The following is a 107,452-nucleotide window of genomic DNA, read 5'->3' as shown; positions in this document are numbered from 1 at the left end:
ATTCAAGACACTTTTTTGGTTTGATTCCCCACCCCACCCCACCCCCTTCCCTCTCGTGTTAGATTTTGAAATTTTAGTGTAGCTTGAATGTATGTAGCATATTGTGACATGTGGAACTGGAGAATATCAAATCAGTGAACATATTTGTGCAAGATGGCACAATTTTCTTACCTCTCGAGTAATTGAGACGACTTTTTTCACATATCTCTTAAGGTCCGTTGTTATTATGATTAATCCTGTTCCGTCAGTCAAATGTGGGTGCTACAAAGTACCAAATGTTGTTATCATTGTGGACTTGTGAGATTATTGCACTAATTCACACTTATTTATGCCGAAAGATAAGCTTATTTGTGTTAATGCGGTAGTTATTAAAATATCTGTCCGAATGCTATAATCTTTTTACATTGATGATATGCGTGTATAACTTAAATTTATATATGAATTAAATAAACTACTAATAAGTACCTAAACTTAGACAAATTTGATCTCCTAGGACTTTGAATTTATTATTCAACAGCTCCTAATTTCAGTATCTTATGTTTGTACTCTCATAGGTTATAGCAATTGCTCAGAGTTCAACAGAGGCGTAGCATCAATGTTTATCCTTGAATATATTCTCACATTCATCTATTAAACTGAGAAACTTTTCTTTGTTTGACAGCTTCATTCATTCATTGTTACTGCTATCGCCACTATTAAACAGAAGTGGGTAATAAGATTTGTAATAAAGTTATTTTTTGGGTTAAATTTTGGTATTTTATTGATGAAGTAATGAGTATAAACATCACCTCGGGCAAAATCCATTCCCTACATGGCCCAATCGAGTAGGAAAGAAATAAACAAACAACCAAAAACAAAACACGTAACACTTTGAACTTCCTTGTCTCATCTATTCCTTTGCTAGAGTTACTCTCAAATAGGGACATTTTAGTTTATCACTGTTAATGATCTTTCTTCCTGCTATTTTCAAACTGTTGAAATCTTGGTAATTGCATCCTCCTTTATCGATTGTAGTATTTGCCAAGTAGTCTGCTAGTTGATTTTCTTCCCTGAGAATGTGTTGGAATGTATATTGTTTGTCCTATAAGGATGTTTTGATTTCTGTCACCATCTCTGTGATTCTCCAGGGATATGACCATTTTTCTTCTAAAATCTTGTACAACAGCATAGAGTCTGTTTGAATGATTATATTATTGTGTTGTTCCTGTCTGCTATATTTACATGCTTCTAGAATCGTTTTCGCCTTTGCTATAATGTCAGTGGTGTTTTCAATAGTAGCTACCTCTTCATACAGTAAATCTCCTCTTTCATTCCTCAAACAAAAGGCATAGGAGCTTATACCTGGATTTTCCCTCGAATCCCCATCTGTATTGTATTTAGCCAGTCTACTGATGGAAAATCCCACAATACCCTTGTTACCTTCATCTTGGGACTGTAACCTTCCAATTCTTTAATCATATCTGACCAATTACTAGGACATTTCATATTAGGCTTCCTCATTTATATCATCATGAAAATATTCCCGATAATATTATGAATAACTCTCTGAATTGATGTCTTTTTTTCCTTATGCTTCATTTAATTTCTCCTTCTCCAAAGTTCCCATATTATAAAGCTAAGGATAGCTCTATAGTATGGTCTCATTCTTTTTTTAACATCTGTCTCCCATCATAGCATTATCACTTCTCTCAAGTGCAGTCCTTCAATGTTAAAACCTGCAAAAGAACAAAAATAAGTCCAAGTCCTGTTAGCTAAAAAAGATCTCAGGAACACATGAACAAGTGTCTCCTGAGTAGGTTTCACAACATCAGCACCTAGATGGACCTTCCAGTCCCCATCTTCTCACTCTGTCATCTACAGGTAGTTTGAATTTTCATAACCTACACATTGTAAATGCCACTTTAAAAAGGATGTTTTTTGTCCAGATCCACTTATAATTTTTGTTTTCTCCTTCTTTATGCCTTATATACTGCCAAGTTGATTTCACAGAAAATGTTTCTTTATTGTCCATCATCCATACTAGCTTATCTGACTCAATCATTTGTCTAGGAGATTGAATATTATTACTGATATACTCTACTAGCTCCTGTGGCAGTATTATTCAAAAATTCTATAACCCATTTTCTCCTCTTTACTAATTCATCAACTCTTTTGTAACGGTTTTCACATTCATAGTAATGATGTACAAGTTTTCCATTCCCCGTCCAGTTATCATGCCACACTGGTGCCGATCCCTTTTTTAGTAGCCAAAATATTTGATGATCAATAAGATCTCTAGCCTGTAGCATTTTCTTTCACACTTGTGATCCTCTATTTTCTATTCTCCACACTACTTCATTTGCATGCTCCTTTCGACGACAATACTTATTTCTCATATACTCACTTCATAGTGATTGCTTTGTTTGAAAATTCCACCATAGTTTACAAAATAGGGCCATTGATACATCTTTCATTAGTCTGAATCCTAGTCCCCATTCCTTCTCTGGCAAGCATAAATTACTCCACTTTGTCCAATGTCTTCCTCTCCCTTTAACACAACTGCTCCAAAAAAATTGTGCCATCATTTTTTGAGCTTGATTTAGTACATTCATGGGAGGATTCATGATTGACAGGCAATGAATGAGAGTGCTTTGGAGCACATGTTTTATTAGAATAGCTATTCCTCCATAGGATAGTAATTTTCCTTTTCATGCCTGAATTTTTGAACTAATCCTTTGTAAAATCTCCTGATAATATTTTTCTGCTTCCTTTTATAGAACATAGAACATAAAGTTTTAACATAATTAAAATGTCTATTTAAAGATTTCTATAAAAAAAAATAGCGGTTCACCAATTTCATTTATTCATTGTTACCACCATCACAATTATTATCAACCACCATTGTTGTCTACTATTATCAATTATATGTCACTATCACGTATCAATTACGATCCCCGACCACAAATACTGTTATTGTCAATCACAATGATTAGTTGTCACTACTACTAGCCACCATTTACAATTATCATCACTAACATCATTACCACAACAATCATCCATCACCATGTACCAACCACCATCCTCAACCACAACCATCATTATTGTCAATCACAATAATTAATTGTTGCTACCACTAGCCACCATTTACCATCATCACCACTAACCACCACTACAACAATTACTACACATCTACATCACCAGTCACCATATTATATATCGACAACTACCGTCATTATTCACCACCTGTCATTAATTATAACTATCACCTATGAACCGTCTATCACTATCACCACTAGCTACCCCCACACCCACCCAATATTAGTCAAAATTATCCCAATCGGCATTGACAACTATTTAAATTTTAATGTATTTCTTAATATTCAAATATACATTCAAATTCAAAAAATTTAATGTTAACAAAAACAAATAAGACCTTAATATAAAAAAAATTATGAATTAATAAAAAGCCGGTTACAATTAAATTTTTTGGAAAATAGAGTGGTAGCTAGTTTAGGCTTGACAAATATTATTTATAACTAACTAACGAAAATTGATTATAGTAAAATAACAGTGACATAAGATAATTATTTCAAATGAATACGAGGAATCAATAAATTTCTCTCTATTATCACAAGATGAATGCATCGGGAATTTCTATTATTTTTCATCACTATTATTAAATTTTAGCATGTTTAAATTGCATAAAGGTTCCTCCATTTCACATGTCTGTCATCCACATAATTAATATACAACTTGAAATAAAATGGTCAATCCTTCAAATATTAAAGGTGCAAGTCATTGAAGAGTGGATGAATGTCTTAGTAGAGAAAATTAAAAAGTGACAATATATACACCACGCCACATATAGACAATTAGATTTAGTGTTGGGTTTGGATATACTTTTTAAGAAATGAAATTTAAAACTGTTGTAGCACATGTGAAATAAGTAAATTAAAATCAAATTTAATGATTAAAAGATATAAAATATGTATAATTATTTATGAAAAATGAATACCATATATTCAAATAATTATAAAATTTATGTATATAAATTATCAGTTCAGTTTGATTATTTTTTAGTAAATATTAAAATTAACTAAATATTATCGAGTGTTTTAATATTTAAAGTCAAATGAAATATCTATTTTTAAATCGATTTGGTTTGATTTTTCGCCAAACTGTATACACCCATACTTCTACCTAACATTCTAAAAACTAATTTAACTTAAAAATCGAAAAGCCACATAATTTTTCATTCAAGTATTCTCATGAAATTAAAATCAGGTAACAGAAAAGTACAATGTTGGAATTTAATGAAGATGATTGAATAACAAATTATTGTCTTAGTTAAAGATAAAGAGTATAAGTTTCCTAATGTGAATAGATAAATTAGGTCAGGTAGGTGTATACCTAATTTTAAATGTCAATTGGGGGATGGGAAAAGAAAATTCTTTAACTTGCAAATGGTTAAGCTGTTAGTTTTCAGTTAGCAATTTGTAGTTGTGAAACTTAATTATGTAGCTTCAAATCCCATTAATTTTAATTCAGGTAAAAGAATGTATAGAAAACGATTTGATGAACAGACAAGCTAACATATTGATTAGGTGAATATACACACACACAAGTAATCAATATGGATTTCTCAAAAGAGAAAAAAAAAATGGCAAAGGAAATATAATTGCCTGATAAAGCTTGTGAATTTCCTTTGTGTGATTGTTAATTTTGTAAGATAGGCATGCTACATTATTGAGGTGTCGCAAGCTGGTCCGAAGTCTAAGCAATATTTTGAGTTAACTCTGATTGTCATATGTAAAAGTAATGTATATTGTGCATCACATTAGATTTGTTATATAGGATAACGTGTGTCTATTTATTCAATTTTATAATAATAAATGTTTATTTGTGCCCACTCGAAACTAGAATATCTAGATATCAATTGTGGTCAAGTTAAACGACACGTTTATTTATTATGCCCCTTTATATTTCCTTAACTTTCATTGCTCCGTGTGCAAATTACATGTGTGCTAACTACTCTGTAAAATGAACCAACGTTTTCTAGGTACGACTGTAAAAGGCCGAGCGTCAACACATTTAGATGACTAGTCGATTACCTTCTTTTAAGAAATCATACGTAGTAAGTCTTTGTGGTGTATTTGGTACGTACGAAGAATTAATGTTTTTTACAAAAAAAAAATACGCTGAAAATAGTGAATTTGAATAATCACTTATGGACATTGTTTTCACTACTTTTATTTATGAAAGTCATTTTACTCATTTTTAAGGAACTTATTTCTAGAGAATATAATTTTTGACGAACTAAACATGAAAAAATTAGAAAATATTATGTTTTCGCGAGTCATACCAAACGCACATAATAACTAATTAATTTCATGTTGAGATGGATCTTAAATTAGATCTCATGTAGGTCACAGGACATATAAACTACTTTTAACTCGAATTATGTATCCGTTATATGTAACACGAATAATTTAAAATATACGCATGCATATAATATATGCTGATGAACCTTTAAACGCAGATATGCATGCGTAAATCATCAAAAAGAAATAAAATGAAGAGATTAAGGAAGTAGGTAAAATTGGTGAAGACACAAGATCTAGTCCAACATCAATATGCTATATAAATTTATTAATTTATGATACATAGTTATGCTATATAGCTAATCCTCTCTGGACTATGGAGAATAATTTATAATTTGAAGTTTATTATAAATACATATTCAATGAATTTCTTAATAAATATACATGGTTTAGGGAGTTTCTAGATCAATCAATGTTACTGAGTTCTGTCAAATATGTATTTTCATGTGTTTGATTAAGTCAGTGCTTCAAATTTATCGTCAATACAATAAAAATCATAAATTAATTTTCTTTTGTTGGTACTTGGTAGTTGTTACGAACTAGAAGGACTAAGTGGATATATGACATATATAGAAGCTTATAAGTTTTGGTTACAGATGGAGGTTGAGAGATTAAGAGGGATGTAGACTTCCTTAATTGTAACAAGACAATTTCACATAAAATAATGTATAGTAAGAAACCTAAGTTAGGCCAACTATATGAAAGTAGTCTTATGACAAGTCAACCACACCTTTTCGTTATCTTTTGAAACAAAACAAAAACAATTACCAACTTTTTGTTTATTTGTTAGTTTATTAATATTGCATTTTCGTTATTCATGTTTAACAGATTATATTATAACATATATAATCTATTTTGTTCATGAATTTGATATGGTCCGGAGTGAACTTTATTATTAACGAGAAAAAGCATCTTTAACTTTTTGTTTAGTCATCAATTAGCAACATCATTGTTGTTAGAGGACCCATGACTAAGAGGGTTAATGCCCATGTCAGCACTAATAATAACTCCCTTTAATTACTTTTTTGAGAGACTAAGGATAGAGCTAGATAAAATTTTGAGTTTATGAGTTTTGTATTTTAAAAATGAAGTTTATTTAACTATGAATAAATTATTTATAATATTATTAAGTGGGGGTGCTTAATGCAAATATAAAGTTTTAGATACTATCTTTAAATTTCTAATTATTATTTTACGTAACATAATTACAAAAACTTATGTTTTGGGCCATTTATCATTTTTTGCTAGGTTACTATTGTCCTCCACCACAATTACTTATAGTTGCGTTTTTATTAGTTTGAAAGCCAAAAATCCACACTTTTATTGCAGAAAAAGCATGCCAATACAATATAAATATACTCGTCCTATGAGGCATATTTAGGAGCTAAGTTAATTGGCTTTATAACGTTCATCTTGTTGTCGAATGTTCGATACCTTACTTTATAATTCCCTTCACCAGTTTTTCTTCCCATATCCTTAAGTTTATATATCATTTAGTTTTTATTGATAAACTCAAAGACTTGTAACTTTATGTAGCGCTGTTATAGTATAATGTAATTAATAATTTTTTATATCATAAAAATCACTGTTTGATATTTACAGTTACACCTCCTTAAAAATTAAAATGTGTAATCTTGAAAAGAAAATAAGTTAATCTATTTACTCTCTACATCCCAAATTAATATAGTCACTTTAGCTTAGAAAAATTATTCCAAAGTAATTTAAAATTCAATATTAAAGTTGGTAATTATTTCTAACTATACTCTTTATATTAAAGAAGAATGCACAATATTTAAGAAAAAACAATCAATCTGTTTACAAAAATGATTGAATCTTCGGATGCCTCGAAAATGATATGAGGTGTTCGAAAATAATTGTAGTTGAATAGGAAAATCACTATGACTATAGTGATTGGTAAGTTTATCAAAGACAAAAATAATTTATTAAATTGACGTGATACTAACTTAATGAACTATACATTGTATTTATTGTATATTTTTCTTAATAAATTAGAAAAGATCGAGCTAAAACGAGAAAATAGATAAGGTAGTGATATGATGGTATCATTTTATTTTCTTAATTAAATATAGAAAAATAAGATTAGTGTAAGGTGGGTTATGAGCAGATGTCATGTAGGTTAGAAAAAACAGTAAAGACGTTGAAAGCAGAACAAGATTCACCCCAACTACGCAACCTAAAATTCTCTTTCATATATTTAAGTATTGTACTATATGTTTCATATATAGTACTCCCATCCATTTTCATCATCTTATAAGAGACCTTCTTTCTTTTGTTTGTTAACCTAGCTAGACGTTGTTCTATCAATCTCAGGTACAACAATTTAATTTAAAGTCTCTCCAAACCCGCCCCTTCTTCTTCTGCTGCTGCTGCTATCGATCTTAAGATTAATATAATACTCATGATATATCGATCTGCTAGGTTAAACTTTATTAATTAATTTTATGTGTCTTTCATTAAAGCTTGTTATATCGTGTGTGTTTTTTAGTGTATGCTGTATTTTGGGGAGGAAATTAAGAATCAGTTGATCAAGCTACGACTATTTATACGTAGCACTCTATTATTGGAGAGTCGAGATCGTTCGATCGATCGATCATGTGTAGCAGAGGGCATTGGAGACCTCATGAAGATGAGAAATTGAAAGAGTTAGTTGCCAAATATGGACCTCATAATTGGAACGCTATTGCTCTAAACTTGCAAGGCAGATCAGGTATCGATCATGAACATCCAGCTACTCGATCGTTCGTTCAACAATTAATACTACTTATTATGTTTCAATTTGTTTGTCTGATTTTTATTTTGGCACGAAGATTAAGAAAGTAGATAAGATTTTTGAATCTTATAATCTTAAATTGAAGGTATATATATATAAATGAACTAAATTATCAGTTAATCTTATGATACTACATATGTCATGTAAGTTTAAACATCATATGGTAGGAGAGGGAGTATTAGTAGTATTCTTATTTTTCTATTTTCTTTATTCTACCTGTATATATTATCTTCGGTACGGTATTCTATTTATAACATGTCTCTAGGGCTTCAAGTAATGCATGCACATAAATCACAATATTGTTTGACTCTGATAACATGTTAAGAAAAATAGGTTTTGAACTTAATTTAACTCAAAATGTTAGCTCATGAGGTGATTGATAAACATTAACTGTCTAATACCATATAAAGAGATCATCCCACCCATAAAGAGCTGATATGCAACTCAACAAAAGTAAACCTAAGAAAAAATTAGTGAAATATAATATCAACCATATATACATAATTAAAAAATAACTTTAACATTATATATACAATATAATTTTTTTTTGCACGAAAAGGGATTAATTTGGATGGAACATAACCTCTTACACCCCTAACTCCGCCCCAGCATGCACGAACGCACGTCTGATCACCTAAATGTGTTATACATAACATACAATTGCTTCATTTAATAGGTCACAAATTCCACCTATTATAATGAATTTAATATATATCTAGGTGTGTGTATATATATAATCATCATGTGCAAATGAGGTATATGTATTATGATGTTAATTAAATTGTTAATTTTATTTTGACAGGGAAAAGTTGTAGGTTGAGATGGTACAATCAATTGGATCCAAGAATCAATAGGAGTCCTTTCACAGAAGAGGAAGAAGAAAGACTTCTTTCTTCACATAGAATTCATGGGAATCGATGGGCTATGATAGCTAGGTTATTTCCTGGACGTACTGATAACGCTGTGAAAAATCATTGGCACGTTATTATGTCCAGAAAATGTAGAGAAAGATCAAAGATTTATTCCAATAGAGCTGCCCAAAAATCAACAAACCAACAAGACAATAATAATAATAACAATAATATCGTCCAAGATATCAGAAAAAGAAGTTGCATTGATCATCATCAACAATTGTTACAAAGATATACAAGTAATTGTTACCAATTCATGACTACTTATGATGATCATAGTTCCTTTTATCCGAAGGAGTTTCATTTCAACCACATGATTCCTCTCCATTTCAACATGGATCAAGGTATACATAGAGTTTTTATTTTCTCTCGTCAAATTATTCTATTTTTTTATATTCATGATGGTGTTCGGTTGGTCAATTTTGTTAGTTTCTATGTATTGAAAATGAGGATAATGACTTTTCTAGTAGAAGTACGTAAGGAAAACAACTTTCATTGAATAGCATTTCACATTGATTGTGTCATCTTCATTCTTATAGCTCCCATCCCCACCTCCCATAGTGTTTGTCTAGATTATATATATACAAATGCTTTTAATTAGGATAATATTTTTCTACTAATATATATATCGTCTAATACAAGCAAACAAATTTTAAAAATCCACTTATTTTTCTTCTTATGAATACACCCTTAATTTCTTTGAGTGATTTGATTTTTATATAGTCCAGGATAATCTAACAAAAGATGGAGAATAATATGGATCGTTATTTATTGTAGTTACGTTATAGTTTAGATGATTCATGCATGATTTGACAGTGTATAAATTCTTTTACGCATCATAACTATTATTGTGTTGAAATTGCAGATAAGAATGAACAAGCACTGGAATGCTATGATTTTTTACAAGTGAATAATACTGCTGGCTCAAATAAAAGTGAAGTGATAGATCATATTGCACTTAGAAGGGGTACGGATGAAGAAGTGGAACAAGAAAATGGCATTGATAATAATAATATTTCTTCACAAAGCGAAAAGGCTCCAGTGAGATTTATAGATTTCCTATCAGTTGGAGATTCATCCTAATTTCTTTCCTTTTATTTTTTTTTAATCGTCTATGAGACAAAAACTTCTCATTGAAAAATTCAGTGAGGACAATATTTATAATTCTGTTTTACAAATTTAGGACCTCTAACTGGACTGGATGAATCCTGTAAAATTATATATGAAGCTTTTTGCATGCATAAGGGACGTGTATGGCATGGATATTGTTATAACTCTGAGTTGACTTTGGAAGAAGAATGAGATGGGAAAGATCAGTTATATATTGTGGTTTCAACATTTGTATGAATTATTAACATTACCTAGAGCTGATGTACCACATATAAAAATGGTTCATATATATCTTTACCGTTAGATAAATGGACAAGATACTCTTTTCGTCTAACAATAAGTGAAAAACTTAATTTAATTTTTTTTTTGATTTCTTATTATATTTAAACAAAAATCCATGTAGGGTACATTTGATCCTTCTACCAAAGTTTGAGGGTATATTTGATCATTATCGCAGGTGATTTTTTTTTTACTTTTTAAATTCAACGATTGATTTGAATTTATTATTTTGATGATCAAATTTTTATTCGTCACTCATCTTCTTATAAAATTTATCATAAATTCCCCAATTTTTATTTTTTCACAAATACAATAAATAAATTATAATATAACCGTAAAAAAATTACCCAATTTTTCCAGATATAAGCTACCAATTGCCATATATTGAATAATGGTTATGTTATGCTAATTATTGCACATGCTTGTCATGCAGTGCCAATTTCTCAACAATTATTCTCTTCTGTCATTTCTTGTAAAAGAAAAAAGATTATTGAGCTGCATATATTGTATCTAATCTTCTAAAATACAGATTTCCTATTTTAATTTATTTTTTTAAAAAAAAACTTAGAAAAAGTTACCAAAAAAACAAGTTTTTAATGAAATGATTTATAGAAATCTAATATAGTTGAGTATATTTTTGGTATGCTTCAATTAACAATATAATATTTTATGGTAACAATATAAGTTTCATTCAGTGTTCATGCCACGCTGAAAATGAGTTGATAATTTGAAAAATATTATATTGACATTGGTCAAATCACACTGAATGTGTAAATAATTTCTACTCCGTAGTTGATAAAACTTAAATTCATTAATAAAGTTTTAAACTAAAATTCATTAATAATAAAGTTTTATATAATTGATAATTTTGCGCATTTAACAAGACATTGGGTGTATCTGGCTGGACCTTTCACCTGCAAAAGTTTTTCAAAAAAGAATATTTTCATCGCAGATTTTGAAATTAATTTTAAAATATTGTGTCAAGTTATCTATAATAATTAATTACCAAGGAGCATGTATATCTTCTTCTTCTTCTTTGGTTAGAAGAGGAACATATATATCTGTAATTCTGTATAATGCATGTCATTTGTTTGGTTCACAAAACCTGGCCCCTAAAAGAATGGAAAAGTTACAACTCGATATTTTTAGACAATTTAGTTTTCAAAACGGGTAATTATATAAATACTAGCAAATGAATGAAAAATATTTCATAATTTACATCTATTAACTAAATTACATAATCTACAATATATACCTTATAGATGAGTAAAAGATAAATCCTTTTGGATGTGGTAATTTTCCTACGGATGAAAAAATTAAATCTGATAGTTTATATACACAATATAAGTTTCCTACATATACACAATTTATGGTAGCAATATAAGTTTATATTCTTATGGTAACAATATATGTTTCCCACATATACACAATATGTAAACATATGCAACTGAAGTGTACTGATTATATATACTTCAATTATGTTGATAAATTAGATGATCAAAGTATATATTTACGTAATTTTCACTTAAGGATTGCCCTACCAATCCCAATTGTGAGTTGCACGGGGCAACCCTTAAGGGGCCAGGCAATTGGAAGCTAGGAACATAGGAAACTTACATAGATATTATATTAAGAAAATATTTATCATTTATAATAATAACATTTTTTTTACTGAATACTTATAATATATTTATAATACAGTTTTAATACATATTATTGAGAATAATCTATAAAACACATATAATACGAGTTTTATTCATAGATAATACATTTATCACATATTTTAATACACTTATAATACATTGTGTCAATTTCTTACCAAACAAGTATAATATATTTTAAAACACTTATAATATATATATATATATATATTGCATGCATAATTCAATTTTAATACATAGCAGATTTATCATAAAAATATTATGTATTGTTATATAAAAGTATCGCTTAAAATCAATAATTATTTATTAAAGAGTATTCATTCAAGTAATTTTTTTGGAAATTTATGGTTAGCCGGGCTATGGGTGGGCCATCCTGAGCAGATGTGGGCCGATCAGCCCAACTAGAGAATGAGTTTTGAACGTTCTCATTATAAGAAGAGAAATTTATGTAAATGTACTATATTGAAAAAATATTTATCATTTATAATAATAATATTTTTTTCACTGAACACTTATAATATAATTTTAATATATATTAGCAAAAATAATTTATAAAACTCATATAATACAAGTTCTATTTATGAATAATACATTTATCACATATTTTAATACACTTATAATATATTGTGTTAATTTCTTACCAAACAAGTATAATATATTTTAAAACACTTATAATACATTTATATTGCATGCATAATTCACTTTTAATACATGCAGATATATCATAATATTGTTATATATTGCTATGAATGGTAATAAATAAAAAATATCGCTAAAATCAGTAATTATTTATTAAAAAGTATCTTTTCTAGTAATTTTTCCTTATAAGAATGAGTTCTAAAGATTCTTATACATTATATTAAAAAATAAAAATAAATAAGGTTTAGTCAATAAAAAATTTGGAAAGAAAAAGGTTAAATCTGACACAGTAAAATTCAAATTGTACTTAAGTGTAATAATCTCTCCTTTTCTCCCTTTTCCTTTGGCTTAAGAAACGAATCTAATAAAGAAGCACAACAATACGTGTAATATATCACTTTACTTTTTGCACAATATATATTCGAATTCTCCGCATATCGGAAATTTTAGTGCATCAAACTGTCATTTTTTATATATTTGGTTATTTCAATCTAAGTTAAAACCTTTTTATTGATGATAAAGTGGTAGAATTTTATTAGGAAAAAAACCTTGAATAAGTATTTTTTAATAAATAATTATTGATTTTAATAATATTTTTTATTTATTACTCCTATTTCATATTAACTGAATTTCTAGAGCTTTTTTCATTGTTCAAAATAATTGAATTGTTCAAAGTTTAAGAGAAGTATTTGAATCTTTTTTCATATACACTTTGTATTAATAAAGTTTTATAATTTTCTAAGAGTTAAAGTACACTACTTACAAAGTACACTACACTACTTATAAAGTACATTACTTATAAAGTTATACTCCAATAAGAGATTATTTGTGATTTAACATTTAATCATCTCTATGAGGTTGATTGAACAAAAGGGTAATAGAAAAAAATATGATTCAAACTCTATCCTTGAATGCCTTTCTTAATATATGTGTGTATTACCTTAAAAATTCAGTTAATATGAAATAAAGGGAGTACCATTTATAACAATACATAACAACACTATGATAAATTTCCTATGTGTGAAAAGGTGAATTATGCATACAATATAAATATATTATAAGTGTTTTAAAATATATTATGCTTGTTTGATAGAAAATTGACATAATATATTATAAATGTATTAAAATGTGTGATAAATATATTATCCTTAAATAAAACTTGTATTATATGTGTTTTATAAATTACTGTCTGTAATATATATTAAAACTGTATTACAAATATATTATAATTTCAAATAAAAAAAATATTATTAATATAAATAATAAATATTTTCTTAATATAGTACATCTCTATAAGTTTCCTTTTTATTAGTATACTTAGCCCATAAGATAAAGCCCAAAATGTAAAACGTTTTATAATGAATAAGTTTTGTCCGTCCATTTGTATATTAATTGGACGTACTAGATTAAGTTAAAAATCTATAAATTGGTCCCTCCTAGTCAAGTTACCACACACTATATAATTTTTCCAATGTGGTAACTCAAGTAAAAACAAGCGTATAAAAGCAATTTTACTGAAAAAAAATAAAATATCTTGTTCGTGATTCTACAATAATGGCATTGATACTGGGTATATATCAATATTATCATTTCAATATCTTAGTGTGTATAATTTGACTTATGTTATGTTATGTTATACATATTAATAAAATATTAAAAGAGAAATATTTTTGCACTAGAAGATATATTTAGAATTATTTTTAAGATTATATGTAGTATTTTTTTAATGATCCTTGCATTGGCGCTCTTAGTTTGTCTATTTGGAATATTACTACATAATAATGTTGTATGCTATTAAATTCTACACAAAATATTAAGACCATCAAACATCATGCAGATGATATGATTTGAAAGTCTAAAAAAAACATAATTTTCTTTGTAAATAGTATGTCATGATAATTTTATTGTATTTAATTTTTGAAGGTGAACCAGATATATTGGAGCATACAGATTGTAATATCATTTCATTAGGTACGTAAAATTTTCAGCCTACCACAAAATTATATACGTTATTAATATTATTCTTTATTGTTTAGCCTTATAGTTTGTCTAGCCAAATTTCTAAAAAGTCAAACGTATTTTTTTCTCTAAAATATTTCAAAATCTTGATCAACCACATTGTAGCTCTAATATTGACAAAAGTTTTTTTTATATATATAATTAATTAAACACAAAAACTGTTGCTCAACTAACATTTTTGACGACAAAAGTACTTGTCATAAGTAGTGAATTTTAAAAGTTTGATAAAGTAGGCTATTAGTTAGACAAATCGAAGTGATCATCTTCGAAGTAATATTGCCCTATTGTATATTTCCTCCGCTTTATATTAATTTTCAAGATTATTAGAAATGTTATTTCACAATATTTGTCATTTTATAAAATTAAGACAATAGTAATTATTTTATCCATTTTATTCTTAATATTAAGTGTTTATGGAAATAATTAATATTAATTGCATAACATTAAAACTAAAAATTAAATTAGAATAGTTCAAAGTGGTGATTGTTATTATGATTGTTCAAATAACAACACAATTAACTTAACTTTGTTTGCAAACAAAGTGCAATTTATCGGAGAGAGATAATAATAATAATAATAATAATAATAAAGTATCTTAAGAGATGTGCAAAAAAATGTGATAGCTAGTACGGAGAAACAATAATGAAAGACTCGTTCTATAACCCCTTCGTTTATATTTATTTATTTATTATAGATTTTACACACTCTGTAAGAAATAATAATAATTATAAGTCTTTTATCTTAACACTCATATTAATTGACATGTAATTTAGATCATGAAAATTATTTGAGGAATATATAACTAATATTGAGGGTCTTAAGAAAATTATCTTTTATTAAAATTGACAAATAAAATTAAAAATTAATATTTTTAAAATAGTAAATAAATAAAAATAAATATACATAAACGAAGTAAAGTAATAATGGACAGTAATATATTCACGAGAAGAATGATACCGGCTAATAAATATGTATTTAATAGGTAATAAGTATGTATATAATACAACAATTAATGAGAACACAAAAGTAGGTTTTGTTAGTGGGTAATAAGTAGATGAGTAACGTATAAATGAGAGTTACAACGTGATAATTGAGTCTTGTAATTATGACTAATAGAATATGGAGTACTCTTTGAACCCAAAAAAAAGCTACTATTAAAATATTATAAAAATTCCTACACCTTCAAAAGAAACTTCTCATAACTAGTTCCCTGTGAATGACACTTTCATATTTAAGACTTCAAAAACTTTGAATAAAATAATTGATATATGCTACTTCATTTCTAAACAAACATCTTTAATAGACCCAATAACAATATATCATTCCCTACTTACCACATACTTTGTCTTACATTTTTATGTGTATAAGAAATAATTGTTCTTCTCATTTTAATCCGCCTAACATGTTCAAATTTATTAATCTAACATTATTGAATTTAAAGTGAATTCAATGTTTCTATTTCCGATCTTTTAAAAAAAATATATATATATCATGAACGAACAATCAAATCATTTCATTTAATTCTTAGATGGTCATGTTCTGATAGTGTTCCAAAAGCTAATTTGGTCATTTGCACAATAAGGAAACTTGTAAAAAAACATCCAACCCCTAATTTATTGCTAAAATAAAAAATAAAGTCCCACTAAAATAATTTAATACACTCCTTGTCTAAATTAGTTGTCATTCTTCTTGCTTTCAAAAGACATCTACATCCACCTGACATTTCCCTTCTCAGAAAAAGGATATTAATAATTAATATATTTAACCCTCTATGACAAACATTGCTGTATTAAAAAAAAAGTGGCTTTTACTTTGATTGGATATTGTTTTTATTTGGCACATAGCATAAAGTTAGAGTAATTACTTAATATGTTTATTCAATGTTTCTATAAGCTAAGAGCCAAATGACACATGCTACAGTCCTTATAAAATGTTCATGTACCAGATAATATTTATTTATTACTTTTGACGTTTGAAAAAGAGATATTTTTTTAAAAATAAATTAAAAATTATTTAAAACTTGAAATTGTGTTTGAAGTATGCATTTAATTTTTTAAAAAATCCTTCTCTTGAAAAACTAGTCAAAACTATTTTTTTTCCATACTTAAAACTTCTCTTCAATTTTATTTTACTTTTTAAAAATAAGTACGATGTATAATCAAATTTAATTTTCTTTGAAGAAAAGAGATTCACGTCCAAACGAGTTCTAGCATAAAAGTTCTAGGTAAATAAAATATTTTAAGTAGATTATAGTTGTATTGTTAATCAGAAAATATTATTTTCAAAACAAATATTATTAAGTATTTTTTTTAACTTGAAAATCCCTTTTGACCTATAATCCTGATATGAGAAAAGAAATCTCTAGCAATTACTATGAAAGTAATCTTCAAAATAAAAGAAATTGACAGTTTTTTTTAAAAAAAATCTCGTCTTTGGTAACTTATAAAAAATTATAATCATAGTAATCCTTCGATTAAATTATTTCAATCATTTTTGAGCACTTCATATTTTTTTTTCCGAAATGCTTATCCACTATATCTATCTATGGAATAGTCTAGTCCAATATTGCTTGTCCTTAAAATATCATATATACACTACTTAGGAATTGTTTTGTTTGTATTACAATTTACAAAGATAAAATGAAAAAAAAAGACAAGTGGATGTAAACACAAAAAATTTATATTTTGTCATTTTAAAGTCGGTTTGGATTAACTTATTTTAAGTAATTTTAAGCCTTTTTTAAATTAAAAAATGGACTTATTTTAAATTTTATTCAAATACTATAAACAAGTTTTAAAATAATTTTGGCTTAAAATTTTCTTTAAAAATAGACTTTGTTTTTACCTAATTACACAAACACTCTACCATACTTACTAATTCTTTCTATATTTTAAAATAATTACATATTATCTCACTAATTAATAATTTTATATCAGATCTCAAGTCAGATACACCTAAATACATGTATTTTTGCTACCAGATTCCCTATAAAATACAGAGACAAATGGAGAGAGGTGAGAAAGAGAGGAGATAGAAGAGAGACGAACGAGAGAGTTTGTGTATATATGTTCTAGGATACAAGATACATTCTGAAATATAGATACATAATGCGACCAAGAGAGTCAGTGTATCTCATATAAATGCAAATCCACTTTGGTACATTATATTTAGAATAAATTACATCTAGTTTTGACCTCATGTATCTGAAGACTAAAATCTGACATAAATGATAATTTCAAAAATTTACGAAAAGACACATAATTAAATCTTAACCTTATAATTTGCTCTTAAAAATAAGCTAATCCAAACGGACCCTTAAAATATCAATAAACTAATAATTAAAAAAAAACAGACCACTAACCCATTCATCACGTCATCAATCCACTACCCCCCACAAAAATACTACTCCATGAACTCCACTAGAATCATCAATAATTCAATACTGTATTACTTTATAGAGAATATATGAATACTACGAGTCAAATAACAAATAATTACACAAACATCATAATAAATATTATTTTATTTTATTTTTGTTTTTAAAGAGTGTTTGAATTTAGTTTTGGGAGATTGCTTTTAGTTTTGTTTCGAGTTGGCTTTTGTTTCTCTGTTAAAAAATATTTATAAAACTCCAAAACGATTTTGACGTTTACATTGATTAAATCATCACACTGAAATCGATTAATGCATGGACAAAATATATTCTCTTGCTGGATAGTAAACAAATTAATAAAGAGATCAAAATTTCTTGTGGCAAAAATCCAATGATTGCAATTCGTTGATGACGTGAATTTTGTTTACATAATCAGACTATCTATATTAAAAATTGAACTATCAAATCAAATTGAGAATTTTGATAATTCGATAATATAAGATATGATATTTTAAAGTAAAATTTATGAATTGGGATATTTGAATTTGGTTGGGGGTGCATTGAATATAATTTCCTGGCACAGATGCCTTTTAATTTTGCTATTAGCTTTTCTTGATAGCTTCTTACTATTTAATCTTCAATTATATGGTGCATTCATATAAAAAAATAAATAGAAATTACTGAAGCAATCATATTAAAATAATACAATCGACTCTAACTTTAATATGTTATTATTGAATATCGTCTGAATCAAAGTTTGATTTACCGAATCAAATTTAAAAATTCGATATTTGATATCTACTTTTACTATCGGTTACCGAATTATCTAATTAAAATTTAAAAATTCGGTATTTGCTATCTACTTTTAACTATTGATTATCAAACCTAATTAAAATTTGATTTTTTTTGTATTTGCTATTTACTTTTAACTACCAATTAAATTATCTAATCAAAAATTTAAAAATTCGATATTTGATATCTACATTTAATTATCGATTACCGAATACAAAATTAGTTAGGTATATAACTACATAAATAAATATTAAAATTAATAACGTAATAAAAATATCAGTCTGCTATAATAAATTAAATTCCATCAATCCTGTTAAAAACTTACACTTTCTTCGGATGGTTATTAAGTATTGTTCCATAATATATTATATCATATTGTATCGTACTTTATTATTTTAGTGAATACAATGTTTGGATATATTATATCATTTTCGTTCGTTATATAACACATTAAAAATTTGAATGACAAACCTATAGTAAAAATAAGGTATGAGGTAGAGCTATCATGAAAATGTAGAATAAAGAATAAAAGAAGATTATTAAATAATAAGTAAAGACCAAATAGAAAAAAATATCAAAGTAACGACGAAATTATACCAAATCGGTTGTTACATAAAATGAGATTTTTTGTTGTTACGTAACGATGAATTTAAACGATACAATACAATATAATTTAAGTAATAATCAAAATAAATATTATATTTAAACTAATAATACAATACAATACGATACAACAAATAACAATCGTGTTTTATATGAACATTTGATAAAAATATCCAAACAAAACATTTTCGCATAAAGCAAAAACAAATACAAAAAAAAACAAAATCATGTTACAATAAAATAATTTCTTGGGAATCCTCGGTTGCTTAACCCGATCAATTTAGAAGCCAGTCAAGGTCCATGATATGTCCACATCAGCATCCGAGTTGGACTCGTGTCCAAACAAAAAGGACACAGAACGGAACTTGTAGGGGCTAAGTTGTCATTTTAAACGACCTACCCTTGCTTTATAAGACAGAGAGTCTCCATAATGCTTACTCGTATTATCGATTTTCTCTCTCTATAAATCACAGTCTTCACCCTTCACTCACTTTCTCTCTCTAACTCTCTCGGTACTTTTTCTGCCGTTTTTTTATTATTATTTATTTTCTCTGTGTACGTTTCGGGTGCTGTGGTTACTGGAGAGTACGGAATTTGGCTTTTACGGCGGCGACGTCTTTTAAGGTAACGATCGGATTAGGGTTTGTAAGTTTTTTTTGTCCTTCAGGTTTTCAGATTCTGCTGTTAGGTTTCTTTTTGGTTGTATTTGTGCTGAGTTTGTGATGTTTTGTTTTGTATAGATCTGTTCCGTTGTGATTTCGGCTTTGTTTTTTAGTCGATCTGGGTTTTCGTTGTGAGTTTTACTCGGTGAGTCTGTTCATTGCTGTTGTTCTCGTTGAGTTTGCTAAATGATCAGATCTTTTAGGTTATCACGTTTTGTCGTTAGCGTTTGTTTTTCTGTTCTTACAAATGTATTGTAAGTTTAAGACTGTGATAAGGTGAACTCTTTGCTAGGGTTTTCATTGTTTTTGTATGCTGTACTCTTTGGTGTTTTTGTTTTTGAAATATATGTTGCTACTTGGGGTTTGATTTACTTTTTCTTTTTGGGTTCTGAGGAGTTTGGTTATATATCTGCTGAAGTTTTGAAGAGATGGGGCTGCTCTCTGATTTAACATGACTGAATGTTTTTCGATCATTTTTGTTTGATCAATTGTAGGTGATAAGATGGTGAGGAAGAGGAGAACTGAGTTACCTAGTTCTGGTGAGAGCTCTGGGTCTCAAGAAACTGCTGGAGGACAGGGTCGTGGCCAGTATCCACCCCAGTTGCAACAGCAAGGAGGTGGCTACCAAGGTGGAGGACAGGGTCGTGGACAGCGTCCACCCCAGCAGCAGCAACAAGCAGGTGGCTACCAAGGTGGAGGACAGGGTCGTGGACAGCATCCACCCCAGCAGCTACAACAAGAAGGTGGCTACCAAGGTGGAGGACAGGGTCGTGGACAGCGTCCAGCCCAGCAGCTACAACAAGAAGGTGGTTATCAAGGTGGTGGAAGAGGCTGGAGGCCACAACAAGGAGGATATGGTGGCCGTGGTAGTGGGGGAGCTCCACGTGGTGGAATGACCACTCAACAGTCACATGGTGGAACTCCTGAATATTTTCAGCTGGGCAGAGTGACTCAGCAACATCAACAACCAGGTGGAGGACCAAACCAGCAACATGGTGGCATAGGTGGCCGTGGAGCACCTTCCGGTGGGCCTTCTAGGCCACCAAATCCCGAGCTGCACCAAGCAACCACAGAGACTCAACATCAAGTTGTAATGACTACTCAGCCCATACCTTATGGAAGACCAACTGACACATCCATGGAAGTGGGTTCCTCATCTGAGCCCCCTGAGATGTCAGCTCTGCAAGTGACACAACAGTTCGAGCAACTTGCTCTGCAGCCAGAAGCAACTGCAACCCAAACACTTCCACCCGTGTCAAGCAAATCACTAAGGTTTCCGCTGCGTCCAGGGAAGGGGAAGTATGGTACGAGTTGCATAGTGAAAGCCAATCACTTCTTCGCGGAGCTACCTGATAAAGACTTGCACCAGTATGATGTATGTGCTCAAACATCTAAACTTTCTGTTCTATCATAGCATATTTTATATTGTCCCATTGGGTTTTCATTGTTTTGGGTCAAAGGGTCCCGTGGTTTGTCATATCTATTGTTGATCATTGTTTAATGAATTTCAGGTTACTATTACTCCGGAAGTATCCTCACGCGGTGTCAACCGTGCTGTCATGGCACAGCTGGTACTCCTTTACCAAGAATCTCATCTAGGAAAGAGACTTCCAGCTTATGATGGAAGGAAAAGTCTATACACTGCAGGACCCCTTCCATTTGTTCAAAAAGAGTTCAAAATCACTCTGACTGATGATGAAGATGGGCCTGGTGGTGCCAGGTATATAGGGCTGCAGTTTCAAATAGTTGTTTGTTCAGTTTCTAGCAGTTCTGATGTTTGTTTTTTGGTTATTATTTGAAACAGGAGGGAAAGGGAATTCAAAGTTGTGATCAAATTCGCTTCCCGTGCTGATCTTCATCACTTGGCGATGTTTTTACAAGGGAGGCAGGCTGATGCCCCTCAAGAGGCGCTGCAAGTTCTGGATATTGTGCTGCGTGAGTTGCCGACATCTAGGTATGATTTTTGAATACAATGCACGTTTCTGTAGTTTCTGTTCATTGTGATGATGATGTACAGAGAAAAATGTTTACTTGTGAATATCATTCTTATGTATTTCAATAATTTATTGGATGTCAGGTATTGTCCGGTAGGTCGTTCTTTCTATTCCCCTAATTTAGGGAGAAGGCAACCATTGGGTGAGGGTTTAGAGAGTTGGCGGGGCTTCTATCAAAGCATCCGCCCTACACAAATGGGATTATCATTGAACATCGGTAAGCGAAGTCTTGACTTTTTCTGGAGCCGTTGTTTTCTATTTTCTTAGAAGTTTTACTTCTGAAAACTCCCTACAGCAATTAAAATAATCAGATGGTGTTCAATTTTGTGCATCAATGTACAGATATGTCTTCCACTGCCTTCATTGAGCCATTGCCGGTCATTGATTTTGTGACACAGCTTCTGAACCGTGATGTGTCATCTAGACCACTTTCTGATGCTGACCGTGTAAAGGTGAACTTTTGTAATTTTTTTTTGGTAGAATGTTCTAAAGTTTTTGGTCATTGTTTAGATGCTTGTCTTCCTTTTCATCTTAATCATAGCGTGTAGCAGATTGTACTTTCTGGATATGTTGTCTTACTCTGTCAATATGCTTTGTTATGAATGTTGTTTATCTGACATTGTAATCAATGGTGTTGAGCTGCAGATCAAAAAAGCACTTAGAGGTGTGAAGGTGGAGGTTACTCATCGTGGAAATATGCGTCGGAAGTACCGCATTGCCAATTTAACAACTCAAGCAACAAGAGAGTTAACGTACGTGTGCTTAGTTTTAGTTATTAGAGAACTTCTGCACAAGGTCATATTATGTGTAGCTGCAAGCCGTGATTTTTCTATATGCTGCCATTCCATTTTTCTGTCGGAATATCTTTTGATTTTTTCTTGGTGCTGATCCTTGATTTTTCTCTTTGTTTTCCCTTTCGTTTTTTGGTAGTTTCCCTGTTGATGAAAACGGTACTTTGAAATCTGTAATTGAATATTTTCGAGAAACATATGGGTTTGTAATTCAGCATACCCAGTGGCCTTGTCTGCAAGTTGGAAATCAGCAGAGACCTAATTTCTTGCCAATGGAAGTTAGTGCCTCTTTCTCTTTGAAAACTAGTCAATCTTCTTTGATAAAATAATCAATTCTCTAAGCTTAACATATATCATGGTTCAGGTCTGCAAGATTGTAGAGGGACAAAGGTACTCAAAGCGCTTGAATGAGAGACAGATCACTGCACTTCTGAAAGTGACCTGCCAGCGTCCCCAAGAGAGGGAGCGTGATATTCTTGAGGTTAGAGTTCTGTCTTTTTTGTTTATTTATATGTTTTGGTGGAACATATATTTGATTGTGGTATAGTTGACTAATTGATTGGCTGTTTTTTTAATATACAAGTGCAGTGACTGCTGTATGTTAAATTAATTGTTATTGGTGCTTGGTATTTTGTTTCTGACTAGACTATCTTGTCATTTATCATGTTGGAACTTGGAAAATAATTTCTGATCATTGCGTCTATATTTATCAGGGAAAGTTGTAATCAGAACACTGTTCATGACATTCTGCTCATTAAATTTCACTTCAATTTATTTCCCTTTCTATGTCAGACTGTGAAGCATAACGCCTATGGTGAGGACAAATATGCCAAGGAGTTTGGTATCAAGATTAGTGACAAGTTGGCACAAGTTGAGGCTCGTATTTTGCCTCCACCTCGTGTAAGTTAGGCTCTTCATGGCTTTGTAAAATGGATTGTTTGGGGGGGGGGTCTTTCAACCCCTGGATACACCTTTCTTTCTACAATGAGTTATGCGGTGAAGGAGTTTTAGTTAGGATTGGGTAACAAGTGTTTATTTTCTGCAGCTTAAATATCATGATAATGGTCGAGAAAAAGACTGCCTGCCACAAGTTGGCCAATGGAATATGATGAATAAGGTAACTGCTGCTTTTGACACTGTTTAAGTTTCGTGGCATCTGTATGGTTTTAGTTTCTGTTCTGTTAATTGGCACCTGCTGGTGTGTATCAGTAGAAAGCATGCGTTGCATATTTCTTTTATTATTTTTATTCAATGAGAACTCCGGAGGTGTATATTTTAGTATAGACTATCCTGGCAGTTGTCGCGAGACTGTTGTGTGGCTGTTGTCTCTTGTTCTGCTAAGCCTAACACTCTATCTCTTACTATTGACAGAAAATGGTCAATGGAGGAATAGTTGGCAATTGGATCTGCATAAACTTTTCTCGCAATGTGCAAGACAGTCTTGCACACGGGTTTTGCTCCGAGCTTGCACAAATGTGTGGGATATCCGGCATGGTAAGTATGCAGATTGCAGTTTTCTTTTATTTGTCTGTACTTTGGTCTCTAGCTCAATAGTTGATGTTTTACTATCTTGCCTTTTAGAGCTTCAACCCGACTCCTGTTCTGCCTCCTACGAGTGCACGCCCTGATCAGGTTGAAAGAGTCTTGAAAATTCGATTTGCTGATGCTATGACAAAGCTGCAGCCACTAGGGAAGGAGCTCGATCTCCTGGTCGTTATCTTGCCAGACAATAATGGCTCTCTTTATGGTATAAATGACGAACATGAAACTTCTTGTGTTATACAGCAGAATTTTGGATTATAAGGTGGCTATATTTTTTTTCTTGACCAGGTGATCTGAAACGAATCTGTGAGACTGATCTTGGAGTTGTCTCACAGTGCTGTTTGACAAAACATGTATTTAAGATGAGCAAACAGTATCTAGCCAATGTAGCACTGAAAATCAATGTGAAGGTGGGAGGAAGAAACACTGTGCTTGTTGATGCAATATCTAGGCGAATTCCCCTTGTCAGCGACCGTCCTACAATCATTTTTGGTGCAGATGTTACCCACCCTCATCCTGGAGAGGACTCAAGCCCATCCATTGCTGCGGTAGGATGTTTGAGCACTCTGTTATTCAGTTTGTTGACCAAATCGTTAACTTTAGGTGAAGAAATTTGAAATTATTTGTCTTTGTAGGTGGTTGCTTCTCAAGATTGGCCTGAGATTACCAAGTATGCTGGTCTAGTTTCTGCTCAAGCCCATCGGCAAGAGCTCATACAGGATCTGTACACGACTAGGCAAGATCCTGTTAAAGGGACAATGTCTGGCGGCATGATTAAGTATGGAATTTTATTGCGCTCTCTCTTTTCTTGTACTTCTGTGTACTTCCTTGAGCTTTTTGATAGTGGATCAAGCTTTTCTTATTATGATATTCTAACTTTTTGAGTTTATGTTTCCTATTTATGATTCAGGGACTTGCTTATATCTTTCCGAAGAGCTACTGGACAAAAACCTCAGAGAATCATTTTCTACAGGTATGGTGAAATAATGCCATGACAAGTGCAGTATGAATTACTTTTCCTCCTCTGGCTCAACTGAAATGCCTTCTCCTTCAGGGATGGTGTTAGTGAGGGCCAATTTTATCAAGTGCTTCTTTATGAACTTGATGCAATCCGCAAGGTATCTTCCTATTTGTTATTTATACTAGTTTTTTTTAGTTCTAGATTTTGTGTAATCTGCTCATTTCCTTTTTTTCTAATTATAATTGCGACTAGTATTGAACTGACTTGAGCTTAATCAGGCATGTGCATCGTTGGAGCCAAATTATCAGCCCCCTGTTACATTTGTTGTGGTTCAGAAACGACATCATACAAGACTTTTTGCCAATAACCACCGTGACAGAAATGCTGTCGATCGGAGCGGGAACATTATACCGGGTAAGTGTTTTTCTAACTTCTACTTTGGACACCTTGTACTTGATTCTGAATCTTATTGTCAAAATGCAACTGTACAGGTACTGTTGTGGATACGAAAATATGCCACCCGACAGAGTTTGATTTCTATCTTTGTAGTCATGCTGGCATACAGGTAAAAGTTTGCTATCATGGATAACCATAATGGCGGTTGACGTAAGATGAACTGTAATGTTGATGTTTTGATTCTGTAGGGTACGAGTCGTCCAGCTCATTACCATGTTTTATGGGACGAGAACAAGTTTACGGCTGATGGACTGCAGTCTTTGACCAACAACTTGTGCTATACGTAAGTGTACTTCTGAATTTACTGGGTTCTGGAATTGTTCCTATTGAACTCATTCTGATTGTCTCTTTGTGTTCCTCTTTTTAGATATGCAAGGTGCACACGTTCAGTTTCCATAGGTATGCCCTTAAACTTGTTCGCTACATTTAGTCAATTTATTTGTAGTACGTCTCTTTTCTATTTACTTCCTCCAGCAATGGCTCGTTCGTCTTAATATGTCGGTTAATATAGTTTTTATTACTCTTGCAGTTCCCCCGGCCTATTATGCACATTTGGCAGCTTTTCGTGCTCGATTTTATATGGAGCCTGAGACATCTGATGGTGGATCAGTAGCAAGCGGAGCTGCTGGCAGAGGGGGTGGTGTAGGAGCTGCTGGAAGGAACACGAGAGCACCAGGTGCTGGTGCTGCTGTTAGACCTCTTCCTGCTCTCAAGGACAGCGTGAAGAGGGTTATGTTCTATTGCTAGAGTCTCTCAACAAACAAAAGCTCCTTAAAGATGATCAGTTGGCATATGCATGCTTAGGAGCCATTCTTGACTCTGCTATTATGGCTTAGCATGCCTCTTTGGTTTCTGTGTTTTGCGATTAAACATAATTTTAACTGCTTGATTTGTGCCCCAATATTTGTGACAATGTTCCCAGAAAACTATTTAATGTTTATGGTTTTGAGCCGCCTTCCCCCAAGATTAGTATAATCATTTGGAGTACTTCAGAGTTCCCCACAGCCCATCTAATGATGAAGTCCAAGCAAGTTTTTTTTTTTAATGTTTTGTTCCATTTTATGTCTTGCATGCATCAATACTTCTGTGGTTTCATTCCCCTCTCCCCCAATTGTCTACTCCTAGTATTATGGCAAGATGTCAGTCCTAAACTTCTAACTGAAGATTAAATCATGTCGTTATAAACCTTGCATATGATCTATTGGGCTGGTGTAGGCTGTTCTCTGTCTTCAAAGAATCTATTGTCTTGGTTCTTTCAGATGAACCAAGTTGTAGGAGCCATTTATAAATGCAATAATAATAAACACTATAGTCATCTCAATTACAACTTAAGATATATCATACGCAATATCACTGCGTGAAAGTGAATTTGTAAGGTGAAGTTTCGCACGTAAACTAAGAAAAGAATAAACCTCAACAAAGACAAGGAGGACAAAAAGAAAATAATGGAAGCACTTGAAAAGTCTGGAGGAAAAAGGCAAATACAAAAACAAGATTTGATGGTATACAAAGAGGGAATTCTTTACTTTGTCTCCATCTTTCTTGCCACTTTTGGCACAAACTTGGCACCATGGAATTTCTTTATCTTGGCTTCTACACTCCCTCATAGGCGGATATCATATTCCCTTTTCATGTGGTTACTCTCTCCTTTCATTCAACCTTTCCTTATATAAAGCATTGCACCATCATTTGTCACCAAGCATCAAGGACCCTCACAGCAAGTTCATCCTACTTTCTTCGTTGAACTCGTTATCACAATGGCTACTACAACAGTTGCTGATAGCATGCCTGATGCTTTGAAACAAAGCCGATATCATATGAAGAGATGTTTCGCTAGGTGAGCACCCTTGTTCCTTTTTCTCCATTCTAGGCGTTTATTTCAAATCCTAACTAGTATGTTGTTTTTCGCTTCATTATTGGATGTGAAAGGTTCATTGCCACGGGGAGGAGGCTGATGAAGTTGAAAAATTTAATGGAAGATATAGAAAATACTATTGAAGATAAGGCAGAAAAAACCAAAGTCTTGGAGGGTTCACTTGGACAAACTCTGAGTTCCACACAGGTTAACACCATTTACCAACATAGTTGAAACAAAAAAAAATTGATTGCAAGGACTCATGATTATCTTTAAAATGTTCAGGAGGCAGCTGTTGTGCCACCTTATGTTGCCTTTGCAGTAAGGCACAATCCTGGCTGCTGGGATTATGTCAAAGTTAATGCTGACAATCTCTCTGTGGAAGCTATTTCACCCAAAGAATATCTCAAATTCAAAGAGATGATCTTTGATGAGGAATGGTAAGGGGAGATTGTATCATTGTAAAGAACACTTTGTAACATTCAAGATTATGTTTGATGGTTGAATGTGTAATCAGGGCAAAGGATGATAATGCACTGGAAGTAGATTTTGGTGTTTTTGACTACTCTAATCCTCGGTTAGCCCTTTCTTCTTCTGTCGGGAATGGGCTCAACTTCGTCTCAAAAGTTATGTCATCAAAGCTAGGTGGAAAGCCAGAGGAAGCCCAACCTTTGCTTGATTACTTACTAGCTCTTAATCATCAAGGAGAGGTATGTAAATCGAAAGTTCAACTTTCTTTCCTTTTGAGGAATGATATAATTAGATGTAAAAAAATTCCTTTTAAACATTGCAGAATCTAATGATCAATGAGAATCTGAATAGTGTCTCTAAGCTTCAAGCAGCACTGATAGTAGCTGAAGTTTTTGTATCTTCGTTCCCCAAAGACACACTGTATAAGAACTTTGAGCATAAGTAAGCTTCTCATATGCTTCCATTATGATACGTGATTTACCAAGAACATGCTGCCTTTTGATTCTTTATGTTTATGAAAACTTTAGGCTAAAAGAATGGGGATTTGAGAAAGGATGGGGTGACAATGCCGGAAGAGTAAGAGAGACAATGAGACTGGCTTCTGAGATACTCCAAGCTCCGGATCCCATAAATATGGAATCCTTTTTCAGCAGGCTTCCTACTACTTTCAACATTGTTATCTTCTCCATTCATGGTTACTTTGGCCAAGCAGATGTTCTTGGTTTGCCCGATACTGGAGGCCAGGTCTATGTTACATAGCATTTGATCTCCTTTTCCCTCAAGTACCTTTAGCGACTCTTGCATTGTTGAAATGACATTTGTATTTAACAGGTTGTTTATATTCTTGATCAAGTAAGAGCTTTAGAGGAGGAAATGTTGCGAAGAATCAAGCAGCAAGGCTTAAACGTGAAGCCCAAGATTCTTGTGGTAAGTTATGGAAAAATTTGCTTAGCAAAGTTTTGAAGATCAGTGAAGGGATTAAGATGATCGAGATCTTTGATTCTTGCTTTCATGATGTATGCAGGTTACTCGCCTTATACCAGATGCTCGAGGGACAACATGCAATCAGGAGATGGAGCCTATACTAAACTCGTCCCATTCACACATCCTGAGAATCCCATTTAGGACTGAGAAAGGGGTTCTTCGTCAATGGGTTTCTCGGTTTGATATCTACCCTTACTTGGAGAACTACGCCAAGGCAAGTGTTCTAGAAGAACCTTTCACCTATCCATACGTTTTATTCCGTATTTTGAGCTAACCAGTTTGAATTGTCACATATCTTGCCAGGATGCTACCACTAAGATACTTGAGCTCATGGAAGGTAAACCAGACCTCATAATTGGAAACTACACTGATGGAAACTTAGTGGCATCTCTATTGGCCAACAAGCTTGGAGTTACTCAGGTTCCACAATTGATCATTTTGGCTGATCACTTATGTTGCATTATTTTCTTGATAATTAATCGGAAAAATCTTATAAAATGATAAAACTTTAGGGTACCATTGCTCATGCATTAGAGAAAACGAAGTATGAAGATTCCGATGTCAAATCGGAGGACTTTGATCCCAAGTATCACTTTTCTTGCCAATTTACTGCTGATTTATTGGCAATGAATGCTGCTGATTTTATCATCACCAGCACATATCAAGAAATTGCTGGAAGGTTAGGATTATCGGTTTCTGTATTTATAGGCAACTTAACGATTATACTGCATTGGCCAGCACTAAAAACCGCCACTTTCCTACTTCAGTGAGACAAGGCCTGGACAATATGAAAGCCACACAGCATTTACAATGCCAGGGCTTTACAGAGTTGTTTCAGGTATCAATGTCTTTGATCCAAAGTTCAACATTGCTGCACCTGGGGCTGAACAGTCTGCCTATTTCCCCTTCACTGAGAAACAGAAACGATTCATTAAATTTCATGCTGCTATTGAGGAATTACTTTACAGTAATGAGGAAAACAATGAGCACGTGTAAGTCTATTTTCCCCAGTTTTCTATTCTAAGCCCATTCCAGTGCTTATACCGTATATTTGGTACTTATCGGAGTTGTTTTTGTGGAACAGTGGATTTCTTGCAGACAAGACAAAACCGATTATATTTTCAATGGCAAGATTTGATACAGTGAAGAATCTAACCGGCTTGACTGAGTGGTATGGGAAGAATAAGAAGTTGCGGAACTTGGTAAACCTTGTTATCGTTGGGGGATTCTTCGATCCATCAAAATCAAAAGATCGAGAGGAAGCAGCTGAAATCAAGAAGATGCATGAGTTGATTGAGAAATACAATCTCAAGGGACAGATGAGATGGATAGCAGCTCAAACGGATAAATATAGAAACAGTGAGCTATATAGGACTATCGCGGACACTAAGGGAGCTTTCGTTCAACCAGCTTTATACGAAGCATTTGGACTGACCGTTATTGAAGCAATGAACTGTGGATTGCCTACATTTGCAACCAATCAAGGAGGACCTGCAGAAATCATTGTCGATGGGATCTCAGGCTTCCATATTGATCCTTACAATAGGGACGAGTCGAGCAATAAAATAGCTGATTTCTTTGAGAAATGCAAGGTTGATTCTAAATATTGGAACAGGATATCAGAAGGAGGTCTCAAGCGCATTGAAGAATGGTAATTAACTAGTTCCAAAAATCTTATCATCTCGTCTTCTCCATGATGTTAAAATTATTGCTTTGATGCAGTTATACATGGAAGATTTACGCTAACAAAGTGTTGAACATGGGATCAATCTACGGATTCTGGAGACAATTCAATGTGGGGCAAAAACAGGCCAGACAGAGATATTTTGAGTTGTTTTACAATCCTCTCTTCAGGAAATTGGTAAGTTATATATATATATGTTGATTTACAATTACTAAGATCCTCAAAATGGAACAATAAAACAAACATTGACTATGTTACTTATGAAATTTTACAGGCCAATAACGTCCCGATCCCACATGAAGAGCCCTTGCCAGTTGCAACATCAGATAGTACTCAATCCCAAGAACCAAAACTACCACTACCTGTTCCATCAGCTGTAGCAAAACTTCTGCCATTACCAACGTAAGTTCCCTTCGCCACGTACCATTTAACTTTTTTCTCTACCTAGCAGAGGCGGATGCAACCTATAAATAACAGTTTTTTGATGGACTGCTAGACTTTCAATAATATTAAATTTCGAACTCATGATCTCAAAAGTACAATGTGTTCAATACAAAGAGCTTTAAAGATGGACAACATTAAGTTTAAGTCTTGGATCCATCTCTACTACTTAAAATGTGTTTCTTAATACAAGTAACGAAGTTGATTTTTATACTTATCTTGATTCTTGGTTCAAAACAGAATTGCACCTCAGAAAAAAGAACAAAAACAAGAAGAGAAACAGCTTGATACTACTACATCAAGAACCGAGATCATGCAGCATACTAAACATTGGCTTTGCCTATGTGTTTCTGCTTCGATCATCGTTTATGCTGTGGTGAAATTGTATCGTCTAGTGAATGATCGAAAATCTTAATAAGTTCTCGAAATGTCAATGAAATAAAAGGGAGATCAACAAAGTGAGAAAATCTTAGCATATGTCTTAGCTTGTTCAATTGAGTGTTAATAATATTCTTGTACTGATGATCAATTACATTAATAAAATTAATTACCACGCATTTTGGTTGCATTGCATCTTGTGACATGGTTTCGTTTGATAGTTAAGTGGCTTCATTAATAGTTTAATAATTGAAGGAATTGATTAACAGCATTAGCTGAGATCAGATGGTAATACTTTTTTTTCTTCTAAAGTTCAACTTCGACCTACATTTAAATCTCGTTATAACAATTATTCTTTATAACAACATTTCACTATAACGATTTGATTTTCTCCCGAACCGATTTTTCATGTTATATTTTACTTCTCTATAATAATATTTTACCTATAACAACAATGACATTCATTATAGCAGTACACTTCATAAAATTACCCCTTATAACAACTATATGTTTTGTAAGAAAATATATTATATATATAAATAAAATACTAAAATATTTATGGTAATCATATATCATTAATGTCATGCACATAGTAAATTTCTAGTACGAATACCTAAAAGAAAAGAAGTCGTATTTAAATGGTGCCTATAACTTGTGAACATAACTTCACGAGGAAAGACTACTAATATTCGTCTTTTTATAGTTATATCCTTTCTAATTTTGTATATTTTTATTTATAACAACTAAATGAGATCTATACATTAAATGCTATTGTAACAATTATTAAATTTTCATACAAATGCTGACAATATAGAAAGGTTTGGCTATATATACTGATAATGTTAAATGATTTTTCAACTAAGGTTACATTGCGTAGAGACACATAGTTACTTGTAACTGTCCATAATAAGACAAGTTGCTTTTTTATAACATATTAATTGATATATCATTTGATTTTCTAAGTGTATATAATTTAAATTAATGATTCAGCCCCACCCTCAATAAAATAAAATAAAATAGATGGTAAAAGTCTTGAACATGATTTGTGTGCAATGCCATCCTTTTTTCTAGTCGAAATAAAAGAATAAATTAGCTTGGAGGAAAAAAGCTCATGAGTGCATCTATTTGCATGCTTTTCTCTCTTGAAGTTTGATCATTAACCACACATGAATTAACAAGATCTTCCAAATGAAAAATAATATCCAAATAATCTTGCTAATTACTCTTTTATCATCGTCATTTATGTGGCGATGTTTGACTGAACACAAATTTTAAGAAAGAACGAAAAATCTTTGAGATTTGTATAATCTAAAATAAACTTCAAGCATTTATGTGGTTAGTTATAACTCATCTCATTAAATGTAAAATGAATAGTTTAAAATAAAATGATTTTTAAATAAAAAGATGTAACATTCTTTTTGAAATATGCATACTATAAAAAAATATGATTCATAAATTAAGATAAAAGTCGTAGAAATATTTATTATTAAAAGAATATATTAATTTATCATGATTCACGAGAAACAAAAATCATGAATCGTCCATCCATTTCTTATGTAATAAGTAGAACTATATATACACACACACTTGCCCATGCAGAGAGCATGGTACAATAAAATTATTACATCGATATCGAAAAAATTTATGCCGTGATTTTAGTATTGTTGTATTTAATATGACATTTGATTTGTATTTTTTTTATATTCGATATTCATAAAAAAAGTCAAAATATTGTATCGAAGTATAATATATATATATATACAATTCATATATATTGGAGTATTATAATACCAACAAATTTATAAATTAGTATTAAGACAAAACAATTTAATTGTTAAGACGTTGAGACTTTGACTATCCTTTTTGTATAATTGATTAACGAATGGAATTACTTGTACTTTTAAAAAAATATTGTACATGTTTAAAGTGTTAAGATGACATGATTGAGATATTTTTTAAAAAGTCATAATTCTCTATTATATGATTATAATATAAATTGAAATCGAATAGACTATGGTTAATAATTTATCATATTTCAAAATATGAAAACTAATCCATCTGATTTTTTATATTTCTTTTCTTTTCTTTTCTTTATTAATTAACTTTTCTTTTATTAACTATATTTTATACTAATTAAATCCTAATTAATTGTTAACTACCCATCAATTATTAACCACCCATTTGATTTTTTTATATTTCTTTTCTTTATTAATTAACTTTTATTTTATTAACTATATTTTATACTAATTAAATCCTAATTAATTATTAACTACCCATTCAATTTTTTATATTTTTTTATTTTCTTTTCTTTATTAATTCACTTTTCTTATTAATTATATTTTATACTAATTAACTTCTAATTAATTATTAACCACCCATCTGACCCCCCCCCCCCCCCAAACCCAATAATTTTCTCCACCAAAATGGAGAGAAGAATTCTTCTTCTTTTTAATGGGTTTTGAAAGGAAAAAAAAAACAAGATTCAAAATGAGAGTAAATAGAGGTGGGTGTGAAGAAGAAGAGGGTAGGTGGGTGTGAAGAAGAAAGGACGTGGGGTGGGGTAATTTTTTTTTTTTTTTACTTTAATTGGTTTTGAAAGAAAAAAATTCAAGATTCAAAATGATAGTAAATGGAGGTGGGTGTGAGGAAGAAAGGATGTGGGGTGGAGTGTTTTTTTTTATATTTTATTTTACTTTATAGAATCTTACGCGCTGCTCTTTTTTTTTTCCACGTCAGTTGTAAGGGGGTAATAGATTCAGTTTTAGATAGTTTATGTGTGTAATTAGTCGCCATGATAGTTTAAGTGTGTAACTGACTTTTCGATACAACTTTAAAGAAAATTTATGTCTTTTTTTAATATAATAATATCATTAAACACTTTTATATAAGAATGACATGTCTGAAACCAACCATGTATGTTTTTTTTTAATTAGTATTAGTACTTTATTACTTCTATATTAAAGGAATAACTTCACCGGATTTCGGTCGTACTGTTTGCTTGAGCAGCTTTTGATTGTCCTTCTTGTTTTAGCTGCTTGAAGTAAGCAGCTGGTTGTTGATGTGTCTACTTATATTCATTTTTGTATTTTTTAATTTTTTTTGCTCTTTTGAAATATGTTATATATTAAAAAATTAAGTGTGAAGTATTATAAATTACAGTGATTAGCAATTTCAAAATTTTATGTAAAAAGTATTATAAATCACAATAATTAGCAATTTAAATTGGGACGGAGGAAGTAACATATATTACTTGAAATGATGTAAAAGGTACAATAAATAACAATAATTACCAACTTAAAAATTTAAAAGTCATAGATAAAATCGAAATGGTTCTTTAAATATTATCAGTGCCACATAAATTAGGACAAAAAGAGTAACATACATTATTTGAAATTTATGTAAAAGGTATTATAAACCACAATAATTAATAATTTAAAATATTTAAAAGACAAATAAATTTTTGATGCGACATAAAATGAAACAAAGTAAATAATATGTATATTAATTAAATGACATAAAATATATATAATCATAATAATTATCAATTTTAAAAATATAAAAATATAATTTTCAATATCACATAAATTAAGAGAAAAGAATAACATATATTGGCACGGGCCTCTTGTGACTAGTGCATATCTCGCTCAATAAGCTGTCAGATATTGCCTTTTGGTTTTTAGAAAAAAAAACATTATACGTATAATATGAATTTATATACTACTTCATCATATTCGATTTTTTTAAATTAAAAAAAGAGCAAACATTGACGTATAAAAGGTGGTAAAGAAAACACGTAACTCCATCGTCAATAGAAAAGATCCAAAAACAATATTATCTATACCAAGTGAAAATTCTAAAATTAAATTACTAAAATATCGTTTTTATTAAACTAAACATCCTATTATTTAATCATTTTATGAAAGTAGAAAAGCCACCCCTTCGATTAACGCGCCACCGCTTCAATTCACCCGTCTTTCCTTACAAAAATAAATAATAAACCTCTGCGAACCCTTTATCTCAGTGGTATCACCGGTGCGGCGGCAGTTCAAGAGAAAACCAACGGTAGACACCAAAATTTCCCATCGATTCTCTGTCGCCGGTGTTTGGGCATAGTTACTACATAATTGTATCCTGAATATCCTTGCATTTTTGGATGCCCAAACGAAACTGTTGACCATATTCGTATTAGTTGAAGTTATACTACTAATGTATTTTATTTTTTATACTTATAAATATATCATGCTAATTTGATCATCTTAATAAATACTAATCACTCATGAGTCATGACTAACACAAATACAATATTATAAATTGAAAATATTTTTTTTTTATTGGTAACCCCACGTAATGAACAAAATAATAGTAATTTGTTAAGTCATATATATGTATGTTTAATATTTGTGATATTCAAATTAATATTAAGTTTTTGCATTTTTTGGACTGAGAACGGATGGTAGGAGGAGACTTGACTTTTCAATTGGTTATGGACTGTATCAAGGATAAACACTTAGCTCAATTTTTACTTGTCTTGGTGATAAATGAATTAATGTGGAGAATTGAAGGTAAATTGTTATGGTGTATGTTATTAGTGAATGCTGTTGACACCCAATTTTGATCCTCCACAAACGTATATTAGTTATTGAGTTTCTTCAATTTTAAACAATATGAAGTAATTGTTTTTATAAAATACCAAAATATTTTCCAAGTGTATTTTTAAAGAAAATTTTATCATTCTTATATTTTTTAATGATATATATATAATTCTATATAATTATCTATATAATTATTAATTTCTATAAATATTCAAAAAATGATAAAAAAAAATTAATTTTATTGTTTCGTAAATTAGTAGCTTATATTTTTGAATTAATTAGTTTATAACTAAGTTAATCAATTCATTATGTTAGAATTAAGAAGCTCGTTAATTAATTATTGTCGATTCGTCTTATATAATTTTTAGTTGAATTCATAATTAAATCGGTTTGACTATTTTGTTAAGCTTAATTGGCTAAGTTAACAATTTTCATGTGGCCACAAATTCAATCATTTTTTTACTTCATCCTTAACCAAATTTTAAGTCATTTTTTAGCCCAAATTTGGGCCTAAAGTCATCCAACCCAATGTTGTCATCCCACCCTTTTTTCTTTTTTCTTTTTCACCTCTCAATCCCACCTAAACCCCCCTTTTGTTTAAATTCTCAAACATCATCATTCTTGTACCCCTATCCTTTTCCTTTTCCCTCCCCCCCCCAAACCTCATTATTACTCCTACCAACCTCACTCTTTTTTTAAAAAAAAATCACTTCATCTTCTTTATAAAAAGAGGAAGAACAACATATATCAAAAAAAAAAGGAGAATAAATCTATATTCATCAACATTCAAGAACATACAAGAAGAATACAAAAAAAAAAAAAGAGGGAAGCAAGAACATAATACTACAAAAAAAAATTAGACAAAAGCAATAACAAAAAAATTTAGTCTCGGATTTTTGATTCTTTTTTTTAGTTCTTTCGCTCATTTCTGGGTGGGTTCAAGAATTTCATTGCCCTCAAATTCGTCGTCTCAATCGCTGTCCGAAAATAGATAAAAATCTTTTCTCAACTTTATTTTATTTAATGAATAATTATTTAATGTCTTCTATGTAATCGATTTGTAATCTTATTTTTTTGTAAGCATGTGTTAGGATTACTTAGATTAATAACAGAAATTTCTTGTCTTGCTTGAAGTGCAGTGATATTTTTTATCAAATATGTGAAAACTCTTAGTTTCATTCATTATTTTTTCCAAGTAGTTTTCTTTGACGATATAGATTTTTACGATTTCAATTTCTTATTTTATCATCATTTAGATAACAAATATATGCTTAAGTTACTTATTAATTAGAACTTTATGGCTTAATTGATTTAAATTTTGCTTTGAGATTTGAGTTAGTATAATGTATATGTTAATTACATGCCCTTTATTTACTCAAATATATTTCTATGTTTCTTTTTTTTTCTCTATATATATGCATGTTGTTAGTCACTATGTTATTTTATTATGTTCATATGTGATCCTTTTAAGTGTTATGCATATATACATGTGTTTTGATATTTCATTCTAATGTCTCAAGTACTCATCATACCAAGTTGAATTTAGTGATAATTTAATCATGAGTTGTGTTATCCCTATTCATTTACTGTGAAATTTATGTGTTTGTTTGTTAATATATAGTAACTCATATTTGTATTATTAAATATTATGCATGAATTGGTCTCTTAGTACAACACATGATTAATTAGAATTAATGAGGTATCTCGTTCTTAGATGCAAGTTTCATATTAATTTTCTTTTTATCCTAGTGATTGCACTTAAATGAGATGTTTAAGTAACATTTATTCAATTAATAAGAATCTTATCTCAATTGTTTTTTCTCTATTCGTTTACTAATGTTATCCTTTTTTTTATTGTATGAACTATCATCCGAGTCCACTATGGACTTTCTCCATTATTTGCATTTTGACATTGAGCCACGGAGGCCCAAATATCCTTTTTCGAGTCATCCTTTTCAAAACAAAATGGAAAGAGATGCTGATTTACAGGTTGCTGGAGCTAAAAATAGGCTGTATATGGTGTATATACAGTTCGATATACATGAAAATAGTTTTGTATACACTGATATACAGTGTATATACATCTTCGATATACAGTAGAATTGGGCCTAAGACCCAAAACGTAGGTAGCCAATAACTTAGTCCAGACGTACGAAACTAAGTGTTGGGCCAAATTTTCATACTTTATTAATTTATATTTAATTTGGATTGTAAATTTATTTATTTATTTACGTTTATTTATACTTGCGTAGAAGTTGATTTAGTTTGGCTTAACTTAATTGAACTCCTCTAAAAGAGAAACCATTTTTTCTGTTAATTTATTCTTTAAAAATGACATGGACTCTGCCATTCGAGGAGTATACAATTTTCTTTTTAAGAAGATTTTATTATGCAAAGACTTGGCCTTATATAATCCCATAAGAGTATCCCATATTTTCTTTGCAGTCCATTTTTCAGCTACACTAGATAACACTTGATCAGCTAGTGCCAAGTGTAGATCAGTAACTGCATTGCTGTCTATGTCGTTCCACTTGTTATCATCAGTAAAGTCTGTGGGCCTGCCTTCAATTTCAGCTAAACAATTGTCCTTTCTCAATATCGTTTTTATTTTCATTTTCCACAATGAGAAATTAGTCTCATTAAATTTCTCAACGTCAAACTTTATTGTATTCGACATTGTTATTTGCTTCACACCTTTCTAGATCGTTTCTGAATATTTTTGTGAACAATTGTGATAAAATATACCATCATTGAATTTTACTATTCACAAAAATTTACTATTCACAGATAGTAACTTCGCATAAAATAGACAGAATAATCGAGAGCTCTGATACCACTGTTGGGGGAGGAAGCACCACAACTAAAGTTTGATACGATAATAAATAATGAAAATAAATTGGACACGAGAATTTTACGTGGAAACCGCTCAAACAGATAGAGCGAAAAAACTATGGGGTAGATATGCTCTTTAAATGTTACTCATATTATATGACATATAATATGAGGTATTATAGGCATTGACATTCTATTTAAAGGAGATGGAGGAGCCATATTTTTTCATCTAATAAATTAAAGACGTTAGCTTTTAGTGCAATATATTATACGTCTATTTCATATTTTCATCCAATAAATTTCTCTTCTTAAGTATTTTCCCTTTTCTTGATCATGATGTCTACAGATTTTGGTAAAATTAGTCGTGTGCACAATATACCAAAAGATGGGATGACGAATTTAATCCGTTCAATTGCGGCAGAGAAGCATGAAGCTGGTCAACCATTTTATTTACTCGATTTGGCCACAATTGAGAGGCTTATGGACAAATGGAATTATTCTTTTCCAAATATAAAGCCTTTCTATGCCGTCAAGTGCAACAATGAACCTGCACTTGTTACCAAATTAGCCAAGTTGGGTGCTAATTTTGATTGTGCTAGCCTACTCGAGATTGACACTGTCTTAAGTCACGGAATTAGCCCAAACCAAATCATTTTTGCTAATCCGTGCAAGGCTATTTCCCACATCAAGCACGCTGCCGCTGTCGGGGTCAATCTCACAACTTTTGATTCCAAGCTCGAAGTTGACAAAATCAAAAAATGGCACCCGCAATGCCATTTGTTGCTCCGAATCAAAGCCCCTAGTGACAGCGGCTCGTTGCGCCCCCTCGGGAAAAAATTCGGAGCACTGCCCGAAGAAATTGAACCCCTCCTGCATTACGCTTGCAATGTGGCTGGCCTAAAAGTTGTAGGCGTTTCATTTCACGTCGGATCTATAGCACAAGATCCCAACATTTATCGCGAGGCGATCGCCAGTGCCAGGGGCGCGTTTGATGTAGCTGATTATCTTGGAATTCCTAAAATGAAAATATTAAATATTGGCGGGGGATTTAGATCAACCCCGTTGTTTGAGGAAATAGCAGGTGTAGTAAATGAAGCAGTCCGAAATTATTTCCCTGAGCCTAATTATTTAACAATAATTGCGGAGCCAGGGCGATTCTTTCCTGAAACGGCTTTTACTTTAGTTACACATGTGATTGGCAAAAGAGTTCGAGGTGAGAAAATAGAGTATTGGATTGACGAAGGGATTTATGGATCGTTTAGGCCAACACTTTACAACAATTGCTTTGTGGGTACGAAGACAATTTCAATGAAAGAATGTTGTGAAATATGTGAATCATCGACCATTTACGGACCAAGCTGTGACTCCCTTGATGCAGTGGCCGTTGACATAACATTGCCGGAGCTTCAGTTGGATGATTTGATAGTGTTCTATAATATGGGCGCATACTCAAAATGTGCGGGAACCAAGTTTAATGGATTTGATATGTTATCTACACCTACCTATCTTGTTAGCACAAATTCTACATAAAATTATATATATATATGTCCGGAACAAAGAAAGAGTTGGACCTAACTTTCTTTGTTATTTTCTTAATTCTCTGCATCAGCAATATTATGGTCGAATAGAGCATTTGTTTCCATTAATTAGTTGTTTGATTTGCAGTTTTGTGAGACTAGAACAGATCTATTTTATTACAAGCTAGCTATCGAAGTTTTTTACTTTTAAGTCCTCCGATATACAAATTCAAGTTTTCCTACGAATTGATTCGAGGCTAATTTAGCCAGTTTAGTACTGTATAGGACAAATCTACCTTATGAATTGATTTGAGGCTTATTTAAAATATGGTACTCCATCAGTTCAAATTTATGTGTTGGAGGTATTTTTTAAAAACATGGGCAGCAAAAATGAATTGTAAATGTCTTTCAATAATTTTATTAAGCATATGAGGGCTTTAAATAGTCAATTTGAGCACATAATATGCAGAAAATCTGCAATTTAAAATTCAAAAAAAGCTAAAATTTCTCAACAACTAAAACAACCTAGTAAAAATTTTAATTTCAAATTTATCCTAGACCTAGACAACTTATTATATTAAAAATTACTGCAATAACTAAAGTAAAATTCAACATTATGTAACACCGTTTGATCGGGTATGAAGTTTAAGAAATTAGAGTAATACTTTGTTATGTTTACCAAATTGCCGATGTTAATGTCATTTTAATGCACTTTTTATCACCATAAACTGAATAAAGTGTTAAGTGAGATCCAAAAGGATAAAATGAGATGATATCATTAAATCGTTGTCAAATATATATGAAAAAGTGACAGACTAAAAAAGAAAAAAATATTACATAAATCATGATAGAAAAAGTAATGGACAAACCACAAATATCAATAGGGAGGTTAAGGTTGAGAGCTCGAAAGTAGCAATTTTACGCTAAAATCAGAATCTGTCAATCAAGTTATTTTTTACAATGATAATATGAATTTATTTCACTTTATGTACATGGATTCTAACGACATTCTTACATGTTGAGAGCTCGAAAGTGGCAATTTTAGGCTAAAATCAAAGTCTACCGACCAAGTTATTTTTTATAATGATAATATGAATTTATTTCACTTAATGTACATGGATTCTAACGGTATTTTTACATTCAAATTAATAGAACTTTTTAAAAAATCTACCAAGAAGACTTGTATGGTCATTTTAAAAAATTAATCCAACTACCAAGGCTTTCACCTCATGTGGTATTGGTGGCCTTGGTGGGAATGACATTGATCCCTATTTTGTGTATCAGACAAATAAGACGCTACAAGGAAAGGAGGGAGATATAAAAGCAAAACCTTCGAAAAACAGAGCAAAAAATAGTAGGATAAATACGTTTATGTTATGAAGTAAATTAACTTTGCACAATAAGGTGAGAATAAGAAGAAAAAATAGAAGACGGAGAGAGAGTTGAGAGAATTGAGAAAGCAATGTATATGTTCTTTATCAGTGTATTTCCTTTATATTGAAGAATAAGGCTATATTTATAGCCATATATATGAAAGTAGAGAAAAATATTAATGAGCAATTTATCCATTTAAAAAGTAAATGGACTATCCACCATTGTAAAGTGGCCATCCAATTAACTTAGAGCCCGTTTGGATGGATTTAAAAAAAATAACTTTTATGTATGAAGTGTTTTTAGAACTTTGAAGTGATGAAAGTTATTTTTATAAATAAGTAGTTGAGTGTTTGGATAAAAGTGCTTATGATGTGAATTTTAGGGTTAAAAGAATAAAAAAAGGTAGTTTGGAAATTTAGTTATAATATAAGGGATATAAAAGTAATTTTCATGGTCAAAGAAAATGACTTTAAGCACTTTGGAAAAAAAAGTTAGGAATTCTAACTTTTTTATTTTTGACTGACTTTAAGAACTTTATGACTTAAAGTCAACATTAGACAAACACGTCCAAAAACTAAAAATGGGCTTTAAGTTGGTTTTGACCAACTTAAAGCCAATCCAAACGGGCTTTTAGTTGATAACACTCTCCCTTGGATGTCCACGTGAAATGTGTTTCATTAAAACTTTACAAAAATAATATACATAGTTATTCTGAACATCCATAGATGTTGTGCCCCGTTAAAACCTTAGTAGGAAAAACCCAATGGAAAAAAAATCTAGTGAAGAAAAAAGAATACATACATCTGGTAATACGCCTTGAGTGCTGCCTCATTAAAAACCTTATCAGGAAAAATCCGGTGGGATAAAACCTTGGCTAAGGGAAAAAGAGTAAAACACGTATTTTGCTCCCCTGATGAAAACATCACTTAACATCTCGAAGACGACACATTCCAATTTTGTATCTCATTTTCTCAATGGTTGAAGTCGGCAATACCTTGGTAAACATATCTGCTAAATTGTCACTTGAACGAACTTGTTGGACATCTATTTCACCCTTCTTTTGAAGATAATGAGTGAAAAAGAATTTTGTTGAGCTATACATGCAGCATTGCCTTCATACAATATTGTTGGAGCGTATTTTGTCAAAGAAAAGCCACATGTTTCTTGCCCAAAATACCTAAAGATGGGATGACGAATTTAATCCGTTCAATTGCGGCAGAGAAGCATGAAGCTGGCCAACCATTTTATCTGCTCGATTTAGCTACAATTGAGAGGCTTATGGACAAATGGAACTATTCTTTTCCAAATGTAAAGCCTTTCTATGCTGTCAAGTGCAACACTGATCCTGCACTTCTTACTAAACTAGCTAACTTAGGTGCTAATTTTGATTGTGCTAGCCTACTCGAGATTGACGCTGTCTTAAGTCTCGGAATTAGCCCAAACCAAATCATTTTTGCTAATCCGTGCAAGGCTGTTTCCCACATCAAGCACGCTGCCGCTGTTGGGGTCAATCTCACAACTTTTGATTCCACTGCCCGAAGAATTTGAATCCCTCCTGCATTACGCTTGCAATGTGGCTGGCCTAAAAGTTGTAGGTGTTTCATTTCATGTGGGATCTATAGCACAAGATTCCAACATTTATCGCGAAGCGATTGCAGGTGCTAGGGCCGTGTTTGATGTCGCTGATTATCTTGGAATTCCTAAAATGCAAATTTTAAACATTGGTGGGGGATTTAGATCCACCCCGCTGTTCGAGGAAATAGCTAGTGTAGTAAATGAAGCAGTCCGAGTTTATTTCCCCGAGCCTAATTATTTAACCATAATTGCGGAGCCAGGGAGATTCTTTCCTGAAACGGCTTTTACGTTAGTAACACATGTGATTGGCAAAAGAGTTCGAGGTGAGAAAATAGAGTATTGGATTGACGAAGGGATTTATGGATCGTTTAGGCCAACACTTTACAACAATTGCTTTGTGGGTATGAAGACAATTTCAATGAAAGAATGTTGTGAAATATGTGAATCATCGACCATTTACGGACCATGTTGTGACTCCCTTGATGCAGTGGCCGTTGACATAAAATTGCCATGTTATCTACACCTACCTATCTTGTTAGCACCAATTCTACCTAAAATTATATGTCCAAAACATTAATGAAAGAGTTGTTTGTTTTTGCTTTAGAAGATTTGAATTTTGATTGCTCTTACTTTTAGAAAACATTTGATTGGATTTTCGTGAGAAATTTTTTTTAAGTTCTAACTCATAAGGGCAGACCTTATAAAATTTAAATTCTAAATTTGCGTCACTTCACAAAGGGTTAATTTAAAAATTTGTTGATCCGTTGGTGTCTCATGAGTTGACAGAAGTTTATATGATAAAATCGACTGGTCTACTTGTTCAAATTATTTAATTAAAAATGAATACTCATATCCTAGAAAAGGGGGAAAATCACGAATGAACGTACAATATATTTTTGTCATTTCAGCCTAGCCTCAGCACGAACATTTTTTTCATTTCAGCGTAGCCTCTCAATTTCGTGCCGCCTAGCGTCATTCGTGATATTTGCGATGACGGGAGTAATATTTTTTCTTTATTCTTTTTTAGATAACGGAATATATTTTATATACAGTTAGGCATTTGACATTACATTGTCACTATTAGTATTAGCGATCACAAATAGATTGCCAAAACGGACTATATTATCACATGTAGACCATACTACTACTATTTTACTAGATGACATTCCATCTTGATCTGCCTTCAGTTTCTCCTTTGCTACATCGTTTACGGCGTAAATCATAGGCTCTGAAATCTTGACATTTTGCTTTTCCACCATTCCTTTAAGCCCAACGTGGCTTCAACTACAACATACATCTTGTTGTATACTCCTAATATGTTTCTGTTTAATTTCACAGAACTGGATCACATAAGAAAATATATTATCTGGTCATATAGCTTATATTATGCTCTGTGCATCTGATATATATTCATTGGTAATAGCTACCAATTTAATTAGCTATATGCCTCTGGTGTCAAATCCACATAAAAAGGTTTTCACAACTGTGATTTTCTTGGCTGACTTTCTTTCAAGTACACAGAAAAACAATACCAACGTCAAAAACGAAACAAGAGATAACAGGTTGTATTTTAGATAACATTAGAGTTAAAACACTGTGAAGAGGGTTACAAAGTGGTATACAGAACAACTGCTACACGATCAGTTAATAAGAAATATTGCAGCTGCGTGTCTTTTGGCTGCAAACTCAGTTTCATGTCCAGCTGAAAAATATGGTGGGAAACCAAAAGAATGTCGACAACGTTAAAAAGTTGACAGTGTCTTGGACCTAAGACTCCTAAACAGCCGTTGGTTAATAAAACAGAAACGCTGTGCAGATCACTAGAACTTCAGACTAACAGAGGAAGCTGTACCAAAAATTGCTATGAACACACTCGGACACTCTGTGATTCTCTCTCTTCTAAAACAGCTCCAGATGACTTGTCATCCCTCTCTGTTAAACATATTTTGTATGGTACAAATCCCTTACTTCTGCTCCATATGTCGCTCTTGGTTGCACATTTGGACTCAACTGTATCAGAACTTCTGTTTCCATCGTCAACTACACTAGCTGAGCCAAGGCTTGAACTAGTCGATGATCCCTCTCTTTGAGGTTCTTCATCTTTTGGTCCCTGACAATGAACAGCAGTCGCAGTCTCCACGGCTGTTTGGCCACACGATGAGATAGATCGATACACAAGATCTTGGTACCAGGACCACCAAGAAATTGTAGTAGGGAAGGTTGCAGTACTCTCAGGATTGTTTTCAAGCATGTTTTGTGACAACCAAGAAGCTGGTGGAATCATATTGCCTGGAACCATGGCAAGTATAAACGGTGAATTCGCTTGGTTAGCTTGGAATCCATGAAGTAAATCTTCATTGCTGATTGTGACTTCCTTTTCTGTGGCTTTAGATGGAAATGAGTTGCAGTTGTATGGAGCTTGCAGATCAAGGTTATTGGCACCTGGTACGAAAACTGTCTGTCCGAACAGCTTGATACTTGCTGAAGGCGCTTCAACAGGTAGTTTTTCACCATTACACGAATTCTCCCTAAGAACAATATCACATTCCTGCAAAGGCACGTACACACCTGAGGCAAGTGTACAGCCAAAATAGCACAGCAAAGCAGATAGATCAAACTTTAAGAGCAATTACCATGTCAGAATTGGTAATCAGGCTGGTACTAGCAGCTACTGGCTTTAATGCAACATGGATTTCCTCCAAGGTGTTGGAGGTGTTGGAGTTTGAGCTCATACTTTCATCATCATTCTCTGCAGAAATTATATTTGCAGTGTGTGCATCCGTAGTACAAGAGACTGGTGAAAAGTGAGAGTTCTGCTGCTCAGCAACTGGATATTCACAAACACCTAAACCACTTGCTGACAAAACTGAATCTGGAGAACGACTGTCCCTTCCTGATACATCTGGAGAAGGAGACCTTTCAGGCTGACCTGAAACTGCCTTGTTAGCTGCAGGAGAATCAGCCATCTTGCGAGGGTATGGACGCATAGGTTTCTTCTTCGGCCGAGGAGGAGGTATGTCAATTGCATTAAGGGATTCATCACCATCATTCCCTGAATCTCGAGCAACCTACAATGGAGATTAAAAATTCAATGCTTGTAGCCACTGAATACCCAGGCATCTCTGCCTTAATTTGGACAGGATAGAGAATCAAGCAAACTTCCTATACTTTGTCATAATCTAGGCACCAACCTTGGCAAAAAACTTCTGCGCATGACTACGAATCTGAATTGCAGTTTTGCTTCCAACATATTCTGCATGATCAAAGAGACATGTTAGAAACTTCTATTTAGATTGAACCACATAAATGGGAGGGGGAGATCAGAAGAAGAAAGGACCTTTTATCGGGAACGAACAACCTTACACCACACGTACCTTCTATTTGGCGCCAAGCACGGCCATACAGCTTCAAGGCTTCAAGAAATCTCTGGTGTTCTTCCTCTGTCCATTTCTCTCTCTGTTTTGTAATAGTATAAGGCTTCCTAACCTGTTGCACATGTGATAAAGTGATTCAATTAAGCACCAATCCAGCTATATGCTATCTACCTATCTCAAACGAACTGAAGGAAAATAACGTGGAATACATTCATTGAAGGGATGTTGACCTTTAGCACATTTTCATTGGCAAGACAAGGTGGGACCTTTCCCTGAGTAGCCACAGTTTCCAACTTTGAGCTAATCATGGATGAGGCACCTTGCCGAGCTCCCTCAACTTGATTCTGTGGAATTTTGAAGAAATCTTACTTCATAAGAATATAATCCACTAAGTAAACTCAATTAAAATGAAATGAAGTGCCACAAAGAAAACCCAGGGCAGAGGCTCCCTCCTGTTCCAGCAGACAGAACTCTAGCTCAAATCGCTCGCATTAAATCTTGCTTATGATCCCAACTAACATCAAATGCTCTGTGGTGCTAACATTCTATATTTTCACCCCATTTCTATCAGCCATACGAAATTGGACAACCATCGATCTACCTTTTCCCCCCAAACATGATAAATAGTATTGTTTTTAAAACCAGGCAAAGAGATAAAAGAACTACTACTACCACTGATAGCATCCCAGGGAGTACGTGAGAAGGAGAAGCTGAAAAGGTTGGAAAGGCCTCGAAAATTTACTTCCATGTGCTTGACTTCATTGGAAGAGGATAACTAAGTAGACAAGTTGGAAGAAATGAGATTGAACAATAGCTTCAAGCTTCTTGAATCCATAGACTCACAAGGCAGAAGCTGCAGGATTCAAGAATCGAAATTGAATTTGTGGCTTCAAGCTTGCCGCCTTGGCCTAAAGGATTTTCCCAGTCACGGGAAAGTTATATTGTTTCCTAATATCTGTGTCGTTCCGCTAATCCGTACGCTATCAATGCCTCAATTCCAAATTAGCTAGGATATAGTGCATCATACAAAGGCAGATCCAAGATTTAATACTATTGGGTTCAACCTTTAAAATTCTTACTAACTCATTGTGTTTTAGGGATTACATTGGGTTTTTTGTTGTTGTTGAACTCGTTGAATTTCAAAAGAATTACGGGTTCAGATCTACTATTTATTGCAATTTTAGGGGAGTTTTACGCATAAATTTATCATTTACGTAGAAAATGCAGAGTTCAGATGAGCCCACAGCATCATGTGCAGTATCATGTTGTGGTTATCTACTGGAACACAAGGATGTAAAAGAGTATATTGGCAGCAATGTATAACCTATCATCAAACAAATTATTTTAACATTAACTGAATTACATGTCCAACGCCATTAAAGAGATATTTTAGTCAGTTCAAAACCCAAGACCAGATATTCTCACATCATATTAGAAAATGTGAATGATGAAAGAGTGGTGTCCACTTTTTGAGTAAATGATATTTAGGTTTCACTTCAAGATTTGAATTACCTAGCCTCCCTCTAAATTTTAGCAGCTATGTAGGATTATTGTAAAGAAAACAACTTTCCCTGGCTAGAGAATTGACCTTTTGGCATACTGATGGAATTATCCTACATAGCCATTTAACTAAATTTACAGTTTCTAGAAACACACTAATAAGTTCCAGCTAAAGCGTACTCAAAGAAACAAAGAACTTGGCAGCATAAAACATTACCTCAGTTTCAATTTGTTTATCTTAATTTTCTTTTTGGTCTGTATCAAAAAGAATGTCTCTTCTCCCTTTTTAACAACTCTCTAATTCCAATTTTCCACATGTCAGATCTAAGACAACAAGATTAAATGGACACTTCCATACATTCTACCTATCTTCAGACTGCAAGATTCAAAATTTTCTCTTGTTTTCTTAAAATCCGTGTTAAATCGAAACAAACAAACAAATTGAAACAGAGGGAGTATCACTTACTCATCATATAATTATTGTAGCTTAACATACATATGAACCGTCGCAGATGCACATTTAAATTCAAAAAAAATAAAGCTGAAATCAGCAAATTTCAGTTGATATATATATATATTTTAACAAACAAAGTCTACTTCCAGATGTAGTCAGAGAACATCAACTCAAGAAATACCCATATTCCAAATATGAATCTTGATAAAGAAATAATTAAAATTAAATATTGAGAAAGTCCACATACCAGTGCATCTGCTACCATTGCTGCAAAAATCTTGAAAAAAATAAAAGTTAAACCAGAATAAGAGGGGTATTTTAGCTTCGCTTCTCTTGTAACCCCCCAAAAATATTATGAGATATACACAGTAGTGTAAACAGGGGAGATGAAAAAAAAATGAAGGGAAAGTATAAGAACAGAAGAACAGAGAATGGAAGGGGCAGAAATTTTATTTGGGTTGGGATGCCACGTAGTACAGTGACGGAGGAATTTTCTATTTCTTTTAATAAAATAAAAAAAATAGATTAGTTGGAATAGAAACATCAAGAAGGTTGTAGAGAGTTGTTTGTGGCTGTGAATGAAAGTTTAGATATGACACGTGTCAATGTCAGGCTGGTCCATTAATTAAAATCATATCTCTATCTCTCTTATAAATAGTGACACCAAAGTCCATGGCATGCTTTGGCTTATTGCTATATGTGGAACCTATTCAACTAACCAATCATACATCCACATTATGGAAACAACATACATATCTATTTTTTACTTGTTTATTATCTTTTGATTAGATATGGAGTTTAAAAAAATTGAATCATGTAATCTTAACTTAAAAATATATGAAATGTACTAAAATGTTATTTAATTTTAAATATATTATGTGAAAAATAAAAATAAATATTTTTAAAAAATATATTAAGTTCATTATGGATAAATAGAGATAGGAGGAGGAAGCAATATCTTTGAAATAATAATATCTTATCTATTGCTTATTTTTTATTTTTCATTGATTCCAAAGAGTGAGTTTGTGGCTCTGATTCCTTGTCCTTTTTGGGTGGCTGATTTTGACTCTTCTATTTGGGCTTACTCCAACTTAGGTTAGTTTGTGGCCTTAATTTTTTTTCATGTGGGTTCTGCCACCGCTGTTGTACAATGAAGCTACTATTGAATGCGTAAAAAGTATTTTATTAGGATATTACTATTTAATTTATTTTTATTTAAAAAAATATTTGATTAAATAGTACAAATTTCATTAGTTTAGATCTTAATTGTGTGCTTTCATATCAATTTACGAAATTATCCTCCGTACTATTTTTTCTTCGTCTTAGACTCATGTATCTCAGATGGTGTAATTTATTTCAGATACGTTGTATCCAATAGTAATTCACATATATATGTGATATACTGACTTTCTCGCTCACTTCTCTCATATCTCGATCGTCTCTCTCTCATTCTTGCCTATTTCCCTATGTAGTTGTAATTCAAAATATATATGGTACCAAAAATACATATATCTAGTATAAAAAATGCACTGATGAAATTCAGAATATATATGATATCAAAGATAAATGTATCTAGTATCAAAAAAATGCATTGATACATTCATCAACTGCATAGTGAGAAAGAGCAAGGAGGAGAGAGCAAAAAGAGAGAGAAGAAAAATAGGAAAGAGTGAGAGAAAGAAGGATAAAGCAAGGAGAGATTTGAAGGAGTGGTGTATCTTATATGAAAATCTAGTACGGAATTATTATTAGTGAGAGTATGTAATTATTTCAAACTATAGAATGGATTAGTATATATGATAGGAATGTTTGTATAATTAGATAGTTTCTTCAAAATATTTTTAGTATTTTGACAACCCTAATTTAAGAGGAAAATATTTGAATTTATATACATATGAAGTTCAAGTATTTTCGGATGAAGTTTAGAGAAAATTTATTGAACTTCAAACAAAATGTTTAAACTTCCCCCCAAAAAATGACTGAACTTTCATCATATATGTTTGAACTTCAATCTAATGAAAATTCAGACACCAAAAATGTGTTTGGTATAAAGGAAAATATTTTTTCATAACAAAATGTTTTCTTAAAAGATGGAGTTCACTTATTTTCTTGTGTCTAGTAAGTAACTTGAAAATATAATCCTAAAAATGTTAGTATATTATTTATGCAAATTCCATGGGATATGGGGGTGGGGTAGGAGTGTGGCAATAGTAAGCAGTGGCAAAGTCGAAATTTTCATTAAAGGAGTTCAAAGACTAAAGAGTAGATACACAAACCAGCCGAAGGGGTTCGACATCTACTATATTTATATAAAAAATTATTTTAATCATGTATAAATAATATAATTTTCTGTCAAAGGGGGTTCAGATTAACCCTCTGAATTCAAGGTGGCTCAGCCCCTAGTAGTAAATATGGTAGTGGGATGCGTTGGGGCATTGGGAAGAGATGTTTAATGTGGGATGCGTTGGGGCATTGGGAAGAGATGTTTAATGTGGGATGACACTTATGAAACCTATTTTATTTTATTTTTACTTTAAAAGAATAATTTTCTCACTCTTAAAAACTTATTTTTAAATTAATTAATTAATTAAATTAAACAATCGAACATTAAAAAATTAGAAATGATAATAGGTGCTTTTCTTTCACCTTATCCCTTAGTATTTACATGAGGTGCCAACTCATATTTTAAAATTAATATATTAATATGTTTTATAACATTTTTTAAATATAAATATAAATTAGGTTCTAGGTCTTTGTTAAATCTTTACGAGTGGAATTTTAATTAAGAGTGACAAAAGAGTTTCAAATTTAAGAAAGTGACTCAAGTATTAATTATTGGGTAGATGTGACAATTTTAAGATTAGTCCTAATGACACTAATTTTAAACTCATCAAGTTTTATTATTTACATAAAAGCCCTATTTTTTCAATCCCACTCCTCTCCCCCTTCCTACCCTACCCTTCTGCCGCCGCCATCCCCTCCTCTTCTGTCGCCGTCATCGTCACCACCTCCACCACGACTAATTCTTCCTCTATCACCATCACCACCACTTTCTCTTCCACCACCGCTGTTACCATTCCTTCTTCTCCACCGTCGCCGCCATAACAACCACCAATCCACCTTCGTTGTCGTCAGCACCTTTACCACCACCAATTATTCCTCTTATTCATCCATCACCACCATCTCCTCATCTTCCACCACCACCACTTCCTCCGCCACCACCACCGTTGTCACCTACTTCTCCTCTACTGTCGCCGTCATAATAACCATCACCTCTACCTTCGTTGTTACCACCAATATCATCACATTTTTTACCGTTATAACCACCCTCCCCTTCATCTTACAACTTTTAAAGTTGTTGCAACAACTAAATCACATGCTGCAATAGGTGTTCTATCTATTGCAACATATGTCATCTGTTGAAACAGATAAACATATGTTGCAACAGATGACGACATATGTTGCAACATAAGAGACATTTGTTGCAATGTATTGCTAATATGTTGCAACATATTTCTAACATGTTGCAAAAGATTGTAAAAATAAGGACTAAAAAGAAAACAAAAAAAGCGCAATGAAAGTTAATAAATGTCGGCGGCGATAACGATGGCAACAAAGACCATAAAAAAAATAGAGGAAGAGAGAAAGATTAAAAAAATAAGGGAAAGAGAAATCTAATGTGTCCTCATTCCCACCAAAAGATAGTGTTGATGTGTACTCCATCTCACCAAATGATAGAGTTGATGTGTACTCCACCTCACCCAAGGATAGGGCTGATATGTACTTTACCTCACCAAAAGACAGGGTTGATGTGTACTCCTCCCCACCAAAAGATAGGGCTGATGTGTCTTCATCTGAACTACTTGATGTAAATGATTTTATGAATTTAAATCAAGATCAGTCCCCTAGAGTAAATATAGATAACTTACACTCACATTCAGATTCAGATTCACTTTATGATGTTGAGGAAAGCATTGATGATTTGAGTGCCCTAGATGAGGAGTTGCTTTAATCTAAACAATCTAACATCCAAGAACATGTTAAAGAGAAGGCTGATAGGATAAATGTAGATAAGATACCAACTAGCCATGTAGGTATAGATGCAGATTTTGAAGACATTTATAAGAGTAAGAACGGAAGATTTGAAGGTAAATTAGATGATGATAACCTTTATTTTGATAGCTCAGATTCTAATAGTGACATTAGTAAAGCTGAAGAGGATCCTATTGAGAATAATGAAGTGGTAGATTCACCACCTAGAAATTTAAATACCAAGATCTACTTTGACCCAACTGTCAATTTTTTTTAATTTCAGTTGTATTTGATCTTTTTGAATCATATTAAATTTAGGGAGGCATTGCAAACTTACTCTATTCAGAAGGGTGTAGATATTAAGTTGAAACCTAATGAGAAGGAAAGAATAAGAGCAAAGTGTAAGAAAATGGGTTGTCCTTGGCATATTCTTGCAAGTCTTGATGGTAGCACTGAAAACTTCAGCGTGAAAACATACTTTCCTGTCCATAAGTGTTTTAAAAGTACAAGAAATAAATTGTGTAACCCAATTTAAATTAGCAAAAAATACAAGGAGAGGATTATGAGTGAGCCTACCATTAAACTGCATCAAATTTAGGCTTTGATACAAAAGGAGTATAGTTTGTATGTTAGTAAAACAAATTGTAGAAAGACAAAACTGAGAGTTATGAATGGACATATGGGTGATTTCAAAGAGGAGTTTGCTAGACTGTATGATTATGCTGAGCAATTAAAAATCACTAATCCTAAAACTATTGTATTTGTTAGGACATCCAAGAATATAATTCCAAAAAAGAGGTGTTTATGGTCATTTATATTTATCTTGGTTTCCTAAAAAGTGAATGGATAGAAGGGTGTAGAAGGATAATTGATTTAGATGATGCATTTCTCAAAAGTGTATGTAAAGGTGAACTATTATCTTGCATTTTTAAAGATGAAAATAATCAGATGTACCATGTAACATGGGCAGTAGTTGATAAAGAAATCAAGGACACATGATCTTGATTTTTGAAGTGCATTAAACATGATTTGGAGCTTACAGAAAATGAAGATGAAGGACTAACAGTGATGTCTGATATGTAGAGGGTATTACTCAATTTTTGGTTCAATTTACTTAGGCTTCAATTTTCTATAGTAATTGATATTTAACATTGTTGTCTCTCTAATTTTCCTTGTTTGACAGAGTCTTCATTTAGCACTTACTGAATTATTGCCAAATGCTGAGCTTAAATGGTATGCTAGACATATATGGGCCAATTGAAAGAAGGTGTGGAGGGGTGAAGAAAGGAGAAGAAAGTCCTGGCATGTTGCTAGGGCATCACTTAAGGTATTTTCCAACTAAAACTTGATGAAATGAGTCAGTTATGAGAAGGCATTATGAAAGAATTGCTAAAGTATAACAAAGAAGCATGGTGTAGAGCATTTTTAAAGAACATAGCAAGTGTGATCTAGTTGAGAATAATATGTGTGAGACTTTCAATAATTAAATTTCACAAAAATGAATTAGTGATGTATCACAATGGCTATGAAAGTTCTTAGAGAAAATGCTGAACATGCAGTCAATTGTGAGGTGAAGTTTAATGGTGATCTTAGCTTTGAGATTCATGATCCACCATATAAATATGTTGTTGATATCAAAAAGAAGATGTGTAGTTGTAGATTATGGCAACTAAAGGAAATTTCTTGGGCTCATGCACTTACTGCAATTCATTTTAAGGATTGGGCTGCTTGAAAATTTATTGATGACTGGTATAAGAAGGAAACATACTTGAAAGCATATAATAAGTTTATTCAGCCTATGACAAACATCAATATATGGCCAAAAAGCACAAAACCTACTATTGAGCCACCTAAAATTACTTCCATGCCAAAAAGACCAAGTAAAAATAGGAGAAAAGATAGTAATGAACCTGTTAAGAAGAAGATTGGAAAGACTACAAGGAAGGAAAGAAAAATGAAATGTTTTGTGTGCAAGACTTTTGGACATAACAAGAAAGGATGTCCAACTCTGATAAGTTATGCTTTAGTGTCTTTCTATTGCTGAAATCTACTCTGTTTAATTGTGCTTTTTATTTTAATATATGTTTGTAGAAAAATAATTTCACTGCTGAAACTTGTAAAAGTGCTGGAGCATCCACTACATTTGATTTTACAAATGGTGCAATTGAGAGTCAACCAAGTATAAATGCTGGTCCAAGTGTGACACCTACCACTACTCCCTCAGTTAGTGTGAGGTCTGCAACTGTCTCAGCAGCTGTGGAAAGGCCTACCAATGCTACATCAAATGATGTAAGGTCTGCAGCTGCCTCAGCATCTGGGAAAAGGCTTGTGAATGCTACATCAACTGGTGTGAGGCCTGTAGCTGAAAAAAGGCCTGTTAGTGATACTTCAAGTGGTGTGAGGCCTGCAACTGATTCTGTAGTATCTGGGAATGCAACTCAACCAAGAACTCCATTAGGTACTCAACAATCAACTTCTAGTGTTGGTTCCTAAAAAAATAGTAGCATAGCTTTGAAAGGTGGTACAACTCTTGGCTATAAAAGACCAAGACAAAAGAAGGCAAAAATAATTGGTTTTTGTGTGCTATTTGGATCAAGCGACAGTGTAATAGAGAGGGTAAATATTATATCACTTAAAGATATTTAATTGATATTAGTGTATCTTTAACTGAAATATTTTGTTATTTTTTCAATCTGGAACTACTGATAGAATGTTACATAGTCCTATATTAACAAGTTCAGTTCCTATCAATATTGATCTTGGTTACAAATCCAATAGACTAAGGTGGAAGGGAAGAGCTACAGTAACTCAAAGTCAGCAACAAGAAAAAAATTACAGAAGATCAAACTCTTTACAAGCACTCAAGCCACAACAGACACTCCTGCCACTAAGACTCATTTCACACCAAGCACTCAAGGCACACAGTAGATTTTTCTAGCTTAATGATTTGATCCCAAGTGTTTTGATTTTACTTTCAATTTCAGCTATTGTTAAGTTGCTATTTTGAATACTTTATTTATTTTTGTTGATGGATTTGTGGTGTATTTCTCATTAATTATAAGACATAATTTTAAGATTTGTGTTTTCTTAAACTTGTATTCATCATGTCATTATATTTCATTATCATTATACATTGAAACTACATAATAAACTCTGAAAGATAACAGTGATATCATCTTAAAAATATTATGTCAATACATCTTAAAAGTAACAGCTAGAAACCAAATCACAATAACAGTGATATCAATATTAGTGCTTGATCTTCCATGTCTTACATGCCTTTCTTGTCCTTGTCTTTCTTGCCTTTTGTGTCTCCCTTGTCTTCCTTGTCTTTCTTGCTCTGAATTTGTTGGTGAGTTCTTTCTATAGTATTGTTGTTGGCATGTTAAATCATTTGCCTCAGCCCATAAAAAGAATCCACAATCATTGACAGATGTTTTGACAACCACAAAACATTTTTTCAGGATTAGTTGATGTGCTTGACATCTTAAGTTCAGCATAGTGTCCACAGAAGCAACAACGAGCTGTCATGGTGAAGATGAAAAAAATCAAACCAACAAAGTAATGAACTGAAAATGCACAAAAAGGAGAGACGAGTAGAACGAAGAAAAAAAATAATGAAGAAGAAATTTAGAGAGAGAAGATCAAAAAAGAGGCAATAAAATATCAAGAAAATGGTGAAGGAGGAAAGAATGAAGAAGATGAGTGATTTATTGAGAAAGAAGGACCGTTACACCTTTTTAAAGTTGTCTCACGCTCCCACAAAATGTGATTTACACGCTTCTTGCTTGGTCAGGCCACATAGGATGCCAAGTCAAAAATAGTGCTTAAAATATTGTGTTTCGTGGGGTTCAGGGGTTTAGATGACAAATAGGCAAGTAGAAGGGTTCATAATACAAACTCAAACAAGTACAAGGGTCCACAAGACCATTTCGCCTTTTTTTATTTGTCTTGTTTAGAGAATCAAAAAGTTAATCTATCAGTTAGTTCTTAATTTATCCTTCTTTGTTGACTATAGTTATTTCCTTATGTATTTTTTTAAAAAATATGAAATTTATTATATTTAAAGGGTGATTAGTAAAATTGTCGTTCTATTTAATGCTTTTTATGGGGTATACTAAGTCAATATTAGACAAGTAAGACGGACAAAATGAGTAGGTTGTGTATCAATCGATTTGTAGACATGCTAAACCGTTATAGAACCATTCAGATATCGACTTATCTGTTTATTGATTATTGATCATTATTGATTTGATTATTGGTTTAACCGTTAAAATTTGACATTAAAAATCATTGAAAATTACTTAGAAACAAGGTGACAAACCAAAAGAACGAGTAAATTCCTCAGATAGTTATTCATGTTTGGGAATTTGCCCTATACTGTCACTTTTATTTCTTTTAATACCGTAATGGCCCCTAATTATTCGTATTTTTCTCAAAATATACTTCTCTCTCGAAATGCCATGTAACATTATTCATTTTTTTTTAACAATACAATAAAAATTTGTTTAATGTCTCTATAAGCTCTTTTAGGTATTCAATTGAAGTATTTACCCCATAATTGATATGTCCCTTTTGAGATCCAAGGTTACGAAAAAATTACACAATTTTTCAATCTAATTTCATAGTTGGTAAGAAAAAAATCAATTCAAATAGAGTTTCAAGCATCACAAATACTTCTTCTCGATTTTGGTTCCTAATATGATATTTATTGGAGTTGACTCAAAAATTTAAATTACAATATTCACGATGAAAAAATCATTATGAACTTGAGATATATATCGGTTAAATAGTTAAGGGATTGAAATATCAAAATAGTCGTAGAAAAATTGGTTCAATCGACTTTATTGGTACGAAGCATTATCTTTATTATGGCTTTAAGATAATAGTTTTATAATGGATCAATTCTTGATACAATTGGTAATTTGACTTCTATAAAGGAATTTAATTTTAATGAAAATCAATTCGTTGGTCTAATTCCATAAGGTTTGACAAATCTAATTAATTGACTATGTTAGATTTTAATATTGATTATAGTACAATGTTAAGAGTCAAATTAGTTAACATGCAAAGACAAAATGTATTCTAATTTCTAGCATTAATAGTTCCCTTTGCAGTATAATTCTAACGGATAAAAGCTTCAGGTATGTTTTTATAAATATATGATTTGTAACAATTTAGGATAGGGGATAGAAAAAAACAAGGATCAAAGTCTTTTCAAGCAAGGATGTCAATGGAATTTGGTAATGGAAAATCAATCAACACTTATACGATCTATTATATACTAGCTTCATATAAAAAAGGCAGTCTGGTGCACTAAAACTCTTGTTATAATCTCAATTAATCATGATAAATCATATATGTCTTGGAATCTAAATTATCTAACAAATAAAAGCTTCATGTATGTTTTTATAAATGCATGATTTCTTTTTTTATTTTTTTTTGAAATATTAACTCAATATTAATATTTTTAGAGTTTATGTTATGTATCAATTTTTTCTAAGAACTATAGGTCAATCTCTTCGTTCGCAAATCTCTAAAATTCCCCCACAAAAATTAAGAGCTTACTTTTTTGTTTGATATTTGTTTTATAACTCAAATGTGGAGTTTCTGCTTCCTAACATTGAACTTAGATCAATGAATGATTATATTTTTCAACTTCAAACAACATTCTCTGTTGGATTGTATTCAACAAATTTTCTCTCAAATATTTACAAATTAGTCTCGAATGAATTAAATTTCTGCATTGAAGCCTTCTAAATTATCATCAACTAATTTCAATATCAATTTAGATTTGCCTATGATTCATTAAAAAATTCACGATATATTTGTGAAGCCTAATGGCAACTATAATTGAGTAACTTAAAAATATTGGGTTAATTTCTTCTGATCAAAAGGATAAATTTTAAAATATCGTAGATGAAAAATAAGTTTCAATTACATGGAAATTGAGCCAAACTATGTAAGAAGTTAGAATATGGGTGTGAATAATATACAATATATATATTTTTTACTTTTACGTGATATATAAAATTTATTTATTTATTTGTCTTTAATGAAGGTCTTAATCTTAATGATTCAGTTCGCCCTTTAGAAATAGGCTAAGAAAGTTATCAGTTCGAATTCGAGGAAGGGCTTTTTTTTTTATTTCGCCATGAAGTTCTTGGAGAAATGAAAACTTCTTTCAAGAAGCTTCGACCAATGTATCTTCCCATTCCGATAATTTTTTAATCACTCAATAAGCTTGCATAGATCTAATTAATTAATATTTATAACAAATTATTAATATTATTAAGATGAAATGCATTTAATAATCTATGTAAGGATGACATTTTATTGCTATTTCATCCGCTTTCACTGTTAATTATCATCTCAATCATAATCATCATTGTCATTATTAGTTGTCACTACCATTAATTACTATTTATAATTATCACCATCAACCACCATTACTACAATATTCACCAATCATTACCAATAATTACCACAATCAACTAACATTATGTAGCGTTAATCACCACTATCACATATCTCCATTATCATCAGCTATACTTATCAACCATTACCATCAATTACCACCTCAACCATCACTAGCTACTACATATCAATGACTTAGGAAGTGCAAGTTTCAATTTAACCGATAAATCAACTGATTCATCTTATTAATTTGATTCTCGATTTTACAAATTTATAAATCAATAATCGATAATATAAAAAATTATACGAGCTTACCAATAAGCACCCCTACCAATGACTACTAATCAATCAACACCAATCACCGTATAACTTTTTTTTTTAAAAAAAATATTTTATTGATATAGTATTAAAATAATTAATATTTTATATATATTTACATTTATTAATTTTAAATAAAGATAAATTTTATGCATTTAAATATTAATAAAATAAATTATCTTAATTATTTTATATTTAGATTATAATATAATATATTATTTTCAGAATTATACTAAAATTCAAACGTCTTGATAATAATACACATCTTATTATCACGTATTCAAACTTCAAATTTACACATCTTAATTTTATTTAATAATAATAAAAATAAATGGGTAAGCAGTACGTAAAATAAAAATTGAGAGTAGAAAACCGAAACGGGCAACGAATTGGGCGGGTGCCTTTGCTTATGAATCATCCGAACTGAATTTCAGAGCCCTAAATAACTCTCCGTACAATCGCACTGCCAGAAGACGAAGAAGAGCATGAGCGACGATAAGCAGTACGAATTCTGCGTTGTTTGCAAGCTCAATCACAACAAAGGACGCCGCCACAACTTCCTCCCTAACCACAAGAAGTCGCTCGCGGCGGTGCTTTCCCGTTTCCAATCGAAGCTTTCCGATATACGTTTCTTCCTCAGAAACCCTATCCCTCTGCGCCCTGAGCATGCTTCCCTTAATCGCCTTTGGTGTCTCTTCTGCGAGTGTGATATTCTTGAACTCGACAGCTTCTACGCTAGGTACGCAATGATTACTTGCTTCTCTGATTAGTTAATTATATGTTCGTTTTTAGATTTTATGTTTGTTGGATATAGCGACAATGCGATTAGGCATTTGGCTGGTGCGGATCATTTGAAGAAAGTTAAAGGTTTTTTGTGGAAGTATGGTGGTGGAATGGACAAGGTTGATACTTTCCGGATTACAGAGGCTGACTTCGCCAAGGTACTGGTGATATATATCGCCTTTATTTTACGTCTCACGCTATCACAAATCTATGTTGTTTGGTGTGCTCAAGCCGTCTACATGTTAGGATGTCTCTCAGTATCACTATCACTATCACCAAATCTTACAATTGACTACAACAACTGTACCTTAATTTGGAACTCTTTGCGGTCAGCTGAAGCATTTGTCGGAGTAGAAATGTACAATAAAATTTGAGCTGATAAAATTTATGAGAGTTAGATGACGTTCCTTTATGTACCAATTTCATTAGAGCACTTCACTTTTATATCTTATTTAAAACTTAAAAAATATAGTTCTTCATTAGATTATACGTTGCATATATGAGAATTTCTACTGATCCAACACTGTCTGTTTGTTCTTCAATGGTAAAACCTTTTTTCCTACACATACAGTTTTTTATTTGTCATTTTCTTCCCTCTTGATTGGAAGGTCTAGATGGGATTATCCCTTTGGTTGTTCATTATATCATAGTGATTGACATTCTCAATAGATTTTCTCTTTCAGAATTGTAGTCTTCCAGATGAAATTTCTACATAGTTAGATGCAAGAGGTGCACATTAGGATTTTGCAGAGTTGCTGAATTTATATACACACTATCATCGTAAACTTTGTACTTTGTTTAGAAGATTGATTTCCTATCATTCTGAATTTTGATATAGTCATTCGTCATGCATTCATATGTGCAGTGGGAGAAGAAGTGCAATCTATTGAAGAAGGGAGCTCTTGATGGAAAATCTTGTGCAACGTCAATTGGACCGTCGAATGATATCCAAAATAAAACGAACTCTGACTATCTAAATTGTTTTGAAAAAGATAATATACATGCTCTTAATTTTGATGTTTCAAATAATGTTGTACCTTTACAAAATTATACAAATGAGAGATCACAGATATTTGAAAACAAAATGCATAGTGTTACAAATGGCCCTAATTTGCGCAGTATGTGCATGGGTGGACAACTCGGTGAAGATGCTTGTTCCTCCAATGGCCTATCAAGTTAGTGCCTTATAGTTTTCTCTTTTCATATGGTGGTATGGTGTTTCTCTGATCGCATGTTTTTCTCATTGACTGGTAGTGATCTTGTGAACTTCTTTTTGCATAGATGCCCAAAAGTGCTTGAGGTTTCATGCCAAAACTTCTCACCAATGTCTTAATGGCGGTTCTGTAAGTCTATTTAACAGGCATATATGCTACTTAATTTTCCTGTTATTTATCTTTGTGTTGTAAGCTTGGATGCTAAGATCATTGTGCACTACCAGTAAGACATCCTATCATGCGCTAGTTAACTTTTCCTATGTCATTATTTGCTCAACTTTGACCATCATAGTTGATGCTTTATCATTTTTCTCTCACTTATATCATGTTTGTCCTTTGGTTCATCATTTTTCTGAACTGGTGGCATCTCTGACTATTAAAGCATTAATTGATGGCTGATTTACTTCATTTGCTTTTCTTTGACTTTTTGAGTGCTTACAAGTTTAGGATCTTTCTTATTTGGTTGTGAGATTACTGACTGAATTTGTTGAAAAGAGACAATAGCTTCTAGTTGTGGGAAAAGTTGGTCGTAGGACTGGTAAAATGCAGAGAATGGGAGTAAAAAACATGTAAGGTTGAAAGTATAGATATCAGAATTTTTATATGATTACATATTTATGCAAGTAAGCAATATTGGTTAGCCCAACCACTTGATGTATTTATAGCAGTGCTGACCGATGAAACTTTAACTTGGTATAACATTGCATGTAAGGAGCGATAAAAAACAAAGAATAAAGGTGTTAGCCTCCTTTTCTCCATTTTTCTGTCTTTGCACTTCTGCAGCTAAGCGTGCCAAGACGACAAGACCTTTGTGTTTCTGGCCCACTGCAGCCTTTTAACCTTCTTATTTGAAGGCTGAACATTGAGAACCATGCCACTTATCTCTTTTCTTTATAATTTTTCTGAAAAGTGTTCATACAAATAGGTGATGAGCTTTCTCGCTTGCATCTGATTATCAAAGAAACGCATACAGTGCTCGCTATGCCATGATTTTCCCCCCTTATGATGAACTTCTGCTTCTTCTCGCTGTGCTTTTGTTCTTCTTACCTATTAAAAATGTTGTTTGTATTCTTTTTATCAAGTCGTGACATATACATACAAGAGTTCATAAATGTTTGGCTGGCAGGGATGGTAATCAGAGGCGGACCCGTGAATTGAAAATGACAAAGGCACCAATACTTTTAATATAGACATGCTTTTTTTTTCTTCGTATAACAGACACGTCAATTACTTGATACAAAATTTGATGTGGAACGCTCTGAAAACTAAAGAAAAAAGCAAAAAAAGAGTAAACTGGCCTGTAACTACAAAAATGTCATGATAGAATTTGGACGAATGCTGAAAGTGGGAATCGACCCCAGTTAAATGCACGAAATGTCATTCTGTACACCCCAGATCAACTAGTGCAGCTACTTTACCCTTGTGGTTTTGAGTGCCAATCAAAATATGTAAACTTTATTTAAGATATATATACACATATTATATACTTTTTTCCCGAGGTTACCAGGGGCGGGTGACCCTCCTACCCTGGGGTAGGTCTGCCTCTGATGGTAATCATCTAGCAATTTGGCTATAATCATTTGTGCCAAAAGATTGCCGATGCCTGTAGAAATTGAATTTCCACATCTCATACATTTATGACAATACTTCAATTTTAATCATAAGAAAACTTGCATGCCGTCATAATTAATCTCTTGATCTTGCTGAATGCTGGCCTAAGTCAGTCACCGTCAATAAATGTAAGTAGTTTGTTTGTTCCTTATGTGCCATTGACTCAATCCACCCCATGTGTAATGGGCTGCAAATGAGATGTTTTCCAGGGCAAATCTCTTTTAACAAGCTAAACAAGAACCAATTAAAGAGATCACAAATACTTCCCCAAAAAGGAAACAAATCCGTTTAGAATTGCACGGTCCGACCTTTCTTGTTGCATTGGAAACCTAAAAATCCCTTTTACGTTCTTAATAATGATAGGAAATTCTCAATATAACCAATTTGACTCTCATGATGCTAAAAGACGTGGACAGTTTTTTAGTTTTGTGAAAACATACATGGAAATTATTTGCTAATAGAATAATATCAGGTGCTACTTTTTGCTTCTCAATTGGAATGCGGGATTTGGTTGTCTAAACTTTTTCTTCTTAGAAGTTTTTCCTTATCATGTAAATCTGGCTCTGGGTTGATTTGCCAGGTAACTCCGGATGGAAGAATGACAAGGGGGATGAAGAGTTCTCTGGGTACTGATCTCTTTACTTTCTGCATAATTTTATATTTCATGCACTTTAGTTGAGACTATGTTTTAGTTATGTTTCTGAGTTGTAAGTTCATGTTTATGGACGTGTAATATGTTTCTGGGTTGGTTATTTACGGTGTTTCTTCTGTCTTGTTAGTGTGTCTTCACGTATTCTTACAGTTGAAGAATGGAAATTTCTCCTTCAGGTCCACCAAGCATTACACAGATAACTTTAACATTTCAAAAAGATTCCCTTGGCAATGTTCATTCTGGAGCACCTCCTCCATGGTTCAATGCAACTGAAAAAAGTCAGCTAGATTTTATATCAAGTCCCGGAAGGAGTGACCCCTCCCCTCTCAATCAGAAGAAGAAGTCAAAACTAAACCCAAACCGGGTTGGTGCTGCTTGGGCAGAGAGAAGAAGAGTTGAGCTGGAGCTGGAGAGTAAAGGGGAGCTCATGACAAACACTTTTGATGTGAACTGGCTCCCAAATTTTGGCGGAGTTTGGCAATCAGGTACAAGGAAGCAATCTAGAAAAGAATTTCACCTGGAGAATCACAAATCTGCTGAGGTTGAAAGCCAATCCCAGAGTATGGTGCAGTTACAGCCTTATGTCAGCAAGCGAAAGGTGAGCTACTACATCAGCATATAGTCATTGGCTTCAACATGATAAATTCCCCTAATTAGTTCTTTACCATCACCAAAAAATCTCTAGTAGCTTACCTGGTTTTATATACCGTAAGGCCGTAACCTTCTTTAACATTCATGAGGCGATTAACTCTGCAACTCTGTCTTACATGGTTTCTCAAATTTCAAGAATTCAGATTCAATTAGCTATCTGCATTTGAGCAATGCCGTGATGTGTATCTTCTTTCATTTCAAGGGGACTTTTCTGCAGCCACCTTTTTATTCTTTTAATGTGAATATAAATTTGTTAATTACATCATAGTAAAACCGATCTACTTCCCTTTCTGATTCAAAAAACTTGACTTCTTTGTTACATGGGAAGTCCTCAATGGTCCAACAATTTAAGCTAATAAAAGGTAATATTATTAAACTGTTTTTAACTTCTAATAATTTACCAACTGTTAGTTACTCTTTAATTTCACATTTCAAACTATATGCTAAGCATTTTTTCTGTCAAATTTGACATATTAAGCCATTTTAATATTTTACTTCACCGCACATCTCAAATTAGGTCATATATGGTATGGATGGAGCAATATGCAAGTCAAACTTCATTAGCTCCATCCCTTGTGAAACAGTATGAAAAAGAAAGCGATGGACAAATGATGTAGTGATAAGGGCTTTCTCAGTTCTATGACTTTCAACCTTTCTTCCTAAATAAAATGCCTTCTCAGTTCTAAATTCTAAATTCTTCATTGCAAACATACTGATAGTTGGTTTTTCTTTGGTGATCTTGTCAGAGCAGTGTTCCCTGAACAACCATTTATTCTGATATACTTTGATGAGAGACGTTCCCTTATATGTTTGACGATCCCTTATATGTTTAAGGCAGTAGCCTTGTTGCTCTTTCTGAATACATGATTTATCTACTTCATATAGAGCAAGTTTCTATTGAAACAAGACTCTATTGATTCTTCCTTTGTATTATAAGTGTTCTGTTTATGGCATTCACAAGACTGATCATTTTGATTAATCATTGCAGCGCAAAGATCCTGTTGATGATGAGCTTGACTGACCTAACAACCTATTTATGGTGACACCAATTTTTGAAAATTCTTGTGTACATTCTTCTTGATTTGCTCTCCCCAGCCAAACTATCATTTTTATGCTTTTTAGGTTTCCCATTTGGCATGAGTTGGGGCAACTAGATTATAGTAAGCGTTCGTGATCAAGTTATTAAAGCCTGTAGATAGTTTGTTATGTTAGTTTTTTCCTTGATGTGTTCGCGGTTCTTTCCTAGTGGTTCTAGCAAAATGTTGGGCACAGGTTGCCTATGTACAGTCTGTTTCTTGTATTAATGCCTCTAATTGGCTCTAAGTTCCACTTGTATTCCTCTTATTTTTTGCTTGAAGGTGCCTTAAATCTGTGTCTTGCAAATAATTTGCGGTGCATGTTGAAGGCTGTCTCTGATTTTGGAAGTTTCCTCTTAATTGAAGACTAACTTCCAGTGCATGATAATATCATGAAGACCATATGTGTCAGACCTGTTATAGTCGTCAAAACTGTGATATCTTACTGCGGCCTTGGATCTTAATAGCTGTTCATGCAATTCAAGTTTGCTGCAGAGTCGCCAATGAAATATTATGTCTTTGTGCAAGTTTGCTGCAGAGTTGCCAGTGAAGCAGTATTTTTTTTGCGTAGCTGTTCTCTAATTGGCTCAAAATTCGCGTCTCACTTGAGAGATGTGTGTTGTGGAAAGGAGAGATGAAGGATACTTTCTTGGGGATTTTAATTAAAAGAGACTTTTGAGTTATCTATTTGAGGATATAGGACACTAGTTTTAAAAATTGGGTAAAAGGGACTCTAGTATAATTAGGTATTAATGAGTTATGCTAATTTAAAAAAGAATATTTTTATACACCCCAAAGTTTTGTTATTTACAAATAGGTCTAACATATAAGAGGGTTGTAAAAAACACCTAAACAACTTAGGGTTGTTTAAATATCTTCTGGTTGTTTGAACTAAACAACTTTTGATTGTTTAAACAACTTCTGGTTGTTTGAACTAAACAACTTAGGGTTGTTTAAATATCTTCTGATTGTTTGAACTAAACAACTTTTGGTTGTTTAAATATTTTTTGGTTGTTTAAACGACTTTTGTTGTTTGAACTAAACAATTTAGGGTTGTTTAAATATCTTCTGGTTGTTTGAACTAAACAACTTTTGGTTGTTTAAATATCTTCTTGGTTGCTTGAACAACTCATGTTTATATAAACATTTACAACATATCCTCTCTTCTGTTCTCATCTCTTTTCATCAATTTTTTAATATAGTTTTCACAATCAAATCAGAGTGAAGAAAAAAATGAGAATGACAACATCCGAAGAAGAAGAAGATGAAAACACAAAAAGTTTAAACAGAAAGGGAAAAACAGAGAAGGAAAAAAGTAAAGAAGTTAAGGAAGAAGAAGATGAAAGAAAAAGAAACAAGAGCGTTAAAAAAATGAAGAAAAGAGAAGAGAAGAGAGGAGGAAAATGAAGAACAGAAGAGAGAAGAGAAGAGGGAAATAGAGAACATAAGATTAAAAAGTGGAGTAAATGAATGAAAGTTAGGGTTTTATTAAAAGTTTTTGATATTTTAATTTTTACCCTAAACTTTTAAATATTCTAATTCAACCCTATCTCTTCTTAATTAACATCTAATTAAAAATTTATAATAAAAAAAATAAAAAAAAATACAAATCCCCTATCCTTCATTTAACTCTCAAAGGTCCCTTTTACCTTATTTTCCCTACTTTCTTTTCTATGGACTTTTCTCTCTCTCTCTCGTTATCACGCGTTTCTTTTAATTTTTCTTCAGCTTTTAACTGTTTTAATACAAATTTTCTATATCTCAATTCTCAACGTTCAATCTGTGAAAACCTTGAAAAATAATAATGGTAGAAGCTAAGATGGCTGCGTGGAATGTCATATACGATAACAAAGTTTATCATCTTTTGGAAGTAAATGAATTTTTATTATTAAAAAGAATTACTATGGCTTATTTAACACGCTAAAGCGAAACTGTTGAGTAGGAGTAACTTTTAGTAGAACAAAGTTGGAACTAATTACGCGTGTGTTTCTGGTAATTCAGTTGTTCGCTTCTTATAAATATGCTATTAGAGGAATGAAGGAGATTACAAGTGAGAACTTTTATTCCTAGAATAAAACATAAATATTTTCTACTTTCAAGACAATAGTTACAAAATAACACTGGTCAGAAGAATGATTTGTTACCCCGACTTGGACTCGAAATAGTAGTCAAATTCAATGATTTTTCCACACTTGAGCTTACAACAATACTATCGGAGCAACTCTTTTTGATCAATATGGCAATTTCGGACTTGTCCTTTTTTGACAATTAGAGAAAAAGAAAAGGTATGATACATGAACATCTCATTTCACTTGATCTAAATTGATATGTATGTTATATAATTTTAGGCGTGTATACATGAATTTTAAACTGGCATAAAGTTGAATAGACAAATGTTTTATGTGAGTGACATATTTCAAATCAATTCAGTGTATTTCACGTGCATTGCCACGTCACTTATTTGGTTTTAGATAAATTTAAATGGCTATTTACACACATCCAAAGGTAGAGGACAAAGGGTAGAAATCAAGTTATATGCCCCAAAAAAACAAAATATGCAGAGATACGGCGTCGCTTAAGTTCCCGCCTAAGTGCTGTTAGAACTCATCGCCACTCTGTAACATAACACAGTAGCTCCACCATTCACCACCCTCTAAACCCCTAAACCACTCTTCTCCGCCGTCTTCCCGTGCCGGAAAATGCTTATATCCATACTAGAAAGATCTTTATTCAGAGATAAAGACGGCGGTACTAAAGTCGTCAAATACCGCTTCCTAGGGTTCTTAATTTGGCAAGCACTTCAATCCACCGCCGTCTTCTTCCTATCCAAAACCCTACTATTTTCTCTCTTCACACGAACCCCTTTCAAACCCTCATTTCTCAGTTTATTCGCTTTCATAGTTTTCCATTTCTCTCTTCTCATCTTCTCCACTTCCCTTTTCATCATCTCTTCTCCTCGCCCTCAGCGTGCCGCTTCTCCTTTGGAGCTTCTGCTCGGTACTGCTCGGCTGATACTCGTCCCCATTTCTAACTCCCAACCTCTACTGTCCCCTGATTTTCGGCTCCGGGTGAGGGCTTCCATTAGTTTCGTGCTGTTTGTGGCGGTGTCTGCAGTATCAGCGTCTTTGTCTGTGATTACCCTCTGTTTGAGCTGTCATGCTTTCGAACAATTGAAGCAGAGACGGTTGGTTATTGGGAAATTAGGGTTTTGGGGTTTGCAGATCGGATTGCTCTATGGATTGCATTATGTATATAACAAGCGGTGGGTTTTGCTGTTCCCGATCATCCAGGTATAGAAGTGGTTTCTTTATATCAATTTTAGTAGTATGTTATTGCATAATGCAAGACTTGTATAGGAAGTGTCATGAATTATGATCTTCGATGTGCTTCTTTCAAATGATTGATTAAAACAGTTTTAGCCTTTTAATCTCAAATCGGTTGTAATGAACTCACTGTGTAATTAACAAATTAACCGCTCAATTCGATTATAATTTACCCCCAATACGATGGCATTTGGTTCAGTTTCGCAGAAACACAAACTACAGCTCAATTCAATAACAGAATGTGAAAATGCAAACTACAACAGCTAATAACACCTACGACTACTAATTGAAATCAAAATGGACCAGCACCAACTCCCAGTAATCAGCTCATCATCAACATACCTGAAATGGGATTGGAAATGCGCAGCTTTCAGTACGATCTATAGCTTGAGATTAGCTCATTCATTTAGGGAAATAGCAATTTGATAAATTGGGAATTAGGAAAGAATTTGAAGAGAGAGAAGAACACGGGAGAGAGATGAGGAAATACCAGATTTTTACATGCTCTCACACTGGAATTTTGATGTATTTATAGTTCACCCCTTATGTGATCCTCGCCCTTCATTCCCTTCAATCTGAGCTATTCACGTGTTTTAACCTCCTTTTGAAAAAATGTCCAATTTACCGTAATGGGCTAACTAATCTCATGCTAAACGCTGTCGTTTCATTAATGGGAATTGCTCTTCACTTTTACATCAGTTTGCTCTTGGCTAACTGGAAACAAAGAGCTGAATCATAGGTGTAAAATTTTCTTTTAGCCTGATTGAATATGTCATATGTAACTGTATCTACTCTTTATTGGAATGTCTTACACTTGGTTCCTTATCATGTTCTTTATAATAGACCGAAGAAGTTATTATTCCGGTAGAAAACTAATAACAATAGTCAGTAATTCATAGACAAGCACATTATATTGACATATGTATTTTTGTATTTTCTTGGTTTGCTTATGGTGAATTGGGGCATTGATCCAAGAGAAACCTAAATCCTTGCATTCTCTACTGTAATAGTATTCCTGCTGCTTCATGTTTAAAATCTCAAGCAGACCTATTTATTTCGATTATTTGATGCGGAAATAGTGGAACAATATTATTTTATCATGTGATGGCAGTCCTTCATAATTATGGTATTCATGGTAAGTTAGAATTTTTCTGCTTGATTTAACTATTTATAGTAGGTTTATAGTGGGTTTTATAGGAAACAGCCTCCCTATCATGTGATGGCAGTCCGTCATAATTATGGTACACTCTACCTTCCCCAAATCCCACTTGTGGGATTACATTGGGTACAATAGACCCTTGTGGTCGGGCCCTTCCCCGGACCCTGCGCATAGCGGGAGCTTTAGTGCACCGGGCTGCCCTTTTTAGCTAGTATGATAATGGCATTTCTCTTTGGCAAAGGGATACTTAGTTCTTGTGTTTTGTTTGGGGTTTGGGGGTGTTTCTCCAGTAGAGCTTTTTTCTTTATTTGCTAAGGTAATTTTATCGTTGAATGAGGAGATCTTGTGTATACATTAGTTATACAAAAAGTAGAGAATCTTACGCAAAAATTTGATTCTGTATGAAAGCACCCAATCGTCTATACCTACAGGAACAGTTAGCTGAGACCCCACTTCTGTTTGTGATTTCTCTCACTGCTATGATTCTAACAATTTGATTTCTCTTTGGTTACTCCCACTCTCATTAAATATGCACCTCCATCATGTAAATTGTAGTTTGCTGTGGTGACTATTGGTATTTTCGGTAGTCAGAGACTGACACAAAGTTCCATGTCAACAGCGTCCTCCCTTTTTCAGCTTTAAGATGGGGCTCCCTTTAGCTGTTGGGAAAGCTCTAAAGCTTTCCGCTGCTGGTTATGTGTTTTCAGCTATCCTTGCATTTATTCTACCTTATGAGTTCAAGGGTCAACTTCCAGTAGGAAACTTCATCACTGAGCAGATTCTCTTCTATATTGGAAGTTTTGTGGTGATTCTCTGCTGGGAATTATGTCATCATTTACACCAGGTTGCTCTCTCTCTCTCTCTCTCTCTCTCTCTCTCTCTCTCTCTCTCTCTCTCTCTCTCTCTCTCTCTCTCTCTACACACACACACACACACCCTCACCAAGTTGGGCTCTCAGTTAGCTGTATATGTTCAAGCTGGTTATTTTTTTCAATTGCATCTGGAAATAAGCATAAATAACAAAAGTGATGATACTTCGATTATTTAGGTGTTACACACAAAGCGGTCTGTCTTTGCCCCTCCAAAAGGTTCTGCAGCTGCTGAAACAAATCCCAGCGAACCGCTTCTTGCCGCATTGGAGGAGAGCACACCAAAATCTCTTTTGCAGTATCTTGCATACCTTGACCTCTGTATGGTATGCGAAGGTAATGTGGACCCTTGGCGACGAGCTGCCTTCTTTGAGGAAAGTGGTGAGACTTACAAAAGAGTCGTTTCTGTGTGCTTCACCCCTGTTGAACAATTTACAAGAAATGTGAGTGTAGTTTTGGAAAGCTCTCCAGTTGATAGCTCCTTTCAGCTTTCTCACCAGTTGCGTTCTCCGAACGAACAGCTTGCCGATTCAAAGGTTTACGAATCATTTGATGACTTTCAGGTAAATCACTAATTTTACATGAATGAATGTCCTTAAATACATACCGTTCTTCTTTTTTCTCTCTGGTAGTTTTTTATTCTTAATTTATGAATGAAGTTTCTTTGGTTTTTCTGTCACTCACATATCCTGAACTGCGCTTGTTAATATATGCAACTGAGAGTATACACTTTTTTTAAAATGAAATGCTAAATAGAGTCTTCAACTGCACGCAGCTACTAACTTGGTGTGCTCGCATTGTGGCTTCGCTAACCGTGCATTCACACAAGGAGGACAGATTTGGTGTTGCTCAACTTTCAGGGAGCAATGCTGCTGTTATCTCAACATTGCTATCGAGTTTATTAGCCGTTGAAACTCTGATGGGCAAGAAAACCAACTTACAGTCGTCAAATACTTTAATGGATCCTGCTGGTATTAAGTGGGCTACATTAAACCCAGGAAGGAGAGATTCAGCAGCAGGCGTTGCAGGAAGAAGAAAAGGGGCCCCCTTTTATGCAAAAGCATATTCGATGGCTGATATCCTGAGGACTTCCATATACGGTATTGTCGCTGCTTTCTATGATGAGATGTCGCATAGTGCAAAGGCAGGGCTGCTTGAGAAGGATTGGATCATCAATAGTAAGCCACTGTATGGAACTCGTGAGCTCCTTTCACAGAAATTGCGACTGTTCCTGGACTTCCAAGCTAGCTAGGGTGGGTTGCGCTACATGGAGGTTGATTTTGAAGAGGTTGTGGTTGTGTTTCGAGGGGGAATGTTTAAGAAGTTTGATACCTCAGTCCTGGTGTGAGAAATGGTGCGAGAAAGAAAAAATTACAAGTTAATACCAGGTCCATCTGGTGGATGATGTCTGGCGTTGGCATTCACATCTCAACAATTCTCTTTATCTTTTTTTGGGTGGGTAAAATATTGGGTGGTGAGTTAAATTTACGGATAATTGTCATCTTTGTGCATTAATTGAGGGATGTTTTAGGTTTGAATTCTTCCCTTTGTTATCACACACACATCTGCAAGGCTGCAACTTGCTCATGTGCATATCTTTGGAATATTTGATAGCATTAAGACAATCTGTAAGCATAAGAATTTTGTTGGAAGAGATTTCTGCATCTAATGCAAAGGTGATGCTGATATGCTCATGAGCTTTTTTTTGTTGGATCACTGTAATGCAAGTTAATAACACCAGTGCTGTGTTCTCATCACCACTTTTGATTTACTTATTTCTTTCAACACCCAATTGTAGTCAGAAAGAGTTTCTACAAGCAACTTTTCTTCCATTTACAAACATTAACAAATATTTAACTGAAACTAACTGTTATCAATAGAATCATATTTAGGAGGGTAGTTAATCTTTGATTACAAACACTTTTAGTATTGTCGTGTTTATTAATTTGCTAATTCAAACCTCAAAGGATGGCTGCCTAATTGTCTCTTGAATAAGGAAAATAAGTAAAATTTAATTTGACACAACATTAGTTAGTTCGCTTATCTTCAGTCTCCCTGGATAGGCTGTATCTACCTTTCCGTGGTTTATTAGATGCATCCGATTCTTTAAACCCTAATGTAGAAGGTAAGAACTAATATCTGATGTTCCTAAACTAAATCCATTGAGTTTCAAGACATCAGATACTACCTTAGTTCTTTTGCATGATGAAAATATTACAGTGGCTTCAAGTTTTAATCAAATCCAATGCTTACCAAATAAACAGAATGTAAGCATCTGAGTTTTCTTACCTAATAGACAGAATGTAAACAATTTTAGATCAAATCCAATGCTTTCACTTGTAGCCTGTGGCCTCAATCTCCTCATCCTAGAAATTTTTCTCTTATTAGTGTCAACTTACTGTAAACTTGAGTCATGGTCAATCTGTCTCTTGGGGATTCAGCTGAACATGCAACTCCAATTTCAAGTACGCCAACCAAGCATTCCATCTGTTCTTTCTTGATACTGCCCCGGTGTTCTTCTCCATTGGTTGCTTTACTCATCTCACCATGAAAAGCTGTTTTGTCTACAATCTCCAAAACTTTCTCTGGCAACGCAGTTTCCACAAAGTGGTGGAGACTAGAGCTTTCTTGGAACAAAGTGTCTGTGGGTCTTCTTCCAGTGAACATCTCCAATATTAGAATCCCAAAACTGTACATATCTCCGAAAATGGAGACCTTACTACCCATGCCGTATTCTGCAAGTAGCAATTTCAGCTTATAAATAAACCACTATTGTTAGAAGAAATCATATCACAATTTTTGTTTACCTAGAAACTTTACCTGGAGCTGCATAGCCAATGGTTCCCATAACTCCAAGTGAGCTAAAGTGATGTAGATCCGATCCATTACTTAATTCAGTAACGAGTCTCACCAAACCAAAATCACCCAAATGAGCTGTGAGATCTTCATCAAGAAGAATGTTCTGTGGTTTTATATCACAGTGAATCATGGGTGTTTGGCAATCACGATGAAGATAATGAAGTGCAGAGGCCACATCTATTATGATATTCAGTCTCTGAAGTATGGTCAAGCTACTCTTCTCATGTATCTCCTTTTCTGGATGTAGCCATTCGTCCAAGTTCCCTTTTGCCATGAACTGAAAGACTAAAGCTTTAAAGTCATTTCCCTTGAAATCAGAACTTGAGCATACGCTGATGACCTTGACAAGGTTCCGGTGCCTTATGTTTCTCAATGCTTGGCATTCTGCCATGAAGCTTTTTGAAGCTGCTTCATGCTGGAGTTTGAGTACTTTGACAGCAACGACCGTTCCATCAGAGGCAAAAGTTCCCTTGTAAACAGTTCCGAAACTGCCAGAGCCAATAAGATTTTCAGAAGAAAATCCACCAGTTGCAGTGCAGAGCTCTCCATAAGAAATATTGGGGTAGAAACGTGCAGATTTAGACCTATCCTCAGGTGCTGGTTGATCTTTCAAATTTCTTCTCCAATAAAGGAAAACTACTAACAACGCCAAGATTGAAAATGAAGCAGCAAAAACAATTGTCAAAATAAACTTGAGGGCAAGTACATGCTTTTTCCGTGTCTTTTGATAAACACAAGTTCGTAAATGCAGCTCTTGAATCCCACCACAAAGCTCGGAGTTCCCGATTAGTACATCTGCACTCAAATTTGAAAATATCCCGGTGACAGGAACCTCACCCTCTAGATTGTTAAAAGATAAGTTCAAGTAATGTAAGGAAGTAAGATTTGCAATGAAGTGAGGAATTGGCCCTGATAGGTTATTTTGGGAAAGATCCAAGGATTGGAGATCCCGCAAATCTTCTAAATCGGGAATGGTCCCTTGGAGGGAGTTTCCCTTCAAAAAGATCTCCCCCAAGGCCAAGCATTTTCCAAGAGTTCGTGGAATCATACCCGAAAAATTGTTGTAAGAAAAATCAAGATAAGTAAGATGACTCCAGTTACCAATATACACGGGTAACGGACCAGTCAAAGAGTTATAAGATGCTAAAATATCTGTGAGGGATGAGAGAGCAAAAAGTTGTTGTGGTATAGTTCCTGTCAGGTTGTTTTCAGAAATACCCAATCTTAGCAGTTGGTTACAGTTTCCCAATGTTGAAGGTATGTTACCCTCTAACCTGTTAAGTCCCAAATATAGATACACGAGTTCAGTGAGGTTTCCTATTGAAAAAGGGATGACCCCGGTCAAGAGATTGTTAACCAAGATGAGAGCTCCCAAGTTTGTAAGTCTTCCAATAGAATCTGGAATACTACCTGTAAGATTGTTGGAACCAATGTCGAGTAGATTCAAATTCACCAGGTTTGAGATTTCTCTGGGTATGCTTCCTCCAATTCTGTTTCCGGAGAAGAGTAGGCGTTGTAACTGACTAGAAAGGTTGCCTGTTGAATGGGGTAATGTGCCTCCAAACTGGTTGCCTCCAAAATGGAGCATTTGTAGACTGCTGCAGTTGGTAAGAGAATTTACAAAGTCAAGGTCATCATGCTTACCGTATCCAAGATGGTTACTCCAAACATTGAGCCACAACAAATTTTGCAAGTTACCAAAACTCTTGGGTATATTTCCAGTGAAATTGTTTACAGGAAAATCAAGCTCTAGCAATTTCGAAGCATTGGCCAAAGAGGATGGTATGGAACCGATGAATTGACAGTTCGCCAAGTAAAGTATTTGGAGATTAGGGAAGTAGCTGCCTAAATCAGATCTGAGATTACCAGAAAAGTTGTTAACGGATAGTGATATTAGTTCAAGGGATGACAAATTGTACAACGGAGGAGGGAACTCCCCGGATAAGCTATTTACTGACAATCCAAGAAGCCTCAACTTGGTCAATCGAGCTAAAGAAGCTGGCACTTCTCCCTCTAGATTGTTGGACGATAAATACAGCTCCTCTAAAGATGTAAGATTTCCAATAGAACCTGGAAAGATTCCTGTCAGGTTGTTATTTCTGAGATACAATTTCACTAACTTCGTTAAAGATCCAACTTGGTAAGGAATCTGTCCCACAAGAGTGTTATGTTCCAGGACAAGGCTCTTGAGTTTAACACAATGTGATAGATTAACTGGAATTCCCCCTGTTAGATGGTTGAAACTCAAATTCAGGTATTGAAGCCTTGACAGCCTGCTGAGTTGTTGAGGAATTTCATTGTGGAAGGAATTTTCTGCAAGGTCAAGAGAGTTGAGAAAAGAGAGGTTTCCAAGATGACCTGAGATTGTACCTGCCAGCCTCAGTCCTTTGAGATTCAAACGGATGACTCTTCCGTGTCTCAGGCCACATTTTACTCCAGTCCACTGACAGAAATGAACAGAATCATTCCAAGAGGTGAAAACTCTTGATGAATCCTCAGCTATTTGGGACTTGAATCCAAGTAAGGCAAGTTTGTCAGTTTCATTGCCAAGAAAAGCAGCTGATGCAGCATGTTGGAGAAAAAATGAGAATAGAAACACAAGAAACACAGCATGGATAGCCAGAAAGGTGTGGAAGTTAAAACTCGCTGCGAAAATTTCCATTCTGGAAAATGTCAAGAAGCAAAAGATGATACTTCTCAGAAATGTTGTTTTTGGTATTGAAGCACCAATACGTGGTATAAGACTTATGATTATAAAACAAGCTGCCAATGACATATCAATTGTTAGAGTGGGTTAAAGTCCCACATTGGTTGAGGAATAGACTGGTCGTCTGCTTATATGGACTTGGGCAATCCTCCTCTCATAAGATAGCTTTAGGGGTTCAGTTAAGCCCAAGTTCCATATCCTTACATAATATCAGAACCATGTCTATCCCCGTTTCCTTAATCAAGAGTTGGGTTAATATATTTATGGAGTGGCTCCTTCTCAGAAGTTCCCTTCCATTGTGTCCATTCAGATACACCATACTACGTCTCCAGACTCTGCCATTCGGAAACCTAACACTGATGGAAACTTCTCTTGTGCTAGTGCTTGAAATATTATCAGAAAAAGGAAACATCCCTTTCAAATGTTCTTTTCTTCTCTGAAGTGTTCATAGGGGCAAGCTCCCTACTGATGATACCTCTCAGAAATGTTGTGTTTGGTATCGGAACACCAATACGTGGTATAAGACTCACGATTAAAAAAAAACAAGCTGCTAGTGACATATCAACAAAAAATGATTTTGTTAGCATTTTTCTTCAAGATTTATTCTGACTTTGGTGCTTGATCCACCTAATATTTTCTTTATAATATGCATTAGAATTATTCAGCTCTTGAAAAAGTCACAATCTTCTGGTGCAAGGTAAGGACATATCAACTAATCTTTTCCTTAATAAAGAGTTGGGCTGACTAACTGTAGAACTGTTTTATTTGAGTCAACTCCTCATCAAATTAAACAGTTTCTATATTTGTCATTCTGAATAAAATACTCTTGCTTGGTTTTCTTTTCTCACATCGGTGGGGATGCATCCTTTGGTCTCCTTATATGGACATAGACAATCCTCCCCTTACAAGCTAGCTTTTGAGGTTGAGTTGCACCTAGGTGCTATATCTTTATTGGTGAGTTAGACCCATCCTAGTTCTTGTGCTCCACCGATGTTGTTCTTGTTCCATGCACCAGGATTCTAAAGGAGAGAGAGCTTCTCTGTTTCAAAGATTTGGCTTTGCTCCAACGAAGGCAAATTCTCAACTTCTTAAGAAACAAATATTGGTGGACCTTCCCTTAATCTTGATATCCTGATGACTAACAGAACACAATTTGTGTAAACATGTTTTGCAAAAACTTTTATTGCTTTAACATAGTTCTGAGATAGACATCAATGCCTGCATCCTCATCTCTGTTCTTTTTTTTTTCCGGGAGGCTTACGATAGTTGTAGCTGCGAATTGTCCAGGAATATAATGCAAGAAGTCAAAAAAAGGGGAATGCAAAAAGTAAAAAAAAGGGGCAGCCGAAAGTAGCCTCCCTTTTTACATTTTCAATTGCCAGTTTTTTCCTCATTTTCTTTACGCGTTTTTCATTCTTTTTACGCGTTTTTGGCTGTTATAAATAGAGGGCACTCTGCCCTCATTTATATCATCCAAAAATTCAGAAAGAGAGAGTAAGAATACAAAGAGAGTTATACACCAAGATAAATATTTTAGTCTTGAGTGTCCTCTTTAGTAGTTGTTCCTTTTACAAGAGAGAAGTGTTAATTGTTGTTTTCTCCTTGTATTTGAGAGCTGTGTACTCCATATTAAATAGTGAGATCCTTCTACCCCGTGGTTTTTTCTCTTCTATCATTTAGAGGGGTTTCCATGTAAAATTCTCGTGTCTAATTTATTTTCAATATTTTCATCATATCAAACTTTAGTTGTGGTGCTTCCTCACCCCAACATATAATACGTGGATGATGCATTAATTTCTGCAGTGTTTGTTGAAAGCTATGTGCCTGGTTTGTTCAACCATATCAGAAGATGGTGAGACAAAGTATTTAGCAAACGTTTCGACATGATTTGATTATTTTTTTTTTTAAAAAGAATCATTTCTAAAGAATGATAACAGAAGGGATAAGAAGTTTTTCTACTTCTGATCTACAACATCCTATCCTTGAAAAGGAAAACAACATTGCAATGTGTCCGGAGAAAAATCAAAAGGAAAATTCAGATCCTCTGAAGTGAAAATAAGAAACATTAGTATAATAATAACACTGATATTAAGTTCTTTGGGCGAAACCGAACCATTTGTTTCCTTTCGATAGCAGTACATATTGAATGGCTCATAGTGATTGTTACAATATATGAAAATATATTTTGACAGATTGTATATATTTAGTTTCTAATATAGAGATATTTAGTTTATTTAGTTCCTAATATAGAGATATTTAGTTTGCTTAATTATAGCCTAATTATACTCTTGTATTTGTGTATATAAACTATTGAGGTTAATGAAATAAATCAAGGGATTAATCACTTTCATGGTATCAGATTTCTAGGGAACGATCCGACCTTCTTCTTCTTCTCGGATTCCTGCTACCGCCGCCCCCCTCCTCTCCCTCTTCCTCTCTTCTCAATCACCATGTCTAACTCCAAATCTTCCTTTCATCCTGCTCTTGCTGTATCCAACATCAAGAACCATGTTCCCATAACTCTTGAAATGGAGAGTGTACAATTTTCCACATGGGCGGAACTCTTTAAGATTCATGCAAGATCTCATCGGGTGATTGATCATATTATTCCTCTAGCAGCGGGCATTGAGAAACGGCCTCAACAAGAAGAGGACAAAGAACTATGGTCCACCCTGGATGCCACCGTTCTCCAATGGCTCTACGCTACTATCTCTCATGATCTTTTGCATACAATTCTTGAACCCGACACCACGACGATGGAGGTTTGGAATCGCTTGCGTGACATATTCCAGGATAACAAACACTCTCGTGCTGTCACCCTTGAGTACGACTTCACTCATGTCAACATGGCAGATTTTTTGAATGTCTCTGCCTATTGTCAACATCTCAAATCTTTAGCAGATCAATCAAGAATGTCGGCTCCCCGATCGCTAACGATTGACTAGTTCTTCAACTAGTCTCTGGCCTTACCGAGCCTTACCAAGGTGTGGCTACTCTTATTCGCCAACGTGACCCGTTGCCTTAATTTTATCAAGCCCGTTCGATGCTCACTCTTGAGGAGGCCGGCCGTGCTAAGAAAGCGCCCCAAAGCTTCTCTGCTGCCTTAGTTGCTCGCTCGTCCAAGGGTCCTCCTGATGTTCCTGATAATTCCTCTTCCAACCGCAATTCTAATGGTGGGAAGAAGAACCAAAACCGAAGCAATAATGGGGGAAAATATCTTGGTAACAATGGTGGTCGTGGAGGCGGCAAAAGAGCTGTCAACAGCGGCGGTAATACAGGTTGTGGTAGTTAGCTGGGAGGCGACAACAGCCGCGGCACTGGGCAATAATCAGTGGGGCAGAACCCTCCGCCCTATTCTCCATGGGCTGACAGGCATCAGTGTCCGTGGATGGCATCATGGGGTCCTTGGGCTATACCACTGTGTCCATATCCTTTAATTTCTTGGTCCTGACCCAATTATGGACAGCAGCAGCCACCACGAGCAGGTGTTCTTAGCCCCCAACCTCAACAGGCCTACACGACAACCCCTACTCTTATGGACATTGAAGCTGCCATGCATACTCTTGGGATCACTCCTCCGGATGCAAATTGGTACATGGACACCGGTGCCACTTCTCACATAACATCCACGCAAGGTAACCTCACATCTTATTTTCATAAGAGCAATAAATGTGGTATAATTGTTGGTAATGGTCAATTAATTCCAATTCATGGCTATGGTCACACGACTTTGTCTTCTCCTTGTACTCCCTTACACTTAAACAATATCCTTCATGCCCCTCATCTAGTTAAAAATTTGGTGTTCATCCATAAATTTACTACTGATAACTCTATCTCTGTTAATTTTGATCCCTTTGGATTTTTTGTGAAGGATTTTCAGACGGGGAGGCTGGTAATGAGGTGTAACAGTTGGGGAGAGCTTTATCCGATCACCAATCCAGTCACTTTTTTTTTTTTTGGGGGGGGAGGGGGGGAACAAACCCTACACGAGGCTCCCACCTCTCGTGCACAGTCAGGGGTTGAGCAACACCCCCAAGCCTTAACATAAATAACAAAAGTAAAAATACAAGGAGGGGGACATAAACCTTACCTCCGATCCTATGGTGGTTCATAAGTCAGCTAACCTATTAAGGTCGGCTAACTCATCCCCGAAACAAAAAAAGGGCTAACTATAACTAGAAAGCAGTAAACCTATGAGAGGACTTCTCCCGGTACAATTCGACTAATAAAACATAAATGAGGGAGACTCTCCCCTTCCATGAGAAAACAAGAAAATAATCTACACTAGTCCTATTCAACTATGCTACGTACCATACATAGCTAAATTGAAAGAAGAACAAGTATATGAACCTTCTATCTCGCATGGGGTGGGAAAATTCTTTTCATCTTTGCCCTTTTTAGTCTTGTCATAACAGGTAAGTCCCAATGGAAGGTTGCATCCACTTCAGGATTGAGCATATATCAGCTAAGGAGGATGAAGGTAGCGTAAGTATATTGAGTTGTAGCAACCAGCATCCTTGGAGTTGTTGAGGAAGGCCTTGAAAAAGCTTATTGCTTGCTGCAAATTGAAGCTGTAGTAGCTTTGCTTGTGGCTATTGTTATGGAGTAGAACTGCTGCTGCCTTGTACCTAGGCCATTGATGCTGTGGTTGTTCAGCCCAGCTAGTAGATGATCTTCTTTTGTGCCTATATTCACAATCAAGCACCTGCAAGGGGATCCAAATAATTTGGTATGGTTGCTGCAGGTAGTGGAGGATGTTGGAGGGTGCTGGAGAGCTCCTGGTATGTGGATCTGCACATACAGATAGCCAAGGAAGCAAGCAGTGAAGCTTGCTGCAGTCCTGTAACCAGTTTGTTGTTGCCTCTGTAGCTGAATTGGTAATATGCTTGTTGTAGATCCCTCTTTTGGATTTGGGATACCTGCATAGACAACCAACAACAGAAAAATACACAGACAAGCAAATGTGCATCTCCTTGTTGCTTACTTTGTGATTAGGTTGCTTGTTGGTGTGAGTTACACAAGAAGGGAGGTTCTTTGTTGTGATCAGGTTCAGCTTCTTGGAGTACCTGCACAGCCAAAAAAAACCAACAAAACATACAACCAAAGAAGTGTGCAAGCTGCTGTAACCAGTACTATTAGCTTGTATTTGTTCCTTGTCTGCTGCAAGTTGGTGGAGCTGTTGCAGATGTTGATGGAATGCATCTGGTATGCATGGAGAGGTGATTGGAGTAGGTGAGGCCCTTACATGTGTGGCTGTTGTCTCCCTTTTTCTGAGACTTTGTGTACCTGCACAAACAATTAACCAAAGAGCCACACAAGTATGGGAGCTGTGAGGGCTGTTGCAGTCCTGTAGGCATCTTCTAGTTGCCTCCAAAGGGGAGTTGATCAGCTCCTTTGAAGGTACCTTATGTGCCAACCAGGATGGGCTTTGAGTACAAGGTTGTCTCCCTCTGTTTGACTCTTTGTGGAACTGTACACAGCTTCTTGTTGCCTCCAAAGAGAGAGTGATCAGCTCCTTTGAAGTGTTCAGCTCATTAAAGTACCTGCACATGTCCACAAAAACAAGACAACATGCTAACAAGAATTGTAGATGGTCCTTCTGAGTTGCAGGGTGAAGTTGTTGAAGTTGTTTAATGCTGCTGCTGGGGCTGTTGTTGTGGAAGAAAAAGGACTGAATCACAATGCTGGTGATGCATCCCTGGCTTAAAAGTTTGACTGAAGGTGGCTTGCACTTTGGAAGGATCCAGTGTTGCTGTTTGATGTGCCTGTATACAGCTTCTTCTTTCCTTCTTAGCTGATGTGTTCGACTGCTTGTTGTTGCATGTTTCTGTTCCTGCACATAACAAGTGGACATAGCAAGGAGCTCCAGGAATCTTGAGGTGTAAGAGAGCTGTTGCAGGTGCTGCATCAAGGAATTTGGCATGAGAGTAGTGTTTGTGTGTTGGTGAATTCCTAAGCTGCCAGGTTGTTGTCTCCTCAGTTCAGAATATGAAATGGGGAATAAGTTGGTGGGATTATATGTTGATGAATAAATCCAGCAACCTGCAACAATACAACAAACAACCAAAAGCAAAAAAGAATTTGCACCAGCTAGCAAAAAAGAAAGTTCTTCCAGGAGTGCTTTGGAGTCTGTCAGAATTTTCAACGACGCTCGACTAACGTCTCCAATTATCCGATTGAGTTGAAACTTCTTGAGATATATCCAAACAGCCCTCTCTCCCACCTAGCTCTCCTCCTCCGCCCACTCCCGTCTCTCACTCTAGTCTACCCACCAGTCCTATTACTAAGAGTCAACATGGGATCTATAAGCCTAAGAGGTCCTTCAAACTTCTTACATCCGTCTCGAAGTTCCCTCTACCCCGTAACCCCGTGTCTGCTCTTCGTGACCCAAATTGGAAATTGGCTATGGATGATGAATATAATGCTCTTATTCAAAATAAAACGTGGGAATTAGTGCCCCATCCTTCAAATGTTAATGTTATTCGGTGTATGTGGATTTTTGCTCATAAAGAAAAATCTGATGGTTCGTTTAAGCGACATAAAGCTCGTCTTATAGGTGATGGTAAAAACCAACAGGTTGGCGTGGATTGTGGTGAGACATTTAGTCCAGTTGTCAAACCGATGACTATTCGTATGGTTCTTAGTTTGGCTCTCTCCAAGGCATGGCCGATTCATCAACTTGACATCAAAAATACTTTCTTACATGGCGAACTCAAGGAGATTGTTTACATGTATCAACCTTTGGGCTATCAGGATTCTGATAGACCTAATCATGTGTGTTTGCTGAAGAAATCTCTTTATGGGCTGAAACAAGCTCCGCGGGCTTGGTATAAGCATGTAAACCATCTCCTACTCCGGTTTCTCCAAAACTGAAGCTCGAGGCTACTACGAGCATACTGTTTGAGGACCATCTCTTTATCGGAGTCTTGCAGGGGCACTGCAATACCTCACGTTCACGAGACCGGATATTATTTATGCTATGCAACATGTATGCTTATTCATGCATGACCCACAGGATGAGCACATGAATGCTCTTAAGCGCATCGTGCGCTACCTACAAGGTACTTTGGATTATGGTCTTCATCTTTATCCCTCTTCCAAAAATAATTGTCTCGTATACTGATATTGATTGGGGTGGATACCCTGATACACGACGTTTGACTTCAGGTTATTGTGTTTTTATGGGTGAAAACTTGATCTCATAGTCTGCGAAACATCAAGCTACTTTGTCCCGTTCGAGTGTAGAGGCAGAATACCAAGGGGTTGCCAATGTGGTTTTTGAGTCGTGTTGGTTGCGAAACTTGCTTTTGGAACTTCATTATCCTATTCCATAGACTACTTTGGTTTGCTGTGATAATGTTAGTGCAATTTATCTGGCTGGTAATCTTGTTCAGCATCAATGCACTGAGATGGATATACATTTTGTACGGGAAAAAGGTGACTCGTGGGTAGGTTCGAGTGTTACATGTCCCCTCTCGTTATCAGATTGCAGATATCTTCACCAAATGCCTTCCGTTGGTGTTATTTGAGGATTTTCGGGACATTCTTAGCATTCGACGACCTCCCGCTTCGACTGCAGGGGTGTGTTAGAATATATGAAAATATATTCTGACAGATTGTATATATTTAGTTCCTAATATAGAGATATTTAGGTTATTTAGTTCCTAATATAGAGATATTTAGTTTTCTTAATTATAGCCTAATTATACTCTTTTATTTGTGTATATAAACTATTGAGGTTAATGAAATAAATCAAGGGATTAATCTCTTTTAGTGATACTTGCTACTTATTCTATACAAAAGAGAACAAAGTATGTGTATCTTTTTCATTCAACCGAGCTATATTCAGCTGAAACGTACACAAACAATATAATGGCAAAGAGTTTCTGCACCCACTTATATATATATATATATATATATATATTTTGTAGATCAAGTGATGACTGATGCAACCAACCATCCTGTCAAATCATAATCCTATGCAAAGTTGTTGTATCCTCAACCTTATCAGCTTGTTCATCACATACATCATTGATGATCGAGTCTCACTGGCTGTATATATTCGATATCAGGTCCAAGAAGCATAGCATCGATAATTCCCGCAACATCTTGATCCTCTACTGCATGATCACGATCCTTCGCCTTTTTTTGACGTGAAATCCAACTAGGAGCCAATACTTTCAGCTCTTTAATTATCCTTCAGTAGTACAGTTGTTTATTGGTGCGATTCTCCTATTGGCTCATAAATGACGGTAGTGTTCTAGCTTTTGATACAAAGAAAGAAGAGGCTATACTAATTGTCTGTGTTGAATTTATTGATCATTGTGTGCCATCATTATCCATATATCACGACCATTCAAAATTTTACCATAAAAGCAAACACAATGATCGATAAACTAAAAACGGTCAATTAGTATGTCCTCTACTCGCTTTGTATCAAAAGATAGAACACTATTCTCACTTATGAGACAATACAAAAAATCGCGCCAGTAAATAGATGGACTACCGAAGACCAAGGAGCTGAAAGTATGCTTCTCAGTTGGATTTCATGCAACAACTCTGATCGTTCCGATGAGAGTACGTGAAATTTGTAGAACAAGTTGGAATTTTCGGCCGACTTATCAAATTTATTTGTTGACTTTGGGTATGGTATCAATTGGTGCGCTCTAGTTGTCGGGTTGAAAACACAGTAAATCATAATTTCTTCAAAGTCAGAGAATCAGACCCTTACATGAGGCCAAAAGTTCAATTTCATAGGGTAAATTTAAAGTCGTCTCATATTCAGTGATTGGAATAGGGTTCAAGGAGACTTTGTGGAAATTTATAAATAAACCATTTGATGAATAAATGAGTTGTGTAGAAGATGTTGAAACAAAGTATGAGAAAATTTAGGATAAGAAATTCTACCTTTAAAAATTCTTGCTTAGAAATTTACATTGAACTACAAACTTCAAGGGCAAGTGAAAAATGATCTCCATAACTATATAAAGCAGTTTACAAAAGAGAGAAGATATGATTTTATTAAGAATGAATAAGGTATTTATACAAGAGGGTGGATCCATAAGGGTTAGAAAAGAAATCAATACAATCAATTAAAATAAATGACAATTTTTGCAGTTATGAATAAAGATCAGGAATGAAATCAATACAATCAATCAAAATAAATGACAATCTTTACAATTTATTAATTAATATATTTTACTCATGAAATTAAGACTTTGGATTTTTGATAATCACTTTTTGTAACTTTTTTTTTTTGGTGGAAATAGGAGGATTTATATTAAACTATAGAAAGTTAGGTGCATAGTTTCCGGGCATGTCCATAATAGTAGTAAGTGCCACCAGGTGGCATAAAGCTACGTTAATACAAGGTTCAATATTACAAGGAACAATTTTCCTAACATAGATTGTTCCATTAGCGTCTGCTTCTACAGCCTCCAAAGCACATTCTGGAGGAGATTCCAAAACACTTGCTCCTTCCAAAAATGGTCGCATAACGCCTTCTTTAGCAAGCACGTCTGCCACCTTGTTCTTCTCTCTAAACACATGTTTAATAGTTATGACCTCCAACTTCCTCATCAGAGACCTGCATTCAGAGATAATGTTGCTAAAGCAAAGATGGTTATTGATAATCATAGACACAGCGTTGCTAGAGTCTGAGTTAATCTCGATTGGTTTCAAGTTTCTGTCCCTTGCCAATCTGAGACCATGGAGGATGGCAAGTAATTCAGCTTTCACTGCATTTGTATGGGCACAAGGTTTCATGAAACCAACAACGCATTCCTTCCTATGGTTCCTGATCACACCACCTAATCCCCCCCCCCCCTTCCAGGCTGTATAGGAGCAGCACCATCAGTATTGATCTTGAAGGTGTTAACTATGGGGGTGGTCCATTTGATTTGGACAGGGATCCTTTGGTCAGTAGTCTTCTTTTGCTTCTATATTCATGCCAAGGTATTTTCTGCTCCTTTGAGCTTCCACCGTTGAACTCATCCGTTGCCAACCTTTTCATGTACTTTGTATTCTGTATAAAATGCTTAATATATTGTTTCATTTTACTCTTACAATATTGTCTTTTCTTCTTTATGTCAAATATTTATCTCTTCCTATTATTGGTATAAAATACATTTTTTTCTTTTGTTTATAAATATGAATTATTAATTATATTTTTTTTTAATCATGCCTTGATTAGTTTTTCGGTCAAATAATCTTTGTAACCTTAGATTGTTAGGTGTTACTCTTTATTATTTGTAGAAATTAACTAAAGAGACAAATTTTCCCTTCGATCAAACATTATTATATAATTATTTTTTGGTATAAAAATATAAAACTGACATTCTAATAAATAATTAAAAAAATAAACATTTTCATATTAATTACTCCCCCGTCTATTTTTACTTATCTAACATACTAAAAATAATTGCTCAATTTTACTTGTCCAGTTTGGAAAACCAAAAGATAATTTATCATTTTGTGTCTACTTTATTGTTACTATTTATTTTTCAATATTTAGATGACTTATAATTTATGGGGGCGATATATTAAAATTATCCTTCTATTATTGTTTCTTTTCTTAAGGAGTGTTCCAAATCAAATATGGATAAGTAAAGATGAACAGAGAGAGTATATGAAGAAAAACATAAGCAATGTGGGAAATTTTCTGTGTATTTCTTCTCTCAATCACTGTACAAGACTCAAGAATATATAGACATAGTCTATTCTATCCTAAAAATGTATAAACTAGGAAATTAATGTAATATGTATTTACACTTGTCACTTTACTATTTGTTTTCTTGTAACAAACTTCAAACGGCTATCAAGTGCCATAATTGTGCAATGGCCAAGAAATATTTAGAATTGTGCAGCTATTGCACACAATTGGATGGTTCTGATTAATTTGATCAAATAGGTGATCTTTGGATCTATTGCGTCCTTTTGATCTTTTGTATATCCTTGTTGCTTTGTCTGAAGCTATTTGACCTTTGAGGTTCATTTTTAACTTCATCTCTTTTCATCTCCTTCTTTCCTTTATCATCATCTGTGAAAACACCATGGCTCGAATCACTGAGTTTATGTTGCCTTTGAATCTCAACAGTATACTGTATAGTATATAACCGTTAATTATTATGATAATAATGCTGAATCTCTTTAATCACCTACCACTAATATGCTCTTCAAATACAAATTAATTTAGTCATTAATCATTTGGCCACATTAATGCATATAGGTTATTAAATTATAATCCTATTAAATGATAAATAATAGATATATACGAAAGTCAATTTACGAAAACATCCTTCAAACCTGGTGAATTTGAATCTACTCGACATGGAGTATCACTTGGGGGGAGTTTTTCTTATATGTTACGAGCTTCTTTGCTCTTTGAAGTTTTCTAGCAATTCGGAACTGGAATGATAAGGTTAAAGGAACTTTAACAGCAACAACTAAATTTCACATTTCAGTTCAAATTTAACTTTTATATTGTAACGTAAAGATAAGGTTAATTATTGCATTTGGTTCCGACAGGTTTCTCAATAGATAAACTTTCAAAGAAACTGGAACGAACTTTTTGACGAGATTTCTCATGGGTCAATTTTCCGTTATCTATTCGCCCAACTTTTTATAGGTTCAAATGAATTGAACTAATAAATAAGTTTGGTAATGCAGGCCTAGCTGTTGATTATCCGAATTCAAGTCAATATAAATTGGTCACCATCAATAAGCTGGCTGAAAATTCCAACTTGTCCTACCAATTTCACTTACTTTTATCGGAGTAATCTGACTTGTGGCATAAAATTCAACTAAGAACCAATACTTTCATCTCTTTATCCTTTGGCAATCCACTTGTTTACTGGTGTATTGGCTCAGAAGTGACAGTAGTTTTCTTGCTTATGATACACAGAGAGAAGAGTTTATACTATTGACCATCGTGAGTTTATTGATCATTTTGATTTCAATAACTTTTGACTGGTGGCGATATGAGGCTAGGGATGGCACAATGTTTACTTACTCTTGTATGCATTTTCAAAAAGTCCATTATGGACTGTCCATAGTCATTGGTGCTTATGATAACGCAAGCAGCGGTTCAAGTGTTTCTCACACTTTGGACAACTTCGTTTCTGGTCCCGACGGCATTACTAATGGCTCCCAGTCTGGATCACAACAAGCAGGTATTTTTTTTCTGGTAGAACGTCCCTTGACAGAGTTTTCAGAAGAGAACTGACTGGATTTATGTTAGGTACATTCTTACTACACTTCTCCACGGTCAGGAACCACAGAATTACAGTTACTCAATCCATCTAAGGGCATACTTGGCTTTATACAAGTTCTACCGTATATAAACAATTTGATGTCATTGTTTTTCTCACCGTTATGCTTATGCAGACATTGAAATTGAATATAAATCCACAACTTACAGCTTATAACTAGATGCACAGACATATGCTCTAAATTAGATGCATTTCCTTCTGTAAACAAGTTGAATTTAAACAAGGGAAGAAGACCAAGCAAGGGTATATGGCAATTCCAGCTTGTCCTATTCTGAATCAGTGAACTTACAGAGAAAAGATGGGGAACAAACTTGAGGTGTTACGACATATCGAGGTTAATGTATAAGATGAAAATAAATGACATATTTTAAGTGACTAACTTATCTACATAATAGGCACTTGAGAACGCACGCAAGCAGGGGCGGAGCCACCTTCTGTTCGGGGGGTCAGTTGAACCCCCTTCGGCAGAAAATTATACTATTAATACATGGTTAAAATATTTTTTTATGTATATATAGTAGATGTCGAACCCCCTTCGGCTAGTTCGTACGTCTACTTCTTCAAATTTTTTAACCCCCTTAATCAAATTCCTAGATCTGCCACTGCACGCAAAAAGAAAATTCCAAAGTTCGAACTAAAATCGTCTAATAAGAGCATTGTATCATGTGTTCAGATGCTCAATTGAAACAAGCCATAGTTCGAATGTCTAAATGAAATCTGCAAGCAAGTTTAAGAGGATATCAATGTTCCTAATCTATAATATAATGTGATGATATGATATGATATGACGATGAAATATACAGTTTTGGAATTCTAATTTTGGAAATATTCACTGGAAAAAGATTCACAAACACCATGATTCAAGAAATTTAGTCTCCATCATTTTGTGAAGAGAAAATTATCAAAAGAAGCAATGGTAAAGTATGAAACTTTCTTTCTCCCTTAATAACTGGACAACTCTAGTAATTGAAGGGGACCTCTGATTGTCGGAGGCTTATTACTCTCAATATTCTGCTTATGTTTCTCCTTGTTGATTTTGAAGAAGCATTTTCCTTTTCTTTTTTTTATCTGGCCTACCACTGTCATATTTGTATATCCTACATAACAAACTTGAGGGATTACCTTGTACACGCTGAAGAGCAGGTCCTTAGCAGGTCTCACGGAGGTGCTTGGTTGCAGTAGTTCAAGTTACTACAACAAAAGTGATATTTAGTGGCAATAGATTTTTCTTTTAGCAGCAATAGTGATAAGCTATGATTGCTCAAACTACGAACATAGTTTCAAGTTAGGCCTTTCTTCGATGTGATTTCCTTTCCCAGGTCTCGCGCTTTAGGCTCCCATTGAACATTTAGCAGCAATTGAGTTAATGTCATTGCATCCAGAGTCTTTAGCATACATACTCATATTATTGTCGCTAAATATAATATAGAAACAATTATAATATTGTCACTAAATCCTTTATTAGTTGTAGTGAGCTGAAATTTGTGTATGGTACATCATAAATGTATCAAATAGGACCAAATAGAAATAAGTGTTTTTATACTGAGTATATAAAATCTAAGGATATAGCACATTGGCCTAACTCAACCCCAAAAACTAGCTCATGAATAGAGGATTGTCTAAGTCCATATAAGCAAACCAACAGTCCAATCCCCAACAAATCTGGGACTTTAACTCACTTTAACACCCCTTCATGCTCAAGGGAAGCCCTAACGGGGATGAACCTGGCTCTGAAACCAAGATATGGTACTTGGGTCTAACTCAACGTATTTCAAAACCTAGATCATGATAGGAGGATTGTTCAATTCTATATAAGAAAACCAGTCCATTCTCCGGCCAACGTGATACTCTAACCCACTCTAACACTCCCTTCACGCTCAAACCCAACTGGAGCGTGGAGCGGGAGCCCAAATGGGGTTGAACCTTATATGGGCTTAAACAATCCGCCCCTTATTAGCTAGTGTCATATCTTTACATGGTATCACAACCATGTCCATTTGGACTTCCGGTCCACACTCCAATAGGACTTGGGCGTGAAGACGGGTGTTAAAGTGAGTTACAGTTCCACATTGGTTGGGGAATAGACTAGTAGTCTGCTTATATGGGCTTGATAAATCCTCTCCTAATAAGCTAATTTTTGGGGTTAAGCATAAATGTCATATCTTTACATAAACCAAATTCACAAATTGATTAAACACACTTATACTCTTAAGCGTGATATAATTATTTTGAACAATATATATTACTTGTTGTTTTGATTTCTTAGAGGGAAAGATTCATATAGGTCCATATATCTAATTCATTGATTGTTCACAAGGATCTGCCGAATCACTTCGGAGATTTCCCTAATAAAATTTTATACTATTTAACACCAACACGAACATGAACTCATTTTAGGTAAAACATTTGATATCTTCTTTTCTAGACTCGAAAAAGAGAATAGATAGAATTAAGGGAATGGAAAACGGCAACAAAGCAGAGGAACACAACGGTATATTAGTGAGTACAGAAATGCCAGATGCTATGGTAATGGAGATCATCTCCCGCTTGCCCTTGAAGTTTGTTGTTCAATGTAAACTTCTATCAAAAAATATTAAAGGTATGATTTCTCATCCTGAATTTTCCAAAACATTGTTCCAACGTCAAAAAGACACTTCCTCACAACTCATCTATTTAGTAAATGATGGGAGATTATTTAGACAATTCCCCAAAATCTCCTTAAACCCAATCAGTCAATCCGTGACAACTTTAAGCTATGACCTAGAGATTTTGGCCTCATGTAATGGCCTAATTCTCTTTGACTTTGAGAGAATTAGGCGTTACTGTGTTTTCAATCCCACAACTGGAGAGCACCAATTGATACCGTATACAGAGTCTCCAAGAAATGATTTAGAAAAAACAGGCCTAGCAGTTGATTACCCGAACTCAGATCAGTACAAATTGGTAACCATAAGTAAGCTGGTTGAAAATTTCAACTTGTTCTACAAATTTCACCTACTTTCATCAGAGCAATCTGGATTGTGGCGTGAAATCCAGCTGAGAACCAATACTTTCCTATCTTTACCCTTGGGTAGTCCACCTGTTTATTGGTGTGATTCTCTTTATTGGCTCAGAAGTGACGGTAGCGTTCTAGCTTTTGATACGAAGAGAGAAGAGGCTATACTAATTGACCGTCCTGAGTTTCTTGATCATTATGATCTCAGCTACGGTAGAATTTTGACTGGTGAAGATATATGGCTAGGGAGGGCACAAGGTTTACTTACCCTTGTATGCATTTTCAGAAAGTACATAGTCTTTGCTGCTTATGACAGTGCAAGCAGCCGTTGGAGGGTTTCCTACACTTTGGACAACTTTGTTTTAGGTCCGGAAGGCACTATTATTGGCTTTCCAGTCTGGATCGACAGCAAGCAAGTGTCTTTTCTGGTACAACGTCCCCCAACATGGTTTCATGATCTATACGAGTATGATATTAACATTAATGGGTACGAAAATGCTGCAGTGCTGGACACAGTTGACTATCCCATGTATTGCTTCCATCCAACATTAGCTTGTGTCCATAAGACGCCCTCCAATAATGTAACGGCTGCTCAGCAGGAGTATATTGCTGCAAAGTTGGATGATATCAGAAGATTTATTATCGAAGGTACCAGTTAATTAAGTTCAATTTTGTATTTTAGTTTTTGTGATGTCCTAAATGAGACTTAAGGTCAGATATCATGTGCCTTCTTTGTTTGACTTCAGTGGCATTTTCTAACTGCTAGGTCTGCTTTTTTACTTGAAACAAGTCTAAATCATTTCTAATCTTTTCCTATTTTGTTTTTCCATCCAAGAAGAAAGTTCATCAGAGGAATCATCATCATCAGAAGAAGAAGCAGCGGCAGGAGGAGGGGGAGGAGGAGGAGAAGAAGAAGCAGCAGCAGGAGGAGGAGGGGGAGAAGAAGAAGGAGGAGGAGGAGGAGGAGGAGAAGAAATATTGTAATAGACCTGGCTTTCTGCCCTTCATTATCTTCAATAATGATTACTTTCTATCAAACATGACTTTATTTGTAATTTCTGGGAGATTGAGGGCATTGTTAAATATTGTAATAGACGTGGTTTTCTCTATGCATTTTGAATAGAAACTTCTTCTTTCTTTTTTTGCAACTGCTGCACATTTTAAGTGACGAATTCGTATAAATGAAAGATTTTAGCCTCGCCAGGGGAAGATGTTTGGCGAATCTTCCATTCAAAATTTGCTTGACATAATTTGTTTGAACCTCTTTCTTCTTCAGATTAATAGGGTATTGTCTAGAATAGCTCATGTATGTCTAGAAACATTGTCACCATGACCATTTGATCCTGCCTTGTGATCTCCTAAGAAGTCTTAAAGATACTTAAGGTCAGGATTAACTATTTCTTTCAAATCAGCTGATTCTGGAGCAGGGACAAGAGAAGCACCTTCAATGTATCCCATCTTATTTTGGTTGAGAGGACTATGAGAATGGATCTCCTTCATGCTCCATAGCCATTTCCATCGAAGGGGGTGAGGACAAGAGTCATCCCCGGTGAATCTGATGCAAGAAGAAAAAGGAACTGGTTTGATCTATCACCACAGAGCCTCCATTCCCAGAGGTTGCTTCAACTGTGGGAGTGGTGTTATCGTCTATTTCAGCCATTTGGATTGAAGGGGAGTGAATGTGAAGAAGGATGGAAGGATGCTGTATTAGAGGAGATTGAGGGCGTAGGCATTGAATTTCCAAGGGATTGCAATGGGGCGGGGCGGGTTTAGAGCTATGCGGGGCGGGCAGGTTTAAAGTTATGCAGGGCGGGGTGGGTGTGGGGCAGGTTGAAGTAATTATTTTTAAAATTAATGTGGGCGGGGCGGGTTGCGGGTTTAAGGTACTAAATAATAACCTAAAAATAATTAAATCTTTGTAATTATTAAAAATCAAAGATATAAACTTTTTATATTAAACTTTGACTTTAGTTTTAACTTTTTTAAAAAAATAATTAAATTAGACGTGTCTAGTGAATTGTTAGTTGTTGAAATGTTAATTAGAAACAGTTGATTAGCGATTAAGAAATAATTGTTGAAATGTTAACTAGAAACAATTAATTAGCTGTTGATGTTGATTAGCGAAAAATGAAAAGAAAAGTTATGAATTTTATTTTTCATATTAAACTCAATTAAAAAAAGAAAAAGAAAACTTAAAAATTTATGCGGGGCGGGGCGGGTCTATGCGGGTTGAAAATGAAATAAATTGTAATGCGGGGCGGGGCAGGGCGGTTTAAAAAATTTACGGGTCGAGCTCCCGCCCCGCCCAGCCCCATTGCCATCCCTAGAATTTCCTTTACAGGGGTTTCGTTGTCCTTCAGGGAGTTGTTCTTTTGCAATCCTCTTGATCTGAGGAGAAAATACCTTCAACTTACATCCTTAAAAATGATTTTGAAGAAGCATTTTCCTTTTTTCTATTTGCCATATTTGTATATCCTACGTAACAAACCTGAGGGGATTACTTGTTCAGGACAAAAAAAATTCAAAAAATTGAAATATCATCTTCTTAAGCCGTATGATTGATCTATGATCTTTTTATATCCATTTAGAGAACCCAGCCTACGTACTTGCCCCCCTGAAATGACTCGACTATATTCAACTTCATTCTCATATTGCACCCACTGTCAGGCTTCCATATATCACAGTGCTATTTAATTTCCAGACCAAGAGGGACATTCTCATTAAACTTGTCCTGTCCTTTCGAATCCCACTTGGGTTTTGTTAAATTAATTTGGGAAGATATTGCCTAATCTTTCACTCAAAATTTCTTGTTACTTAAAGAATCGGATGCATCTAAATAAACGACAGAAAGATTAGTTAACTGAGGGAGAACTCAGCATCTACAGAAAGATTGATTCAATCTCTGCTTAGTTAGCAATTCTCATTAACTAATGTTGTGTTGATGAAATAATTTTCTTATTGAGAAGGGAGACATCCTTTGAGGTCTGAATTAGTAAATCAATAAACGCAATTCTCTGTAAAAAGTTACTAGAAATTGTCGCAAGAATGAAACGACACACAGTTCCATTTAAAAGACACCTATTCATTTAAAATATTTATTATTTATTATTTTATTATTATTATTATTATTTAAACAAAAGAAATTCTCTGTAAAAGTTTAGTAGAATTTGAATTCAAATAAAACTGCTGGTAACTAAATAATGAAGCGACACATCAAGGAAAGAACACACCCTTTCATTTACAAGACTTTTCTTCCTTTAAATACACCTCTTTATTTAAATAAAATTCAAGCATAACAAATGACAAGAGAGCAGAAGAAATATATTATGGAATTTCGGGATGATATCCTTTGGGAGATCATCTCCCGCTTGCCCTTAAAGTTTGTTGTTCAATGTAAACTTCTATCAAAAAATATTAATAGTATGATTTCTCATCCTGAATTTGCCCAAAATTTGTACCAACGTCATAAAGACATTTCTACACAACTCATCTATTCAATAAATGATTGGAGATTATTCAGACAATTCCACAAAATCTCCTTAAACCCAATCACTCAATATGTGACGACTTTATGCTATGACATTGATATTTTGGCCTCATGTAATGGTCTGAATCTCTTTGACATTGAGATTTTGGCCTCATGTAATGGTCTGATTCTCTTTGACTTTGAGAAAATTAGGCGTTACTGTGTTTTCAATCCCACAACTGGAGAGCACCAATTGATACCATACCCAATGTCTTCTTTTGCACATGATTTAGAAAGAACAGGCCTAGCTGTTGATTACCCAAATTCAGATCAATACAAATTGGTAACCATCAGTAGCCTAATTAAAAATTCCAACTTGTTCTACAAATTTCACATACTTTCATCAGAGCGATCTGGCTTGTGGCATGAAATCCAACTGAGAACCAATACTTTCACATCGTTACCGTCCAGTAGTCCACCTGTTTATTGGCGTGATTCTCTTTATTGGCTCAGAAGTGACGGTAGTGTTATAGCTTTTGATACAAACAGAGAAGAGGCTATACTAATTGACCGTCCTGAGTTTCTTGATCATTTTGATCTCAGCTATGGTAAAATTTCGACTGGTGAAGATATATGGCTAGGGAGGGCGCAAGGTTTACTTACCCTTGTATGCATTTTCAGAAAGTTTGTAGTCATTGCTACTTACGACAGTGCAAGCAGCCGTTGGAGGGTTTCCCAAACTTTTGACAACTTCGTTTTAAGTCCGGAAGGCACTATTATTGGATTTCCAGTCTGGATAGACAGCAAACAAGTGTCTTTTCTGGTAGAACGTCTCTCGACACAGTATCATGATCTATACGAGTATGATACTGAGATCAATAAGTACAAAAATGCTGCAGTTTTGGACACAGTTAATTATCCCATGTTTTGCGTCCATCAAACGTTAGCTTGTGTCCATAAGACGCCCTCCAATAATGTAACGACTGCTGATCAGACATATATAGCTGCAAAGTTGGATCTCATCAGAAGATTTATTATGGAAGGTACCAGTTATTTTCAGTTCAATTTTGTATTTTAGTTCTTGTGATGTCCTAAATGAGACTTAAAGTCAGGATTAGCAATTCCTTTCAAGTTTATGTTTAAAACATCTCAACTGAGCCAATCGACGTTGTCATAGAGATATTGCGTGCCTTCTTTATTTGACTTCAGTGGCATTTTCTAATTTGTAGGTCTGCTTTTTTACTTGAAACAAATCTACATCAATTCTAATTCTTATCAAATTTTGTATATAACTTTGGCCAGGTATTTCCATCCAAGAAGAAAGTTCATCAGGTCAATCATCAGCAGCAGCAGATGTAGGAGGAGAAGAAAAATAAGTATTGTAATAGATGTGGCTTTGTGCCCTTCACTATCTTCAATCATGATTACTTTCAACATGACTTAATTTGTTATTTCTGGGAGATTGAGAGCATAGTTAAATATTGTAATAGACGTGGTTTCCTATATGCATTTTGAATAAAAACTTCTTTCTTTTTTTGCAACTGCTTCAGATTACAAGTGATGAATCCCAATAAATGAAAGATTTTAGCATTGGCAGGGGAAGATGTTTGATGAATCTTCCATTCAAAATTTGCTTGATTTGATTGAACCTTTTTTTTTTCAAATAGAAATCATGAGACTTCCACTGAAAAATGACTTTTCTGAAAAGTTGTGACTTTTTGAAGAGCTGCGGCTTTTCTAAAAAGTTGTGACTTTTTCGAAGGGTTAGGACCTTTCCGATAAGGCATAATAAGCACATGTTCACAATACCCTTTGCTAACTTTCCTCTCATTTTCAACAATGAATTTTATGAACTTCTTCTTATTCTGCACAAACAAACTCTAGTGTACTTTACTGCTGTTGAGTGGTTCGCTAACACCATGGTTTTAGGTATCAATACACCGATGAGTAAATCGTTCTATCCTAGGAGGATATATTCCATTAACCTCGGGTACTTGAGGGGAATAATTTCCTTAAGGACATACTGTATATTCAGTGGGCTCGTTTTCTTCTGTCTATTTTTTCTTACACATTTTGTTTTCATTACTAATTTTAATTTTTGATTTTGGAAACTTGCAAGAAACTTTGTTGTTTATTATTTCTGTAAAAGTTTTTTGTTCTACCTATTAAAGTTTTGTAATACAAAAGTTTTTGTTCTAAGTGGTTTTCTAATAAAGATTGGACAACAATCTTAAGGGAATTATACTTTATTTTGTATTACAAAAGTGTTCTACCAATAAATATGATTCTATGATTTGAGAATCAGTAAGATAATGATTCACAAGAATCTGATACGGAGGAAAAAGAAGAACGGTGCGACTCATGGGAAAATTAGAGGACTTGACTATAAAGATGTCCATAGCATCAAAACAACGGATTAAGGAGAAAGTGACAAGAAACGGGTTCTACTTCCTTTACTCTTGTCTTTTAATTTTCTACCCTTTAAAGTTTATGAATATCATTATTTTTATAAATGTTAAGGTAGACGTTTATCATTTGATGATCTCAAAGTATACTCTAATATTATATTTACATGGCAAACATATTAGTTGATATATTATTTGGTAGCATGTATGAAATTAGTGTTTATACTTGTGATATTTGTATTATGTCTGGGGGTTTTTAGACTAAAATCTTTTGATATTCTACTCATTCGATTTGAAGAATAGATAAAAACTTCACAAATTTACTAAACACTCTGTTTGAATGAATATTCCGACTTGAAGAGTATAAAAACTTCATCAAGAATATTAAGACTAAATGATTTGAAAAATATAAAAACTTCATCGTTATCCCAGAAAACTATTGTATATTTGGTTTCTAGAGATTAAAACCTCTTAGTTTTCTGCTCGTCTGAATTTGAAACTGATTTGAAGTCATAAAATCTTCATCAGCATTCAAAGTTCATTCAGTTGACAATTTGAAGAATATAAAAACTTCATCGTTAACTAGAAACAAGTTGTGCTAAGATGTAGTCTTTAGTTTACTATTTTAAATACTAAGTGGTCTGTCTAATTGTGACAGAAAGGAAAAAAAAAACTAGTGACATAAAATTAATGATTGTGTGCCTGCAAGAGTACCTCTATGAATTAAGCTTTGACATTTTGTAAAGATTGTCAAAGGGAATTGAAGCACTACAATTCTTTTGTAGAATATTAACTCCAAAAGAGGCTTTATGCTTCCAATGTATATTTTGATAGTATACATTTGAAAGAGTGATAAAATAAATATGTGAAATTATTTTCAAATACTTGAAAAATATTTTTGAGATCATAGTTAAAATGTGAGGATTCTTTGCTGGTGATTAAACTTAGTGTCTAATTTAAATTTGGAAGCACAAGATATTAAATTCAATGACATTCTTGTATTATGTTAGACCCACAAAATTCTTGGAATATATATGTTATTGTGATCGTTAGGTTTCTCTTTTACAAGTAGATGATATGATATGACTAGTAAGAAACCACCAAATTAAATATATATACTTGTTCAAAAGAGTTGTTTTCTCTTATGAAAGAGTGTCACTTAAAATGTTGTGATTTTTCATGAAAAATATGTCTATTAAAATACAACTATTTGTATAGATATGAATATTGGTGAAAAGTCATCTGTCATGTTTGTGTCATAAAGAAGCATTCGTTTTATGCGCTCTTATTGGACCCGTGAGACTAACTTTAAATAACGTTTGTATTTGATAAAGTTGTAATAAATAAGAACAAAATATTTGTAGGAAAAGGTTACCTTATGGAAGGTCTTTTCAAACTCAATATTTATGTTCCTTCTAACTTGCTTGAGTCAAAATGTTTATGGCATGAATGTTTGAGACATGTTAATTACAAAACCTTGTGAAAACTAATCAATTTAGAAGTTTTGCGTAACTTTGAATGCAATAGCTCAAAAAATGTCAAGTTTGTTAAGTATGTTAAGCATTCTTATAAATCTGTTGAAATGAATTCCAATCCTTTAGAGTTGATTCACATTGATATTTTTGTGATATGAAGTCAATACCATCTCGTGGTGGAAAAAATATATTTAATAACCTTTATTGACGATTTCACTAGATATTGTTATGTCCATTTGTTAAATGGTAAAAATGAAGAAATAGAAACATTTAGACAATATAAAACTGAAGTTAAGAATCATTTAGGTAAAAGATCAAAATGATAAGAAGTGATAGGGGTGGAGAGTATGAATCTCCTTTTGCAGAAATATGTTTGGAAAATGGAAACGTTCATCAAACTACTGCCCCATACTCCTCTCAATCTAATGGAATTGCAGAAAGGAAAACTCGAACTTTGAAGAAAATGATGAGTTTCTTACTTATAAGTTCAGATTTACCACAAAAATTGTTAGGGGAAGCTATCCTTACAACAAAAATGTAGGAATGTCTAGACAAAGTCCAAATTCCTCTCAAAAAGGGTCAAAATAGGAATTAAGATTGTGGACTGTGTTTTCATTGAATATGCTACAAATAGTAAAGCATGTGATGTTTGATTCATAATTTCGAGCATCCGAATAGTTATTACAATACGATAATTAAATCAGATGATGTTCAGTTCTTTGAACACATCTATCAATATAAAACTAGACTTGAATTGTCTAATGAAGGGTCTAAAAAACCTCGAGAAGAACCAAAGGAGAATGTACTTAATAAAGAGATTCCAAGGTGTAGTAAACGTCAAAGGACATCTACTTCCTTCGGATCTGATTTTGTAACATTTCTTTTTGAAAGTTAGCCTCATACATTAAAACAAATATGTCTTATACGGACTCATCCTTTTGAAACAAAATTGTTAATAGTGAGATTGATTCAATCTTTAGCAACCATACTTGGAAGTTGGTTGATCTTCCTCTAGGAAATAAGTTGTCACGCCCCGGGAGGGTACCCTAGACGTGACCGGCACTCGAAAGCCATTTCTGACCTTCAAGTGAACCACCTGATTCAGTTACTTCATCATTCAGTCACATACACTCAAAGGAGGGTTCAATCATAACATGCTATTCACAATATGGGGGCCGAAGGCCAAACATGTTCAACTCGACAAAATAAGTATAATAGGACTCCTCAAGATAACAGTCCAACCTCCCCACACTCTAGTCTACGAAGCCTCTATCAAATTCTAGAAGGTGCCAATGACAAGCCCTGGCTACCCAAAATAAAAATAAAGGAGACAACGCAACACTTTACAGGGAGCTCAAGATCCTCCGGAAGCTAGGAGGACTCACCACGTAGCTGGAAGTGTGTAGATAATCAACGGTGCGCCGGTTGATGATCTCTGGTACCTGTCTCTGCATCATGAAACGATGCAGGCCAAATGGCGTCAGTACGTGGAATGTACGAGTATGTAAAATGGCCGGATGAAACAAACATCAAGAAAACATCAATACCAACTCAGAACCTCAACTCATAAATAACTAACAACTCACTCAAGTGTCCTAAATCTAACAAGAAATAGTTTAGACGGGACCAACTCATAAGCCACTCAACTCAACTGACTCGGAGCACTATCAAGACCTAAATGGGAGTTTCTCTTATCCGACAATCATCACCTATGAGCCAGTGATAGTACAACAATCAGACGTTGTTGCCACGTCCGTCCATACCTTGCCAGGGCATGAACGCCTCCCTAATCATGGATACCATCGATTAGTCAAGTCCTATCGTTTCAGGATAATAAAAATGGGAAACATCTGACTTTAACTGGTTCGATCCCATGGGAAGCATCCGACTTTAACGGTTCCATCCCTACCTATGTTGGCAGCGTAGTTTCTGGGGTTCGAGTATGGACAGTACTCTCACCTGCTTTGGTGCTCGATACTCCTCCCATGACTCCATGCTCATAAAACTCCTCCAATCATCTCAAACAAGCCCTCACGGCTAGTTTCATGTAGGACATTGCAAACTCATCAACTCTATTCTCATTTCAACTCAATTAAGTCACAATGGCAAGTCTTATTTAGGACCTCGTCCACTCATCAATTCTATCCTCCAATCAACTCAATCAAGCCTCATTTAGATAAGCACTTATGACCTCCCCTCAAGACTCATCACAACTCTATAGCTTTAGCCCAACAATTCAAGTAAAATAGCACATTTAAGGACAATGACTTATACAACATAATCACATAGTTAAGGAGATCAACGAAACCTATTAACAAGTCATCTCCATCAACTCATACTAACATGAAGGTTTTAGGAACTCTTAGCTCAACAACATCAACACAAATAGGATCAAATTAATAGGAGACAAAACTCATTCAAACACAAACCATACCAAGAAACTCCATCCTCATAGACCTCTAACCTCAAAGCAAGAGTAGGGCACATGGGTGGACTTATCCCATGTTTTAGATAATCTTACATACTTTAGAATAGATTCTTGAAGAAGCCTTGTTGTTGGGTATTCAATGGAAACTTGGAGTCTTGAAGATCTTGGAACAATTCTTTGTTGGAAATGGAGGAGAAGAAGAAGAAGAAGAAGAAGAAGAAAGAGGGATTTCTAGGGCTTTTTAGAGAGAGAGTGAGGGATTGGAAATAGTCCCAAATTATGCTAAGGCTGATACATATATAATTTGGGACAATTCCCAAATTGCCCCTCCTCAAAAGTTCTGAAAAATAGGCTAAAACGCTCCTGGCGCGATAGTGGCACGTCGCGCTATTGCAACGCCAAGCCGATTACGCCTAAAACCTGCACACCTCGTAGTGGTGCGTCGCGCTAGGGACCAAACTACTGAGGCATGTTTCTGGCGTGATAGTGGTGCGTCGCGCCCTTACAGCGCCAAGGCCATTTTTTCTGGGTTCTGGAGATTAGGCTTGAAAAACCCTACACAACTTTTAGTGGCGCGCCGCATCAGAGACTAAACTACTGAGGCATGTTTCTAGCGCGATAGTGGCGCATCGCGCCCTTACAGCGCCAAGCCCATTTGTTTTCCAGAAATTTCAATCCAGGCCTGAGATCCCTACCGTGCTAGTTTGTCTTAGGATCGTCCTATATTTCGACTCCGAACATCAAAATTTACATTCTTGGTGGCGTTGGAAAGAAGACTCGACAACCTTTAATTTGATAGGTCATGGGCCACCCAAATTGTCGTCCTTAAAAATATAGGGTCATTAGAAGTCGATCCCTTATACGAACTCATCCTAAAACTTAGCCACGACGGATCTTTTGGACTTAGCTTGGTCTTAGGGGTCCTTCATGACCCCACATCACCTCTAACGCTGGTCAATTTCTCAAAGACCCATCTCAACTCATGCATACGCTCCTCAATACTCGAGTTCGACCCCATCCATATACAAGAAGGGTCCGAATCTTAGGGGAATTTTTTTTAGGGGTGTTACATAAGCATTTAGGTTCAAAGTGGATCTTCAAAAGAAAAATAAAAGTTGATGGAACTATTGACAAATACAAAGCAGACTTGTTGTTAAAGGATTTAGACAAAAAGAAAGTCTTGATTTTTTTTGACACATACTCGACAGTAATGTTAATTGCATTAGCTGTGATATATGGCCTTCAAATTTATCAAATGAATGTCAAAACAACTTTCTTAAATGAAGAATTGGAGGAATAAATTTACATAAAACACTCGAGGTTTTTGTGGTTCCCAGTAAATAAAAGAAAGTGTGCAAACTTGTAAATCACTTTATGGACTAAAACAAGCACCCAAACAATGACATGTTAAGTTTGACCAAACTATCTTGGCAAATGAATTTAAGAATGATGAATGTGATAAATGTGTTTATGTTAAAGACAATCCAAATCACGAGGTCATTGTTTGTTTTATGTTGATGACATGTTAATCATCAGTAAAGTCACTTTTGACATAAATGCTACTAAATGTATGCTACAAAGCAACTTTGATATGAAAGATTTTGAAGCTGGTGATGTGATCTTAGGTATAAGAATCCTTAGAACTTCACAAGGTTTAGCATTGTTACAGTCTCATTATATCAAAAAAGGTTCTTCACAAGTTCAAGTATTTGGAGTTTAGTACTTCTAAGACTTCGATAGATATGAGTTTTGCACTTTAAAAGAATGAAGGTAAAAGTGATTCACAATTGGATTATGCAAGAGTATTGGAAAGTATGATGTGTATCATGAATTGTACGCGGTCAGATATAACATGAGCTATTAGTAAATTGAATCGGTTCACGAGTAATCCCAATAAACCCATTAGATGACAATGAAAAGAGTGTTGGTGTAGTTAAAACATACTCAAAATTATGCCTTGCATTATAACAAATATCTAGTAGTACTAAAAGGATATAATGATGCAAATTGGATCACTGGGTTACATGAAGTAAAATTCACGAGTGGATATGTATATACTCTTGGTGGAAGAGCAGTCTCTTGTAAATCTTCCAAACATACATGTATCGCTCGCTCTACAATGAAATCTAAGTTTATCGCTCTAGATAAGGCCGGTGAAGAAGCTGAATGGCTCCAAAATTTCTTGAAAGATATTTTTTTCGCCCAAACCTTTGGTACCAGTATGTATATACTGTGATAGTCAAGTTGCAATAGGTAACGGCAGGGAGCATGATATATAACGGAAAGTCTTGTCATATAAGGCGTAGACATAATATCATTAGTGAACTACTCTCTAGTGGAATCATCACAATTGACAATGTAAATTCAATTGATAATGTGTCGGATCCACTTATTAAAGGCCTAACCAGAGAAGGAGTTGAGAGATCATCTAAGTAAATGTATTTAAGGCTTAAAACAAGTCATCATTGTGGTAATTCTACCTAGTAGGCTGGAAATCCCAAGAGTTAAGTGCAAGGAGATCAAATAAAGTTGTGACTAATGGTTCGGCATTGTCAAATAATTCAATCCATTCTCGTGATAAAGACAATGCTTAGAAACAAAAGATAAAACATTAAGGTTTTCTAACGAATTAATAAAACTTAAAGTTTTTTTTAATGATTTCTAGGTTTCGCAGATTTGACCAAATAGAGTATCTACGCGATAACACGGTTAGGAATCACCTATGTGAGTGTGAAGTGTAAGCCGCTTCAAAGAGGATGATAATAAAAGCCCATTCTCTATACACTTATGAAACCAGTAGGTGTTCATGGCTGAAATGAACACAACTGTGAGAACCATAGACGGTAAAGGATTGATTGTGTGACATGTGGTTGTCTAGGTATACACCAAATCTCGATGGTTCAAAGATATCAAATCTACCGATTGACCGAGTATATCCGACATATGTTCACTATGGAAAGTTCAAAGGAAAACCTACTTATCTAGATGCAATTAGTTCTTACTTGTAAAGTACACATTTGTCCATTTCTTTTTCTTAGAGTCATTCCCCATTGTAAAGTACACACTTGTCCATTTCTTTTTCTTAGAGTCATTCCCCATTCATGCAGGGGATTGTTGGGTTTTAAAATGTGTGAATGACATGTGAAGAGTTGTGACAAATAAAGAGTTGTAACTTTTCGAAAAAGTTCTGACATTTTGAAGAATTGCGACTTTTCTAAAAAGTTGTGACTTTTTCGAAGAGTTGTGACTTTTTCGAAGGGTTGGGACCTTTCCGATAAGGCACAATAATCACTTGTTCACATTACCCTTTGTTATCTATAATAGAGGGTTTTCCTCTCATTTTCAACAATGAATTTTCTAAAATTCTTCTTATTCTGTACAAACAAATTCTAGTGTACTTTACTGTTGTTGAGTAGTTCGCTGACACCGTGGTTTAGGTATCAATACACCGGTGAATAAAATTGCTCTATCCTGTGAGGATATATTCCATTAACCTCGGATACTTGACGAGAATAATTCAATAAGGACACACGGTGCATTCAGTGGGCTCAATTTGCTTCTTTTCAATATTGTGTCTATTTTTTCTTACAGATTTTGTTTTCATTACTAATTTTAATTTCTAGTTTTGAAAACTTGCAAGAAACTTTGTTGTTTATTATTTCTGCAAAAGTTTTTTGTTCAACAAAAGTTTTTGTTCTAAGTGATTTTCTAATACAAATTGGACAACAATAATTTCCTGTCATCTAAAAGTAATTTCTTGTAAGCCAACTCAAGCACTCCAGGGAGGAAAAGCTCAGTTTAACCATTTTCTCGACAATGTCTTTGTCAATCAAGCATCGTCATATGTTCTGTTTTTATTTTGTTCCAAAGTTTTTAGAACAGAACTGACTGGATTTATGTTAGTTACATTCTTACTGCACTCTTGACCACAGAATTACAGTTACTCAATCCACCTTCAGGCATAATTAGCTTTATGTAAGTTCTAACTTACATGAAACAATTTGATGTCATTGTTTTTCTCACCGTTGTGCTTATGCAGACATTACAATTGAATATAAATCCGCAACTTGCAGCTTATAACTAGATGCACATACATATGCTCTAAATTAGCTGCATTTCCTTCTGTAAACAAGTTGAATTTAAACGAGGGAAGAAGACCAAGCAAGGGTATATAGCAATTCCAGCTTAACCTATTCTGAATCAGTGAACTTACAGAGAAAAGATGGGGAACAAACTTGAGGTGTTACGACTTATTGAGGTTAATGTATAAGATGAAAATAAATGACACATTTTAAGTGACTAACTTATCTACATAATAGGCACTTGAGAACACACGCAAGCAGGGGTGGAGCCACCTTCTGTTCGGGGGGTCAGTCGAACCTCCTTCGGCAGAAAATTATACTATTAATACATGGTTAAAACATTTTTTTTATGTATATATAGTAGATGTCGAACCCCCTTCGGCTAGTTCGTATGTCTACTTCTTCAAATTTTTTTAACCCCCTTAATCAAATTCCTAGATCTACCACTGCACGCAAAAAGAAAATTCCAAAGTTCGAACTAAAATCGTCTAATAGGAGCATTGTATCATGTGTTCAGATGCTCAATTGGAACAAGCCATAGTTCGAATGTATAAATGAAATCTGCAAGCCAGTTTAAGAGGATATCAATGTTCCTAATCTATAATATAATGTGATGATATGATATGATATGACGATGAAATATACAGTTTTGGAATTCTAATTTTGGAAATATTCACTGGAAAAAGACCCACAAACACCATGATTCAAGAAAGCTTTAGTCTCCATCATTTTGTGAAGAGAAAATTATCAAAAGAAGCAATGGTAAAGTATGAAACTTTCTTTCTTCCTTAATAACTGGACAACTCTAGTAATTGAAGGGAACCTCTGATTGTCGGAGGCTTATTACTCTCAATATTCTGCTTATGTTTCTCCTTGTTGATTTTGAAGAAGCATTTTCCTTCTTTTTTTTTTATCTGGCCTACCACTGTCATATTTGTATATCCTACATAACAAACTTGAGGGATTACCTTGTACACGCTGAAAAGAAAAAAAATTGCAACATCATTTCCATAAATCCGATGATTAATCTATGACCTTTTTGCTCCATATAGAACCAAAAGTACTTGTCTTGAGCTGAGCTGAAATTATGTTTTGATGATTGACAAAAAATCAAAGAAGAGCAGGTCCTTAGCAGGTCTCACGGAGGTGCTTGGTTGCAGTAGTTCAAGTTACTACAACAAAAGAGATATTTAGTGGCAATAGATTTTCCTTTTAGCAGCAATAGTGATAAGCTATGATTGCTCAAACTACGAACATAGTTTCAAGTTAGGCCTTTCTTCGATGTGATTTTCTTTTCCCAGGTCTCCCGCTTTAGGCTCTCATTGAACATTTAGCAGCAATTGGGTTAATGTCATTGCATCCAGAGTCTTTAGCATACATACTCATATTATTGTCGCTAAATATAATATAGAAACAATTATAATATTGTCACTAAATCTTTTATTAGTTGTAGTGAGCTGAAATTTGTGTATGGCACATCATAAATGTATCAAATAGGACCAAATAGAAATAAGTGTTTTTATACTGAGTATATAAAATCTAAGGATATAGCACATTGGCCTAACTCAACCCCAAAAACTAGCTCATGAATAGAGGATTGTCTAAGTCCATATAAACAAACCAACAGTCCAATCCCCAACAAATGTGGGACTCTAACTCACTCTAACACCCCCTTCATGCTCAAGG

General features: G+C 34.1%; 12 protein-coding genes, 1 long non-coding RNA gene and 1 pseudogene across 16 annotated transcripts; 11 read left to right on the top strand and 3 right to left on the bottom strand.

Annotated features, from left to right (window-relative positions):
* Positions 1 to 7,626: 7,626 nt before the first annotated feature.
* LOC129895732 (transcription factor MYB54-like) lies at positions 7,627 to 10,336 on the top strand. The gene is made up of 4 exons (XM_055971490.1): positions 7,627 to 7,691; positions 7,867 to 8,088; positions 8,954 to 9,406; positions 9,928 to 10,336. The coding sequence occupies exons 2-4, from the start codon at positions 7,974 to 7,976 to the stop codon at positions 10,143 to 10,145; spliced, it is 786 nt and encodes a 261-aa protein (XP_055827465.1). The 5' UTR covers positions 7,627 to 7,691; positions 7,867 to 7,973; the 3' UTR covers positions 10,146 to 10,336.
* Positions 10,337 to 14,218: 3,882 nt separating this feature from the next.
* LOC129896214 (uncharacterized) lies at positions 14,219 to 15,105 on the top strand. The gene is made up of 2 exons (XR_008767925.1): positions 14,219 to 14,321; positions 14,675 to 15,105. It is a non-coding gene; the product is annotated as an uncharacterized LOC129896214 (long non-coding RNA).
* Positions 15,106 to 19,974: 4,869 nt separating this feature from the next.
* LOC129894275 (protein argonaute 1-like) lies at positions 19,975 to 27,006 on the top strand. Of its 2 annotated transcripts, XM_055969887.1 has the most exons (23): positions 19,975 to 20,162; positions 20,279 to 20,345; positions 20,695 to 21,575; positions 21,712 to 21,920; positions 22,005 to 22,154; positions 22,278 to 22,411; positions 22,537 to 22,646; positions 22,840 to 22,946; positions 23,125 to 23,263; positions 23,350 to 23,466; positions 23,778 to 23,885; positions 24,031 to 24,102; positions 24,357 to 24,479; positions 24,567 to 24,732; positions 24,816 to 25,075; positions 25,163 to 25,305; positions 25,438 to 25,500; positions 25,582 to 25,645; positions 25,767 to 25,902; positions 25,980 to 26,053; positions 26,133 to 26,227; positions 26,312 to 26,343; positions 26,474 to 27,006. In XM_055969887.1, exons 3-23 carry the CDS (start codon positions 20,703 to 20,705, stop codon positions 26,689 to 26,691), a joined length of 3,393 nt encoding a protein of 1,130 aa, XP_055825862.1. In that variant the 5' UTR covers positions 19,975 to 20,162; positions 20,279 to 20,345; positions 20,695 to 20,702; the 3' UTR covers positions 26,692 to 27,006. The 2 variants fall into 2 exon arrangements, with proteins under 2 accessions (XP_055825862.1, XP_055825861.1); XM_055969886.1 differs by lacking the exon at positions 20,279 to 20,345.
* A 246-nt stretch (positions 27,007 to 27,252) lies between these two features.
* On the top strand, positions 27,253 to 31,936 carry LOC129894276 (sucrose synthase 5-like). Its single transcript, XM_055969888.1, has 15 exons — positions 27,253 to 27,781; positions 27,874 to 28,006; positions 28,085 to 28,239; positions 28,317 to 28,509; positions 28,593 to 28,711; positions 28,798 to 29,014; positions 29,102 to 29,197; positions 29,295 to 29,468; positions 29,558 to 29,674; positions 29,767 to 29,933; positions 30,022 to 30,246; positions 30,339 to 30,905; positions 30,977 to 31,115; positions 31,213 to 31,340; positions 31,620 to 31,936. The coding sequence occupies exons 1-15, from the start codon at positions 27,702 to 27,704 to the stop codon at positions 31,792 to 31,794; spliced, it is 2,685 nt and encodes an 894-aa protein (XP_055825863.1). The 5' UTR covers positions 27,253 to 27,701; the 3' UTR covers positions 31,795 to 31,936.
* A 7,493-nt stretch (positions 31,937 to 39,429) lies between these two features.
* On the top strand, positions 39,430 to 40,827 carry LOC129895999 (ornithine decarboxylase-like). Its single transcript, XM_055971807.1, has one exon. The coding sequence runs from the start codon at positions 39,515 to 39,517 to the stop codon at positions 40,709 to 40,711; it is 1,197 nt and encodes a 398-aa protein (XP_055827782.1). The 5' UTR covers positions 39,430 to 39,514; the 3' UTR covers positions 40,712 to 40,827.
* Positions 40,828 to 41,075: 248 nt separating this feature from the next.
* On the top strand, positions 41,076 to 44,224 carry LOC129894522 (ornithine decarboxylase, chloroplastic-like; annotated as a pseudogene).
* A 960-nt stretch (positions 44,225 to 45,184) lies between these two features.
* Positions 45,185 to 49,461, bottom strand: LOC129894464 (uncharacterized). Of its 2 annotated transcripts, XM_055970170.1 has the most exons (6): positions 49,223 to 49,461; positions 47,252 to 47,365; positions 47,022 to 47,133; positions 46,839 to 46,900; positions 46,281 to 46,715; positions 45,185 to 46,195 (listed from the first exon to the last, which is right to left on the bottom strand). In XM_055970170.1, the coding sequence occupies exons 1-6, from the start codon at positions 49,238 to 49,240 to the stop codon at positions 45,509 to 45,511; spliced, it is 1,428 nt and encodes a 475-aa protein (XP_055826145.1). In that variant the 5' UTR covers positions 49,241 to 49,461; the 3' UTR covers positions 45,185 to 45,508. The 2 variants fall into 2 exon arrangements, with proteins under 2 accessions (XP_055826145.1, XP_055826146.1); XM_055970171.1 differs by lacking the exon at positions 47,252 to 47,365.
* A 10,660-nt stretch (positions 49,462 to 60,121) lies between these two features.
* LOC129895010 (TITAN-like protein) lies at positions 60,122 to 66,529 on the top strand. Of its 2 annotated transcripts, none has more exons than XM_055970628.1 (7): positions 60,122 to 60,481; positions 60,557 to 60,683; positions 61,391 to 61,700; positions 61,807 to 61,868; positions 63,931 to 63,976; positions 64,179 to 64,600; positions 66,012 to 66,529. In XM_055970628.1, the coding sequence occupies exons 1-7, from the start codon at positions 60,228 to 60,230 to the stop codon at positions 66,018 to 66,020; spliced, it is 1,230 nt and encodes a 409-aa protein (XP_055826603.1). In that variant the 5' UTR covers positions 60,122 to 60,227; the 3' UTR covers positions 66,021 to 66,529. The 2 variants fall into 2 exon arrangements, with proteins under 2 accessions (XP_055826603.1, XP_055826602.1); XM_055970627.1 differs by lacking the exon at positions 66,012 to 66,529 and adding an exon at positions 65,642 to 65,976 and having other exon boundaries at positions 60,123 to 60,481.
* Positions 66,530 to 68,246: 1,717 nt separating this feature from the next.
* Positions 68,247 to 72,840, top strand: LOC129896200 (uncharacterized). The gene is made up of 4 exons (XM_055972055.1): positions 68,247 to 69,019; positions 70,831 to 71,055; positions 71,260 to 71,643; positions 71,856 to 72,840. Exons 1-4 carry the CDS (start codon positions 68,429 to 68,431, stop codon positions 72,330 to 72,332), a joined length of 1,677 nt encoding a protein of 558 aa, XP_055828030.1. The 5' UTR covers positions 68,247 to 68,428; the 3' UTR covers positions 72,333 to 72,840.
* A 376-nt stretch (positions 72,841 to 73,216) lies between these two features.
* Positions 73,217 to 76,981, bottom strand: LOC129896812 (putative receptor-like protein kinase At3g47110). The gene is made up of 2 exons (XM_055972787.1): positions 73,901 to 76,981; positions 73,217 to 73,815 (listed from the first exon to the last, which is right to left on the bottom strand). Exons 1-2 carry the CDS (start codon positions 76,713 to 76,715, stop codon positions 73,442 to 73,444), a joined length of 3,189 nt encoding a protein of 1,062 aa, XP_055828762.1. The 5' UTR covers positions 76,716 to 76,981; the 3' UTR covers positions 73,217 to 73,441.
* Positions 76,982 to 79,096: 2,115 nt separating this feature from the next.
* On the top strand, positions 79,097 to 79,591 carry LOC129894521 (uncharacterized). The gene has a single exon (XM_055970232.1). It carries the CDS (start codon positions 79,097 to 79,099, stop codon positions 79,589 to 79,591), a length of 495 nt encoding a protein of 164 aa, XP_055826207.1.
* A 6,340-nt stretch (positions 79,592 to 85,931) lies between these two features.
* LOC129894520 (uncharacterized) lies at positions 85,932 to 86,411 on the bottom strand. The gene has a single exon (XM_055970231.1). The coding sequence runs from the start codon at positions 86,409 to 86,411 to the stop codon at positions 85,932 to 85,934; it is 480 nt and encodes a 159-aa protein (XP_055826206.1).
* A 4,961-nt stretch (positions 86,412 to 91,372) lies between these two features.
* On the top strand, positions 91,373 to 92,894 carry LOC129894519 (putative F-box protein At1g33530). The gene is made up of 2 exons (XM_055970230.1): positions 91,373 to 92,564; positions 92,761 to 92,894. The coding sequence occupies exons 1-2, from the start codon at positions 91,373 to 91,375 to the stop codon at positions 92,892 to 92,894; spliced, it is 1,326 nt and encodes a 441-aa protein (XP_055826205.1).
* A 2,315-nt stretch (positions 92,895 to 95,209) lies between these two features.
* LOC129894518 (putative F-box/kelch-repeat protein At1g20790) lies at positions 95,210 to 96,752 on the top strand. The gene is made up of 2 exons (XM_055970229.1): positions 95,210 to 96,419; positions 96,679 to 96,752. The coding sequence occupies exons 1-2, from the start codon at positions 95,210 to 95,212 to the stop codon at positions 96,750 to 96,752; spliced, it is 1,284 nt and encodes a 427-aa protein (XP_055826204.1).
* The last annotated feature ends 10,700 nt before the right edge of the window (positions 96,753 to 107,452 follow it).

Source organism: Solanum dulcamara, chromosome 7 (genome assembly GCF_947179165.1).
Source record: "Solanum dulcamara chromosome 7, daSolDulc1.2, whole genome shotgun sequence".
Lineage (NCBI taxonomy): Eukaryota > Viridiplantae > Streptophyta > Magnoliopsida > Solanales > Solanaceae > Solanum > Solanum dulcamara.
The sequence above is the reverse complement of the archived record's forward strand: the minus strand, read 5'-3'. Positions and strand labels throughout refer to the sequence as shown.

Excerpts from the sequence above, each read along its gene's own strand:
- LOC129895732 (XM_055971490.1), top strand. The coding sequence starts at position 7,974 with ATGTGTAGCAGAGGGCATTGGAGACCTCATGAAGATGAGAAATTGAAA. Across the intron at positions 8,089-8,953 it reads AAACTTGCAAGGCAGATCAG|GGAAAAGTTGTAGGTTGAGA; the intron begins GTATCGATCATG and ends TTATTTTGACAG. Across the intron at positions 9,407-9,927 it reads CCATTTCAACATGGATCAAG|ATAAGAATGAACAAGCACTG; the intron begins GTATACATAGAG and ends TTGAAATTGCAG.
- LOC129894275 (XM_055969886.1), top strand. The coding sequence starts at position 20,703 with ATGGTGAGGAAGAGGAGAACTGAGTTACCTAGTTCTGGTGAGAGCTCT. Across the intron at positions 22,647-22,839 it reads CTGATGCTGACCGTGTAAAG|ATCAAAAAAGCACTTAGAGG; the intron begins GTGAACTTTTGT and ends GTTGAGCTGCAG. Across the intron at positions 26,228-26,311 it reads ACCAACAACTTGTGCTATAC|ATATGCAAGGTGCACACGTT; the intron begins GTAAGTGTACTT and ends TCCTCTTTTTAG.
- LOC129894276 (XM_055969888.1), top strand. The coding sequence starts at position 27,702 with ATGGCTACTACAACAGTTGCTGATAGCATGCCTGATGCTTTGAAACAA. Across the intron at positions 28,510-28,592 it reads CTCTTAATCATCAAGGAGAG|AATCTAATGATCAATGAGAA; the intron begins GTATGTAAATCG and ends TAAACATTGCAG. Across the intron at positions 29,675-29,766 it reads ACAAGCTTGGAGTTACTCAG|GGTACCATTGCTCATGCATT; the intron begins GTTCCACAATTG and ends ATAAAACTTTAG.
- LOC129895999 (XM_055971807.1), top strand. The coding sequence starts at position 39,515 with ATGATGTCTACAGATTTTGGTAAAATTAGTCGTGTGCACAATATACCA.
- LOC129894464 (XM_055970170.1), bottom strand. Across the intron at positions 47,134-47,251 it reads CCAATGAAAATGTGCTAAAG|GTTAGGAAGCCTTATACTAT; the intron begins GTCAACATCCCT and ends CATGTGCAACAG. Across the intron at positions 46,901-47,021 it reads TGCTTGGCGCCAAATAGAAG|AATATGTTGGAAGCAAAACT; the intron begins GTACGTGTGGTG and ends TTGATCATGCAG.
- LOC129895010 (XM_055970627.1), top strand. The coding sequence starts at position 60,228 with ATGAGCGACGATAAGCAGTACGAATTCTGCGTTGTTTGCAAGCTCAAT. Across the intron at positions 60,482-60,556 it reads CTCGACAGCTTCTACGCTAG|CGACAATGCGATTAGGCATT; the intron begins GTACGCAATGAT and ends TGTTGGATATAG. Across the intron at positions 61,869-63,930 it reads AATGTCTTAATGGCGGTTCT|GTAACTCCGGATGGAAGAAT; the intron begins GTAAGTCTATTT and ends TTGATTTGCCAG.
- LOC129896200 (XM_055972055.1), top strand. The coding sequence starts at position 68,429 with ATGCTTATATCCATACTAGAAAGATCTTTATTCAGAGATAAAGACGGC. Across the intron at positions 69,020-70,830 it reads TGCTGTTCCCGATCATCCAG|CGTCCTCCCTTTTTCAGCTT; the intron begins GTATAGAAGTGG and ends CCATGTCAACAG. Across the intron at positions 71,644-71,855 it reads AATCATTTGATGACTTTCAG|CTACTAACTTGGTGTGCTCG; the intron begins GTAAATCACTAA and ends AACTGCACGCAG.
- LOC129896812 (XM_055972787.1), bottom strand. The coding sequence starts at position 76,715 with ATGTCATTGGCAGCTTGTTTTATAATCATAAGTCTTATACCACGTATT. Across the intron at positions 73,816-73,900 it reads CATTGGCTATGCAGCTCCAG|AATACGGCATGGGTAGTAAG; the intron begins GTAAAGTTTCTA and ends TGCTACTTGCAG.
- LOC129894521 (XM_055970232.1), top strand. The coding sequence starts at position 79,097 with ATGTCTAACTCCAAATCTTCCTTTCATCCTGCTCTTGCTGTATCCAAC.
- LOC129894520 (XM_055970231.1), bottom strand. The coding sequence starts at position 86,411 with ATGAAACCTTGTGCCCATACAAATGCAGTGAAAGCTGAATTACTTGCC.
- LOC129894519 (XM_055970230.1), top strand. The coding sequence starts at position 91,373 with ATGGAAAACGGCAACAAAGCAGAGGAACACAACGGTATATTAGTGAGT. Across the intron at positions 92,565-92,760 it reads ATTTATTATCGAAGGTACCA|AGGAATCATCATCATCAGAA; the intron begins GTTAATTAAGTT and ends AAAGTTCATCAG.
- LOC129894518 (XM_055970229.1), top strand. The coding sequence starts at position 95,210 with ATGACAAGAGAGCAGAAGAAATATATTATGGAATTTCGGGATGATATC. Across the intron at positions 96,420-96,678 it reads CAGAAGATTTATTATGGAAG|GTATTTCCATCCAAGAAGAA; the intron begins GTACCAGTTATT and ends AACTTTGGCCAG.